Here is a 144,179-nt window from a genome sequence, read left to right on the forward strand (position 1 = left end):
GGAAAACTTGCCATCTTACTTTCCAGCCACCCTGGTTAACAAGGTGGCAAAGTGAGCGGTGAGCATATGTCAAACATCAAGATTAACGGTCTCACTTCTGCACCTCTTGTATTCATGCTCCTTTACCACGTGACTTTGCAGTTTCACTAAAAAGGCAGGTTTTATTTCCTTATAGATTATGAGTTTAGCCAGGTGACATGCTTTGCCAGTGGGATGTTAGGATTGAAAAAGCACGTGAGGTTTTTTCCACTTTCCTTGCTCCTTTGCCTTCGTTGTGAGAACAGCTTCATCCCCCACTGGAGGATGGAGACTCAGGAAGCAGAGCGACGCCACTCCAGTTGTTCCAGCCCAGGCCATCCTTTCTCAGATGACCCACAGCCAGTGCCAGACTTGGGATAAGTAATTGTATGCCTCTGAGGTGTTGTGATGGTCTGTTATACATCATTATTGTGGCAATTGATATATGATAAGTTACAGTAGTCAGAAGTAGTACAGAAGTCACCTTAATTTATGAAGAAGATAAAGTATGTGAAGAAAGCGTTAGTGAAAAAAAATGGCAGTGGAAAACATTTTATTCAGTTAAATCCCAAAACAACCTTCAAGTGGAGGACAAAGTTGCTCAAAGGACAAAGTTTGTTCAACAAAGTTGAAAGCAACTTATTAAAACAATTATTATAGACTGCCATTTTTTAAAAAGGATTTTTGATATTTGTCAAAGCTATAAACCCTAAATCAAAGTTCATTCTGAAGAAACTCATATAACTGAAAAAACTCCCAGATTTTATGTCCAAAGAAGTTCAGTTCAGTCACTCAGTCGTGTCCAGCTCTTTGCGACCCCATGAATCGCAGCACGCCAGGCCTCCCTGTCTATCACTAACTCCCGGAGTTTACTCAAACTCATGTCCATCGAGTCGGTGATACCATCCAGCCATCTCATCCTCTGTCATCCCCTTCTCCTCCTGTCCCCTATCCCTTCCAGCATCAGGGTCTTTTCCAATGAGTCGACTCCGCATGAGGTGGACAAAGTACTGGAGTTTCCGCATCATTCCTTCCAATGAACACCCGGGACTGGTCTCCTTTAGGATGGACTGGTTGGATCTCCTTGCAGTCCAAGGGACTCGCAAGAGTCTTCTCCAGCACCACAGTTCAAAAGCATCAATTCTTCTGCGATTAGCTTTCTTCACAGTCCAACTCTCACATCCATACATGACCACTGGAAAAACCATAGCCTTGACTAGACAGATCTTTGTTGGTAAAGTAATATCTCTGCTTTTTAATATGCTATCTAGGTTGGTCATAATTTTCCTTCCAAGAAGCAAGCCTCTTTTAATTTCATGGCTGCAATCACCATCTGCAATGATTTTGGAGCCCCCCAAAATAAAGTCTGACACTGTTTCCACTGTTTCCCCATCTGTTTGCCATGAAGTGATGGGACCAGATGCCATGATCTTAGTTTTCTGAATGTTGAGCTTTAAGCCAACTTTTTCACTCTCCTCTTTCATCAAAAGGCTTTTTAGTTCCTCTTCACTTTCTGCTGTAAGGGTGGTGTCATCTGCATATCTGAGGTTATTGATATTTCTCCTGGCAATCTTGATTCCAGCTTGTGTTTCTTCCAGCCCAGCGTTTCTCATGATGTACTCTGCATAGAAGTTAAATAAGCAGGGTGACAATATACAGCCTTGACGTATCACTGTATGTGCCACTTGAACCTGTGTAGTGAAGGTGTACAATATAGTGTCTGCAGGTATCATCTAGAAGCTGACAAAACTGAGAAATTATTTTTTCTTGCACCCTGTCAAACTTTAAAATGTGGACTTCAGAAAAATTTAAGCAAAATTATAATAAATATCTTTTGATAAAACTTCAGGTTTATCTATCCCAGTTCTTCCTATGATGGTGATAATAGGAGGGACCTTGATTTGGACAGATACTGATTTTAATACTCATCTATTTGATCAAAATGTAAATTTATTTCAATGTACTTATTTTTATAGAATTTAAAATTGTAAATTTATTCTGTTAAGTATCTCAAGACATGAAAGACATCTAGGATGAAACTCATTTTCGTTGATAGTGGATGCAATTTTATATTTCACAGAGTCTTGGTACTTTTTCTGGCTTGTGAGATTAACTGCATACACTGGTATTGTTTGCTTTCTGATGTTGCAGAGAGCTCACGTTAGTGAAACGTCAGCTCTGCTATATTGTTTTTGCTTTCATTATTTGCATTTTCAGTCCTTAGTTTCTTTGTAGAAATCTTTTAAACTCATTTCTCCATTTTCCAAGGATTTTTTTTTTCATTAAAACTATCAATTTAAACGTACCCATAGAAAACCCAATTTTCAAAATATACTGAAAGCCAACAGTCACTTTCAGAACTTCCACATTGTGGAACTTATTCTTACTCCTCAGACTGTCATGTATGATGTATGTGTCTCAGGACTCTTTCATAAATGGCTAGGTGTGACACTGGAGTCAAAGTACACAGTATATATTAGTAATTAGTGATTTGCTTTTTTGAAAAATGTAAATAGAAGTGGTACTGTTTTATTTCTGCACTCCAGTGGAACCCCCACCCCCACCCCTTTTGCTTTTTCTACCTCAGGTGCTGGAATATCTTTAAATACCAAACAGGGCCATGTGTTCCACTCTTGGCTAATGAGATGTGAGCATCTTTGAATGAGGGGGTTTCCAAAAAAGCTACCGTAACAGGGTGAAATCAAGTAAAATGTCTTAGCTTTTACCCTTCTTTGTCCTGCCCGTAACACTGGGGCAGAAAGGAGCTGCAAGCAAAGCAGAATTGATGTAAAGAGCCTCTCCGGTCTCAATTACCATTAGTTTTGTACTGTGCATTCCCAGACTTCTTGTATGCGAGCAGTAAACTTCTCAACAGTATGTTCTCTGAAAGTCCTTTTTTTCTTTTTGCAGCCAAATATTTTCTTAATTGATATTATCATGTTCTGGTTCATTAACATATGTCCAGCATCATGGTTAGATAAGATCCAAGCTATGAAGGTGCATAGGGAATAAGCATTTATTCGATTCAATATAAACATTTTATTTTGGTAATTCCAGTAATGTCTGAGTATCTGAGATTATTAGGAGAGTTGCATGATTAGATTATTTAAAAGATTTAAAAATCAGTTTAGAATTATTTTTCATATTATTTGGATGACAGTATTACCTTCAAACTTGTGTTATACGGGATTTTTGTTACTACAGATGACACCTTTCCTAATACTACTTCATAAGGCCTTTCTTAGAGCAAAACTTTTAATTTTGATGAAGATTAATTTATTACTTTTCCTTACATGAATCATACTTTTGGTATCCAGTGTAAGAACTCTGCCTAGCTGTAGGTTATGAAGATTTTTCTCCTAAAAGTTTTATAATTGAATGTTTTACATTTAAGCCCTTGTTCCATGTTAATTTTTGTATAAAGTGCAAGGTTAGGTCTTTGGATGTCAGTTACTTCAACACCATTTGCTGAAAGGTTGTCCTTCCTCCACTGAATTGCTTTCGCACCTTTGCCAACTATCAGATGGGGGCTTCCCAGGTGGCTCAGTGGTAAAGAATCCACCTGCCAATGCAATGGCACCCCACTCCAGTACTCTTGCCTGGAAAATCCCATGGATGGAGGAGCCTGGTGGGCTGCAGTCCATGGGGTCGCTAGAGTTGGACACGACTGAGTGACTTCACTTTCACTTTTCACTTTCATGCATTGGAGAAGGAAATGGCAACCCACTCCAGTGTTCTTGCCTGGAGAATCCCAGGGACGGGGGAGCCTGCTGGGCTGCCATCTGTGGGGTCGCACAGAGTTGGACACGACTGAAGCGATGCAGCAGCAGCAGCAGCCAATGCAGGAGATGCAGGAGACACAGATTCGATCCCTGGCTCAGGAAGATCCCTTGGAGGAGGAAAAGACAACCCGCTATGGTATTTTCGCCTGAAAAATCTCATGGACAGAGGAACCTGGCGGGCTCCAGTCCATGGGGTCACAAAGAGTTGGACACGACTGAGCATGCATGCACAGCCATCAAATGTGCTTTAAAGTACTCCCGAGGATACACTAATGACGTTTGCCGTTTTCACCTCTTTTTACCCATTCTGGTCTTGCTTTCTGAAGGACCGTGGATCCTTTTGAACGATCTGTATTGGCAGGCAGTCTCCTAGTTGTGTCACGGAGGGCTGGTGGAAGTGTGCACTCAGCTTCCCACCAGGCCCAGCTCTCACCACCCTGCTGAACGGAGACACTGACCGAGCCATAAGAGGGCAGAACAGCCCCCTTCCTGGCAGGAATGGGCCCTGATTTGCATTATGTTGCTTCCAATTACAAATACAAGCTCAGCTCTGCACTTGGTCCCGAGGACACCGGGGCAGGACGGGGACGTGCAGTGCTGACCGGCCCTATGACCCACACCTGGTTTCGCCACCTAGGAGCAGAGGCCCAGATTCCCACTGAGCCCTGCTGACTGCAGCCAGGGTGCACCGGTTTCCTTAAGTGGTGCAGATGACCACAAATTTGGTGGCTTGGAGGAACAGATATTCTCCGTTGCGGCGGCTGGAAGTCTGAAATCCAGGCGTCTGCAGGGTCGCGCTCAGTCTGAAGGCTCTAGGGGAGAATCCTTGTTTCCTCTCAGCCTCTGCAGTTCCGGGTGTCCCTCGGCTTGTGGTCGCAGCATGTCATCCCCGCCTCTGTCTCCACACAGCCTCCTCTTCTTCACACGGCTCTCCCATGTGCAACTCTTCCTGCACTTGGGGTTGAATTGAGAGCCCACCCAGATGATCTAGGGTGACCTCATTCTGAGGTTCTTAATTACATCTGCCGCGATCCTTTTTCCAAATACGGCCACAGGGCTCCAGGGATTTGACAAGGACATACTTTTTGGGGTCACCAGTCCACTCACCACAGAGGGGAGGCCATCGCAGCTGGGTGGGGTGGGCGGCTTGGCATTTGCGGGGCGGCGATGACACTGGGGATCAGGGAGGCTGACTGGTGAGCAGTCCTTCCTTGAACTAGCTGGTTAATTCATGGTGCTGCCAGGCGGGGCTGGAAGCTCATTTTGCCACTGGCTCTCACTGCCACCACCCCAGCCGGGATACCAAGGCTCCGAACCTGCCTCTGGCGGTGAAGGTGGACAGGGAGCTCCTGCTTACCCTTGCAGACACCAGGAGGTGGGGCGGCTGAGGTTTTTAGGTTGCTGTTTGGCTACAGTTCTATGGACCAGCCTTCTGTGTGTGGACACTCCTACGTGAGGAGCAGGGGAACAGGCTCTTTCCTAAAGCCTCCCCCACCTCTTCTGATTTCTACCTGCCATTCAGCAGTGCCAGGTTGGAGTCCTCTGCAGCGCCCCGTCTTGAATATACAGATGGTAATAAGGGAACCCAGAGAACTCTCTGCTAGGACATTCCTCAGGTGCCCAGGTCCTTGTCCAGTTTGCCACCTTCTTTCCATCTAAGCTGGAGTCTTCCTATGCTTGTCTGGTGAGTGCATGGTCTTCTAGTTTTAGGAGGGAAGACTTGGGAGGAATGGGCTACTACATTCTGGCTAGACCAGAAATTGATTCATGATTCAGCTCCTGATGCCAGATTGTTGTTATTGTTTGGTCACTGTTGGGGTCCTTTAATGAACCGGGACCTGGCAGTCCGGAGGCAACGATAACAAAGTGAAAGAGACAAAGAGGCTGATACTCCCTGGTTTACGCAGAAAACCAACAAAGTCCTTGACACAGCACTTAAGTCTCTCATGAAGGCACCGGGTGCCCTCTCGAGGTGGGGTGAAGGTACAGGGCACTTTCTCGAGAGAGTCTTAGAAGCCCGGACAGGAGAGTGAGCAAGACGGGTCTCTGTGCTCCAAGGAATCAGCCGAAGAGAGAGAGCGAGCGAGAGAGAGAGAAAGACACAGGGACCCAAGCTCTGATGGAGCAAAGGTGCTTTAATGATTTTTCTGTGAGTATATATAGTCTGTAGTACAAGAAGTTTCTTTCGTCAATGATAAAGATCAGAAAACCAAATGTACAGTAACCGTTACCAAGGGAACAAGGGATAATGATGATCACAAGGTCAGGAGACAATCCATATCTCAAGAAAGGGGATCAAGACTAAGCAGTTTTGTCGTAAAGAGAATGTTTACCAAAGGAGATTCAAGCCTGTCTCACACAATGACCCCAGTTCCCGGGAGCAGTGTGCTGTTCCGCTTAAAAAGAAACAAAGGACTTGTGAGAAACAGCACGTAGGAATCCTCCTGTTAACATTCCCCAACAGGTCACTAAGAGGTGTCCGAGACACTTGTGACCCCATGAATAGCATCCTGCCAGGCTTTTCTGTCCATAGGATTTCCCAGGCAAGAAAACTGGAGTGGGTTGCTGTGCAATCCTCCAGGGGATCTACCTGACCCAGGGATCAAACCTGCATCTCCTGTATTGGTAGGCGGATTCTTTACCACTGATTCATTAGGGAAGCCTGCACATTCCAGACATCAACTGTCAGACATTCTAGCGGACTTCTTGTCAATTTTTATGTTCATGTTTCCTACAGTTGTCGATTTAAGCAGTAGGTAAAACAATTTGAAATATATTTTAATCTTTAATTAGTGCTGACTTCTGATTGTATATGCTTTCTTTTTGATGCTTTTTGCAGAGAATTTTCCAGGAGAAAAAGAAAAAGATAAAAGTGCATTAAGAACCCTTGTTATTTAACATTATTCTTATATGAGATTAAAAACTATATTTAATGCTGTTGTCTTGTACAACTGTGTGGTCTTATTTTCACGAAGTACCTTCAGTAATTTGTTCAAGAATACTGTTTAGAAGAGTGTCATGGTATTTATGCATATTGACTTAGAAGCAAAAGGCTGTAACTGCCACACGTGATTTTAAATGGCCTCATTTCTTCTTTAGGAATGATGAATGCCCATTATGATGATATCCACGTCTTGATGGAATTTTTTGTGTCTTTATTCCATCTTTTACATTGATCATGAAGCTTACTAAATTGGAAGGCATGGTTGCTTCAATTATTGATGGGGCCAATTTTCCTCTCATTTCTGTCTGAACAAACATCACTAATTTGGAATATGCTGGATTCCTGTAAACAAAGGAAGAGTTAAAAAATATAAAGAATTTTTATCTATTGAATTTACAAGTTTATAAGAAGCAGGATTCTTAGTTACCATTGATTGCCAACACTGCTTATGACAGGGGAAATAGTGACTGAAGAAGGAAAAAACATGTGGAATGATTTACACACTCAAAATTATTTTACATAAAAATATTAAGTAGTCAGACTATATCTTAAAGTCTTCAGTTTTAGTTATCATTTCTTTCTTGTCATTTTATCAACTTTTTAAAATTATAAAACTAATGTATGCTTATGAAAATTTAAACAGTAGAGCATTTTCATAATTCCTCTTCATTCTGTTCCCCAGAGACAGTCACTATTTATAGTGTTGACTGTATCTTTTCAGATTATCACCTATGGATATATGAAGATAACACATGTGTACATATATGTTTATGTACCCTATATACATGCACATGTACATTCTTACTTTTGCAAAAATGAGACATATTTATTTTTCTGGAACTAGTTTCATTTTCCTCTTAGTACGGTACCATGCACCTCTGTGTCTATACAGATCAGCTTATTGTTTTTAATGATTGCATATGATATTTCATATTCTATTAACCAGTCCTCTATTGACTATCATGGAGTTATTTCTTACTTTTTGCCACAATAAATAAAGCTGCAATAAAACACCTTATAATATATCCATTTGCACCTCTAGAAATATTGAGTTTCTAGGTCAATGTTTTTGTGTATTTAACATTTTGAAATGTTATCTCCAAACTACCTTCCAAGAAGACCATAGTAGTTTATATTTTAACCCAGTGAACTTCAAACTAGAGGATATGAAGACTTGCCAAGGGGTATGAGAGGCTGAATAACATTTAAGGGAATAAATTTTCAAATCTCTGACTCCCATGTACCTTTTCCTTAAACTGATCTGAGAATATATCTCTGACGGACATTCCAGCTTTTGTTCCACCAGCCTGATCACACCAGCCTTCTTTATAGAACCTTCTGCTTTATAGAACCAAGGGATGTCGGTCATCTCCCCCAAATAAGACTGAATAGTACTAAGGTGCTTTACCCTGGCATATAAACATGAGTTGCTAAAGGAAAAATTCAATCAATTGGAAGTGAGTTAAGAAAGTGAATGACGGATGACAGTAATAAAACCTTACCATGTCAATTCTTTGCTTTCAATAAAATTTAAGGATCTAATTGAATTGTCAGCTGATAAGTCATTAAAAATGATTTTTGATTATAGGTCACTATGTAACATGGAATATAACTCAGAAGAATGTCAAGGGATTGCGTGATGGCCCTAGAGTTCTACTCTCCATTTTAACCCACCCGTTCATGTGAACAAAGTTTCCTACAGTTACATTCATAAAAATGCAAAGTAGAAGTAGACTTGATGTCATTCTATCTGATGGGATATCTAGAGTAGGCCTTTTGTCCCACGTTTTTTACAGGTAAGTGAGTGTAAGTGATAGAAGCATTTACTCTCGAACCAGAATGCATAGTTTGAAGCTGAGCTTTGCTGTTACCTAGGTGAAACCTTGAGAAAGTTACTTATTTCTCTGGGTTTCCATTTTCTTTTCTGCAAAATGGGGATAGTAAGACGACTACTTTATGGGGTTCTTGTGAGGATCAAATAGTTGACATTTGGTATCTGTAAATTTTAACAGTGTCTGACACACAGTAAATGCTAAGTTTTGCTACTAAGAAGTGTTTCCAGTAACAATCTGCTTTTACATTTAACAATTATGTAATACATTTTTATTTTGATCAATGGGTAATAATAACAATTTAAACCAGTACAAATAAACTTATTTTAACATTTAGATACTTCAGTTCAGTTCAGTTACTCAGTCATGTCTGACTCTTTGTGACCCCATGAACTGTGGCATGCCAGGCTTCCCTGTCCATCACCAACTCCTGGAGTTTACCCTAACTCATGTCCATTGAGTCGGTGATGACATCCAACCATCTCATCCTCTGTTGTCCATTCTCCTCCTGCCCTCAATCTTTCCCAGCATCAGGGTCTTTTCAAATGAGTCAGGTCTTGGCATCAGGTGGCCAAAGTATTGGAGTTTCAGCTTCAACATCATTCCTTCCAGTGAACACCCAAGACTGATCTCCTTTAGGATGGACTGGTTGGATCTCCTTGAAGTTCATGGGACTCTCAAAAGTCTTCTCCAACACCACAGTTCAAAAGCATCAATTCTTCAGCACTCAGCTTTCTTTATAGTCCAGCTCTCATGTCCATACATGACTACTGGAAAAACCATAGCCTTGAATAGACGGACCTTTGTTGGCAAAGTAATGTCTCTGCTTTTCAATATGCTGTCTAGGTTAGTCATAACTTTCCTTCCAAGGAGTAAGTGTCTTTTAATTTCATGGCTGCAATCACCATCTGCAGTGATTTTGGAGCCCCCCAAAATAAAGTCTGACTGTTTCCACTGTTTCCCCATCTATTTCCCATGAAGTGACGGGACCAGATGCCATGATCTTCGTTTTCTGAATGTTGAGTTTTAAGCCAACTTTTTCACTCTCCTCTTTCACCTTCACCAAGAGGCTTTTGAGTTCCTCTTCACTTTCTGCCATAAGGGTGGTGTCATCTGCATATCTGAGATGATTGATATTTCACCTGGCAATCTTGATTCCAGCTTGTGCTTCCTCCAGCCTAGCGTTTCTCATGATGTACTCTGCATACAAGTTAAATAAGCAGGGTGACAATATACAGCCTTGACGTACTCCTTTTCCAATTTGGAACCAGTCTGTTGTTCCACGTCCAGTTCTAACTGTTGCCTCCTCACCTGCATACAGGTTTCTCAAGAGGCAGATCAGGTGGTCTGGTATTCCCATCTCCCTCAGAATTTTCCACAGTTTATTGTGATCCACACAGTCAAAGGCTTTGGCATAGTCAATAAAGCAGAAGTAGATGTTTTTCTGGAATTCTCTTGCTTTTTCAATCATCCAACAGATGTTGGCAATTTGATCTCAGGTTCCTCTGCCTTTTCTAAAACCAGCTTGAACATCTGGAAGTTCACGGTTCACATATTGCTGAAGCCTGGCTTGGAGAATTTTGAGCATTTCTTTACTAGCCTGTGAGATGAGTGCAATTGTGCAGTAGTTTGAGCATTCTTTGGCATTGTCTTTCTTTGGGATTGGAATGAAAACTGACCTTTTCTAGTCCTGTGGCAACTGCGGAGTTTTCCAAATTTGCTGGCATATTGAGTGCAGCACTTTCACAGCATCATCTTTTAGGATTTGAAATAGCTCAACTGGAATTCCATCACCTCCACTAGCTTTGTTCATAGTGATGGTTTCTAAGGCCCACTTGACTTCACATTCCAGGATGTCTGGCTCTAGGTCAGTGATCACACCATCATGATTATCTGGGTTGTGAAGATCTTTTTTGTACAGTTCTTCTGTGTATTCTTGCCACCTCTTCTTAATATCTTCTGCTTCTTTTAGGTCTTTGCTGTTTCTGTCCTTATTGTGCCCATATTTGCATGAAATGTTCCCATGGTATCTCTAATTTTCTTGAAGAGGTCTCTAGTCTTTCCCATTCTATTGTTTCCCTCTTTCTTTGCATTGATCGCTGAGGAAGGCTTTCTTATCTCTCCTTGCTATTCTTTGGAACTCTACATTCAAATGGGTATATCTTTACTTTTCTCCTTTGCTTTTCACTTGTCTTCTTCTCACAGCTATTTGTAAGGCCTCCTCAGACAGCCATTTTGCTTTTTTGCATTTCTTTTTCTTGAGGACGGTCTTGATCCCTGTCTCCTGTACAATGTCACGAACCTCAGTCCATAGTTCATCAGGCACTCTGTCTATCAGATCTAGTCCCTTAAATCTATTTCTCACTTCCACTGTATAATCATAAGGGATTTGATTTAGGTCATACCTAAATGGTCTAGTGGTTTTCCCTACTTCCTTCAATTTAAGTCTGAATTGGGGAATAAGGAGTTCATGATCTGAGCCACAGTCAGCTCCCGGTCATGTTTTTGCTGACTGTATAGAGCTTCTCCATCTTTGGCTGCAAAGAATACAATCAATCGGATTTCAGTGTTGACCATCTGGTGATGTCCATGTGTAGAGTCTTCTCTTGTGTTGTTGGAAGAGGGTGTTTGCTTTGACCAGTGCATCCTCTTGGCAAAACTCTATTAGCCTTTGCCCTGCTTCATTCTGTACTCCAAGGCCAAATTTGACTTCCTACTTTTGCATTCCAGTCCCCTATAATGAGGGAGAAGGCAATGGCACCCCACTCCAGTACTGTTGCCTGGAAAATCCCATGGATGGAAGAGCCTGGTAGGCTGCAGTCCATGGGGTCGGGAAGAGTCGGACATGACTGAGCGACTTCACTTTCACTTTCCACTTTCATGCATTGGAGAAGGAAATGGCAACCCACTCCAGTGTTCTTGCCTGGCGAATCCCATGGATGGAGAAGCCTGGTGGGCTGCTGTCTCTGGGGTCGCACAGAGTCGGACATGACTGAAGCGACTTAGCAGCAGCAGCCCCTATAATGAAAAGGACATTGTTTTTGGGCTTTAGTTCTAAAAGGTCTTATAGGTCTTCATAGAACTGTTCAACTTCAGCTTCTTCAGCGTTAGATACTTAGGGTCACAGAAATTAAAAGAAATTTTAAAAATTAGGTACTTATAGAGGTATGATAGAAAGTAAACAGTGATTGATAAAAGAACCCACAGCATAAACACTGATTGATAAAAGAACCTGAAGCATAAAATATATTTTATTTGGATAAAATTATGCAAGGGAAAAAGAGTAAAAATATCAGATCAAGGAGAAAAGAAATGATATAATATTTCTGACTGTTAAAGGTTATATGTATTTTGAAACTGATAATGTAGTGGTAGGTTTCAAGTTGTTACAGTATTTAGGTTCTGATGAATGCACTTAGAAGTGTGATACAAACATTTTTTTAAAGTGTCAAGATTTATAGTATGCTGGAAATTTCACCCTCTTGATATAATGCTATGCAAAATTTTAATATCAACTTAAAAATGTGCAAGGCAATAGACGATTTTACAAAATTCTCTTAGAGGGGTTTGAAGACCACTGCTCCAACCAACCATATGAGCATCTATTTTCTTAAACCTTTTTCTATGCAGAGTTTAGACTATTTTTACATTGTCTCAAATGGCTGGACTCATTAGCAATTTGTATGGCCTTAAATCTCTATGTGAATTTACTAGGGCTTTACACACTTAACAAAGCTTTTCCAAGATTTACTGGAGAGTATGTTTACTGTAGATAATATGCTTTATAAATTTACTACAGGACTTGAGCTGCACAAAAGGAAAAGGTACAGAAGAATCACTTTTTTGTCAGCATCCTTCTCCAGCAGGTTGCTAGGCAGAGTTCCCACTCTGGGTAGAATATCTAAATTAGTGTTTTTCTCTCTGTCTCTCTTTTTTTTTTTTTTTTTGCAGTGGAAAGGGAATGGTGACAAGGTGCAAGAAGGGGACTTTGCCTGTGAAGCACACTTTAGGTTGTGTAACTTCCCAACCAGGATCCCGACTAGCAGCTGATTCACCTACCTGATATGGAGTAATAATCTTTCCCTTGTTTTATCCTTTCCTGCTGTGGAGAATACAGTCTTGGCTATATAATCAAAATTGATAGATGGGGAGAAAGACTACACTGTCATCATCATCATCATCTGAACCAATGATCCTGTCCATCAATGTAAATATTTGTGGATTTCTTTTAGTTCTCTAATTCAGTAGAAAACACTAAGGAATATGGGTCTAAACATTAAGGAATATGGGCCTAAGTGTCATTTTATTTTGACTTCCTTCACATACGTATTTTTCTCCTACTGAGTGGTTTACATCTGACCAATATAAAGTTTTACATGTCGTTTTATGTGCCAGTATCTTATTTAATATAAAGTCATTTAGCAAATATGTAAGGAAGTTGTAGAATGCTATATAGTGAATTAATATATATATGCATTTACAGAATATGTGTATTGGATGTCACCATCTTATCCAGTGGCTGGCCACCTGTGGGCAGAGGCTCATCTCTAATTTCTCCAGCTCTTCCCTCTCTGAATTTACCTACTGGGTGGCTTATTCTGCAGGTATCTGTTCATAGTAAGTAGTCCATTGGAAAGAATATATTCAAAGTAAAGCATGATTCATTGCTGATAAATGTAACTATTATAATTCTAGAGAAATTAATTTTTCATTTGCAAAAGTCCTTTAATAATTCACAGAAGTGACGAATGGAGAAACATAAAACATCAGGTCAAGGTTCACTGGAGGGCTGATGATGTCTGTGAACACATGACTAGTGCCGGAAAACTGTAAATTATACTTTAAGGGAATTATCTATTCTGATTCTACTTAAGATGAAAAATACTTGAAAAACTATTTTTAAAAATGTATTTAGGGGCATTTTTCCCCCCAACAGGATATACCAGAAAATATTTCTGGTGAGTTAGTTAGCAAGTTACAAACTGAACTAAAAAATGGTTAAACAATAAATATATGGAAATAACACTTACTCTTGCACAGGTAAACATATATAGCCACATGCATGGTTATAACCTCGGATGTAACTTGAGGATGGAGGATATGCTGAAAAATCCACACTAGTAGCTAAGTGATCAAAAGAAAAATTAAAATGAAACCTATGCCACAAAGATAAACAATTCTGTTTCCAGTAGCATATTTTCAAAAATGCATGACATAGCATTTGATTTAACACTGACATTAATTAACATAGGTATGTATGTTTTCACACTTGAGTGTGTACACAGGCCAAAAATGAAAAAGTATCATACTACAAGTACTAGCATGAAAAAGTATCACTACTGTCCTCTCACACTTTTTCAGGCTAGTACTTCTAAAGACGCTGCTACCTTTTACATACAAGAAGAACTGTTACAAGTATAATTTATTTACTTTCTGAGGTCTGAAGCAGAAATTACAAAGAAACAGACTAATCTACTAGGATAAATTTTTTTGGTTTATCATTTTTAAAATAAAATATTTGATGTGTTATTTAGCTTGTCAATGGAGGCAGTTTAAATGCTCTTTTCTGCCAATTCCCTGTAGCTAACTTCAATGTATGATTAAAAATCAGTAGATTTTGTTTTAGGAATTATGCAGTGTAACTGCAAAACTGCATGTGAAGGTAGAAGGGAGGAGATCTGATTATCTTCACGTTTATGATAATTATAGATACTCTTCCTAAAAACATTTTAAAATATGTATTTCTTTAGTCTGTGCAACTGAATCCTGCTCATCAGAGAATTTTCCTATATGATTTTAATATACATAATCACTTCAGTAGGAAATACAACATTAAGCTCTAGTTAGGAGACAAAATGTGGGAAATGTGTATGCATTTCCCATTTTCACTATCTGTTCCATCATATTAATAGAGCCAGTTGCGTTGGCAAAATGGTACTGCCAAAATTGATATTAACATCTTTTTTCTCTGTTTACAATATGGAGATTATATTTGTCTTTATTTTTTTTAATTTTGTTACATTCCACAAACAAGTATGGGTCTTTTGTGAGGCACACAGTATGGTAGTTAGCACAGATTCTGGAAAATCAGAAAGACTTGAGCTGCTGCTTAGCTATGTAACTTGATTTCTGTGAACTTCAGTTTCCTTACTGGTGAGAAAATGCATGCAAAACATTTAGCTAAAAGCAAAGTACACAGTAAGCTAAACAACAGTGGAAACATTAAGAAGAAAACTATCAGTGTTCATCAAAAACTCATTCAAAGAAAATCACTTAAAAGCAAATTCAGTAGTGATCACTGAATGACTGATTATAACTATTCATGGATTTTATCTTCTATACTTCTTTTTGACCTTCCTTCTGACCATCAAAAATGAGACACAAATAGAATGGTTTCAAGATAGACAATAAGAGATCAATAAGAGATCTCTGATTCAAATGGACAGTATTTTGTGTTATAGGCAGTGAATAAGTGTTTATGTGCCCTCATTTGAAAATGAGATGACTAATGACAGTTGTATGAAAATACATGAGACAAATATGTGAAAGTGATGAACATCAGTCCCCAGTGGTATATACGGTCAACAGAGCTAATTGTGCGCGTGAGTGCTATTAGCAGAGCTATTACTCAGACTTGTACTCTGAAAATTAGAGTCCTACAAGCGGAAAAGAGTAATTAGCAACAGTTAACTGTCCCTGTCCCCAAGTAGTTACAGTAGGGGCAACTATTCACATAGGAATAGCGAGATTAAATTGAATTGCAGAGGAAAAAAACAGGCTCTAGGCTACTACTGTCCTACCAAAGTCCCTTCTCCGTAAATTATCTTGAGTTCTAGGAGTCCAAAGATCTCTGGAGTGTAAACTGGCATGTTTTAAGTGAATAATGCAAATAGGAAGTGGCTACACATTTGCATTTTACAGAGTGACACATTTTTGGCTGGGGGTGGGGGATAGGATAAGGACTGGAGAAATAAATGGCAACCCACTTCAGTATTCTTGCCTGGGAAATCCCACGGACAGAGGAGCCTGGTTGGCTACAGTCCATGGGATCATGAAGAGTTGGACACAACTTAGTGACTAAGCAACAAGCAATGGATAAGAGTATGTTAAAACTTTCAGTTTTTAAAAGAAATATAAGCACATTTATGAAAGGAGCTATCTAGTGGAATTTTCTTCAGGATTTTTATCAGTTTTTAGATATACCCATTCTACATATTCAAATATAGAAGTATATATCCAAAGATCCATTTTGTTTCTTGGTAGTTTTGTGATGTACGCTGTGAAGGTTTAGCCTGCAAGTATCTATCTATATTCAGTGCTGCAGGGTATATGCTTCAAAAAGGCCAGGAGATGCCAGAGTCATTGACTATGATATAAATGGCACCTCCAGAATTAGGTTAAAAACTTCAGGCTTACCTACAGTACACATGTATTTATTGGACTCACCAAATAAATATAAGAGTAATTAATTGAAAATATTCTTTCAAACTGTGAGTTAAAAGAAAAAAAATTATTAATGACTCATAGTAATTCCCAAGTGTGGGCAAAATATTTCAACTTACAGCTGATAACATCCATATTCCCTTCATAGTGCTTCACAGAGACTAAGTTGATAAAGTCTCGGGGGGAAATTGAGCCCATGGCAAAACTTTCTGTAATGGTATGACACAGGAATGTATCCTGAAACAAATCAAATCATAAAAATTGCAACAATTATTTAATATCTGTTCTTTGTACTGCTCCCCAAAGAATTTCACTAAGTTTGGCCTGTTTTTGGAAAAAGCATGGCTTTGAGGTTTTAAGAATTTATCACCAAGTCAGCTTGCATTTTCAGTGTTAAAGAAATGTTAGATGTGTGATTATAAGTGCAAGGCAACAAAAGCAAAAATAAAAGAGTGGGACTACATTAAACTAAAATGCCTCTGCACAGCAAAGGAAACCATTAACAAAATGAAAAGGCGACCCACAGAGTGGGAGAAAATATTTGCATATCATATATCTAACAAGGGGTTAATATAAATTACAAATACAATAAATTTAGAAAAGAATCTTGATATTATCTAATATTTGAATTTTTAGATGAAGAAATTGAAGCCTAACATTGGGGTCGTACAGAGTCAGACATGACTGAAGCGACTTAGCGATTAAGTTACATGTAGAACTAGAGAGATGTACAGAACTAGAACCTGGGTTTCCAGATTTCCAGTACCATAGTGTGTCTGCTACTCCACACTGACTAGGTAATATATTCAGAATAATATATTGACGTAGCAGCCTGTGGTGTAAAGCCTAGAATTAAAGACCAGTATATGTGCTGCTTTGACATCTGTTAAAATTGAGTCTTGAATGGCCAAACTGCAAGATCCTCTCTTCATTCTGTTCCCATAGGTAAGAGCCCTTAGTCCAACAATTCTCCTTATCAGCAGGATAAGACACAGTTCCTACTTACACCTGAGTAGTGGGTTTCAGTTCCCTGCTACCCTGTAGAGGTAGTCCAACAACCAATCAGATCCTCCTGCAAGAATCAGGGGTCACCTCAGCTTCTTGATACTACAAAACCTGCTGTGCACAACTCCTGGTTATTAACTCTGTTACTGAGTGCAACCCCCCTGTCACACTGCGGGGCATGGTGTGTCCTGGAGAGCCTAGCTGAGCTACTCCACGTACTGCTGCCTCAGCATCCATTTTGTTTGGCCAAGCAGCCTGCAGGGGCTTAAACTAACACCAGCTCTCTCACGTAAGCATAGCTTAGATAATAGCCTGAAGAGTCACAAGCAAATTTAAGTTCCTGATATGACTTCCCCAACAGCCCTTCTGATCAGCAGTCTCCCACACTTCCCAGGGCCTTCCCCTTGTGAGCCCCTTAAATCAGACCACCTGTGTAGTTTACTAAAATCCTGCCATGTTTGGTTCCAAATGATCAATCTGGCCTTAGCCTAGGAACCCCAAAGCACTCTACCCACAGACCCTAATAAAGGCGCACGTCCACCTGTCTGCACCCTACCTTGACCTCCCCACACAGGGCCCTTAACGTGTGCTACGCACTTCCTCCAGGACTGTAATAAACTTCTCTATTTCAATTTCTTTTGTGGTCATTTGTTGAACCTGGCTCACCACTGGCATCCTGTGCCCCACCAACAAATGTTAATTTAACAAAGTCTTAACAGTCTTCCTTTCCTGGGCTGTGATTAGTCTTAATAAACTGCTGTAGATCTTATTTGTCTAAGTGCTGGTGTCAAAGTGTTTGTTTGACCACCGCCATAACCCTAGAGCAGGAATCCCTTCCTCACCAATGGAGTGAATGAGTCAATTAAAATGCACCCTTGCAAAATGAATGCTACAAACATTCATAAGAAGGCAGAAAAAGTCTTCTCATTGTGTAATGTGATTCAGAGATATTATGGTATACTGAAAAAGACATCAAATCTGAATCAGGAGATCAGTATAAGTCCTGGTTCTACCATACACTGTCTGTGTTGACCTTGGGCAAATCTAAATTTCTCTGGCCACCTGATGCAAAGAACTGACTCATTTGAAAAGACCCTGATGCTGGGAAAGATTGAAGGCAGGAGAAGGGGATGACAGAGGATGAGATGGTTGGGTGTCATCACTGACTCAATGGACATGAGTTTGAGTAAACTCCGGGAGTTGGTGATGGATAGGGAGGCCTGGTGTGCTGCAGTCCATGGGGTCGCAAAGAGTCAGACACAACTGAGTGACTGAACTGAACTGAAATTTCTCTGAATATGTTTTCAAGTCTTTTGATGCCAAATCTACTATACTTTCCATTATTGTAGCTGACTTGCAGCAAAAACAGAAATATCTGAAATGCTAACGAAACTGTATAATTAGTATCATACAATTATGAATGAAACAATACAATGTTTGCATTTTCATTTGTGATAGACCAAGTTCAAATCCCAAGAGGGCCACAGAACTGTGTTCTCTGTGGACAAGAACTCCAGAGCCTTTCTTCAAGATGAAACTACTTTACCTTCCCGGGCTTTTCTGCAACCTCATCCTCATCCCAGATTTTAAAATCAGTTTAACAGAAGGAGGTGCAGGTAACCTACAGAGTTCTAAATAACTGGTAAAGTGATGGCAGGTATGTGGGACATTTGTTTGATGAGTGAAATGGGCTTGGGGACTTAAAGAACCAGACTCAGTAATCTGGAATTTTACAAATGCAACTGTTTGTAAAAATCATAAAAGTTTGCATTCCGCCAACATTCTTCACCTTTACCATTTCCTTCTATTAAAATTATTATTAGCCAAAATATAGAAGTCATTTTTTAAAAACAGCCTGCTGCTGCTAAGTCACTTCAGTAGTATCTGACTCTGTGTGACCTCATAGATGGCAGCCCATCAGGCTCCCCCATCCCTGGGATTCTCCAGGCAAGAACACTGGAGTAGGTTGCCATTTCCTTCTCTAATGCATGAAAGTGAAAAGTGAAAGTGAAGTCGCTCAGTCATGTCCGACTCTTCGCAACCCCATGGACTGCAGCCTACCAGGCTCCTCCATCCAAGGGATTTTCCAGGCAAGAGTACTGGAGTGGGTTGCCATTGCCTTCTCTGAAAAACAGCCTGCTAAGGTGTAATTTACGTATCGTGACGTCTAACAGTCTTCGTAAGTACCAGAGTGACACGGTACTGCAGCAGAGTTCGGAGTCCCTCAGCCGACTCCCGTCTTCTGTTTCTCCCCCTTTCCGCTGCATCTCAGTCTCTCTCGTTTCACCCATTTCCTCTCCTCCTGAGCTCTCAGTGTGGCCTCGCCTCACCCTGCTCCTCTGCCCTTCTAAGCCCCATTTGCCTCTTGCATTCTGTCTTCCTTTCTCTCACCTCTAGGACTTTAACTTCCTACTCCATCACCTCTATTTTTCTTTTCTCTGTTTTTATTCTTCCCCTTCATCTCTGAGATAATGTATTTGAAAGTGTTTCTAAAACCACAACCATCATAACGTTATTTCACACATGCGTTTAAAAAGTTACATGCTATTTGTTCTTAAGTCCTTAACAGTATCTACAATGTTATCTAGTGTGTTATGACTACGATAAATCTACTGACTTCCATCAACAAGGCATGCTTAATTTTTTTTCCCCTTGATGGAGGAGGAAAATCCACGAGTTCAGTCCTATCAATAACCAAAGGCACACATCTGCAGGAGAGCTGACCAGTTTCAGAATGTGGTATGCACTAAAAATAGAATAAAGCTAACTGGAATTGAACTCTCAATTAATAAAGAAAAAAGTTTTAAGCTTTTTATAAAGATTTCAACTTGATTTGAATATATAAAATACAGATGTAATAAACTGAAATCACTAAGATATAAAAGCTAAAACTGCATTAATACAGTAAAAGTCCAACATTAAACAATAAATTACCAAATCAATCTTTAGTCCCATGTTGTACATTTTCAATGATTTGTCCCATGTGACTCTGTTTTCAGGTTTGAAGAGGAAATCAGATAGTTTAGATGTCAATTCTGGAATCATTGCTTCAACACGATATCTATGGTTAACAAAATAAAGAAAATTCAAAATTTAATTGAATTTAGCCTAAGTTGAAAATATGGTATCACAGTATAAAGCACACTAATTTAACAAATAATATAAAGAAAATTTGAAGGTAATATTAGCGATTTAAAATACTAATATTCAATTGTAAGTTGTTGCTTAGTTGCTAAGTCATGTCTGACTCTTTTGTGACCCCATGGACTGTAGCCGGTCAAACTCCTCTGTCCATGGAATTCTCCAGGCAAGAATACTGGAGCAGGTTGCCATTCCCTTCTCCAGGGGATCTTCCTGACCCAGAGATCAAGCCTGTGTCTCCTGCATTGGGAGGCAGATTCTTTACCACTGAGCCACCAGGGAAGCCAGTAACAGTTTTATTTAAATATGCATTGCAATAGTTAATATAAATTATTTAAAAATTCATTTTTCAACAAATTTTGTTTGTACTGTTTCTATAGTTGTCTTTTTTTTTTTTTTTTTTAATTATTTGGCTGCACCGTGTCTTAGTCGCAGAACCCAGGTGGGCCTTTGTTGCTGTGTGCGGGCTCCCCTCTGGGTCTGGCTTGTCTCCAGAGTGCACATGCTCAGTAGTCAAGGGGAGTGGGTGTAGTTGCCCTATGGCTTGTGGGATCTCAGTTCCCCAAGCAGGGATTGAATCATGTCCCCTGTATAGGGCGGTGGATGCTTAACCACTGGACCATCAGGGAAGTCCCTATTGTTGTCTTTTTAAAAGGACTACTTTCATTTACAATTTTTCTAAATTCTTTCTCATAAACTTTTACATGCTCTATTTATCATAAGCCTTAAGTAACTGATGAGATGCTTATGCGGTTGTGCAGCATCTTGTGGCCTTAATTCTTAAGAATGTAATATGATATAAGCAGAGGTCAGAAAACTTTTCAGTAAAGAGCCAGATGGTAAATAATCTGGCTTTGCTTCATGACATAGAACATAGACTTCATGTTCCATGTTGCAATTATTCAACTTTATTAGTGTAGCAGTGAAACAGCCATAGACAATATATAATAAATGGGTCTGTCTGTATTATAATTAAACTGTCAGTTTTCACTCCAATCCCAAAGAAAGGCAGTGCCAACGAATGTTCAAACCATACAACTGCACTCATTTCATGTGCTAGCAAGGTAATGCTCAAAACCCCTCAAACTAGGCTTCAACAGTACATGAACTGAGAACTTCAGATTTACAAGCTGGATTTAGAAAATGCAGGGTTTAGAAAACCAGAGATCAAATTGCCAACATCTGTTGTATCAAAGAAAAAGCAAGGGAATTTCAGAAAAATATTTATTTCTGCTTCACTGCTGTTGCTGCTAAGTCGCTGCAGTCGTGTCTGACTCTGTGCGACCCTATAGACAGCAGCCCACCAGGCTCTCCCGTCCCTGGGATTCTCCAGGCAAGAACACTGGAGTGGGTTGCCATTTCCTTCCCCAATTTTCTGCTTCACTGACTTCTGCTAAAGGCTTTGACTGTGTGGATCACAGCAAACTGTGGAAAATTCTTAAAGTGATGGGGATACCAGACTACCTTACCTGTCTCCTGAGAAATCTGTATTCAGGACAAGAAGCAACAGTTAGAACTGGACATGAAACAATGGACCGCTTTAAAGTTGGGAAAGGAATAGGCAAGGCTGTATGTATATTGTCACCCTGCTTATTTAACTTCTATGCAGAGTACATCATGTGAATTGCTGGGCTGGATGACTCATAAGCTCTAATCAAGATTGCTGGGAGAAATATCAACAACCTCAGATATGCAGATGATACCACTCTAGAGGAAATCAACCCTGATTATTCATTGGAAGGATTGATGCTGAAGCTGAAGCTCCAATACTTGGGCAACCTGATGGGAAGAACTGACTCACTAGAAAAGACCCTGATGCTGGGAAAGATTGAAAGCAGGAGAAGGGGGTGACAGAGGATGAGATGGTTGAATGCACTCAGTGACTCAATGGACATGAGTTTGAGCAAGCTCAGGGAGATGGTGAAGGACTGGGAAGCTTCTCGTGCTGCAGTCCATTGGGTCGGAAAGAGTCAGACACCGCTGAGCCACTGAACAACAACCCTCCCCCCTGCCCCCGCCACCGAAAGAAACTCAGTCAAATTTGGTTTTCTAAATAACATATAAACAACTCTTAAAAATATGGTTTAAAAAAGTCTGCACAATTTCCCTTAGTGTATTTGAATTTGAAACAACAGGTTCCTAAAAAATATCCTTAAAAAGCAGCTTACAGAAAAAATTATAACAGAATCTGCCTGCCAATGCAAGAGAACTCAGAAGACATAAGTTCGATCCCTGGGTTGGGAAGATCCCCTGGAGGAGGAAATGGCAACCCACTTCAGTATTCTTGCCAGGAAAATTCCATGGACAGGGTAGCCCAGAGGGTTACAGTTCATGGGTTGCAAAGAGTCGGATACAACTGTGCAACTAAACACGCACACGTGTACACACACACATACACAATATCCTTAAAAGCACTTACAGAAAAAATTATATATATTTGCAAGAGAAATATATTGGGGAAATAAACTTTATCTTTAAGTGGTTCACTTAATGGAAAGGTGAAATGTTGAAAAGACCACAAAATACTCTAAGAAAAAACCAATCTATTTTTACAGTTATTAGTTCTTGAAGTGGAAATTCCTAGTTTTGTGAAGTATTCACTAGAAGTGATTTTTTTTTCTGTCTTCAAGTTTGAAAATTCGATGGTACATATTACTCTATTTTTATTAATCCACGTTTCAACCAAGTGACTTTATAAGTAATTTCTATTTCCTGTTCACTATCAAATAATGTCTTATAGCTAATGAAGTAGCACTGAATTCTTGGAGAAGGCACTGGCAACTCACTCCAGTACTCTTGCCTGGAAAATCCCATGGATGGAGGAGCCTGGTAGGCTGCAGTCCATGGGGTCGCTAAGAGTTGGGCACGACTAAGCAACTTCACTTTCACTTTTCACTTTCATGCACTGGAGAAGGAAATGGCAACCCACTCCAGTGTTCTTGCCTGGAGAATCCCAGGGACGGGGGAGCCTGGTGGGCTGCCATCTATGGGGCTGCAGAGTCGGACACGACTGAAGCAACTTAGCAGCAGTAGCAGCAGCACTGAATTCTAGATAGATCAATGTCATTGAATTCAAAACCATGATTATAAATAGGAAATTGTACTCACAGATTTCCATGGAATTTTTTAGAAGCCTTGCTGTAAAGTTATTTTTTTCTCAAAGAGGAATAAAAAATCCACAAATAAATTAGCTGTCAGATACAGAAAGAAATGAAATATAAAAAACAAACAAAAAAAAATGAAAGTAAAAACCTTTTTTGGTTTGTAAAAGAAAATATTAAAAAAAAAGTCTTTGCAATGATTTATTTTCCATTAAAAAACAAACTCTTGAAATATATTTAACTTGTTTTCTTACTGAATTCTTAACCACTTTCCAGCCTGATGTATCTTGATAGTAACCTAAAATTTCTTGAGCAGTTTGTTGGGCAAGTGCCTTATAGTCCATCTACCTGCAAATATGCAAAGTATTAAAAGCAAATGACTGGTGAGAAAGAAATTATACAAAGATTTTTTTAAATGCTCTATTTCATTTTAATACTATTTCTAAATGTCTGTCACATAGCAATGAACAATAATTCTGTTTTCAATGCATGCATGCATGGATCTCTTCTTTTTTATTCAGTATTTCAAATGAGAAAATGTGATACATCACAAAGAGCAGGCTTTAGCTTTGGAGTCAGAGACTGGAGTCAAATCCTGTCTCTGCCACTGACAAATTGTAAACCACATTATTTAATATTTCTCTTTCCCCATTTTATCAAACTGTAAAACTGGGATAATACCTAAGTCAGTAGAACTGATGTGAGGATTAACTGAAACAATACACTAAACATCTTACCCCTTTCCCTGGCACATATTATTTCTAACAGCTCAGTCTTGCTTCCTTTCTCCTGTGAAGCAACGTAATCTCCTGATCAGGGGTTACTGGGGCTTCGTCTCTTTCACAGTGAGTGGCAGTGGCGCTGAGGACCTGAGCCCGGCTTCCTCTGCAAAGTCAACGTCTTCCTGTTTCCTTCTCTCCCTCTTAGCGCCAATCACATTGAGCTTCCTGGTTGTTCCTCAGATACAATCAGCAACTTCCTACCTCAGGGTCTTTGTACTTGCTGTTCCCTGTGCTTTTAACTGTTCTTCCTCAGTGTGCCCACAACTGACTCCTCCTCATTGGTGTCTTTGCTTAAATATACTCTTCAGAGAGGATCAAGTTCATATCAATTCAGATCAAACAGACGTATTAAACTCTTGCTAAGGGCTAAATATTGTGGTATCTGTGGCAAAAGCAGTTGAGTATGATCCTGTTCCTGCTTTGAATGAGCTCAGGAAGGTGGTGTCTCATTGGTCCTTTGGCCCATCACCCATAAGGGAAGCTGGCTGGTGTGGTGGAAAGAATGACAACACAGAACTGGATTCAAATCTTGGCTTTGCCATTTACCACCAGCTTTATAATTTAGGGTAAACTGCTTAGCCTTTGGACTTCGATTTTCATTTCTATAGACAGGGAATAGTAATACCTGTCTCATGGGGTTATTATGAGGATTAAGTGATTTAATATATGTAGAAGTGACTGAAACAGTGTCAGGCCCTTCTTGGTGATCAAAGGTTAGTTTTTGCTTTTTCTTTAAATGGACATATTTAAATCTAGCTAAAAACAAACAAACAACCAAAAACTCTCCTAAAAGCTGCCTGAATAAACCTCAGAGTTTAATTATCAGCATATGTCTTCCTGCTCTCACCTAAATGCCTTTAGGTTGGATCATAAATCTACTTTTCTCTTGTTTTAGTTCTTCGGCAAGGTGTAGCACCTAATTGACATATATATTTGAAAAACGTTTGGTAAACTGTTATAATTCCTTCTTCTTAGGAGACTCTTGGTTTCTTTACCTTTCCTAGTAGATCTAAGCCAGAATTTTAATAACTACTGGGACTCTTCTCCAAATCCTGATGGATATCTCCATATCTTTTAACCTGTGAAGGAACAAAAGTGGAAGCAGAATTATTTTGATCCATGAATTAGAAAATATATTTGATAATTTCCTTAATATTTTTTCAGTGTCTTTGATTTGTACTTTATGTACTCATTCGGAAACATGTACTATATGTTTCCTCAATGTAAGAAAAAGGTAGTAAGAACATAAAGATAATGTTTATGAAAAGAATCTTTGAGAAATTACCTTTTAAAAGGACAGGTTTAAAAGACACTTAAGTGTGAAATGTGGATTAAAATGTCTAAGTTTTTAAGCTCATGCCACTAACAATCCTTGGTTGGTCCCCGACCTGGACTTCTCCCAGCATTTTTAACACAGTCCTTTATTTCCTACCAACAACATACTTGATACTGAAGGATCAGGAAATCGCAGATTTTTTGCAACATATCACTAGAATATAAACTTTCTGCAAGGACTTTGTCTTATTCATTTTCAAATCGCTAGCACTGCTTACTGCCACAACAAACATGTGCTTAACTGAACCACTCAACTAAATTTTATAGCTTCTGGACCTTTTCGTTTGCCAAGAAAAAAAAAAAAAAGGTATGGTTAAGCCTAGTGGGCTAGAGAGGGTGACGAGATGAAAAGAGCCAACGGCAAGACTCCAGTTGGACAGTATTACCTGGTGATGTAACACTGGTTGTGCAGGAACATGTTCAGATGGGATAATGATCAAGGATATCTTCACCCACAGGGTCAGTGGAAAATAAACACAAACCAATATTGAGATGGCATCTTTTTCTGATAACACCACTCGGTTGAAACTGGTTTCTTCGCACCCCACATCCTGTCCCAGCCTTGTAAACAGGTTCCCATATGTTGTTAAGTGGCTCTTTACATCTGTTTGTATAATCTCCCTCTTTCTGGGCTGCCTGAGTGGGTCCCCAATCCGTGCTGGGTCACTGCCATTCTTCCCTGGGAATCAAGGTCCCCAAGGACTTTGTTAAGTGTCATCGCGGGCCCAACTCCCTCCTCCAATTCCGCGTCTGCTTTGAACTCGAGGGGGCTGGTGGGGAGACCAGGGAAGCCGGGTTCACGGAAGGGAAGGGGAAGGCGCAGAGGGAGGGAGCGAAGAACGTGGTCTGGGGAGCGGCCCCCCGGGCCCAGTGGCTGTTTTATCCTGGGAGCGGGTTTCTGAAAGCAGGGAGGCCGAGCGTGTGGGGAGGACTGGAATGGAGGGGCTAGCTCTCAAAAGACTGAAACGGAAGCGCCAGGGTTCCAGGTCCCCCTTTCTGCCCAGTCCCCTCTTGAAGCCTCGGGAAACTGGCCGAAGGAAGCTCAGCCTGTCATCCGTGGAGACCGGCCGCACGGAGCCGTAACGAAGACCGGGAGGACGTAGCTCGTGCCGGTCAACAACGCCGAGGTAGCCTGGGATCTCCGCACCCCGGAAGACCCGGAAGGAAAAACTACACTTCCCAGCGGCGACCGCGACCCAGCCCCGTTCTCTCCGTCCCGCCCCTCGCCCCGCCCTCTTACGAGCACCACGCATGCGCACCGCAAGTCAGCGCCATGTTGGGTCAGTTTGAAAGCTAGCGCGGGCGTAGCCCTGGGATGTGACGGCGCAGGGAGATGCGAGCGAGCTGAGGCGGAGGCGGGGCGGCTACCCGGTCGGGATGCTTTGTCGCGTCTCCCATCCGGTGACAGCCCAAGGCTTTCAGTGGAGAGTTGTGGACGTGTGCGCTTTTCTCGTTTTTTTTAAATTTTTTTGGGCCTTCGTCGGTGAGTTCGGCCCGAACGGTGGGTGTATTTCCGAGGGGCGTCCCATTCCTTGACAGCCTGAGGGAGGGGAGGGCTAAGGGAAAGATGGCGGGGTGGGAGAGGGACGGCGTTTCCCGAGGCAAGGCGCGGGCTGACAGGCCGGGTGGGAAGCGGGCAGCTTCAAGAGGAGGGGCTCGGAATGGGATGGAGGGGGCCTGACCTGGCCCTCGGGCGCTTCCGGAGGTTGAAGCGGGCGGGGAGGGAGGCTCTCGGGCTTCGGGGGCCGCCGCCTCGCAAAGACTCAGCCCGCCCAGTCCTGTTGTCTGATAACGGTTTAGAGAAGCTGTGTCTGTGACCGCGGCGTTGGGTGGGCTGGCGGGGGATGCTGGAATCCCCGAGGGAGGTGGGTCCTAGTTCATTCAGGGGGGCAGGCTTTGAACCCGAAGATGCCCCTCAGCAGGGGCGCCAGCGATCTTCGCTTTCCAGGGTCATTAAGTCTTGTTTTTGCGGCAACCACAAACACGTTCATTTTCCTAACATAAATCACAGAGCCGTTGAGTCGTTTGTTTATTATTTCCTGTGAGCTATTACCATATTGGTTGGTTAACGCTGTACGTTCTGCGTTTGAATCAAAGGTAGTTGAAACCACTGGCCACTCGTTTCAGCATTATATTCGTCGGAATGATGGATTTCCTTTTGGAGCGGCATGCTGAAGTGTTTACGGAAGAAACGGTAAGAGACAGCGAATTTGCTTCAAAATAATTCTGTGGCGAACGTGAGGAGAAGTGGGTGGATAAAGAGTGTGGTTGTGTTGGTTATTGATGCAGAATGAGGGTGCCCAGGAGTTGACTTAAATTTTCTTCTTCTGTGTACTTTTGGAAACTGCCCAGTAATAATTCAGTCGTGGGTTTTCTTTTTGCTTCTTGTGAATTAAGATAAATGTTATTACCCACTTACTGAGAACTGTAACTTAACAGCTTTCCCTTTTAGGGTTTTGTTTTTGTTTTTAAGATTTTGTAAAATAAAATATAAAATTGGTAACCTGTGCCGTGTTGGAGTAAGGGAAGAAGTGTTTGGTCAGGTTTGTCATCCCAGCAGTATTTACTCGAGAAGATTTAAAATCATTAGAAAGGTGAAGAAAGGGCAAAGCTGACTTGGTCTAGCCGTATCAGAACATTCAGGGAAATAACAATTATCTTACATTCTACTGATGCTTCGGTTGACTACTGTCAGCTCTGACCTTTTTCTCTTCTTAAACTGAAGACTTTCTCACTGTTCTAAAATCAAATTTGACAGCTATTGAAATTACATTAAATATTGTTATAACTTAAACATTCCCAACATTATAACCCCCGATTGAGGGCGGGAGGAGAAGGGGACGACAGAGGATGATGGTTGGATGAATTTGAGTAAACTCAAGGAGTTGATGATGGAAGGGGAAGCCTGGCCTGCTGCAGTCCGTGGGATTGCAAAGAGTCGGACATGACTGAGTGAGTGAACTGAACTGAAACATGTTATAATATCATAGCATATGATAAGTCCTAGACATTAAGCTTTCATTTTTACTTCAGAAAATCCATGATTTGATTCTTAAAAGAATGTCGTATTATTTACTGAAGTAGTCCCTGTTCATTTGTTGCTGTTGCTGCTGCTAAGTCGCGTCAGTCGTGTCCGACTCTGTGCGAACGCATAGACGGCAGCCCACCAGGCTTCCCCGTCCCTGGGATTCTCCAGGCAAGAACACTGGAGTGGGTTGCCATTTCCTTCTCCAATGCAGGAAAGTGAAAAGTGAAAGTGAAGTCGCTCAGTCCTGTCCGACTTTTAGCCCCGTGGACTGCAGCCTACCAGGCTCCTCCGTCCATGGGATTTTCCAGGCAAGAGTACTGGAGTGGGGTGCCAATTGCCTTCTCCGGTTCATTTGTTACTTCTTAGGTTTTCAAATATACTGTTGTTGCTATATTAATGTAGACTGAAATTCTCTCAATTTTAATAATGGAAAAAAAGAGTGCATTGAGGCAATTTTTCCATACTGTTAAGTCTCCTTCGAGAGGAGGGCTGAATCTGTTTTACATGAGAATTGAAAATAGGGTAGTATCAAAAAACGAATGTCAGAAAAGGATTGTTAAAACTGCATTATTTTAGGAAAAGAACATTTTGCCAGCTTATTTCATGGTAAGACTTGCAGTTTATTTATTGATGAATATTGTAAATTATTTTGTTTGCTCAAATCTTTGGGGAAAAGGTTGCCTAAAGTTACATATTGGCATTTAAAATGTTGAAAGTGGATAATTAGTCTCCATTTTTCCTTCTTGTTTCAACTATGTCATTTGATGCCTTTTAAAAATTTATCAGGCTCCTACTGTGTGTAGTGTATGGTGGGCTTATGAGTTGAACAGTATTTTGTATAGGGGAATGTTATGTATTATGATGTCATAAGAGTGTATGAGCATAAGAAAAGACTACGTCAGTAGTTTACAGGACTTTAAAAAAAGTGAGTATTCTTCCCTTGACACTTTCTATATAGTCTTAGATGATTTTTTAAAAAATGTATTTGTTTTTAGTTGGAGGATAATTACAATATTGTGTTGGTTTCTGCCATATCAACATGAATCAGCCATACATATGTCCCCTCCTTCTTAAATCCCCTCCCACCTTCCATCCCACCCCATCCCATACCTCTAGGTTATCACAGAGCAGCAGATCTGAGCTCCCTGCATCATTCATCAGATAATTTTTGTATATATAATTCCTAGCATATATTAGGTGCTCAATACATGGAGAAGGAAATGGCAACCCACTCCAGTATTCTTGACTGGAGAATCCCATGGACGGAGGAGTTTGGTGGGCTACAGTGCATGGGTCACAAAGAGTCGGACACGACTGAGCGACTTCACTTCACATGTTTTCTAAATCGATGATGAAAGAATTTACAGTAATTAAAATGGAAAATATATAATGTGCATTGCCTAAAAATAATTTATAGATAATGAGTTTTATTTTGTAAAGTTGTAAAAAGTTTATACAAATTTAGTAGTTTCTCTGTGTGTGGCCTATTATTTTAATTGGAACTTTAATCTTTTCTTTTTGTATTATAGTTGCTTTTAGGAGAAATGAATAGAAATCACCAATTTTGAGGAAGCCATGGCAAAATCAGATACAAAACACAGAGTTTGTTCTCGGCAATCTTCAGTATCTTCTCTGTTAAGCTGCAACCTGAGTGGCAGTAATTCCTCTAACTCTGGCTCTATTCAGTATAAGGATAAACTGTACAGTTCTGCATCTCAGGCTCTACAGGCCTATATTGATGATTTTGATCTAAGCCAAATGTGTCTTGGTGCAAGCACTGGAAAGATTAACATTGATAAATGTTCTGCTAATATGCCGGAATTCTCCAACTACATTTGTAAACCAAACAATGGTATGCTTTTATCCTTTGTTTTCTTTTTACCTATTAATTTAAAGAATTTTGAGAGATGTATAGTAGTCTTAGAAAATTAGATGCTTTATTTTGTTCTTTTGGAATAAAAAATGACTTGTAATGTTGAGATCTGTATATATTTCTTAAATGATTCTGTGATTTTTGGTTCTCTGGAGTTTTGGGGTAAAGATCCTCTTTTAACTTTGGAGTAGAAGCTCATAAAATGCAACTAGTAATAGCAGATGGCTGATTCTAAACCCTTAAGCCATTCTGTTACAGTGTAATGGACAGAGCATTGACTTGGTGGTTCTAGCTTTCATTACCTAGCTTAATGACTTTAAGCAAATCTCAGTCTTTCAGAATTTATACTTGATCAGTTCAGTTGAGAGGATAGGGCTATATTAGTCTTCTTATCTGTATTCTGTGGGGCAGTAACATTCACAGGATGTTAAGGATTTTTCCTTGGTCAGAGGTCCATTGGGGCTTCCCTGGTGGATCAGTTGGTAAAGATTCCACCTGCAATGCGCAAGACTTGGGTTCCATCCCTTGCTTGAGAAGATCCCCTGGAAGAGGACATGGCAACCCACTCCACTGTTCTTGCCTAGAGAATCCCCTTGGACAGAGGAGCCTGGCAGGCTGCAGTCCATGGGGTTGCTAAGAGTCAGACACAACTGAGTGACTAAGCACAGCACAGCACGGTATCGAGGTCCGTGAAGACAAGTTTGGAAAATGCATCTGTTGATAACCCAGTTAACACTTGACTGACCCCTAGGGTGAAAAAAGTTTACATCAACTGTTAGAAAAAAGTGGGCAGTATATTCCAGAAAAGGAGAATTAGAACAGCTGTTCTGTGCGTGTGAATGCTATTTCAGGGTTAGCAAGCAAGAAAGCAAATTATTTTTTCACCTAGTTTAATGACTTGTTTTTTTTCCTGTGTTGAAGCCAGTTGAGTGACCAGTATTCATGTGAGTGTATTAGTGCATTGGGTGTGTCTAGATGAAGAAACTGTAAATTAAAGAATATGAGAATATTTAGGAGGCTGGAAAGCAAAAAGTGTAGCAAGTAGTTAAATTGAAGACATATGAAGGAAAAAAATCATATCCAGTTACATCAACCTATACCTTTCAGGCTTTTAATCAAAGCTTGAGTAAAGATTAAGGAAAAACAGCAAACATGATTCTTAATTCTTAATTCTCATTTACTGTTGAATGTTATGAAGTATTTTTATATGTGATACAGGAAGATAAACAGAATTCTTCTTTGTTTTTCAGCTTTTGAAAATCTTGATGACAAAAGACATTTATCCTTATCCTATAGAGGACAAACTCTTAATGACATAGACTCCATTAGTCTAACAACTGATGATCTATTAAAGCTTCCAGCAGATGGATCATTTTCTTTCACTTATTTTGGATCAGGTCACGGAAGTAGCAAGAAAAACAGGAAACATATTGGAAGACTGAGTTCATCTGACAGAGAAAAGAAGCAGAATTTTCAAGAACCAGCTGCTCTCCAGGGCAAGGATAACTTAGTTACCCCACTTGTATACACAAATATAAAAGGAAGGCAATGTGGTAGGCTAAAAAACCCAAAACTCATGAATAAGGCTAATAAAAGCGTTTCTGTACCATCTTTATCTTTTTCCAAAAAATTATCTTTTAGGGACAGTTCAGAACACAATCTTGAAAAGAATTACCCAAGATGGCTCACTAGCCAGAAGTCTGACCTTAATATTTCAGGGATAACTAGTATACCGGACTTCAAGTACCCAGTCTGGCTCTACAATCAAGACTTGTTACCTGATACAGATAGTCAAAGAATACATCAAATGTCTAAAGAAGATCAATGTTCTCCGAGGCATAGTTACCAGGCACAAAGAACTTCTCGGCTAATGAATAAATTAGATTGTTTTGAATATTCTTTTGAACCTTCATGCATTTCACATTCCTTGTGTGAGGATAAAGGATTACTGAATGAATATAAATGTGGTCCTGAACCTAGCCATTGTCTGTGTGAGAATCTGCTTCTTCCAGGATCCAAAAAGCCATTCAGTGGTAATTGTTTTGTTTTTTTGTGTTTTTACTGTTTTTAAGAACCAAAGAAAGTGCTGTAAATTTGATGTAGTATCTAGGATCTGTTATATTCTTGATAGAATGCTCAAGTTATATTTTTGTTTTGAACTCTTATCACCTTTATTTATGTAGTATTCTGTGACTAGAAAAATGTCTTATTTTTTTCTTTGTGTCACAACAAATGTTACATTTTAACATAGCTTGCTATTGTGGATATGTTTATATTCCAAATAATGTAAATTCTTGTTGCCTTTATAAGATTTTACTATGCTTTGCGTTTATTTCTTTTCTTAAATAATTAATGTAATCTTTTAAATTAGGTGACAAAATTGAATTGCTTATCCTGAAGGCCAAGAGAAATCTAGAGCATTGTACTGAAGAGTTACCAAAGACTATGAAAAAGGATGACAGTCCTTGTTCATTAGATAAACTTGAAGCGGAAAGATCATGGGAAAATATTCCTGTTACTTTGTAAGTTAAAATGCAGCATTCAGTTTTCCAAATGAAGAATGCCATGTGCACATCTGGTTTCATCTTTAAGTAACTTAATGATAATTAACAATGGTAGTATCATGGTATTTTTATAGAGCATAACTTTCAGTGTTGTTTGCTTTAGATCGCATTTTTCATTAGTTACCACAAGAAGGTGGTAACTTTAGGTACCTTATATAACTTTTGTTTTTGTTACATGATCCTTTCGTTGCACTATAAAATATTGATATATGTTTAATAGGAATTAGAACCAAAAGCAACTCTTTTGCAAATGGAGAAGGCTATTAAAATTTTACTACTTTCTTTTTTCACTTTTAAGTTTTATCTCCCTCTATATTCTCTATATTTTAGAATATTCATTTCTCTTCATTTACATTTTAATATTTTTCAATCATTATTTTCCATAAATGATGGTAGAATTTTTGTATAGTAAATGTTTGAAGTTTCTAAGAGTGTTTTCATTTGTGTGCTAAACCTCTCTGTGATATAGTTGCTCAGAATAATTTAAAAAGTGTTTACCCATGAATGTGAGCGTAGAGGAAGAATCTAGGAAAGCTTCTTTTCTCAGTGATATTAATTCCATGTCAGAAATGCATTCTTTGTAATCCTAAATCCTGTCCTAGGCTCTGATAATTTAATATCTTTAATTGTCTAAACCTTCATTCTGTTCAGAGTTTATTTCCTGACTCCTTCAATTACTTCTCAGTTGAGCGTCTTATTTTCTTAAGTGTGGACGTTGACTGTAATTGCAGTTTAGAATCTTGATTCTGTGATTTCCTTGCTGAGATTTTGTACAGGTTGCTTCTACTTTGGGGTTGTGAGGATTCAGTTGACTAGAAAATAAATATAAGGTACTTAGGACAGTTTCTGATTTATGACGCTCCCTTGTAAATTGTAATAGTGGTGGTGATCATCCAGAATATTTTTTGTTTGTTCAGCTTCATTTCTCAACTGTTGGTTCATTAATGTGTTTAGAAAAAAACACACAAAAAAACTAGGATTAATGATTAGTTCACTTAATTCTTACAGTTCTCTTATTTTTCATATTTACTAATTTCTTATTTTCTTATCAGTTGGTTGTATTGTGTGTATTTGTAAAATCCTATAGGGTGAGCAAATATCAGAGGTGTTTAAATTGAGTAAAGTTTTTGAATATACTAAATGTATTTTGTAATTAGATACTATGACTTCTGACTTGTATAATTATCATTAATGGTTTGCCCTAGTTCACTTTCATGCATTGGAGAAGGAAATGGCAACCCACTCCAGTGTTCTTGCTTGGAGAATCCCAGACGCGGGGGAGCCTGGTGGGCTGCTGTCTATGGGGTCGCACAGAGTCGGATACGACTGAAGCGACTTAGCAGCAGTAGTACCATCATATTATGATGGATATGTTTTACATAAAATTATTGATGGTGTGATAAGATATAGATCTGACTTCAGTGTGATATTGATAAATTATTAATCTGTCATTAAAAACAAAATTGACTAGGTAATAGTGTGCTAAAAGAATAACCACAGCCAGAAAATTGTTTTTGTTTTTTTGGTTTAACTTTCTGTAATAGAAAATGTCAAACACATACAAAAGTAGAGGAATAGTATGATAAATCCATATGTATCCAGCACTCATTTTTTTATAATCAGATAAATGCTTTTTTGATGATAGTTGGTGGATGTACAAACTCTTTGGTAAAGAATGGGAGGAAAAACTACTTGGGAACAAGAAAAAGTTCATAGTAAATTACAAATCAGATGAGTGAATAATGAAGAACTGCTAATTACTGAGAAAAAAATTTGCATTATGATGTTTAAGTGTTTTAAGAGTCTTAGATATGTGACACGAGTTAGAAACACATATTGATATATAAATGAGAGAGATAGAATGAGTTTATTCTGTGCAGCTAATGGAATTTTGTTTTGAGAAAATATTTACTTTTGCTAGGGATGTACTTTTCTTCCCCTTGAACAGTAAGAAAAAAACTTTTATTTATTGAACTTCTTTTAAATGTCCCAGGTATGGAGAGTTAAATTTATGTAGTGTATGAGATAAGAAGGACTGCAAATGTAGAAACTGAAGTGAAGGTAAAGTTTTGTGAAGTCATACAATGATTGGGATTGGGATTTGAACTCAGGAATTTTAATTTCAGAATTAATCCTTCTCCCACTTTAATCTGTCCTTAGTGCCAGTTCTAGAGAAGTCTTTTCTGTTGCTTTGATGTAGGAGCATGTAGTTCCATCTTAATAGAAACTTATAAATTTGTGGGGGCTTTGTGTGTTAATATTGAGTGACCAAAAATGTTTAGTTGGAAAAATGTACTGCTTGTTTCAAACAAATGCGCTTTTGGAGGATACCTATATTTGAAGGCTCATTTATTTAATTAAAGACTAATGTCTTCAGTTTCTTTATCTTTTTTCTTAAAGCTTTACAGGAGAAGCAAGGAGATAGGGCATGATGAAGGAAGAAGTTTAGGGAGAAGATGAAGGAATTAACAAGCAACATCCATAGGAATCCTGTCTATAATGGTTACTTCATGGTGACCATTTAAAATGATAACAGTCAGTTATATACTGTCTAATTTTTATCAATTGGGAACTTATATACTGTCTTGTATCCTTAAATCCTAGCAAATCTCCTGTTCCTGTTAACACTGATGATAGTCCTCAAGAAATTCCAAAGACAAAGTATGCTAATGAATTCCTTGAAGATTTTTTAAATGATGATAATCAGGTGGGTGACGTTAAATCTTTTTATCTTATTAAAGGAATATTTATGACTAATTTATAGATATTAATTTCTAAGTTACTTGGATATTATAAAACAAAAAATGGCTCAAATCCTTTCTTCCCCAGCACATATCCATGAGACCATCACTCCTAGAATTACCGATAATTTTAGTATTCTGAAGTAGAGGGACCTGGGATTGAACTCTCTGGGGAGCCTAAATTGTCATTACAGTGATTTCTTTTTTTTTTTTTTCCTGGAAAACATGTAAAACAGCACCTTACAGAGTAAATTATATTTTCCCATAGGGCAGTTGCTTATTGAGAGTTGTGTTTCTAAGATACAGTTATACATCTGTTTAATTTAAAATGAGAAATTTATCACTCAGCTTTATAAAATCAGCACATGTACATCTTGCAAGTAATCCTGAAACAAAGTGTAAATGTTTATATATGTACGTAAGGAATGATTATAATACGATTTATAATTTTAATTCATGGCTGTTGAATATTAAATACACTTTTGAGATACTGACATCTGGAAGATTTGAGAGATTGAACATTCCAGACAAAAATTAGCTAAAAATTTTAATATATATCTTTTCCTTCAGTGACATTTACTATAGAAAGTAGAGGTTGTCAGAATATGTCTGACCTTAGTGCTCTAATAAGATACTATAGTAAATGCTGGGTAAATGAAACTTAATTATCAAATATTTATTTGCCAGATAAATTTGAGTACCAAACACTTTTCTAGGAATTGTATTCCTAATGGTGAATAAGAGAAGAATCCTTGCCTCTTGGATTTTTTATTCCAAGTTGGACAGAGGAGCTATATCAAAATGAAATAGGTAATGGTGACTGAATAACAACAACAAACAGTAATGTATAAGTGCTGTGCTCAGTCATGTCTGACTCTTTGCAGCCCCATGAACTACAGCCCACCGTCTGCTCTGTTCATGGGATTTCTCAGGCAAGAATACTGGAGTGGGTTGCCATTTCCTACTCCAGGGGATCTTCCCAACCCAGGGATTGAACCTGTGTCTCCTGCATTGGCAGATGGATTCTTTACACCATTGTGCCACCTGGGAAGCCCGTGTATAAAGGAGAGTCTTACACATGTTGTGAAGAAAAACTGATTGAGATAGAGAAACGAGGGCAGAGAAATTTTAGCTGGAGTGGGCGGGAACGGCCTCTCTTGTGAGGTGATGTTTGCATCAAAACCTAAAATGTGTGGAATAGAACTGCCTTATGATCCAGCAATCCCACTGCTGGGCATACACATTGAGGAAACCAGAAGGGAAAGAGACACGTGTACCCCATGTTCATCGCAGCACTGTTTATAATAGCCAGGACATGGAAGCAACCTAGATGTCCATCAGCAGATGAATGGATAAGAAAGCTATGGTACATATACACAATGGAGTATTACTCAGCCATTAAAAAGAATACATTTGAATCAGTCCTAATGAGGTGGATGAAACTGGAGCCTGTTATAGAGAGTGAAGTAAGCCAGAAGGAAAAACACCAATACAGTATACTAACGCATATATATGGAAGTTAGAAAGATGGTAACAATAACCCTGTGTAGGAGAGAGCAAAAGAGACACTGATGTATAGAACAGTCTTATGGACTCTGTGGGAGAGGGAGAGGGTGGGAAGATTTGGGAGAATGGCATTGAAACATGTAAATTATCATGTATGAAACGAGATGCCAGTCCAGGTTCGATGCACGATACTGGATGCTTGGGGCTAGTGCACTGGGACGACCCAGAGGGATGGTATGGGGAGGGAGGAGGGAGGAGGGTTCAGGATGGGGAACACATGTATACCTGTGGTGGATTCATTTTGATATTTGGCAAAACTAATACAATTATGTAAAGTTTAAAAATAAAATTAAAAAAAAAACCTAAAATGAGTGAGTAAGTCACACATGTACTCGTAGGGAAATAACTTTTCATTTAGAGGGAATCATTAAGTGCAGAAACCCCAAGGCAGAAAAATGTTCAAGGAAAATCAGAGTCCAGTCAGTATAGCTCAGTCAGAATGAGCAAGGAAGAATGGTTAAGAGATAAGATGGTAACCAGGAGTCAGATCGTGTAGGTATGTAAGCAATGGAATGAAGATTTTACATTGTAAATGTGATGAAAAGTGCGTGGAGTACTGTGGAGGAATGAAATGATCAGATCTACATTTTAAAACATAAAGTGGCAGTGGTATGGAACATAGACATGAGAGGAGCTGGGGAAGGACAAGGAACACAGTTAGGAGGCTTTAGCCATCTTCCATAATAGGGATTGTAAAGGCTTGGGTTAGTTGGGAGCGTTATAAGTGGTCAGAAATAGTTAGACTTGTGATGTGTTCTTAAGGTGACTGGGTAGGGTGGAGACAGAAGATTCAAAGGATGAGTCCCAGATGTTTGAGCCGAACAACTAAAGCAGTGGGTGGTGCAGTTTACTTAGTTGAAGTGAACCCTGGTAAAGGAACAGATCTGCGTAAATTTTGTAAAGTTTGAGATGGGTGACCATTAAATACTAACCAGCCAATTCCTTTTCTTCTGCCTTTACACACACACCACCTCACTACCACTGTGTTTTTTAATTTTTAAATAGTTTTAAATTTATAGAAGGTTGCAAAAATAATACAGATAGTTCCTGTCACCCTTCTTTCAGCTTCCCTAATGTTAACATCTCACTGACCATAGTGTAATTTTCACATTGGCATAATACTGTTACTAAAACCACAGACCATATTCTGATTTCACCAGTTTTCCTGCCAGTGTCCTGTTGCAAGATGTAGCATTGCATTTAGTTGCCGTATCTCCTCAGTCTGCTTCAGTCTTGACAATTCCTCAGTCTTGTCTGTCATGATCTTGATACTTTTGAAGACTTAATGGTCAGTTGGTTTTTTCCTGTAGATTGTTCCTCAGTGGGGTTTATCTGACGTTTTCTCATGATTAGAATGGGGTCATGAATTTTTAGCAAGAATGCAACAGAAATCATGCTGTGCCCTTCTCAGTGCATCATATCAGAGGGGTCATGATGTCATTGATAATATTGATAATGTGTCTTAATTCAGGCTGCTGTAGCAAATATGCCATAGACCAGATGGCTTAACAACAGACATTTGTTTCTCACGTTTGTGGAGGCTGAGAAGTTCAGATGAAGGTGTCTGGTGAGATCCTGCTTCCTTGTTTTCAGGTGGCCATCTTCTTGTATCCTCATGTGGAGAGAGCAGAGAGGGAACAAGCTTTCTGTGTCTTTTCTGTAAGTGCACTAATCCTGCTCGTGAGAATTCCACCTTCGTGACGTAGTTACTTCATAGAAGCCCCTCCAAGTGCCGTTATGTTGGGATTAATTCAAATTGCACATTTGAATTGTAGGGGGCACACACATTCAGTCCAGAGCAGTATACTGATATGATAATATGTAATTATCGTTGAAATTTATTTTTTATATTTATTTATAGATAATTTATATTTATTATAGATAAAACTATAATAATATGTTAGTACTGGTGATATTAGTCTTGAACATATGGTGCCTACTGGCTTTCTCTAGTAAAATTAGAGTTTCCCCTTGTAATTAATAAATATCTTAGGGGAGATGCTGTGAGACTGTGCAAGTATTAATAGTCTCAAGCTTCCATCCACTGTTTTTAGCATCATTGGTGGATCTTGTTTTTTGTCTGAATTATTAGTTGAAATTCTTGTGTAATGAGCTCTTCCTCCCCATTTATTAAACTGTTTTTATTGGGACTCAGATTTTTTAAAAACTTTTTATTTTATATTGGGGTATAGCTGATTAACAACTTTGTGAAAGTTTCAGGTGAACGGCAAAGGGACTCAGCCATATATATACGTATCCATTCTCCCCCAAATTCCCCTCCCATCCAGGCTGTTACATAACATCGAGCAGAGTTCTATGTGCTGTACAGTAGGTCCTTGTTGGTTATCTATTTTAAATAGATAGTGTGTACATGTCCATCCAAACTCCCTAACTATCCTTTCCCCCCAACATCCTCTCCCTCAACCCCCCTAGCAACCATAAGTTCATTCTCTAAATCTGGGGGCTTACAGATACTTAATTCTAGGTTTGAAAGAAAGAAAAGTGAAAGTGAAGTTGCTCAGTCGTGTCCAACTCTTTGTTATCCCATGGACTATAACCTGCCAGGCTCCTTTGTCCGTGGGATTTTCCAAGCAAGAAAATTGGAATGGGTTGCCATTTCCTTCTCCAGGGGATCTTCCCTACCCAGGGATCAAACCTGGATCTCCCACACTGCAGGCAGACTCTTTACTGTCTGAGCTACCAGGGAAGCCTGGTATTATTTTCTAGTTTTACAATATAATAATATTATTTTGCTGCTTAAATTGTTCCAGTTTAGGCCGTAAGAGTTGCTTCAGGTTGGCTCTTGTATCCTTTCGACATGTCCCTATCATTTTTTGAGGACTTCTTTGAGGAGCCATGGTTTCTTTTTATTTGGAAACTGTGTTTAGAAACTAAGATCTAGGCACGAGTTGTGCTTATTGCTCCTGGGTTCTTTATGCTAGATTTTCTCAGCAGGCAGACTTAGAAAACATGTTTACTAACCCACATTCATGTATACATGTTTCTATATCTATTTACATATGTATTAATATATTTTATGTCTAGGTATAAAATCATGAGTTTATACTAATACTAATTCCAGTTCAATACCACAGTATTAGTTTTAGCCCTTTCTGTTCTTTATTTATAACTTCTTTCTCCTCTGGTAAGAATCTTTGCTCTTATTATCTATAATAGATTTACTTGTTTTTTTCAGTCTTAGCATATGCATAGTTTCAGAATTGCTGTAAGAAATAGATTTACTAGCTAAGTTATATTGGAGAAGGCAATGGCGCCCCACTCCAGTACTCTTGCCTGGAAAATCCCATGGATGGAGGAGCCTGGTGGGCTGCGGTCCATGAGGTCACTAGGAGTCGGACACGACTGAGCAACTTCACTTTCACTTTTCACTTTCATGCGTTGGAGAAGGAAATGGCAACCCACTCCAGTGTTCTTGCCTGGAGAATCCCAGGGACAGGGGAGCCTGGTGGGCTGCCGTTTATGGGGTCGCATAGAGTTGGACACGACTGATGCAACTTAGCAACAGCAGCAGCTAAGTTATATTGTTTATGTGTGATTCTCTTTGTCTTTGGGGCTTCCTTAGTAGCTCAGACAGTAAAGCGTCTGCCTGCAATGGAGGAGACCTCGGTTTGATTCCTGGGTCGGGAAAATCGCCTGGAGAAGGAAATGGCATCCCACTCCAGTATTCTTGCCTGGAGAGTTCCATGGACAGAGGAGCCTGGTGGGCTGTAGTTCATGGGGTCTCAAAGAGTTGGACACGACTGAGCGACTAACACACACACACTTTTTGTCTTTAGCCCTATGATATCGAAAGTATTCTTTAACAAAGTTACCTTGGTTAATTATTTTCTGCTCAACTCCTTTCAGTGTGGTCATGTTGTTCATTTGTAATATTGTTAGGTCATTTTTTAATTGTGTAAATTGGGTTATTCCCACATTTTGTGTGGTTTAAATGGTTGTTTCTTGAATATGTGAAACAGTACTACAGTTCTAAGAGTCAAAGCTATACCAAAAGATGTACTCAGAGGCATTCACTCCCAGGATTTAATGCCAAGTCTCAGAACAAATTCTATCAAATGTACTGAACAGCATTTATTAAACATTCATTCATGAATGACACACAACAGTTCATATAATCTGTTTTTTTAGTTTTCTTGTTTTTGGTACTCTGACCACAGTTTTGCCTGAAAAGTTCACTCAAGGCAGACACCAAATTTCAGAGGCAAGCCTTTGTAACTTTTATGGTTAGCATTAGGCAGCTAGAATTTCTTCTAAACCAGTGACTGGATGCAGATCATTTAGCGATAACACCTCAAGTGCTGTCTCCAGGGTTGTAGGAGTATAAACCAAACTGAATCCTTATGCTGTTTCTTTTTTTTCTTTTTTAAAATTTTGCTAAAGTATTCATAATATTTTGACCATTTTTAAGGGTATAGTATATAGTTCTGTGCAGTAAGTATCTTTACATTGTTGTGTACCCATCAGCTCTATCTGTTGCTAGGACTTTTTCATCTTTACCCACTGAAACTGTACTCATTAAACACTTAACTACCCATGCCTGTTTACCCCCATGCCTGTTTACTACCCTCTGCTGGCACCGTTCTACTTTCTCTTGATAAAGTTGATTATTCTGGAAACCACGTATGTTTTAGTCTGCTGAGGCTGCCATAACAAAATGCCATAGGCTAGGTGGCTTAAACAATAGATACTCAGTTCTCACGGTTTTGGAGGCGAAATTATCTCAGATCAAGATGCTAACTTATTATTTTACTGGTAAAGGCCCTTTCCCTAACTTGCAGACAAACCACCTTCCCACTGTGTCCTCACATGGCCTTTCCTTGGTCTCTTCATCCTATGGTTATCAGGATCCCACCTTTATGACCTCGCTTAACTTAATTACCTCCTTATAGCCCTGTCTCTCAATACAGCCACATTCAGTTAGGTTTCATCATGAATTTCGGGGGTGGGGTGGGGTGGTGGGTGTGGGAAAGGACACAAATTCAATCCATATCATAGTATAAGATGATCATATTTTTCTTTTTGTTATCGACTTATTTCATTTAGTGTAATGTCCTCAAGGTTCATCCATGTTGTATCAGAATTTCCTTTCTTTCTTAGAATGAAGAGTACACCATTGTGTATTTGAAATGCTAGTTCTTGTTCAGTTGATATGAGCTTCATTTACACAGTTGAAAGTAGCATGTTGGCTTACCTGCTTCTAAGGCCCTTTCACTTGTAAAAATCTATGATTTTAAATGTGGTAAATGAATGTGTTGCAAATGTAAACATGCACCATTCATTGTAAAAGAACAAGGACTACAAAGAATTTGCCAGCATTTTAATAATGATTGTCTTTAAGTGACTCCGTCTGGGTACTGGGTAAGAGGAGGTTGAATTACAGTTTTGATTTGGTAAAACACTTTATTGACATGTATTATTTGGATTTTGCATTAATTTTATATTGTGGGGAAATACGGCAGAATATAACTTTTCCCCTTAAGACTTTGAGTGGTTTATCATTCATGTGTTTTAACTTTAGAGCTGTACCCTTTCTGGAGGGAAACATCATGGACCTGTTGAAGCCCTGAAGCAAATGTTATTTAATCTTCAGGCAGTGCAAGAAAGTTTCAATCAGAACAAAACTGCAGAGCCAAAAGGAGAAATTAAACAAGTAAGCATAAACTTAATTTATGAATTGAAATTTATGAATGTGAATTGAGATCTGTGAAGGATACGATTTCCTCCTAGATCTTTTTGTAGTTTTCCCCTCTAGTTTTATGTTAATAAGCATGGTATATAGTGAACAAACATTTAGAGGCATACTTTAGGACCGTTGCAAAATAAAGTTATATTTTTAGAATTAAAAGTATATATATTTAAGCTTTACTGAAAATTATTTACTAGATTTATTTCCTTGGGAATACAGATGATATTTTTAATGTGTTCTTATTAATCACATATTAAATAGCATTTGTTTGTAATTATATAATATTTTTACTATTTCATTATATTTGGTGTTTTCAATAATAGATCTCAGAGGATGATCTCTCTAAATTACAGTTGAAGGAAAGTATGGCTCCTATTACTAGGTCACTTCAAAAGTAAGTGTTCTCTGTTAATTTCTGAGTATGTTATGAATACAAATCTGTTTTAGTCATTGCTTTGATTGAAATCAGAAGGTTACAGGATGGAATTAAGTAGCTCTAAGAAGGAAGACATGTACTAGGTATATTTAAGCTTCCTGGAGCATGTTGTTTAATCCTGAGACTTTTCTCTTAAACGTGTGCTATTTTCTATTTAAAATATTCTTATGGCTTAATGAGATAACTGTGGACACTTAAAATACAATAGATGTGAATGGCTTGGAGAAGTTTTCTTTTTCCCTTCTGAGTAACATCAACAGTTTGAGAGAGCGTTGGTGTTGGCATTCTGGACGAACAGCTTGTGCTTGAAACGTGTTGTCCTGTGTTCTCTCTAGAAGAGATAAGTAATCGTATCGTTGTTTGATATGTTTCTGCAGAAATCTAAAGGGAATATAATGCTCTGGATGTAAAGATAGGTCCAGATGCCCTAAGGTGTTAATCTACTTATTTTCTTAGTTACATTATCTTAAAAGTTGGAAAGAATGCAGTTCTTTCCTATAGTCATGGTATTGATAGATGAGAAGGTTATATTTTATGGATTTGGTTGTGTGAATATGCTGCTGCTGCTGCTAAGTCACTTCAGTCGTGTCCGACTCTGTGCGACCCCATAGACGGCAGCCCACTAGGCTCCTCTGTCCCTGGGATTCTCCGGGCAAGAATACTAGAGTATGAATATGAAGTGCCCTCAAAAGATGGAATATGCAGCTTAGTAAACACTAAGATTAAAATTTTTTACTTTGTAACATTATTTTGCTTGACTATAAGTGGGCTAGACAAATACTGACTACCTTTTGTCCTTTCAGAATTGCTTAGGATTCTCTTATGTAAGGAAGCAGTGAAAAAGTGAAACCCTAGACATGTAAATTTGTAATTGTCATGAGAAAGATATGTATATCATTTTTGTTTGCATACTTTAAAAAATATGTATGAATTTCTGCCTCTATCCTGGGAAGAAATAATCCCTCTTTCTTTGTTGCTTGCCGTAGTCTTGGCTGTAATGTTTCATATCTAATAGGATTCAGTGAGTAATGATACTAATAACTAACCTTTATTGAACATTTACCAAATATCAGTGTTCTTAGTGCTTTTGTATGTAATTCATGTGATTTTTACAACCCCGTGAGGTAAGTACTATTATTTGTTTCATAATACAGATCAAGTAATAAAGTAACTTGCCCAAAGCTGCCTGGCTAGTAAACAGCACTGGAATTCAAACCAGACAGATTCTACAGTCTGTGTTCCTAATACTACTCTCATTAATGATAGTAGTGCATTATCCTTTTAGTCTCCGTGCAGTGCCTCAATTGATTATCTTGGATAAAGACCTCGTTCTGCTTTAAAATTTAAAGTAGATGACCTCAAGCTTTCCACAGTTCTTAAAAACATTGATATTGAACTTGTGTCACAAGACTTAAGTGTATTTTCTGAGTTAAAGTACATAGCCCAGAAGATGTTTTTCTTGGTGGAAATGAACTCTGAACCATATGTAATTAACCACAAAAATTGATACTGATTGTACAGGTGCTTTTACCATTTTCTATAATTTTTTTTTATAGTAATAACTTTTTTCTAGCTTAGACCATTAGTAATCTTGTCTGCTGCTGCTGCTGCTAAGACACTTCAGTCGTGTCCGACTCTGTGCGACCCCAGAGACGGCAGCCCACCAGGCTCCCCCGTCCCTGGGATTCTCCAGGCAAGAACACTGGAGTGAGTTGCCATTTCCTTCTCCAATGCATGAAAGTGAAAGTGAAGTCGCTCAGTCATGTCTGACTCTTAGCGACCCCGTGGACTGCAGCCTACCAGGCTCCTCCGTCCATGGGATTTTCCAGGCAAGAGTACTGGAGTGGGGTGCCATTGCCTTATCTAGTAATCTTGTCTACACAAGGCCAATTTTAGAGAGTAAGAGTCCAGTTTTGTTAGATGGGTCTTAGCTGTTGATTGTTTTGGATTAGCTGAAGCAACCTCAATTTGGCTTTTATTTTACATTTTGAAAGTATTATCAGTAAGGCATTTGTAGTATTACGAAGTAAGTTTAGATTTATGAAGAAAGCATGTCATTTCCCCTCTCCCCCTTATTTTCAGTCTTTAGATAAGACTGATTTAGGGACAAGTTAAAATTAATTCAGTCTCAGAATTCCTCTTACTAGACTGCAAAATATTCTGTTTAGGATTATGGTCATCTTTTCATACTTTAAAGGACCCAACTTTTGCCTAAGTTATAGGTTGTATTTTAGGTGCTTTAATTACTTTTCTAGGGTGTTTCTCCCCAATCCTCAAATAACTGGATTTTCTTTCTAACAGTTTGGATTGCTAATCAGTTCATTAAAATATCTTTTTTAGCTTTAGGAAATTCCAAGATCTTAGTATGGGTTCTGTTTACTCCCCTGGACACAGTTTTCTTAGGTTCTCCTATTAGAAATAACAGAGATAAAGGTTCATTGGACCTGAAGTATAAATGGCTGATACAGCTTAAGATACTATTTTTTCCAGAAAGATTTTGCTTTTAGTAGGAATCAAAGTTATATTTGTTTTGTATCCCTATAATACTTAGTTTTGTCTTATACATTTGCATATTAAAATTATCATCTTTAAGCAAATGAAAGAATTGGTTTTTGAGCCAGTACCTTTTCTAGGATCTTTTATTATGTCGTATAAGCTTAGGTTGGTTGTAAAAAATGAGCAGTTGCATATTGTTCACACGCTATAAAGGTCAGCAATGGTGGATGATTGCAAAATTATCAGTCCTCCAAAAATAATTTGGTTTTGGCCTCAGGACATGTAGTTTTGTATATAAATTGGAGATGAATGTGTAAGAATTCTCAATAATAAAGGTCATGCTGTGAAGACCATGCTTAATGATAGCTGGAAAATTGTCTTGTTTCTCAGATCTCCTTTCCTGCTCAGTTTTCTGGTGTTCGTTCTATACTAGGGATAGACAGAATCAGCTCTCAGACTTGTAAAACATGACCCTAAAGCAAAGATTTTTCTTTATTCTAATGTGCTCGTATGTTACTTAGATCTAGAAAATAGTAGGCAGTTTGTCTTGAAAAGCTTTTTGTTCAGTTCCTGCTGAATACTAAGCTGAATATTGGTCAGTAAACATAGTATTTAAGAGAACAGCCAATGTAGTTGTACTAATAGAAAAGCAAATGCGAGATATCAATAAGTAAATTAAAGTATAGCTGAATTGTCATCATATAATCAGTGTTGCTGAGTTTCTGGGAGTTGATTTGTATGTATTTGAATGGTCATTGGTAGATGCATTGTCACAATGAGAAATGAGTTTTTAAATTTCAGTTTTTAAGGTGAATGATTACTAAGTGTTGTAATATAATCCTTAAGTTGATCTTTTCCCCATTAACCTGCTTTTTCACTTTTTGACAGAAGAAAATCAAGAAAAATTTCCTTCTGCAATTTTATCCTTCCCTTCTCCCTTACTTACCTTTGAAATACCAATCACTTTTGATAGTCTAAGTAGATGGCTTTATTCTCAAAAGAGTTAGATGAAAGGAACTGCCAACTGATTGTATAACTGAGGTAGAGCGACTAAACGTTTCATATTTCTACTTAGCTTTTTTATTCCTTTCCATTATTACCCACCCACCCCCCCTTTCCACCTGACATAGTTTTTTAAAGGCATAAAATATACGACATGGGATTAGAAAGGAAACCAGTTATACTGAATTAATTATGAAAATATTTAAATACATTTCTGATTAGTAATAATATATGCTTCTCTATTGCATTTAAAATAAGACAATACATTTAAAATACAGGTAAGTTAAAATTCATTTTGTAAAAACGTATTATTGTGAAGGTCTTTTGCAAAACTTGAATAAAAGCATTAAACAGTTGTGTGGTCTTTTACTTAACCTTTCACATGTTGATCAGCAAACGGTTAAAGAGAATATTGGAAGACATTGATGTCTGGGTCACCACTGAGACTTCACTGTTTGGTGGATGAACAACTAGACTTAAAATTTTCTAATAGTTACCTAGTTATGTCATATGAACTTTTGGACTGAGACAGAAAGAATGAGAGTACCTGTGTTATAGCAGTGGATTTAATAACTTGTAAGTTTGTAACTATTATATAACTTGTAATTTTGGAATAGTCATGAGTATAGAACATACTTGCAATGACTATGTGATATGAAAATATCTCTGACTTCTGTAGCATATGAGATCACTTTAGTCTGTTGCTTACATTCATAATGGAAGGAAATGCTAATTTAGAGATAGCATTTAGTGAAAATAAAGATAATTCCCCCCCATCCCATTGTATAGATCCTTAAAATCTAAAGAATCTGTGGTCCTCCAATTTTGTAAACAATGAGATTGGATTCTAGCCGCTTGTCTTTCTGTCTCTTGAATCACAGCCTGAAAAGAAAAAGGAAGATAAGCCCCAAGTATTATATTTACAGATTATATTCTTCCTCATAAATGTGTGTCTAGGAAGAAGAAAATTCTTTAAGTAGAGAGAGATTACTATAGGATGTAGAAATAATAAAGTCTAGTTTTACCTGTAATTGCTTAGTAACCCTGGGTGAATTATTGTCATTTAGTTAATGAAGATGACAATCTCAAAAATTAACAGAAGCTGTTGAATGGGTGCCAGAATTCAGATTATTACATTTGAGTGTCTGAGAAGTAGAGCATGGGGAAATAGATGTGATATAATATAGTAATTAACACTACTAGTTTTCTCCATCTTACTCTTGGTAAAGTGGAGGATGTATTTTATTTATTATACATCATTACAACTTTTCACTAATTTCTCACCTTAAAGATTACTGCACATCATAATTGTTACATTATTTCTGTTTTTCTTAGTCTCTTGTTTATCAGAGACATATTTTTGTATGGTTGATTAACTTATATTTTCTGAGTGATCCTCAAGGATCTAAAGGGTAGGGGAGAGGGAAAACTGGAAGAATACTGTCAGAGGAAGACTGGAAAGGGTCCCTGTCTTCTTGGTTTGTCTGAGGAATGATTGGGAAGACTAGGTTGCTGGTATACTAACATTATTCAATGTAATTGTCATTTGTTTTCCCCATGCTCAATAAAAATGAGTTTTCCTCAATTGTAACTGATTCTTTAGTGCTATTTTTAAAATTTTAGCTGCCTTGAATGTATATGTTAAAAATGAATTATGTCCTTTATTCTTAAATGATATACATAGTATATCAAAAGGCATCATCTCACTCTGAAAATCACATGGAAAAGATGTTTTAAGTGTGATACAAATAGTACCTGTTATTGTTTTTTATTAGGCTACTTGGTACACTTAAAAAGAATATCTTTAGATGTCAAACATAAGTTTTTATGTGTTTATAGAATTTTAGGTGAATTATTTTAGCCTTGAGTTACTCAGATTGCAAGGTTTTGTAAAGAAAAATTTTCATAGTTTTGATGCTAAACATATTCCGTAAGTTTATCTCTCATACTGATTTTGAAGTTAATAAACAATGTAATGACCCTTTCTTACTGTCTGCATTACCTATTCAGTCCTTGATGTTGGTTGATAATGTGTTTTATACTTTTTAATGAAGGGCTTTGCACCATTTATCTCGCCTGAGAGACCTGGTTGATGATACCAGTGGGAAACAGTCACCGAAAATATGAAGAGGAAAATAAAAGTTTAACCAATAAATAGTCACCACAGAACAAAATGTATTTTTTTCACATCGCTTAAACTGACAGTTAACTATAAGCCATACGTTATTCTGTGATTGGTTCAAGTATTACATATTTTTTAAAAATCAGACTTGAAAACGTCCGTATGTTTTTTTGTGGCCTCTCCTCATTTTGTGCCAAAACACCAGAGGTGAATTGGGAGGACCCATAGTCCTAGTCTGACTTTGGTCTTCAGGCTATCATATGTCGAATAGTCAAAGATGGATGATTTCTGTTCTTGAAGCTTACATGGACTTACACCTTCTTCAGCATCCTCATGATTTTATCTGATTCTGGATCATTTAGAAGCTTTTCTTGGTTTCTATCCAAAATCTCTTAAGTTAAATAGACTTATAAAGGTAGCATCCAATGTAAGGAGCTTAAGGAATATCAAAATTGTTGATGTATCTTATCTATATGGAAGTATGTTACTTTCAAGTTTCATAAAGCAAACATTTAAGAATATGTTGTATTTGCAAATAACATTAATTGATGCAGTGCTAAAAGGAATATTGTTTTATATTGTGAATTCCAGAAAAACCTCATTTAATTAATGCTTTTATTTTATGTGAGAATATTTGACAGTATTTCACAGTTTTTAAAACATTTTGCGGGGAAGAATTTAACATTTTGATATTTCTTAGATTTAAATTTTGAGGTTAGCTCAAACTAGTTAAAAACTATATTTGACCGATTGCTTTATGAAATTTGGTAACTGAAATGACTATGGAAAATCAGTAACTATATTAAAGCTATTTTGTAAATGCTGAACTTTATTTAAAGCAGTCTGTAGAAGATTTGTCACTAGCTAGAACTAAACAGAGTTCTCTAATTTTGGAACTTCTATCAAGTGAACTTCTGATAAGCAGGAAGCATGTTTACTAACAAAATGAAGAAATAAGTCATAATACGTGGCAAAGTATATTTAAAAAGCCTGATGAAATTAAAGAGTATGTTTGTATGTATACAAATTAACACTACTCAAATTTTGGAGCATTTTTTGCTAGTACCTTTACTGTCAAATAAGAATTTCTAAGCACATTGGGTGAAAGAATTCCTGCCCCCCGCCCCCACCACCTCAATTTAAAACACCACATAAGACCTTTGTTGCAGAAATTACATGTCAAAGACTGTAGAGTGAATCTTGTCTTTTTTCCCTTGCCTAGTGAATCAGAGTCACTACTGTTCTTTTTGCCCAGTTTGAGAGTCACTTGCTAGTAAGTTTGTTTACTCTGGATGTGTTTTTGCCACCTACATTCAATTTTCTGATTATGGTCTTCTGCTTCACAGCAAATAGTTTGCATACAATGAAACAAGACATTACTTTGATGATTGCAATGTGGTTGGCTGTTAAGTGTGGATGGGTTGATTTTAAGTTGGATGAATTGAGCTTTTTAAGTGGATGAATGAATGGATCTGAGCTGAGCATGTTTCAGGGAAATCCAGGATTTGACGAATTCTAAAGGCACAGCACATACCGGATAATTATGTATTACATGTTGATCAGACATGATATATTTAGTGTACATAGAAGGAATCTGCAAAGGGACTGTGCTTAATGACTCTGTAACACTGATTTGGTTAGTGCTTCATTTGCAAAAACATAGCTCCAATACTAAATAACATAAACTTGTTCTAGAATTTTAACTAATATTTTAAGAAACTTGATGATACTTATCCCAAAGTGTTTTTTGTATTAAATATGGAAGTTTTTAGCAAAAAAGAGAAAACTTTACATGATTAATTGTAACCTTTAAAAAATATATCAGTGATTCAATAAGAAAAATGTAAATGATAAGTGTTCAATAAATTATTTAAGGAATTTAATTAATTAAATATTTTAGCATTTATTATTTTGAGATTTCCAAAGGAAAAAAGACAACAGTATTGAGACAACTGAGTTGGGAATTTAAGGCAATTAGATTTTAAAAATAGCATTGTGAACATAAGGCTTTATCAACCTTTTTCTCTTTTAGGCGTATTGAAAAATACTGAATAGAAAAAGTGATAAAACTTTAATGACATTTCAGGTTTTTAGTTGAGTATGAAAAAATTGAACAAACCTAAGTACAAAAATTATCTGAGATCCAGGGATAAAACTGTGATGAATATGTGAAGACTTGAACTTAACTACATTTTCCTTATTATCAGTAGGAACTCTTCAGTTTTTTCTGGGATAATTTAGTTCAGATTCATAGAGATTTCTGACCACATTGAGGAACTCTGTGTTGGGTTCATTTGTGTTATGTGTTTCTCTCTCTAGTTTTGTTATTTCTTGTTGAAGTTTATAAATGTGGGTTTTGGGGGGTATTTTGTATATTTAATATTTGGGATAATGTTAAATCATATGTAATTATACCAAAATATTGCCCGAAGTTAAGTCATGGCAAGATTTTCTTCCCCCGATGTTTTGAATATGTGGAATCACTCATAGTTTTGATTTTATGTTTCCTCTTTTTCTGTCCCACTTTTCACAGTGTTTAAAAATCTCTTTGGTAGAAGTGCTCTCGGAAGTAAACTTGCCAAGGGGGTGGGCTGAACTGGGGGATTGGGATTGACCTGTGTAATACATTGTGCTGTGCTGTGCTCTGCTCAGTCGCTCAGTCATGTCTGACTCTTTGTGGCTCCATGGACTGTAGCCTGCCAGGCTTCTCTGTCCATGGGGATTCTCCTGACAAGAATATTGGATGGATTGTCATGCCCTCCTCCAGGGGATCTTCCCAACCCAGGGATCAAACCCAGGTCTTGTGTACTGCAGGTGGATTCAGTACCTTCAGAGCTACCAGGGAAACCCAGAAATAGTGGAGTGGGTAGTCTGTCTCGTCTTCAAGGGATCTTCTGACCCAGGAATGGAATGAGAGTCTTCTGCATTGCAGGCAGATTCCTTACCAGCTGAGCTACCAGGGAAACCCATATAATACACTACGATGTATAAAATAGGTAATTAATGAGAACCTACTGTACAGCACAGGGAAACAAACTACTCAGTGCTCTGTGGTGACCTAATGGGAAGGAAATCCAAGAAGAGGGGATACGTACAGTTGATTCACTTTGCTGTTCTGCAGAATCTTATACAACATTGTAAAGCAACTTTTCCAATACTAAAATGGCTAAAAGGCAAGTAGCATGAAAGGGAGCAAAACTGATCTATGGCTAAGATCTTTTTTGAACAACTAGTTTTTTATCTTCCCAGTTTATTCTACATTGTCCTTCCTGTAGACCAGACCTGACCAATTCAGTGTCGCAGCCTCTTTACTGAGACTAGTCCACTTGCCTCCTAATACCTGTTTCAACCTTATCCATTCTTCCCCTCATTTTTGGTTCAAAGATATCCTGACTAGTCTTTGCAAAACACTGTTACACATACCACTACTGTAATCTTACTGATTTATTTCAGCAAGTTTGCTGTAGCTAAATTGCTTTACTCAGATTCTGCCAAACTTCATATGTATGTTTTCATTTTCACCTTTGTACATATTGTTTCCATACTTGAAATAACTGTGCCATTTCTTTAAAGCTCTGACAGAGCTTATCCTTTATTGCCCAAACACTTTAACCTTCCAAACTCTGGTAGATTGGCTCTCCTTTTTCTTTCCCCATCATGTGTTTAACTGTTAGATTTCTTATTTTAAGTATTGGATGTACCTCTTGTAGCAAGATTTGTATCCCTAGGGGAGAAAATGTCTTAAAAAATATTAGAAGATTGATTTTGTTTTGTCTCCTTGATAGTGTCCCTTACATAGTGATGTAATAACCAGAGACATGTTAATCGATTAGTTTAAGGCAGGTTTCCTGTATAAGATTGTAAATTCATGATGGAAACCACATCCTTTATGTGATGTCCTACAAATCCTTTTTAAAATGAGGTAAATTAAACCTATTTTGGAAGACTTTTCTTTTTTGATATTGCAGTTTATCAAGCAAGATTAACATTTATGTATTTTGGATGACTTGGCTGTAAGCTTTCTAACGTCTTGAGCCTTCAACACTTTTATGGTTTTGGGGTTTTTCTATATTCTGCATTTCATCACGTACATGACCTATGTTACAAATCCGTTCCCCAGACTAAGTCTAGGGAAACTTTCAGTGGCTGGTTTTCACTGTGTTGCTTCTGTGAGCCTGGCTAGACGGGAACCTGTTAGTCTGGGTCCATTCTAGAAACAAACCACACAGTGGTTTTAAACAGGAGCAACTCAATATACAAAAGTTTAAAAGTTTAAAAACTGGTCAGACCCACCGGAGTTCAGTGTTTGCAGCAGCTGATGAAGCGATGTTTCCCTGGACCAGGCTGCCTGCCTGCCTCCCAGGTTCCGCAGAGTGGGGGGAAAAGTTCTAAATTATGACAAAATAAGTCTTATCTGGTACCCCAGAGCTAAGAGAGAGGACTCAAGTAGGGACAAGCTTGCAAGTACTCAAGGACAAGGGATCTCAGATGGGAGTCTGATCTTGTTGAAGGGGCAGACCACTGAATGGCAGAGTTTACAGGCTTGCCCAGACCGGAGTCTGTTTGCAGTCACTGGGCAAGAAGGAAGCCACCCTCCAAGATTCAGGGAAGCTGCAGCTAGTGACCAAGTGTGGGCCTGGAGAGAGAGTGAGGGAACCTTCCGTATGCTGGACGGTGCTGGCTGGATGCCAGGAGCAAAAGGGGTTTGTATTGGGAAAGTTGAAAGAAGGTGATCACCGGCCTGGGCCAGGTCTGTGTGGTGCCAGGGAGAACCATGCATTCTGGGACTGTGACTGGGACAGAGAACCACTGGGTTTCTTCATATCCTTCGAGTTAACTGATGCTGGAGCTGCTGGAAAGCTGCGAGTGAGCCCCTTTGGGGTGAATTTGGAGCTGAGAGACTGAATTGATGACTGGCTCGGAAACTTGTCAGGTACTTGAAAGGTTTTGGTGGGAAAAAACATCACAAGGGGAAATCAAAAATTGCTTCACCTGTCCACCTCTGATACCCTGTTTTGCAATATAGCCTGTCCAAACCAATAACCTGGCATAAAGGTAAAATAACAAAAATGTCAGCTCATTTAGGAAACAGGCCCAATAAGAAATCTTGGGTCAATATTTTCAAAATCTAATAAATTTGATAATTTTATAGAAAAAAAACTGAACTAGAAATCTGGGACTATTATAAACATTCTGGAATACAAATGAAGATCAGAATTTCAGAGGAGTAGATTGCATTCAATTTTTCATCGTGATAGCCACATAGGTTTTATATGAGTGTTTCTGGAAATGGAGCATTTCTTGCAACTGGAATGCTTTGCATTGTAGTATATTGCTTCAATTAAGCCACGATTTGTTTTTGTCTTCCACATATTACCCTTATTTAATTTTGCCATTCAAGGCAATCTCATATACACATTTTGGTCTTAAAATACTGAAACCAGCAAAAATAATGCTACTTCCATCTTTCAGGCTGTTTTTAATTTCCAAATACTTAGGACACAATTTTATGTTCATAATTGCCTCACTTGTAATAGTGCCATCTGGCTTTCCTTTTATTGTTTAAATGTCTAAATTGTACAGGTGATCCAGAGCCCTACTTAAAAAAGTGCTAGAGTATGCATTTATTTTGCACATTGATAAGAAGATTAGCATATATTAGTTTCAGGTGTATGACATGATTGAACGTTTATGTGTAAGTCTAGTTAATATCCACCCACTTTATTTTTTCTTATTGCCACCCATAGCTAATTTTTATACCTCAGCTTTGTTGAGGTATAATTGACAAATTGTAAAGATATTTAAAGTGTATGTTATGTATACACATTGTGAAAAGATTCTCCCATCTTGTTAATATGTTCATCACCAATTACTGTCTTTTTTTGGACAGTTAATTTTTAAAAAATATGGCATCGAATGTCCAAGATGTGTAGAATAGGTGCATGAAAAGTCTATGATTCTTCGATGATTTATTATTCCATTCAGCTAGCATGCATTTGACTTCCCTGGTGGCTCAGACGGTAAAGTGCCTACAATGCGGGAGACTCAGCTTCAGTCCCTGGGTTGGGAATATCCTCTGGAGAAGTAAATGGCAACCCACTCCAGTACCCTTGCCTGGAAAATCCCATGGACGGAGGAGCGTGGTAGGCTTCAGTTGATGGGGTCACATAGAGTTGGGCACGACTGAGCGACTTCACTTTCACTTTTCAGCATGCATTTGGCTTTGTGGAGGTGGGAAGGAGGAGAGGAGAGGGTAGGGGTAGGAGAGATGATGGCAAATAAGGTATGACTTATCACGAGGAACTCGATGGAAATATATAAACGGATACAGTTATATACCACCAAGTAAGTATTGTTTCAGAGAAATGAAGCTGGAGCAATAGCTATTAAGGCACAGACGATGGAGCAGCTAAGTGGCCGGAAGGATCAGGAACAAATTCACTTAGGAGGGGATGCTTGAATTGATCTCCAAAATGAACAAGTTTTTCATCAAAGAAATTGGATTGAAGGATGTTTAGACAGAGTAAGACATTCAAAGGGTCTTCCTTGGTGGCTCAGTGGTAAAGAATCTGCCCGATAATGCAGGGGATGTGAGTTCAATCCCTGGGTCAGGAGATCCCCTGTAAATGGCAGCCCACTCCAATATTCGTGCCTGGGAAATCCTGTGGACAGAGGAACCTGGCAGGCTACAGTCCATTGGGTTGGAAAAGAGCCGGACATAACGACTAAAAGGCAACAGCAACAAGACGTGCAAAGACGAGTTGTTAAAAAAGGCCGGATACGAAAATTTTTATTGAGTTGGGTATACTGTGTGTCACAGTGGAGGAAACCTGTGCTTTAACATCAGGCAGATATGTTTTATGATTCTACCATTTATTAACTTGTGAACAAGCTCCTTGATCCTGCCTGAGGCTTCATTTAAAATTTCCTTTTCATTTGTAACAGCTGCTTCGAAGTTTTGTTTCAAGGATTGAATGATAATGCCTGGCATCTGTGATCTTAGTAAACACTAGCTGCTAATAATGCTAGTACGCCTAGGTAAGGGAGGTGCCAGGAATAAGGCATAGGCTGATTCTACCCTTGTGGTTCCCCCTTCTACTCTACATTATTGTTAAGTTGCACAGTTGTGTCCAACTCTGCGACCCCATGGACTGCAGCACTCAAGGCTTCCCTATCATTAGCCATCTCCCAGAGTTTGAGTCGGTGATGCCATCCAGCCATTTCATCCTTGCTGTTGTCCCCTTCTGCCTTTAATCTTTTTCCAGCATCAGGGTCTTTTCCAATGAGTTGGGTCTTCGCAGCAAGTGCCAAAGTATTGGAGCTTCAGCTTCAGCATCAGTCTTCCCAGTGAATATTCAGGGTTGATTTCCTTTAGGATTGACTGGTTTGATCTCCTTGCTGTCCCAGGGACTCTCAAGAGTCTTCAGCAGCTCAGTTGGAAGGCAGTTTTTCAGAGCTCTGCCTCCTTTATGGTGGAGCTATATGCTCTACATTACAGGAAGAATTATTATTGAAAAATGTGTCTGATGATGTACCTCTTAAGCTTTCCAGTGGCTACCTGCTGGAAAAGTAGTTGTGAAGTTCCCACCGTACCCTGAAAAGCCCTAGATGATGTGCCAACACCCCTCCCGTCACTCCTCAAGGCCGAAACCTTTGCTACCACTCTGCTCTGATTCAGCCACGCTGGTTTGGCTGTTAACCAAATAACCACAAATATGCCTCTGTGTCCAGGCCTTTGCAGTGTCCTCCATCTTGTCAGTCTTTACACAAACGCCTCTTAATTCCCTCCCTTACTTCAGGTGTCTGCTCAAATGCCACTTTATCAGACAAGCCTACCCTCCTCCCTGCCCCGCTATTCTACTTTACTCTTTGGTGGTGGTGGTGTCACTTAAGTCATGTCTTTGCAACCCCATGGACTAGCCTGCGAGGCTCCTCTGTCCATGGGATTTCCCAGGCAAGAATACTGGGATGGGTTGCCACTTCCTTCTGGGGATCTTCCTGATCCAGGGATTGAACCCACATCTCTTGTGTGTCCTGCTTTGGCAGGCGGATTCTTTATCAACTGAGCCACCAGGGAAACTCAGACCTAATTTTTCTTCACTGAATCGTGAGGGCGGGAACTTTGTATTATTCACTATTTCAGTTCAGTTCAGTCGCTCAGTCGTGTCCGACTCTTTGCGACCCCATGAATTGCAGCACGCCAGGCCTCCCTGTCCATCACCAACTCCCGGAGTTCACTATTTACTCCTCAACAACTAGGATAGTGCCTAGTAGTAATTTAAAGAGCTACGTAAGTATTTCTCTGAATGAGGACCAGAGAGTGGCTTGGGGACCCTTCTGAGGCAGGTGGTGTGCTCAGCTGAGAATTGGATTTTATTCCCTAGGCAAAAGGGACCTATGTTTTTGATGCAGCCTTGAGTGAATATTAATTTTTGTTAGTCCCTACATTGATTTATGGCTGCAGTCAGACTGAACTGTTTTCCAAATACTAAAACCAACAGTTTTTCTTCCTTCTGATAGTTAAGTCTTTAAAATCTGATACCACAGCATAAATGCATTATGTTAGTAATTTTTCTTAGGAAGTAAAACTATAAAGCAGGCCTTATTTAGTTTTTTTGCTCAGAATTAGTTTTACTGATGTTCCTATGATGTTTTATTGTAAAATAAGTCCCTAGAATATAGGTTTTTTTTTTTTTTTAATAATGTTTAGAGGACTATTTATTTGTCTCAGGTTGGAGTACTAGATGCTATTTGATTTACTGAATGATTTATGTGGGATTTTGGATACGAGTATAAGAAGACAATAGAAGCACAAAGAAGTCTCTTGGGGTGGGATTCAGAAGTCCTCATGACAGGAGCCCTGGAAGGACCTTGATAATGCCCCCGACAAATGAACCACTCAGCACTCCTTCAAATCATTTCAGTCTTCATTTTTTTTTAGACCTGAGGGACATATGAAAAATTTTATTTAGATTTATTTCATCATCTCCGGTTAAAGAGGTATCAATTTTCTATTAAAAATGGCCAAAGTTTAGCAAACATTTTCCTACTTTCTGCTGTAGTTCTCATTCATTGTGTGTGTGTTTCTGAGATTTCTTACGAGGGTTTAAACTTTAAATATCTTATTCCCTCCTGCCCCTTCTTAGTTGGGGTGCCTTGAGCAAGTTAGAGCTGTAAGATTGAATTTATAAAACAGAGCTAATGGGGCTGCTTCAGAACACAGTTGAAGGGATTGAGAGAATGCCTGTAAAACAGTTCCTTAACACAGTGCCTCACTGTAGGGAAGTGCCCAGTGTAAACTATTATTGCTAAATACAGTTATGTCAGTGCTTGTTTTCAGAATTTCAGCTAGTCATAATTGTTGCCATTTAGCTGTCTGTGTATGGATATTTTGTAGAAGCCAATCCAAGTCTTAGTAAGGACTTTAATTTTTTTTTTCCCCACTAGAGGGCACTGCCTGCTTTGGCAGTAACAAGATTAAGAAATTTTGTCATTGGCCTTGTTCAGTCACTGAGTCGTGTCCAGCTCTTTGTGACCCCATGGACTGCAGCACACCAGGCTTCCCTGTCGTTCACTATTTCCCAGAGATTGCTCAAACTCCTGTCTGTTGAGTCAATGATGCCATCCAAACATCTCATCCTCTGTCATCCCCTTCTGCCCTCAATCTTTGCCAGCATCAGGGTCTTTTCCGATGAGTCCTACTACTCCTTAATCTGGTTTTGAGCTTGTGAAAGTCACTCAGTTGTGTCTGACTCTGAAACACCATGGACTACACACAGTCCATGGAATTCTCCAGGTCAGAATACTGGAGTGGGTGGCCTTTCCTGTCTCCAGGGTTTTGAGCTTAGCGCCTGGCATTCATTCTCCGTTACAGCTCTTGAAAGCTGATGGGGTGTGTTAGGAGATGATCTTATCTCCCTCTTCCTTCTCACATCAAGTTACAACCTTTTAGAAAGAAGCATCTCTCCCCATTCTGTAAACCAGATGTATTCTTTAGACTGTAGTCATTATGATTAGGAGCCCTATTCTCTTCTCCCTCTTCAGGAGGCTTCAGTCCAGAAGTGGTTCCTGTTAGACCACTAATGTCCTTTGTGTTCTCTCTCTCCTTAGTTACTGTCCCAACACTCACATAATGGAAAGGTGTTTTAGCTTAGGCACATGTGTTTGCCTTTGTAAAGTGGTGGCCATTAAAAGGAACACCTGGCTTTGGGTTTTCAACAAGATACAGGCTTGACATCTTGAGTTGGGAGTGGAGGTTCAGGGGAAGTACCCTTGTCACTTACCCTTCAGTCCTCTTTCCCATACGTAAAGCAAGTTTAGTTGGTAGACAAAGCCAGTGGCCAGAGCCTCCCCAACAGTCTTAATTTCAAGTCAGAGAAAAGGTGTGAGATGGGGAAGGAGTGTGTGTGTGCTCAGTTGCTTCAGTCATGTCTGACTCTGCGACCCTATGGACTGTGGCCCACAATGCTGTTCTGTCCACGGGATTTTCCAGGGAAGAATACTGGAGTGGGTTGCCATGCCCACTTCCAGGTAATTTTCCTGACGCAGGGATCAAACCCACATTTCCTCTGTCTCCTGCATTGCAGGCTGATTCTTTACCCATTCAGCCACTTGGGAAGCCCTGGGGAAGGACAGAAAGCAAAAAAACGCAGAAAGGTGAAATATACACTGAGGAAACCAGAATTGAAAGAGACACGTGTACCCCAATGTTCATCGCAGCACTGTTTTATAATAGCTAGGACATGGAAGCAACCTAGATGTCCATCAGCAGATGAGTGGATAAGAAAGCTATGGTACATATACACAATGGAGTATTACTCAGCCATTTAAAAGAATACATTTGAATTAGTTCTAATGAGGTGGATGAAACTGGAGCCTATTATACAGAGTGAAGTAAGCCAGAAAGAAAAACACCAATACAGTATACTAACACATAATATGGAATTTAGAAAGATCGTAACAATAACCCTGTATACGAGACAGCAAAAGAGACACTGATGTATAGAACAGTCTTTTGGACTCTGTGGGAGATGGAGAGGGTGGGATGATTTGGGAGAATGGCATTGAAATACGTACAATATCATATATGAAACGAGTCGCCAGTCCAGGTTTGATGCACGATACTGGATGCTTGGGGCTGGTGCACTGGGACGACCCAGAGGGATGGTATGGGGAGGGAGGAGGGTTCAGGATGGGGAACACATGTATACCTGTGGTGGATTCATTTTGATATTTGGCAAAACTAATACAATATTGTAAAGTTTAAAAATAAAATATGAACAAACGTTGATAACACCACTATTTTGAACTCACAGACCTTGCTTAGGTTAATCTTTTCATGGATTAGTAGAAATTTCAGTTTGCTAACTAGTGACCATGCCTACAATGTAACCTTACACACGGGAGGTTATAACCTAGTTTGCTTGTGACTTAGGATTTGTTTTCTGTATACAATGGAATGTCAAATTTGAGGGTCCCGATTTCTATGTCAGGGCTCTACTTGGCCATGGCCACAAAGAGGAACCCCCAAACATGAAAGAGTGAGTAAGGTATACAGGTGAGGGGTGAGGAGAAGAGGGGAGGATCTTCCAGGATGTTCAAAAGGTGGGGGTTTCTGTTGTCCAGTAGGGATAGATGGGGAGCTCCCCTTTGAGTCACGTTTGTAGAGTTCTGAATTGTAAAACTGGAGTCTCTGTATCCTAGTTCTAGATTCTAAAAATGTCTAGATTTTATAGCATGAAATTTTTATAGCATTCTCCATGACCCAGAGTCTCAGATTCACTAACACTGGTTTGCCATCTCCTTCTCCAGGGCATCTTCCTGACCCAGGGATCGAACCCGTGTCTCTTGCATTGGCAGGTGGCTTCTGGTTACCACTGAACCACCAGGGAAGCCTGTTGTCTAGAGTAGGGATGGGCAAATTATGGCTCATTTTTGGAATTTAGCCTGCCACTGGTTTTCTGTACAGTCCACGGTTAAGAATGTATGTTTTTAAATGATTGAATAAAATTTAAAAGATGAATATTTTATGACACATAAAGAATACAGTCTCTGTCAACATTACTAGACCAAGCACTCAATATTTCCAACTTACACAGAAAAGCAAACTAGAAACAATTTTTTTAAATCACAGCATAATTTCTTCAAAAATATAAAAAAATAAAAATGAGGCTGAAGTCACAGTAAGTTTAGAATGGCTTGTTTGTTAGCCAAATAAGGAAAACTGCTTATGGACAGTGGGTTTATTAAATTCTGCTTAATTGAAACACCTGAAGAAATTGTCCAGAGGAGATAAACTTGTTTAATACTATTAACTTCTTAGGGAGAACAATTGACCAAAGAGTTGACGATTTTGGGGAGCAACATTGATAGTTAAAAATTCGTCTAGTGCTATTGATAGAGATTCTTTGGTTTTTCTTATCTCTTGATGAGTCCAAAAGGTATTACTGATACTATTAAGTTGCTTTCTTTTTTATTCCAGGGGTCAAAGATGAGTTTAAAGTGTCAAAGAATTAGCCTCTATGAATAGTCTGCATGTTACAAGTAAAAAGGGAATAGTTCAAAGAATTTTAGAAAAACTAATCAGTAAACATGAAGTGGAATCTGCTGAGACATATTACAACTTACAGTGACAAAAACATGCATCAAACAGAGGAAAAAAGCTTAGTTGTACAAATTGACAAGCGTTGTGAAATGTAAGATGTTTATAGCTTGCCTGTGGTAATATTCGTTAGCAGGTACTTTGCAGAAAGTATTTGAGTCTACCACGTGTAACTGAACCAGTAGCGTCAGTGGTGAACTTCATTTGCCCTTGTGGACTTAACCTTTATCAGTTCTGTGAACTTTTATCAGGAATAGAAGAGGATTGTTCTTTCTTGCCCTATCACACTTCAATTTGATGACTCAGCAGTGGTAAAGTTTTACTGTGAATTTTTTTTTAAATCTTAGGGCCCAAATCGAAATTTGTTAATTGAGAAGAGCCTGTGTTCCTCTACTGTAAGTACTGAACGGCTTTGGAAATTAGCTTTTGAGACAGTTAAGCTTCTTAATGAGTTCAACCTAAAGTTGCAAGGTAAAACATCAGCTATATGCTTATCTTATATGTGATATCATCATTTTGAGGGCAACTAATGTGGTTTGCATTTTAATATCAAATACTGCTCGTGCTTTCAAATGTTAACACAAGAAAGAGTTCTACTCCTCAAATTTAATAGATTTTAAGGCAGTAGCATTTTTTGGACCTCTCTGCAAGTACAAAGATTTCCAAATTTTTTTTTGGTAGGTTCTTAAAATGTATTCTATTTTCATTTTTTAAAGCTTTCTATTTTGTATTGGGGTATAGCCAATTAACAGTATTGTGATAGTTTCAGGTGAACATCAAAGGGATTCAGCCATATGTATACATGTATCTGTTCTCCCCCAAAGTCCTTTCCTATCCAGGCTGCCACATAACGTTGAGTAAAGTTCCATGTGCTATAAACAGGTCCTTGTTGGTTATCCATTAAAATATAGCAGTGTGCACATGTCCATCCCAAACTCCCTAACTATCCCTTTCCCCTAGTCCTTCCCTACTCCAACCCCTCCAACCATAGGTTCATTCTCTGAGTCTGTTTTGTGAGTTCATTTGTATCATTTCTTCTTAGATTCCGCATATAAGGGATGTCATACAGTATTTCTCCTTCTCTGACTTAAGAAGACTTTGAAATTTAAAAACCTATTTAATTGTACAGCTGAAGAGCTTTCACCTGGTCTTCAATTGAAGGTGATCTCACACGCTAGTAAAGTAATGCTCAAAATTCTCCAAGCCAGGCTTCAGCAATATGTGAACTGTGAACTTCCAGATGTTCAAGCTGGTTTTAGAAAAGGCAGAGGAACCAGAGATCAAATTGCCAACATCCGCTGGATCATCGAAAAAGCAAGAGAGTTCCAGAAAGACCTCTATTTCTGCTTTATTGACTATGCCAAAGCCTTTGACTGTGTGGATCACAATAAACTGGAAAATTCTGAAAGAGGTGGGCATACCAGACCACCTGACCTGCCTCTTGAGAAACCTATATGCAGGTCAGGAAGCAACAGTTAGAAGTGGACATGGAACAACAGACTGGTTCCAAATAGGAAAAGGAGTACGTCAAGGCTGTATATTGTCACCCTGCTTATTTAACTTATATGCAGAGTACATCATGAAAAACGCTGGGCTGGAGGAAGCACAAGCTGGAATCAAGATTTCCGGGAGAAATCAATAAGCTCAGATATGCAGATGACACCATCATTATGGCAGAAAGTGAAGAGGAACTCAAAAGCCTCTTGATGAAAGTGAAAGAGGAGAGTGAAAAAGTTGGCTTAAAGCTCAACATTCAGAAAATGAAGATCATGGCATCTGGTCCCATCACTTCATGGGAAATAGATGGGGAAACAGTGGAAACAGTGTCAGACTTTATTTTGGGGGGCTCCAAAATCACTGCAGATGGTGATTGCAGCCATGAAATTAAGACACTTACTCCTTGGAAGGAAAGGTATGACCAACCTAGACAGCATCTTCAAAAGCAGAGACATTACTTTGCCAACAAAGGTCCGTCTAGTTAAGACTATGGTTTTTCCAATGGTCATGTATGGATGTGAGAGTTGGACTGTAAAGAAAGCTGAGTGCTGAAGAATTGATGCTTTTGAACTGTGGTGTTGGAGCAGACTCTTGAGAGTCCCTTGGACTGCAAGGAGATCCAACCAGTCCATTCTAAAGGAGATCAGTCCTGGGTGTTCTTTGGAAGGACTGATGCTAAAGCTGAAACTCCAATACTTGTCCACCTCATGCAAAGAGTTGACTCATTGGAAAAGACCCTGATGCTGGGAGGGATTGGGGGCAGGAGGAGAAGGGGATGACAGAGGATGAGATGGCTGGATGACATCACCGACTTGATGGACATGAGTTTGAGTGAACTCCAGGAGTTGGTGATGGACAGAGAGGCCTGGCGTGCTGTGATTCATGGGGTCACAAAGAGTCAGACACAACTGAGTGACTGAACTGAATGTATTTTAAAAAGGCAACTAGCAGGAAAAGAACCTAATAGAATTCTCTACTTGCTTTCCAAATGGTGAATATTCTCAATTAAAATAGTGTGCTTGGTATCAGTGTTTGACAGTAACTATCTATGTGAAAAGACATGTTTAAAGATGAAAGATGTAAAGTCTCAAATAGGTCAGCATTAACAAATGAACGTTTGCTGATAAGGAGCAATGACTTTGGATCCTAATGAAGCAAAATGTTGTAGGAACTGAGTATCAGCAGTCAGTTATTGGTTGTGATAATGGGCCTGCTTATAGGAGCGTTAGAAGGAGTCCTCTTGTTTTTTTTTTTTTTTTTTTAATGGTTACATAGGGCTTCCCTGGTAGCTCAGTTGATAAAGAATCTGCCTGCAATGCAGGAGACCCTGGTTTGAGTCCTGGGTAAGGAAGATCCCCTGGAGAAGGGATAGGCTACCCACTCCAGTATTCTGGCCTAGAAAATTCCATGGACGGTAGAGTCCATGGGGTCCCAAAGAGTTGGACATGACTGAGTAACTTCACTTTTCATGAGTTTTGCCTGTTATATTATGAGACCTTAAAGTATTTGTTTTTCCATACAGATTTAACTTGTGAAACTTGGTATTTATCCCAGAAATAATTCAGTCTTTAAATTTCCCTTGGCCAGCAGTACCTGAACCATTGTCCTGTTATATTTTGTTGACCTAGTGTGTTGACATTTTAAAAACATACATTTCTCAAATAATTTGATTGTGATTAGTAGGGCCATCTAGGGATTTTTCTTCTCCTAGTAGGTGAGGATTGGCCCTGTAATTATCTATTCTCTTCAGAAATTTAGCTAACAAATACTTTTGGAACACACAATTGGAACCCTTCTTTTGACAAGTGTGTAATGATAGGTGCTGATTATCTGTTGAACCCTCCTCCTTCTACTTATTATGTAACCATTGATGCCTCTCAACCCTTCCTGACTTGGATACAGTATCTGTTTGTCTCAGGATTCCTCCTCTCATTCATTGTTCTTTTCTTTATGTTTATTTCAGTATCTTCCTAGAAGTAATATACCTGTAACTTATAAACTGATATATCATTTTAAGATTATGTTGTATTAATTCAGTTTTCTTTCATTAAGTTGATACTGAAGAACATGGTGAAATTTTTTTAACATGAGTCTTGCATGAGAGAAATGTGGCAAAAATCTTTGAATATACATCTTGTTTAAAAGTCTTTTAGAGCCACAAGCAAGATTTGGGTAGAGCCATAAGTAGTATTTGAGCTTCCATGGCTCAGATGGCAAAGAATCTGCCTGCAGTGGTGGGAGACCCAGGTCTGATCCCTGGGTTGGGAACATCCCCTGGAGAAGGGAATGGCACCACTCCAGTATTCTTGCCTGGGAAAGGAGCCTGGTGGGCTGCAGTCAATGGGATGGCAAAGAGTTGGACACGACTGAGCGACTGACACTTTCACTTTCATAAGTAGTATTGCTCACAAATAAAGAGACGGGCGTGTATACTGTGGAATTCTCAAGATAGGTGTATCAGGATTGGTGGGTGGTCTTCCTTCGTCAACTCCATCACTGGGTTGTGAGGAAGGATCATATGTGGCACGTGTCAGTCTCTGAAGACAAAAAGAAGTTGACACCGCCTTTTATGCTGTAAATTTTCATCCTTTAATGCTGACCAATGAGATCTTCATAGTTACATAAGTTTCAGAAAACCAGGGTTGTGTGTAACAAGAAATGTTGGGGATTTCTTTGTTTCTAAGGGCTAGGTGGGGACTCTGGAGTCAGACCTGTCTTTGTTTGAGGCTCTACCACATGCTAGCTATATGACCTTGTTTAGTTAACTTCTGTACACTTTGCCTTTCACATCTGTACAGTGGGACTAGTGGTTGTAGCTACAGCCTAGGATTGTTCATAAATATCTCATGGAACAGTAAAATAGATCATAAAGGAAGTCTCAATAAATGTTAACTAGTACATTATTATTCAATACTATTATTGTTATTAGTAGCTAGGTATAGTGTTTCTGTGTCTCTTTTGCATTGGAGCAATAGAGTGTTGATCATACTTAACTAAGATCATTGTTATTCCTCATGAGTTTTCTGTTGTCTGCTTCTTGGAGATGTTTACCATGCCCTTCTAAACAGATATATCATTAATAGAAGAAACAAGGTTCCTTGTTTCCTAATATATAATATTAATATATTAATATTCTTCTTCTTATTACAGTGGGCTTTCCAGGTGGCACTAGTGGTAAAGAACCTACCTGCCAGTGCAGGAGACATGAGAGATGTGAGTTTGATCCCTCAGTTGGGAAGATTCCCCCAGAGAAGGGAATGGCAACCCCCTCCGATATTTTTGCCTGGAGAATTCCATGGACAGAGGAGCCTGGTGGGCTACAGTCCACCGGGTCGCAAAAAGTCAGACATGACTGAAGCAACTTAGCACTCTTATTACAATATAGAAATATATTCTATTATTATTATCAACAGTTTATATTACCTTTTATCTTTTAAGCATCGTTATGACCTTAGAACCTTCTATAGGTGTAATATAGTCTAATTAACCCCAATAGACTATTATTGAAGTTCCAGTTATCACAGTCTGGCCTGTGAGGTCCCTTGAAAGCCTCCTTCATGTTGACATTCTTGACATCATCACTGCTTTCTGGAAACAGCTGGATATTCAAGACCTTCCTGATTTTTTCCTGCCATAGGACATATTTATAACCTCCTCCCAAGGAACCAGGAGTTCTTGTTCCTCATAGCAGGGAATTACATTAGAGATCAAAGTCTGGACACTTGAGAAGCAAAAGAGAGTGGATGGAGGGCAAAAGCACAGCGACTGAAAGTGGTGTTGGGCTGTTTTTGGTAATGAAGAGCCAGAACCGTTTACATGAATTCACATTTGTACTTCTTGTTTAGCTCCTCGTATTTCTATACTGTGGGCTTCCCAGGTGGCGCTAAGTGGTAAAGAACCTGCCTGCCAGTGCAGGAGACATAATAAGAGACGTGGATTCAATCCCTGGGTCAGGAAGATCCCCTGGAGGAGAGATGGCAACCCATTCCAGTATTCTTGCCTGGAGAATCCCATGGACAGAGGAGCCTGGTAGGCAATGGTACATAGAATTCCAAAGAGTTGGACATGGCTGAAGCAACTTGGAACACGTGCATTCCTATACTCTGTTTTTTAAAAAACAGTTCTATAATATGATTTCACTGATCCTTTAGATGGTATCCTATTTAACAACATTGTAGAGGGTAAAGATAAAGGATGACAGATAAAGCCTAGTCACTAGTTGGTGATGGTTTGGGGGAAAGAGATGTGATTATGTTGAATGTAAAGATCATGTAAGAGTTAAGCATTTATTCGTTGAAGCCTACTAAGTGTCAGATCTAGTGGTCAACTTTAATGATGATGCCTCTGCTCTTTATAATCTGGCAGTGGAGCTATTCATGCTACAAATAATTTTACATATAACTGAAATGAGACTGTCAACACATAGGTGTTCTGAGAGCATATAGGAGTGCTTAACCCAGTTGGGGTAGTAGAGTTTAGATAGATGGGAGAAAGGAAAAGGCGCTCAGCAGGTGGATGTAAGGTCCAAAGAACTTGCTGTATTTGGAGACATTATAAGGCCCACACAGACAGGAAATAAAATTGTAGCTACTGAAGACTCATAATGTCTTGGTTTTTAAAAACTTTTTTATTTGTTCGTTTTTGACTGTGCTGGGTCCTCATAGCTGCGTGGACTTTTCTGTAGTTGGGGCGAGCAGTGGCTACTCCAGGTGCAGTGTGCGAGCTGCTCACGGCGGTGACTTCCCTTGTGGAGCATGGGCTCCAGGGTGTGGGGGCTTCAGCAGTTGTGGCTCCTGGGCTCTAGAGCACAGGCACAGTAGTTGTGGCGAACAGGCTTAGTTGCTCTGTGGCATGTGGATCTTCCCAGATCAGGGGTCAAACCCATGTCTCCTGCATTGGCAGGCAGATGCTATAGCCCTGGACCACTAGGGAAATCCCCTCGTAGTTTTTAAAGAAATAGTTTATTACATTTTGTTCCAAATCTTTGTGAATTAAAATAAAAAAGGATCAAAGTTTACAGACTGTGTTAGACTAAGGATGCAAAAGAGTTGAGGATGCGCCACTGTAGTGACTGGCAATCATAGTGTCAGTGTTTGTCAGCAAACACGGTCTGCCGTTGTTTAAAACAAGCTCCCCAAGTGAGTGTAGGGTTGCCTCAGAGATGTTGCCTTCCTTACCCGTGGTCTCATGTAGGTACTTGAATCACTAGTCGGCAGGTCTTTAGAATGAAGCACACATTTTTTGGGGTATGTTTCTTTTTTCCCCAGGTCAGCTGTTATGAAAATGAAAAATTTCAGTTTCTTTCTTCTTTATTTATTTAACTTTTATTGGCATATAGTTGATGTACAGTCTTGTGTTAGTTTCAGGTGTATGGCTATCAGGAATCATGGTGCATGTTTTCCGGTACTCTTCTCAGCCCCTCAGCACACTGTTTGTATAAGACAAGTGCTTGATGCATTATCAGTTGATCTGTTAGTTGGCTGTAATGGTTTCTGGCTGAGGGTGTCCATGGACTGATCCTTGTACACAGTAATTTGCTTCATTCTTAACACTGCGGGTCTTTGGCTTTTGTCTAATAAAAAAAATTCAGTCTGTGGTACACAAGTTCAGGAAACAGTGTCAGAGGCAGAGACCATTCCAGGTGTGTGGTACCAAATGAAATGTAAAGTATGACATGTCTGCAAATTAACCTGGCTTAGAGATCATCTGTCAGAAGGATCACCTAAAACCTCTCTCCAATTTATTTGAAGGATTGATCATAACACATCTCTCTGGAGTAGACAGAAAGCAGATAGGACAGGTGAAATTTGAAGGAAAAGTGATGTGGAAGCACTGTAAGGGAAGCGAGAAACCTAGATGTATGTTTATTTCTCTCTGAAGGGGGAGGACAGGTAACTGCGAATCCCTTTAGTTTTATGGTGAGTGTAAAAGTTTCCAAAACATTTTCTTCTACAGGTCGTTGAATTTTTGTCATAAACTTCTGAAGTGTATTGTTGGAAAGGTCTTATGATCTTACCCATTTACCTGAAGAGTAAGACACAAAGAATTTGTATTTCTTATCCATGGGCACGTGGCTAGTCACCGATGAAGCTGAGACTAGCATAAAACTCTGTTTTCTAGGAAATTTTACCCAACTCCAGACAAAACCTGTTCTCATCACTCTGTTAAACTTGCTCCCTCTTACCCCACACCCTCCTGCCTACTCCTGTTTAGTCTGTTCTCGTAGTCCTTATCACTTTCTAATACAGTATGTATGTCACCTCTTTTTGTTTATTGGTTTATTTGTCCTGACTCCTCTAATAAAATGTAAGCTGCACATCGGGCAGGGAATTACTGTCTGGTGTGCTGATCTATCTCAGGCACTTAAAACACTGCCTGGGCATTGTGAGCATTCAGTCAGTATTCGTTGCATGAATTCATGTGAGCTGTAACAGGTTCTAGAGTTGGACTCAGCTGATTTTGTTGTTCATATCAACACCCAGTGGCCTTCTCTTTTAATGTTGGATTGACACTAAAAATTACAGATAAAGCACTTATTTGGGGGGAACAAACAAACAAAAGCTGAACTGTAGAATATCTTGAATTATGTCAATAGAATCTTGAAAAAATGGGAGTGTTGGGAATCTAGGAATATTATTTCTCAAGATAATTTTACCTCCAATTCAAGTAGGTAGAGCTAGACGGTATTAAGGGTTCTTTAATCCAGCCTTAATTTTATGCATATGAGGAAAACTGACTTAGCAAGGCTAAGGAGCTAGGCCAAGATCAGATCATCATGTAGAGCTGCATGAATAGAATGTTTTCGTTTTCTGTACAAGTTCAGAGCTCCTGCCCTGCTCCTTCCCTTTGCTGACACTTATTTTAGGGGCCTGTACCCACCAAACACCTGTAGTGTTTGAGTTCTTGAGAATATTCTGGAATAGGTAGCAGTGGGAGCAATGGGAACATGTATTGAGCCTTTCCCCACAAATATCTGAAATTGACATGTATGGTATTGATTTTGAGGTGACAAAATATTTAAAATGTTTTATCTGTGGGGCTAGTGAGGTGATGTCCCTGTCTTGTTATTGTGTGTGCGTGTGTGCGTGCTCAGTCACTAAGTTGTGTCCAACTCTTTGTGACCCTCTAGGCTCCTCTGTCCATGGTATTTCCCAGGCAAGGATATTGGCGCAGGTAGCCATGTCCTCCCCCAGGGGATCTTTCTGATCCAGGGAACCTGTGTCTCTTGCATCTCCCACACTGGCAGGTGGATTCTTTACCACTGTGCTACCTGGGAAGCTCATCTTGTTATCAGGATACTATACAACATCATTTTCTTGTTGTTTAATTTTCCTGGTGCATTTGTTAGCTGGTGTGAATCATTACTCTGTTGTCTTTGAGGCGAGGGTCTATATCTTCTATGACGCTGGTAACTGTCTCCAGTGTCTGGATATCTGAAAGCTGAGAAATAGATAAGAAACATTTGCATAGTAAGAGCATTGATCCGTCTTGTTACTGGTAGACATTTCAAAGGAAGTAATCAAAACTGACTGCCCAACTTCGTCTTATCAGCTTTCTCCACCTGAATCATTATATAATTCAGATAACTTGGAGGTGGTGAAGCTGGGGAAATGTTCTTACTGGAACATAGAAGCACCTCCTTTTCTCATCCACCAACATGGCATAAAGGAAGAACCTACTTGACTCAGACAAACAGCATTTTTTGATTGAATGTGTTCCAGGAAAATAAACTCCAGTCATCTAATGAAGAGTTATATCTTAATATGTATTCATTTGATAGATATTGCAATCAGCAGTTAATTCAGTTCAGTTGCTCAGTCGTGTCTGACTCTTTGAGACCCCATGGACTGCAGCATGCCAGACCTCCCTGTCCATCACCAATTCACAGAGCTTACTCTAACTCATGTCCATCAAGTCGGTGATGCCATCCAACCATCTCATCCTCTGTCATCCCCTTCTCCTTCTGCCTTCAGTCTTTTGCAGCATCAGGGTCTCCTAATGAGTCAGTTCTTGGCACTTCCCAAGTGTATTTTTAGCATGCCCCTAGCAGCAGCAGCCCTTGTGATAGAGATAAACATTCAAAGAATAAACCTAGCGGCATACTTTAGTGGAACTAGGACTAGAGATATAACTTTATAGGGATACAAGTTTGTTTGAGTATGTGGTAAAAAAAAAAAATAGATTGCCCAAATGTAGAATATTTCAATATGTCAGAAATTTATTATTTGTTTATGCAAGAGTTTGAGATGAGTGTTCTTGGTTGGCAGGTGGGTTTCTTCTACATAGTGAATCAGAGAAGTAGGCTCTTTCCCTTCTAGTGGCTCTGCCCCCTCCCCCTGCCCCCCCACCCCAGTGCATAACTGTATCCAGCTGGTCTAGATAGAAGGCTCATTGTATTGGCAATAAGAAAACCTGGGTTTTAGTTATAATTCTGTTATCTTAATGTAAGCAGGTTTTTTACTATGATTTTCTAATTTGTAGAATAAGGACAGTTCTATAAATCATTCAAGGTAATGGATGAAGATGTAGCACTTTGACTTACTAGGAGGGGCAATAGGTGATTTATGAATTCAGATGTACTTCTGCCATTTTAAAATAAGCAAATTATTAAAGTAGTGAGTCTACTTGGCTTATTAAAAAGGATTCATTGGGCATTTATTATGTGCAGGCTCTGTATGAAACATTTATATTAACTGGCTCAATCTTTTCAAACCTTTATGAGGGCAACATTATTATCTCCATTGTAAAGATGAAGGGGATTTCCCAAGTGGCTCAGTGGTAAAGAATATGCCTGCCAATGCAGGAAACATGGGTTTGATCCCTGGGTTGGGAAGATCCCCTGGAAAAGGAAATGGCAACCCACTCCAGTATTGTTGCCTGCAGAATCCTTTGACTAGAGGAGCCTGATGGGTTATACAGTCCATGGGGTCACAGAAGAGTCAGATACAACTTAGTGACTAAATAACAAACAACAAAAAAATGAAGAGCTTGAGGCGCAATAGGTTAAATAACTCGCCCTGGGTCACACAACTAAGTAGCAGAATTAGGATTCAAACCTTGATGGTCTGGTTCCAGAATTTTCACTCTGAATCATACACTATAAGATTGTGCCCTGGTTTTAGCCACTGGCAGGACTGATACTCATCTAGTATATACTGGTGAGGCCACACCAACTGTATTTCCTTTGAATCTTATTGATCACTCATTGTAAAGCACATCCCCTTTTTAGAGATGTTAAAATGTAGAATTCTAAAAATGTAGAATTTTCTGTTTGACAAATGCACCAGGAAAATTGAACAGGAAAATATGTTTTATGGTACTGTAATAGCACAATGAGAAAATCACCTTGCTAGCGCCACAGATAAATTATTTTGAACATTTTATTATCTCAAAAATCAAATGCCATACATTTAAATTCCAGGTCTTTATGGGAAAAGGCTAATTTGATATGAGTCACTAACAAGTTTTAGATTTGACAAGATATGGTAGGAAAGTCACAAAGTCACTCCCCATCATTTGAGCACAGGTTAACCTTCAGCCTTGTCAGAGTCAGAGCTGCCTGACCCAGATAGGATCTATATTTTTACTACATCCTCTCTTAATAAGCTACTTCTCGGCAGCCAGACATATAAAATAGAATGGAAGTAAGAATGCCTAACAAGTGAAATTGTGTCAGGACTCGAAATCTTCGCTCAAAATTATGTTTTCAGATTGGCCCTGTCTTTTCTTTCTCTCTTAGACAGAGTTACTCTAACTCTGTCCTCCCAAGATCTTGTGCATATTTCTATCATAACTCAGCACATTGTTGGGGGAAACTATTTGCTTTCCTTTTTGTTTTTCCTACTAGATTACACGGTAATAAAAGCCTTCTTAATGTGTAGAGTGGTATACAGCCTGAAATAGAGTAGGCATTCAGTCCTGTTTATTGAAGGTATAAAGGGACAAAGTAGATAATTAAATAGTTAATTCCTCTAGAGAATGGTAGATAAAGAATATAGTATAGGAGACACCTGTAAGTTATTGGTTCTCAAGAAAGTAGGTTTGCTTAACCACAAAACTAAGCAGGCTTGCTTAGCAACAAACCATGCCACAGAAGCACAAGATATGCCTCAAAGCAATAAAGTAATGGTGGCCTGAGACCCACATTCTGTTCAGTGAGCTCAGTAAGGAAATGACCCCTATGACACGCTCTCTGCACACTTAAAATTCAATAATTTATGGAAAGGTGACAGTTGAAAGACGCTCATTTTACTGAGACCTGAAATAATTTTTCTATGGAGCCCTGATAGTCCTGGCTTGACCATGTAGGGACAAGAAAACTCCTGTGCCCAGCCTGGAGAAGGAGCTGATGATGGAAGCATGATGTCCACTCAAGAATGAGGGAGGAGGCGGCCTATTCCCCCTGCCCACTTTCCCTTTGATGAAAAGAATGTAGCCCACCAAGTTCCTGGGGTGGCACCTTCTCACCCAGCTGTGTGTAAGCCTCACAAATGTCCTATTCTAATAAATAATTTATCCTTTAAAAATATTTATTTTTGGCTGTTCTGGGTCTTGGTTGCTGCTCACAGACTTTCTCTAGTCACTTTGCCCTTCACTGAATTCTTTTTGTGCTGAGACATGAAAGACCAGAGCTCCTTAGAACCCTCAAAACACCACCTACTGGATGCAGATGGTTGATTGTTTTGTGGGTTATAGTAGTAGATTTTTAGCTTACTCAGGCCACAACTCATCACCAGGAAAGATGACGTAAAACGAATTTTAAAGATTTAACTTTAACAGCATTATCCAATAAACAAACCACATAGAACAATCAATCACACTGTCAAGAGACAGGGATTCCTAGATGGCACCGGTGGTTAAGAATCCACCTGCCAGTGCAGCAGACACAAGAGACATGGGTTCAGTCCCTGGGTTTGGAAGCTCCCCTGGAGGAGGAAATGGCAACACAATCCAGTATTCTTGTCTGGCAGGACTGATACGGGTGAAAAAACATTTGTACTCACATCAAACTCTGCAGAGAACCCAATGTTATGAGAGAATCTTTTGATAAAGGGTATCTTTGCTCCTACTCTAAAACTAGGTGTGTGATTTGGGGCAGGTGTCACACCTCTTGGTGCCTAGGTTCCTAATTTACAAAATGGGAATAAATCACCGGAATGCCTGACAGGATTGCTGTAAGAATTAAATCCCATGGTGTATGGAAAGCACTTAGTACTGTGCTCGGTACTTAGTGGAAGGGAGGAAATAAACGTTAGTAGCTACTGTTATTATCTGTTGTATGTGTCATCAGTGAGCAAAGAGTAGTGGACCAGAAGTGTTTATTGGTCTCTAATTTGGCAATTCTTTCTATGGGTTGTTTTTTTTTTTTCCCCAACCAAGATTATTGTTTGAGAAACAGCTTCCTTATTTCATTTCCTTGACTTTCAGCTTTATATAAGCACTTCCTTACTTAAGAATGATCATCCTTCTCAGGGGTTTCTGCATTTGCTAAAGCTGCGTCCCTCCCCTGTTGTTCTTTTTCAGTGGATTGCTTACCCTCTTAGCCAATGGACAACTTAGCATTTGAAACGCATGAAGATGCAAAGCAGAAGGTTGTGTCTGAGGGGAAGGTGAACACCTCCAGAATGGTAAGAATGTACATGGGGATTTACATCTTGAGATTACTTGCCTCAAAACCTTTATGCAGATCTCAGGAAAGAGCCCCTCCTTAGGCCAGTTTTCTTCAAGTGACCTTCTAAAGAAAGGTAGCATGTCCTATTCTGAAAATCTCCTGACCTGCCTTTTCTCTCCTAAACTGTTAACTCCTGTAGCTGTTTAGGGGCCCAGCTTTCCATGAATTGTTGTTCCTGGCATTAATGAGTTATTTATTGTTCAATATAATACCCTCACACAATGTTAAACTGAATATGTTGGTAAATGATTATGCTATACCAAACATATCATTAAATAATTTAAAACATTAAAAATTTTTTTGCACATTAACAAAACTACATTCAAGTATTACAAAATATTGGCAATATTCTCTCTGTTGTATAATAATACATCCTTGTTGCCTGTCTTACACCCAGCAGTTTGTACTCTTATTCCCCAGTCCATTGCTCTTCCCCTGCCTACCCACTGGTAATCATTAATTTGCTCTTTATGTGGTGAGTATGCTTCTTTTTTTGTTACATTCACTAGTTTGTTGTATTTTTTAGATTCCACATATAAGTGATATCATTCAGTATTTGTCTTTCTTTGTCTGGCTTATTTCACTTAGCACAGTGCCCTCCCCGTCCATCCATGTTGCTACAAATGGCAGGGAATCTTGTTCCTTTCTTATGACTGAGTAGTATTCCATTGTATATATACCACATCTTCTTTATCCAGCCATCTGTTAATGGACATTTAGGTTCCTTCCATACCTTGGAGATTGTAAATAATGCTGCTATGAACATTGAGGTGCATGTATCCCTTTGATTTAGTGTTTTTGTTTTAAATATATACTTGGGAGTGAAATCTCCAGGTCATATAGTAGTTCCATCATTAGTTTTTTGAGAAACCTCCGTATTGTTCTCCACAGTGACTACCAACAGTGTACAGGGTTCCCTTTTCCCCATATCCTTGCCAACCTTTGTTATTTGTGTTCTTTTGAATATTTATGAGTGTTAAAGTAAGGCTTCCCTGGTGGCTCAGAGGTTAAAACATCTGCCTCCAATGCAGGAGACCTGGGTTCGATCCCTGGGTTGGGAAGATCCCCTGGAGAAGGAAATGGCAACCCACTCCAGTATTCTTGCCTGGAGAATCCCATGGATGGAGGAGTCTGGTAGGCTACAGTCCGCAGGGTCTCAAAGAGTTGGACATGACTGAGCGGCTTCACTTTCACTTTCAAAGTAAGACTATCTATGTTAGAATTATTAGTGATCAAAAATGTACTTGCTCAGAGAGCAAGACCAGGAACTCAGAGAGCAGTGGAAAAGGACTCCTTGCCGTCATTGATGATAATCGTCATTTTAGTGGTCAGAGGAGTAAGGGCAAGTTGGTTCAAAGGTTGGGGTGAGTATTTTCTTGGCAGCTTTCAGTAATGTGGATTGTAACTCAGAAATAATACTGTTGTTTATAGCATATATTTGTGACATGAAACCAGGAAGTAGTAACATAGATATACATGGAAATACCGTGACTTAGAGTTGAGTGATGACTTAGGACCTCATATAGGTAATACACATGATAATATGTATTATTATTGAAGGGAATTTACTGAAGCTATTTAAATGAAGGAGGGAGGGAGAGACAGAGACTTGTCAGGTCAGGCCCATTGATTGATTACTGATATGTTACTTATTCCCATGCATGTACCTGTACACATAAATGCATTTGTACATTCTGGAACCAAAACATTCTTAGAAAATAGCCCCTTAAAACCTCATTGATTTTCAGGTGAAGAAACTGGTAAATAGGGGCTAATTGACTGACTTGGAAGTACTTAGCTGGGTACTTAATTTCCTAGTACTTAATTTCCTTAATTTATTCTGTGCCCCAGTCCTCAAATGTTTATTTTTATTCTTGTTTATTTGAGTGTCATCTGATGTATGGGCTATGTGTGAATGTCCTACAGTCCTTGCACTTGCCCAGCTGCTAGACTGAAGAGAGAACCCGAGTCAGCAGCAGACACATCAGTGGTGCACTGGACAGGGCGTCTTACAGGTCAGAGGCTGAGGGCCTGGTAGGACACCCGCTGGGTGCTGCCGAGGGCAGGCGGACACAGCCTCGATTTTCCCTGCACAGGGGAGGAGGGGCTGTCAATTATAAGGGGCATGATGTCAGAAGGGCTCCTGGGTTGCAGGGAGACTGTTGGAATGCATCTCCCCACAGCTCTGGGTTAGCAACCATTGCAAGGGCCACTGTTCCTCCGTGGTGACTGAACATACCGGAGCTGATGTGGTCCAAGGGCTGGAACGATCATTAGTGGGGGTCAGGCCGATCATGCATGTGGTTACTGATTAGTTTCCCTTTAGGAGGGGAGGAAGTCATGCGCATCAGGGAAGGGTGAGGCAGAGTGGGGCAAGGGCTGTACGGAAAGCAGGAGAGCAGCCATCTTATGGGGCCTGACCATACTGTGAGTGTGTGTGTATGTGTATGTGTGTGTGTGTGTGTGTACTGATTTACACATCTCTCATTTTACTCGGTATGTTTATCCCACAAATGTGCTTTTTTTTTTTCATAAAAGAGGAAATAAACCAAACTCAGACAGTTGGCAATGTTTCTGATGCCTCAAGAGTGGAGAATAATTTCTAATTTCTTCCAGGAAAAGACGAAGCAGTGGTCACTGATGAGCATTTTCCTGGTGTGTCTTTTGGCTTGCACCATTACCACGGTGATCGGAGTCCTGATTGTCTCCTTGGTTTATGTCAACAACCCTCAGCCTCATTCAGAACCCGGAGCCCAATCTCTGCAAACAGCAATTCCCATGGTGCCAAAGGCTGTTGATCCAAAATTTCAGTTTCTTAATCATTTATCTAAATCCAAGGTATGCTGCTAAGTCACTTCAGTCGTGTCTGACTCTGTGCGACCCCATAGACGGCAGCCCACAAGGCTCCCCCCTTCCTGGGATTCTCTAGGCAAGAAGACTGGAGTGGGTTGCCATTTCCTTCTCCAATGCATGAAAATGAAAAGTAAAAGTGAAGTCGCTCAGTTGTGTCTGCCTCTTAGCGACCCCATGGACTGCAGCCTACCAGGCTCCTCCGTCCATGGGATTTTCCAGGCAAGAGTACTGGAGTGGGGTGCCATTGCCTTCTCTGTGGTATGGATCACATGTATTAAGAAAAAGAATCATCTATTATAAATGATGATTTCGAAGTTTCTTTTTTTTTTTTCTAATTTTATTTTATTTTTAAACTTTACATAATTGTATTAGTTTTGCCAAATATCAAAATGAATCCGCCACAGGTATACATGTGTTCCCCATCCTGAACCCTCCTCCCTCCTCCCTCCCCATACCATCCCTCTGGGTCGTCCCAGTGCACCCATTGCTTGTTGCTAAGCTGTGTTCTCTCTTCATTGGAAAGAAGTAGCCGTGGGCTGTTTGGATGAAGGGAAGTGAGGGATGGAAAAGGGGAAAGGTGGGTGGATGTTGGCTCTGGGCTGAACTTTGCTTTAGTAGCTGGTTCTCTGGCTGGAGGGGGGAGGTGCAGGCGGACAGATGGAAAGCCCTGTGTTCTCTTGTCAAGATAGGTGTTCGTTTTTCTGTCTAACAGGGACTGATGGCACTGTTGTCTCCTGGAGCTTGCAGACCTGTTCTTTCTCTTCTTTTCTGGGGGGACCTCCCATATCCACTCACCCCCGTATCCACTCACCCCCGTTTCTTTTTCCCCTGTGCTGCCCTCTCACTCTGGGAGCCGTGGTGGCCTCACATTCCTCAGGAAATGACCTCCATGCTGATGGTTCACCTATGACTTTTCAGGTGTTTGAGTTCCCTGGTGGCGCAATCCAGTGGGCCCGGTACAGGAACAATGCCAACGACTACCTCAGCATTGAAGAGGAGGCCTTTGGAAGCAGCTTGAACAGCCAGAGATCACAGATGAGCTTCGGGACCCTGAGAATAAAAAGCAGTGGCCTCCGGGCCCCTCACTGGCACTTCAATGCCAACGAACATGGCTATCTTGTACAGGTGTAACTGGTTTGCCCACATTCTGTGCTTGAGCATTTGTGCTGTGTGTCCTCAGGCTATTATTTAGGTTGTTGCAAAACCTACTTAACTAATAGGATGATAGACAACATCTAGGCTTTGGCTGTGTACCCAATTAGACCAGTTAGCAGTGCCTTGGAACATTAGACTGTTTGTTTTAATTATTCGTGGCATCACTTTGAACTTCATTCTTCAGTATGAAATCATTTTTCATACATTGTTAAGCTCAGATCACTGTTCCATCCTTTGAGCCAAAGCTAAACCTGGTAGCTCTGATCTAATGATCAAAGAGACTACAGTTTCCCTTTAGGGAAAAAAGCAGGGACTGGAATAACGAACTAGTTTGCTGATGTTCAACCTGGAGTCCCTGAGATTAGCCAATGATATGCCCTTTTGTGGCTTTTATTTTTCAGAATTCTTTGGAAGTAAAGTGAAATAGAGCTGGAAGAGAAATGAGTGTACTTCCCTGAATTGCAAATAATTCATTAATTCTGAAATGTATTTATGGCTTCTGTGTTCCAGACACTGGGGAAATTGGAGTGATTAAGCTTTCATAGAACTTTCAGAGTTTGGTCTTACCCTGGTAATCTTGTTAATAGATCAGCCAGTTTTTATGTGTGACATATTTCTGATTGCTAATAAAATTCCTTTTTTATACTTGGACAATTCACTTGATTTTAGAATTTACAAGAAGAGAGATTAGAGCTTCATCTATGAGGTTAAACCCTCCTTAGAAGAATACTTGGACATAACAGTAAATGCACTATGTTATTACTATTATTATTATTAAAATTATATGTAGGCTTTTTCTTACCTGGTAAATACATACACATCTGTTTGCAAACACACAAACATACACAAGCATACACATGCATGTCTGTGCAACCATCTATGAACACACACATGTGCTTGCAGTCTTTGCAAACTAGCATGATCTTAGAGCTCTAAATGCTCAGTGGGGTGGTATTGCCCCAAAGAGGGCAAAAACTGGTTGTTAGCAGGGTGAAAGTATCACTCTTTTCATGTCCACAGCATAGATGTGTGTGTAGTACCTGAGCAGTACGTGTATGCCGTATACAGGTCTCATACGCCAGTACCTCTGTAATGGTAACATTTCATAGGGTGGGGATTAGAAAAACAGTCTAGCATGGTACCTTAGAAGGCAGGTAATGAAGAAGGGTTGAAGAGCACTGCTCTAAATTGATGTTGGGATATGCTCTTCCATTTCCATTTCAGGGGACGGCATGGGTAGGGGTGGCTGATGATGGTGCTGTCATTACCACGTACAATGTTACAGCTGGCCAAGTGATCTTCTTCCCGAAAAACACAGTGCACTGGATAAAGAATGTGGGGAGTGAAGACTGTTTTTTCTTGCTCTTCTTTTCTACACATGAGGAACTTCAGACCCTGGATGTTGATGATGTATTTTTTTCTACACCTGAGGATATTGCTTCCAGGTCACTTAAGGTCTGTATCACTGCTGAGAATACTTCCAGGTCACTTAAAGGTGTGAACCACTGCTGAGAACAGATCCTGAGAGCATGTGCATTCCGTGGGCACCAAGAGGGCATGGCTATTTGAGTTTCTAAGGTGGCAGTCAACAAAGTAACAGTTGGGTAACGGGCTCAAGAACATGACTTGCTTCCTATTTAACACATAAATCTCCTTGAGGTTGAATTGCTCTTTATTTTCCCCTGTGAAGGGCTTCTATAGGAAAGTATTTTTTAAAAATACTTTGTTTTAATATTTATTTCTTTGGCTGCATCGGGTCTTAGTTGTGGCATGCAAAGACGTTGCATTACACAGGCTTCTCTAGTTGTGCGTGTGCTCCAGAGCATATGGGCTCAGTAGTTACTCCGTGGCATGTAGTTACTCAGTAGTTACTCTGTGGTGTGTGGGATCTTAGTGCCTCTCAGTTCAGTTCAGTTCAGTCACTCAGTCGTGTCCAACTCTTTGGGACCCCATGAATTGCAGCATGCCAGGCCTCCCTGTCCATCACCAACTCCTGGAGTTCACTCAAACTCATGTCCATTGAGTCGGTGATGCCATCCAGCCATCTCATCCTCTGTCGTCCCCTTCTCCTCCTGCCCCCAATCCCTCCCAACATCAGAGTCTTTTCCAATGAGTCAACTCTTCGCATGAGGTGGCCAGAGTACTGGAGTTTCAGCTTTAGCATCATTCCTTCCAAAGAAATCCCAGGGCTGATCTCCTTCAGAATGGACTGGTTTGATCTCCTTGCAGTCCAAGGGACTCTCAAGAGTCTTCTCCAACACCACAGTTCAAAAGCATCAATTCTTCTGCACTCGGCTTTCTTCACAGTCCAATTCTCACATCCATACATGACCACTGGAAAAACCATAGCCTTGACTAGATGGACCTTTGTTGGCAAAGTAATGTCTCTGCTTTTGAAGATGCTATCTAGGTTGGTCATAACTTTTCCTTCCAAGGAGTAAGTGTCTTTTAATTTCATGGCTGCAGTCACCGTCTGCAGTGATTTTGGAGCCCAGAAAAATGAAGTCTGACACTGTTTCCACTGTTTCCCCATCTATTTCCCATGAAGTGATGGGACCAGATGCCATGATCTTCGTTTTCTGAATGTTGAGCTTTAAGCCAACTTTTTCACTCTCCTCTTTCACTTTCATCAAGAGGCTTTTGAGTTCCTCTTCACTTTCTGCCATAAGGGTGGTGTCTCTACCAGGGATCAAATTGAGTCTCTTCCAATCCCATTGGAAGGCAAATTCTTAACCCCTGGACCACTAGGGAAGTCCCGGAAACTACTGATGTAATGAATTGGTATAAAGGTTATGATAGTAAAAATTACTATAATTTTTCATCTCTGGAAAACCATAAACTCATCTAGGGAGAACTTTGCTACAGATGATGTGATTGTGTTTTCTTAATCTAATGCAGAGGAGCTCACAGTTTTTCCTGAGGAATAGCTGCTTTTGATCTCAGTATCACTGGAGAAACTGCTGATAGTGCTGGGTTTAGAGGGTCACATGTAGATGCTGAAAGTGCAGATCGGTGATCAGAACTGGAGATGGTCCAGGCATGGCAATCTGGAGGGGTTCTGTGGTAAATTTCGGGACTTCAATAGTGGGATTCTGAGATTTATCTTGCATTAGATCCTGCTCTAACGTTTTAGGGAGAAGTAGAAGAAATGAGTCGTTAGAGTGAGAGTATTGTTAAGCATGGGAACCAGTGTATATTTTTACAGGAGTTTATATTGAACACAAAATACCAGTGCCAATCCATTGAACACTTGGAAGATTTTCATAAAGATCACAAATCTTGGGGTGGTTGAGGTCAGCTGTTTTGACTGGGCCATTGAAAACCACACTGGTGTCAGTGCTACCCTTTCCTCAGCTGTCCTCTTCTGTTGCTAAAATTTGTAGAATGTTTCACAAATACCTTTTTTTTTTGGACTTTTTTTTTTTTTTTTGTGCAGGTTAACCAACTTTAATGGGATCAAAACATTATACAATGAAATTTATATACATTCACTTTAAAATATAACAACTTTGTTGAGATGTAATCCATGTACTGTAAAATCCATCCTTTTTAAAGTATATAGTTTCAAAGCTTTTAGTGTGTTTTCAGATCTGTGCAACAGTCTCCACTGTCTGGTTTTAGAGTACTTTCATTCCCTCAAAAAGAAATGAAATATCATTCCCTCGTTCCCCATTCTCTCCTACCCCCAGGCCCTGGCAACTACTAGTTGGCCTTCTCTGTGGATTTGCCTGTTCTGTCTATTTCATATAAATGAAAACATATGATATGTGGCCTTTTGTGTCTGGCTTCTTTTGCTTAGCATAAAGTTTTCAGTGTTTAGTCATGTTGTAGCATGTATCAGTACTTTGTTCCTTTTTAAAATTTAAAATATTTATTCAGCTGTGCTGAGTCTTAGTTTACAGATATCTTATATGGTCTCTTAGGCTTCCCTTGTGGCTCAGCTGGTAAAGAATTTGCCTATAATGTGGGAGACCTGGGTTCAATCCCTGTGTTGGGAAGATCCCCTGGAGAAGGAAAAGGCTACCCACTCCAGTATTCTGGCCTGAAGAATTCCATGGACTATACAGTCCATGGGATCGCAAAGAGCTGGACACGACTGAGCGAATTTCACTCACTTTCACTCATTTGGTCTCTTATGTGTTTCAGCCTGAAGGTGGAATTAATTTCATTAGAACATTCCATAAGCAAGAGGAGGATCAGGGGGTCAATCTTCCTCCCAACTTGGCAGAACTGGTTGTCAGTGCTAATTACTCACAGTCTCCAGATAACTTTGTGTGGAGGTACTTCTATGACTTGAAAGGTATAGTATGTTATTTTGTGAAGGCTTTTTACTTTTTGGTTAAGTATTTATATATGTATGATTACATGGGTGTATTGAATTAAGATGTAATGTGTTTTTGTTTTACTTATTTTTTTTACAGTAAGGCATAGTCAAGAGAACTTTGAAAAAACACATTTCTCAACAGATTAGGAAATGAGAGAAAAGGCCTGGAAGCAAATGAGAATGTAGGAAAAAATTCAGAGCATGAGGGGGTGTGTGTTGGGGCTGGGCAATGCTGTCGCAGAAGAGCCTGATGAGAGAGGAGGGGTCCAACCATGTAGCAATTAAGGGGTTTATTTTTATTTATTTTAAAATTAATAATTGATTAATTTGGCTACATGGGATCTTTGTGCAGTGAAGGTCCTGTGAAGGTCTGCACGCAGGATTTTTGTTGAGGCACATGGACTCTCCAGTTGTGATGCACAGGCTTAGTAGTGAAGGTGCTCGGGCTTAGTTGCTTTGCAGTGTGTGGGATCTTAGTTCCTCCATCAGAGATTGAACCTGCAATGCAAGTTGGGTTCTTAACTGTTGGACCACCAGGGAAGTCCCAATTAAGGGGTTTTAAATAGGAGAGTGATACAGTGAGGTTTTTAATTTACCTATTTTTATTATTTATTTTATATTATCTTATTGAGGTGTAATTGACATACAACATTACGCTAGTCTCAGGTATAAAACAGTGATTCAATATTTGTATATATTATGAAATGATCACCACAATAAGTCCAGTTATTAGTAACATCACCACTGTACATATCAGTAGTTGCAATTTTTTTTCTTAGGAGAACTTACAAGATCTTAGTAACTCTAATGTATGCATTGTGAAGTGAAAGTCACTCAGTCGTGTCCGACTTTTTGTGACCCCAATGGACTATAGGGTCCATGGAATTCTCCAGGCCTGAATACTGGAGTGGGTAGCCTTTTGCTTCTCCAGGGGATCTTCCCAACCCAGGGATCGAGTCCAGGTCTCCTGCACTGCAGGTGGATTCTTTACCAGCTGACCCACAGGGAAGCCAGTGTATGCTTTACAGTGTTATTAACTGTGGTACCTTGTTCTGCATCATGTCCCCATGACCTGTTTATTTTATAACTGGAAATTTGTGTCTTTTGACTTTCTTCACCCACTTCAACCACCCCCATTGCCTGCCTCTGGCAGCTACCACTCTGTTCCCTGTACCTGTGAGCTTGGGCACATAGATTGTTTCCGTATCTTGGCTATTGTAAATAATGCTGCAGTGAACGAGGGCACAGCTGTCTCTCTGAGCTGGTGTTAGTTTTTGTTTTTGAAGTGATGACCAGCAGAATTGTGGAGAATGATTGAAAGTGGCCAGCTGAGAAGCAGGGAGATGAGTCAGGGACTCTTGCAGTCTTTCAGGTAGGAGATGATGGTGGCCTCACTCTGTGAGACAGAAAGAATTGTTGAGAAGCAGGGGATTTAGAGTTGCCTAACTGACAGGACTTCATTGACTGATCGAGGAGAGAGGTAGAGATTGGTATTTAGGATGAGTCTCACATTTTCCATGGCTTCCCTGGTGGCTCAGACAGTAAAGAATCGACCTACAATGCAGGAGACAGGGTTAGATCCCTGGGTCAGGAAGATCGTCTGGAGAAGGGAATGGCAACCCACTCCAGTATTCTTGCCTGGAGAATCCCCATGGACACAGGTGCCTGGCAGGCTACAATCCATAGGGTTGCAAAGAGTTGGACACAACTGAATGGCTAGTTGTACAACGAGGTCCCCTGAGTTGAACGTCCTAAAAGAGGTCACTGTATGTTAGAAATTTCAGGAGGACTATCTGGCGGGATCAGGTCAATATCTTGGCAGCACACAGAATGTGCTATAGCACTTCCTACCACAGAAACTTCTGTGACTATAGAAGGGCTGTTCCTGGGACCGCATTTGGCTCTCCGTTTGTGGTACCATTTTGAAGTAGTTTTGTCTTATTTTGTTTTTTAAATTTCATCTGATTCAGGCTCAAAAGAACATCGATTTCCTGGAGGAATAATACAGTTGGCACAATATTGGAAAAATAGAAGTGAACTGAGCCACAATGAAAAAATTTTTAGTGAGTTCCTGAATCAGGTAATTGAGAAAAATGTTTTGATGATTATCAAAATGGATGAAATATGAGCTTTAGGTTGGGTCAGTTTTTTTGGACAAAGCAAAAGGAAAGAGCTAGTCAAACACTCGTTGACTTGATCAGCGCAAACTATGGATTGAGGCCTCATTGTGAATTTGGAAGCTTAACTTCTTGGCATGGATGGTTACATTAATAAAGAGACTGGAGGCTTGTGAGATTTCTCTTTTCATGTGTTTTAAATGCTCACCTGGCGGTATTGTTTAATGACTAAGAGCACCGCTCTGGCATCAAATCCCGTGATTCAAACCCCAGTTCTGCCACGGTGTGTCCCTAGTTTACTCAGGCAACCTAGACTTTATTTTCATCTCATATGGTTAGTGGCAATCTTACAAGAGTGTTATAAGGGATAAGTGACATGATAACTGTAAAGGATATAAAAAATTGCCTGTTCTCAGTGAGGGCTTTATAAATATTAGTTACTACAATGATAATATGAATTGCTAAATTGCTGAGTTGAATGTTGGCTAAATGTTGGAATTCATTTTTCTTTTTCTTAAGCATCAAAAAGCCCTCACTTTGAGTACACTCAGGATTTATAACAATGGATTACGACAGCCACACTTTCATTTTAATGCAAATGAAATGGGATACGTAATAAATGGATGTGCAAAGGTAATTTCTCTGTGAACAATTTTTTTTCCTTTTCAGTGCAGAAGGAAGCGAACAAGGAGGTATTTCTTTGTTTTGGTTCATTTGTTGGTAATAGAATAGGACTTTGTGCACATGGCTTTCTGGGCATGGTTTCCTTAGAGGATACCATGCATGTCCTATGAGGTAACTTCCAAATTTGCTCTTAGCATGAGAAGGGTTCTAAGAACATTTCAGAACTGATAGAGAGGCTTATCACTAATGGTGAAGGGCTGGAATACCTGCTTACATTTTCTGAGTTTTGCATTCTCTGGTAACGTAAGCATTTAATGTGCTCTGCTTTGGGGACCATGAAATTGGCTGTTTGCCTCTCAGTGTAATATGAGTGGGGGTGGTGGGGAGGTGTGGAGCCCCAGTAGGGTGGCCATATGTCCCATTGGTGAAATTATTAATAGCACCCCTTTTGACTCTACAGAGAGTCCTGGTTTGGGTGATCAATTAATTATATGATTACCATAAGAAAAGCCACACAGAGTATCATCTTACTACAGTGATTTGACAGAAGCTCCTCTGGGCTTTCGTAGGGATCCTGGGAAGATCTGCAGGTAAAAATGGGCTTCTCTAGCATATATCTGCCTCAGTCGTGACAGAATCAGACCAGACTGAAATTCACCTTTTATGTCATCTGGAGCAAAAGTTTTAAGTTTTTAGAGGCAACAGCTTTACCAAACTGGAAGAGGGCATTGTCATTAATCCTCCACAGATTTCCTTTCAAGGATCGGATGTTCTTTGTGAGGTGCTTTGTGCACATGTGTGTGCGTTTATGTGCATTCAGTCTCCAGCCCTCTTAAAGGAAGACCCTTAGGATGCTGCTCTCCCAGAAGGCTGAATTTTCCCAAATGAGTGGAAAGGAGGGTGTAGGGGCAGTAAAACACTGGAATTTAAATCCTCTGCCTAATTAGTGAATGAATGTCATTGACACCCTTAATTAGAACATGGCAGTTAATGCTTTTTTTGTATGAAGTTCTGCAGTATTGATTTCACTAATGCATTTTGAGGGACATTTACTTCAATAGAGTATCTTCTGAGTTTTGTGGAACTCTGTCTCAGAAACAGGAGTGTGAACGTGAAGGATTGCCTCTTTTTTACTGTTTACCTTCTCTAAGAAGTCCCTTTATAACTACGTGCTTTTATTGATCTGTTCACTATGAATACTTATCCTTATTGAATATATGATTTTATGTGCTTCAGTTCAGCATAGTTTTTTCCCCCCTCCTTAGGTGGGCATTATCAATGCTCAGAGTTTCACAGAGTTTAACATTCACATTGGAGATGTGATATTTTTCCCCACTGGAACCCAGCATTACATTAAGAGCACATGCGATGAGGATTTGCTTCTCATTCTTGCCTTCAGCACTGGAGACCAGGTGAGAATAAGCCAGTGGCAGAGATGTTGGTGAGTGCCAGTGATGTGCAGAGTCCTCTGCTAAGCAGTGTATCTGGGTCATAGAGGGGACTCAGCACATGGATATTGAATCGATGACTGGTTTAATGAACTGACTGAACCGATGTGTGAAGAGGAGAATTGGAGGTCAAATAATCTTTTCATTTGGTTATAAAGGGATCCAATACATCACATTTCTCTCTCAATTCCCCGAATTCTCAACCAACTGAGAAAAAAGATGAAAGAGTAGCATGTGCGTGCTCAGTTGCTTCAGTCTCGTCTGACTCCTTGCAACCCCATGGACTGTAGCCCTTCAGGCTCCTCTGTCCCTGGAATTTTCCAGGGAAGAATACTGGAGTGAGTTGCCATGGCCTTCTTCAGGGGATCTTCCCAACCCAGGGATCGAACCTGTGTCTCTTAAGTCTCCTGCATTGGCAGGTGGATTCTTCACCAGTAGTGCCACCTGGGAAGCCCAAAGAGCAGCATACAGAGACTTAGAAAATCCTTTCTATTACTAATCATGAAGATATTTGGAAATATGATTAGCATCTGTGGGTAGGTGGGTTTCCTAATATCTACTGGGTTGGCCAGGATTGGTGTTGAGGTGAGCTCTTACACACTTTATGGCATAGAGAAACAGAAACACAGCCTGAATTTTGAAGCTTTGCCAGCTCCCAAACAGAGAGGGAGGAGGTGAAGTAAGCACGGCCAAATTATTCTTCTGAAATTTTGGTAGAGAGATAAGGGAGAAAGAGAAAGAGAAAGAGGGAGGAAGGAAAAGAAAGTCTCTTGTATATGAAAAGAAACTATAGGAGACACGAAGTAGCATGAAGTATGACTCAGCAGTGCTCCTGAGGAGGAGTAGCATTCCCTCCCATCATTGTTTGAAGCAAATCTGATATACCATGATCTGTATTATAAAACCCATATTAAGAGAAATTATTTATTATATTAAATAGTTGTTTGCTTTCAAAAATTCACCCCAGTGTTCCTTAATTAGCTGGAATAATGTGTTTGAAGAATAAGAATAAATAGTAGAACTTAGATTTTAGAAAAAGATCTTAGGACTAGATTCCCTGCCGAGACAGGGTGAGAATTATGAGTCTGGGGGCCCCTGGGGCAGGTCCAGAAACAGACAGGCCATGGTTCTTCCCACGTGGAGACCCAGCAAGATCTCCAGTGGGGAGCACAGTGTGGATTCAGCAGTTTCATCAACAAGACCTACACCAAGAGGCGAGCCTGTCCTGCTGGGTGATGCTCATTTTCCATGATGACACTTCCCCTCTTTAAGGGAGACTGGAAAACTCCAGAGTCTGCTTCTCTGAGTCTCCAAACCTTTCTGGTGGTACCTGGGGTGAGGTTTATGGAGAGCTCTTTGAGAAAGATACGTACTAGAAAACTATTAACAGCTGTAGACTTGCTCGGGGGAAGGTGAGGGATAGGATTCTGGTGTCCCATACTTTTGGAGTCGGTCTCACTGGAATCGGACATGACTGAGTGACTTTCATTTTCACTTTTCACAAGATACAAATTTCCAGTTATAAAATAAACAAGTCATGGGGACATGATGCAAAACAAGGTATACACTGGCTTCCCTGGTAGCTCAGCTGGTACTTGCACTGCTACTGCCCCCCGCCTTGGTCTTTATTCTCTACAGTTATTATAAGAACAAATCACGAAGCAAAATCAAATCCAATATAAATAGGAAAAGAAGGGAAAAACATCAAAAGAGAGGAGGGAGAGAGGATGAGAGACAGTCTGAGAGATGGAAACACACACCCAGAAGGAAACAGAGGATGAGAGATGGGAGCACAGAGGAGACATACGTGCCCAGAAACACACACACACACACACAGAGACAGAGACATGCACAGACATAGAGATGGAGAACCACAAGGAGAGTGACACAGACAGAGAAGCAACGCAGAGACATATGGACAGAAGGAAACACACAAACACAGACAGAGACCCATAGGGAGAGACACAGGAGGAGAGACACACGGACACATACATACCCACACACAAACAGACCTGTACACACAGGAGAGGGAAAGGCAGACAGACCTAGAGAGAAACACACACGGAGAGATTCAAAGACATACAAGCTCAGAGACACACGCAGACAGAGAAGCACAGTGAGCGACACAGAGAGACCCACATACATGCAGAAATTGAGAGGCTGGCTGAGAAAGGAGGTGGTGTCAGAGCGGGAGGGGAGCAGAGAGAAGGACAGGAAGATAGTGATGGAGAGAGGGCGGACAGAGTCAAACCAGCTGGACACCCTGCCCCAGAGGCAGAGACAAACGACTGTCTCTGGCTACGGAGAAGGAGGGCCGCTTACAGGGCCTCCCGGTGAGCCTCCATCATGTGCCTCTGGGCGTGGAGCCTGGGGAGGCCCTTTGGGCAATAATCCCTGCTTCTAGGTGGGCAGAAGCTCGTGCTCCCTCTTTAAAGAGAACCAGCTCCCAGTGGGATGGAGGTCCCTTCTAAAGAGATGCCTCGGCATCTCTAGCCATCAGTCACTTTCCTTATTCCTGGAGTTGAAAAGGTGAGCTCCCCCTGGCAAGAGAAGATAAGCACAAGGGGACCATTTGCAGGATTTCACAGCTCCTGGTGTTACATAGCCGCGCAGCTAATGTCCTGAAAATGCCCTGCTGGCTGTAGGATATATGTGGCCGTACTTTGGCGCTCACACCTCTTCTCTTGGTTTCCACTATCAGTTGCAAACCCTTGACATGGACGATTATCTCCAGGCCACCGCAGACCACATCCTGGCTCAGCTTTTCTTCAAGAAGCAAAGTGAGTTTAAGAAGATCCCCCAATTTAAGGAAGACCAGGCAGTCAACCTGCCTTAGATTTGCTGACGTGTTCATACCTATTTTTTTTTCTTCATATGTTATTACTGTTTTTTAAAGAAGGTCCACTTGGCTCATGAACTTGGAGCTCCTTACAGAGAGACATTGGTCAAGCAGGTGTGAAAGCAGCCCCACGGGCTCATTTAGCTAAGCTCATAGGCAACTCGTGCTAAGCGAACATTTCCGTGTACTCTGCAGCTTATCTACAGAGGGGCTCTGCTCAATTAAATTACTATTTTTTAATGGATTTTAGTATGCATGTATATATTTATTTTGCTTTTGTTGCATCAGATTTATTACTCCAAATGAAAATCCATTCTTTTTTTTGCACATGAGTGAAACTTAGTGCCATGCTTGTATTTTTGCTATTCATCACTGTGGAAGGAAGTATGGAGATCAGCCTGCTTATGTATGTACATACAGACGCAGCCAGAAGAAGCCAGGTGCATCTAACCTTGTCTGGAGAGTTTAGTGTAGAATCTTAGGTTAGCCACTCTCAATGCTTTTGTCGACATGAAGATACTTTTTATAAGGCTCAAAATTTCAAGGACTCACACGAGTAGTTTACTTATTGTATATTAGCTGAGAAAATACTTAATGGCAAACTAATTATAAATTCAGTATTTTCTTTGAATGTATTTGAATTTTATTAATCACATCACAGACTATTTACTTTTGAGGAACAGTCATCTGTATATTTGAGAAGCAAGTGTTTCTTTAGTCTATTGGGTGGGTGTGTATGTGGATTTGAAGACTACTTTTCATCACTTGGAAACTGGTAGGAGCTGGTGGTCTCTAAGTTGGGGGTCATTGTCTTAAGTAGAAAAGAGTTTGTTCAAATCTAACCAGTGCTTGATTTTTCTTTGTTGTTTTGTCACTAAGTCGTTCTAACTCTTTGCGACCCCGTGGACTGTAGTCTACCAGGTTCATCTGTCCAGTTTTCCTGGAAAGAATACTGGAGTGGTTTGCCATTTCCTCCTGCAGGGGATCTTCTCAACCCAGGGATCGAACCTGTGCTCCCTGCATTGGCAGGCAGATTCCTTACCACTGAGCCGCCAGGGAAGCCCTGAGTTTTCTTTATAGTTTATCTTAATAGGTATCTGGTACCTCTGCGTTTTGCTTGGGTACCACTGTCAATTCTGGGCTATACTATATACAGCTCTAGTCAGTATAGACACTTGTTAATGCTTTCAGCCAGCACCCTCTTTCAGTTATATTTCCCTGACTCATAATGAAATTTTTAGATATTTTAAGGATGTTTGTTCTTAGCCGAAGAAGGAATCTGTTTATATGTTCCTTTCTCTCTCTCTATGTGTGTTTCTCTCTTTAGATAACTAGCTCTGTTGACCTTATAGAAGACAGAGAATCAGGAATGATCCCCTTTGATGGGGGAGTAGTCGTTTGCATATTATATATGATCAGGTCATGAAAGGCCTGTCATCCCTTGCTACCAAGGTGTATTTACCTTATTGCCATTTTCCAGGAGAGCCAGCTGAGATTAGAGCTTGGTAGCACAGGGGATTTTGTGGTGGTAGTCTTGCTTTGAAGAGACTTTGTAGGGAGTTCGTCACCATCCAGGAGGAGGCGCATGGTTGAGAAGATGCAGGGAGGAGCATAGGACAGTAGGTGTGTGGAAGGTGGATGTCCAAAGAGAGGGGGAGTATTCATAAAAGGAGGCGGTGTGTGTGGACAGAGCTTACCTGCAAATCTTGTTTTACTTTGGGACTTTTTAAAAATATATTATAAACCAGGTGATAATCCCTTTTCTTGAATCAGGAAGTGTATCTGATTACTATGTGATCATTTAATAAAGATTTTGTGTATCTGCATATTATTTTGTCATTTAATTTTTTCTTCTTTTCTTAATTTATTTTTAATTGAAGGATAATTACAATATTGTGTTGGTTTTTGCCATACATCAGCATGGATCAGTCATAGGTGTATGTATATCCCCTTCCTCCTAAGCCTCCCTCCCACCTCCCACCCCATCCCACAGCTCTAGGTTGTCACACAGCACCGGTTTGAGTTCTGTGAGTCATACAGCAAATTCCCACTGTTTTGTCATTTAATTTTAAATGAAACCTGTTCTTGCAGTTTTATGAATTTGGCACATTACTGGATTCCTTCTATGCATCCTTGAAATATGCTATATCATCATCTAAAGACAAAATACTATGGTGTTGGAACTCTCTGGGTTTCCTGACTTAGGTTTCCAGCCTATTATGTATTTAAAAAAGAAAAATAGTAAAAATAAAATTGAATGATCTAATGAAGACATATTAATTGGATGTTGTTGGTATATTATTTTATGGGGGGATTTTTTTCTTTTTGACCACACTGCTCAGCTTCAGGGATCTTGGTTCCCTGACCAGGAACTGGACTCGGGGTCATGGCAGTGAAAGTGCAAAGTCCTAACCACTGGGCCGCCAGGAAATTCCCTGGGGAGGATATATTCTTAGTTTTCACTTGGTGGTTCTAATTTCAGTCCTTTTTCCCTGTTTGGAAAGCTGATGTCTAACTTTAATACCATTTTATTCCTTAGGGTAATTTCATCCATTACTACTCAAGTGCTTTTAAGCTTTTTGGTATACCTACTTTATTTATTATCAAATCAATAGATTGAAGAGTGAATTGCTCAGTCAGACTGATTATTTGTCATCATTTAGGCAAAACCCAGGCATTTGACTGAAAAGCTCCTTTAAAACTGAACCTACCTTACTCACTTTACACAGCCAGTCTATAATACAGCTACATTTGATTCATTTGAAATGGTTTGAATTGTACATAAAAAGTTCTTAAATCTTTAGAACTTTTTAACAGCAGCTTTGAATAACTGAATGGAGCGAATTGATTTGCCTAGAGGAGCTACAAGGTTAGGTAAACACCACTGAGTGTTCCTTACTGCTTATAAATAGTGCAAGGTGGTTATAAAAAGTTTCTTGTTCATATTCTTATCCTTTCCTATTAAAGAGTAATCAGGCTGCTTTTTACCACCAAACCAATTTAGAAAAAGGAAAATACTTACTTTTACTATATAACTTGATTCTTAATGACCGTAATTTACCAACGGTTGCAAGTGATTTTCAGTTATATAGCATTACTACTGTTAAAAAAAACTAAGAAAAGAAAGTGGAAAAAAAAAAGCCACAGTGACTTTGTGCTATAATCAGAAGTGATAAGTGGTATTTCTTCCACTCTCTGCACTCACCATAGCTTCATGAAACTCGTATGTTCACTTTGGAGCACTGTTCCTTTATACAGAACAGTAGGACACTGGAGAGTCCAGAAAAGAAAACTGATGCTAAAAAGATGAAAACCTATGTTTTCTTCAGTGTACTTAAGTTGGAACTGTCGGGAAAAAAGTTAAGGGATGACGTAGAAACAATGAAGTTGTACAGCTGGTAGAGGCCATGTATCGTGTGACCTCAGTGCTTCAGTTTGCAGAGAGACAAAGTGATACCTGACAAGGATAGGGTGCCCAGATTGTAAGTAAGATATTTGAGACAAAGTCTGGATCTTTTGAGGTGCTTTGCACCTCCCCTGGGGAGTTTATTTTTTAAAGGGTCCGCTAGTAAATGTTTTATTTATTTACTTTTATTTATTGTATGTTTGGTTGCATTGGGTCTTGGTTGCTGCATGTGGGCTCTCTCCAGTTGCAGGGAGCAGGACTGCTGTCTAGTCGCCGAGCTCAGGCTCGTCATCGTGGTAGTTTCTCCTGTTGTGGAGCTCAGGCTGCAGTCGTTACGGCTCACGGGGTTAGTTGCTCCGTGGTATCCTTGTAGAGTTTTTTGATGACTGTTTTCAAGTATATACAAGATTCCTCCACCTGAAGCAGAACTCTACACTAGGAAATGGACCGTCTTCAAGTGGGAGAGGTGGCTTCTGCCACCTGCACTTCAGCAGCCCCAGTGCCAACACCGCTTCTCCTTTTCTGAGCCTGGAACGTGCCCGGTGTCCAACCCCCTGGTAAAGAGGTGACCAGAGCCCCCTGAGATCACTGTACCTATGTAGCCAAGTATTCCCTGCTTGAGTTTTCATTTTAAAGTTTTATTAAACAATTTTTATATTGTGGCTCAGACGGTAAAGAATCTGCCTGCAATGCAGGAGGCCCGGGTTCGACCCCTGGGTCAGGAAGATGCCCTGGAGAAGGGCATGGTGACGCACTGCAGTGTTCTAGCCTGGAGAATTCCATGGACAGAGGAGCCTGGCGGACTATAGTCCATGGAGTCGCAGAGTCAGACGTGACTGAGAGACTAACACACTTACACTGATAAAATGAACATAACATAAAAGTCACCATTTTAAGGTGTACAGTTCAGTGGCATTAAGTATATTCGCCTTGTTGCGTAGTCACCAGCACTGTCCATTCCCAGAACTCTCCAGCATCCCAAGCAGGAATATAATACCCATTAAACACTAGCTCCCCATTCCCTTCTCCTCCCCAGCTCCTGGTAACCTTTATTTTCTGTCTTTATAAATTTGTCTATTTTAGGTCCCTCATATAAGTGGAGTCATACAATGTTACTCAGGCCTTATTTTTATGAATTTTTTTACTCATTTTCAATAATTATGCCTTTACTATATTCTTATCATTGTGCTGGGATACACAAGAGACATGAAGATGTGGTCTCTACAAATTTATAATTTAAATATTTCTTATTTAGTTCTATATTTCTCTTCCCTCCCCACCCCTGTATGAACCCAGCCCTTATCATGAGTATTCAAAAGAATGTTTATTCATTTAGATCACGTTAAGGGGCTACCCAGGTGGCACAGTGGTAAAGAATCCACCTGCCGATGCAGGAGATGCAAGGGTTTGATCCCTGGATTAGGAAGATCCCTTGGAGGAGGAAATGGCAACCACTCCAGTATTCTTGCCTGGGAAATCTCATGGACAGAGAAACCTGGCGGGCTATAGTCCATGGGGTCACAGAGACATGACTGAACACACACACACACACACACAAGGAGTACATAGTAGCAGAATTGAAAAAAATTAAAGACGTGAGTCTATATTAAGCATTTGTATTTCCAGAGAAGGCAACACTCAGTCTTTTTGGTGGTTCCCATTCCAGAGACTGTCATAACAGTTCTTGGTCCTCAAATTTTTCATAACTCTCATAAAATTGCTTTTCCTCTACTTTTTTTTTGAAGGCACCTCATTCTAGTCCCTGAAGTTTAGTCATCCAGAGTGTTTGACTTCTGTTCTTTAAACATTAACAAGAAACCCCATGTAGCCTCAGCAGGTGTCCCTTACATCTCTTACCTTGATTGAGGAATGCCTAACTTCATCCTACTGGCAGTATACCTATTGTTTTATTATGTTAGCCTGTTGAATTCCATCTTCCTTTGTTCAGAATGTGGAGTAGCTCTCAATGAAAGGGAGCAGGCTTTGATGTGCAGGCTAAATGGATGTTGTACCAGAAGGGCCAGCTGTAGTGAGGGGGAGCCTGGACTCATGAACTTCAGTGAAGGCATTAGCCCACATCCCAAAAGACCACTTTGGATGTAGGGTCAATGAAGATTTTAAGATATTTAAATCATCACCTAGGAAAAATTTGCAAAGGAAAGAGTATCTGTGTTTTTTTTTTTTTTTGGTCTTTTCAGGAAATTGGACAATTAAGAGGCAGTGTTTTTTAATTTGTTTTTGTTTTGGTGTTAAGCATGCAGTACGCTGCAGCTGTTAGTACGTGTTGAGAATAAATTAAATAAAAATAGAACAGTTACTCCTAAGGTTGGTCTCAAGTGATTCATGTAAAGCCTTTAAATGTCTCCAGTACCTAGATAACTTTTCCTCCAGAATCAGCACTGCTCAGAGGATTGCTGTCGTGGGAGATAATTTTGTCTCTCTTTGTAAGGCGTTTTAGATAGTAAAAGCCAAGAAGAAGAAATTTCTGTCAACCAGGATGGATTGTCCTTTCAAATGTACTTTCTCTAATGTAAAATAAACCATTGGAGATGAGTTTACAAGTTTATATAGTTCTGAGTTCCCACCTCGCCTGGGTATGGGAAGGCTTTCTTAAATACACAGATAGCTCCAGAACAGAGAGAAGCAGGAACACGTACAAGAAAAGGGAAAGCTGTGGTTTTAAGGGCTGGAGTAGAAATCTTGAATTTCCTTTCCATGAGACATGTTCAGTTTTCTTTTAAAATATTTGCTTTTGACTGGAAAACTTTTCTAGCCAGATATAATCTACTTTGGCCTATATGTTTAGCTACTACCCCTTAGGTCTTTTAACTTTCAGTTCCTCATTTAGATAAAGCATACAGGAGCAAAATGTCCAATTGCAAGTGTACAGCTTGGTGATTTCTGCAAACAGAACATGTGCATTCATCTAGCACTTTGATCAAGAAATATTATATTACCTGCAAGTCCTCTTGTGGGGCCAGCTTCAGTCACCACCCCCAATATGATAAGCAGTTTTTGAACTTTGTATGCATGGGATCATAGTCTGTGTGCTTTTGGGGACTTGATTTATTTTCCATAACATTATGTTTTCAAAACTCATTCATGTTGTTGCTCCTCCTCTTCACTTAGTTTTTTTTTTTTTTTTCCTTTTTCTTCAGATAGACATGTTGCTTTCATGTGTCACCTCCTTGATTCAGTGTAGGGAGCCATGACATGTGTATAAGTGGAGTGACTCGAAGTCAGGTCCTCTTGGTGGCCTTCATCGCTAGGGCTGTCCCTGCTTTTTTTTTCTTCTACATGGTTGTTATCTGGGCAGAACTGAGATCTAAGAAGAGAGAAGTGCTAAAAACTTAGCACTTTCTGTCTGAAGTTTCTTTTCCTTTAACACTCTCCTTACTCCAACTCTTTCCACCCCAGTCCATCAGGTGGGAGGAATGTGATCAATGCTGACTACTCCAGCCAGGTTCAATTCCATGGCAACACTTTCCCCCAAACAGAAGTCCTTTTTCTTTAATTAGGGAGGCAGAAGTAAAGGAAGGTGACCTAGAAGTAAAGGAAGGTGACCTATTGGCTTTCATAAAAAATAAAAATAAAAAAACATCATTCTTGTTTGGTTGGCAAGTTGTTCATAACTGTTTTCCCTCTCCTGGTTTCCTTGTCCATGAGAAATGAGCTAGTACTTCATAAAAATAAATTTAACAGCAGCTATTTTTAAGAGAGAGAGATTTAAACTTCACAAACATATAGCTTAGATGAAATAACTCTTTCAAGTTTGAGCAATTGATTTTATCAAGAGTTTTTCCCCTGGGCTCTTTGCAGAATGAAATTTATAATAGTAGCTCTGTAGTTTTGAAGGTCCTCTTTTTACTAAGTATGTGTCAGTTCATTCATTTTAATGCACAGTGCAGAAGTAAAGCCAATAGCTGTCTGAATGTGTCTACTTCAATTACTAATGCAGTATCAAGAAAATCAATAGATATTTGAACACTACTCCAACTTATTCTTCTGACCTAAAAGGCAGAGGATGATGCTGAAGCTGAAGCCCCAGTACTTTGGCCACCTGATGGGAAGAACTAACTCATTTGAAAAGACCCTGATGCTGGGAAAGATTGAAGGCAGGACAAGAAGGGGACGACAGAGGATGAGATGGTTGGATGGCGTCACTGACTCGATGGACATGAGTTTGAGCAAGCTCTGAGAGTTGGTGATGGACAGGGAGGCCTGGTGTGCTGCAGTCCATGGGGTCGAAAAGAGTCAGACATGACTAAACGACTGAACTGAACTGATTCTCTGGAATGAAGTCAACTTAGATTCTTAGGTTGCAGTCAAAGTGGTTATATAACAAAGACAAAAGAATTGTGCATTTGTCATCTGATATTTCTTTTTATATTTATTATCAGTGTTTGCAGGACAGGGAGAAATGGAGGAGGAAGTGGGAGGAAGAGTGTAATGGTTGCTGTGGTTTTAGATGCTAAGGGAGATACAGACCCTCCTGTAACTCTGCAGTGACTGCGAGAAGGACTGTCCGGGAGGTGGATTATGGGGCAGGGGCTGCTGAAGCCTTCTGGCAAGTCCCTCCTCACAGTCCTTGACCCTGGCTGCCTGATTGGAAAAGTGACTGCAGAGGCAGAGCTCATCTGGAGAGGTCTCTCCACGTGCCTCTGCTTGGGGCATGAGAACCATTTCCATTTGTAAAATGAAATGTTGAGAATCCTGCATCTGTGGGCACTAAAAATTCCCCAAACCCAAGATGTGAAGGTCAAATAGAATAGAGAGTTACCTTTTGAGGCCTTGCTATAAAATATGTGTAGAAAATTTGAATTTAGTTTGTACGACGGGTTTAGGGACAGTTGCTAGTAAGAATATTATGATCTGAACGATGGATTAGATGTAGGGCTGAGGTCCAAACACCAGTCACACATCCACAATAGGCATCTAAGAAATCAATATGAACTCAAATTAGTATCTGAAGCCTTTCCCCAAAGTACCTTTGTTTAACGGAGTGAAAATCCCCATCCATTAAGTGTCATGGGTCAGATTACTCCGTCACCTGCAATGACATCACCACAACTGTCTGGAATGCCACATGGCTTATACTGTGTTTTGGAAAATTCTTGCTTGTGGTGACCCCACTTCCTTCATCAAAGCCCCTTCCCATGTGCTGCTTGTTGGGAAGCCCAGTACAAAATAGCCGGTTGGAGGAAGTCCTTGGGAAAATGGCGAAGGGCCAGAAGTACCCCGGCTTGGTGCTGTGGGCAGAAAAACATCTCCTGCCTTTGGTTATGCCCGGTGCCAAGATTTAATAATAAATATTAAGGATGTTGCTTGAGAAAACGGGTTATGGGATAAGCACATGGATCACTTAGAGCGCGCTGTCCTTGAAATAGTTTTACTGATTAGGTGTTAACCCCGTACGCGCTCTGCTGGCTGTATACCCTAAGCTCTTTGTTCCTGCTTCTATAAAAAGGCTTGACTGCAGAAATAAACTTGTCAGTCCTTGCAAGAGACTGTCCAAGTGTCATTCTTTCAGGTTCGTCGCTTCTAAGTTCCGGGGAGAAAATCCCCAACAAGTGGCGCCACAAACAGGGACTTGAAAGGAAGGCTGAACAAAGCGACGAGCCCCTGCAGAAAGAGGTAGGCAGGATGGGACAACATAGCAGTAAAATTCCTTTCATTTCTATAATGCATCATTTTTTGAAACAAAATGGTGTTAATGTTTCAAGAGATCAGTTGAACGACTGCTATCATATTTTACTGGAACAATTCATGGTTCCCAGAAGAGGGGACACTCAATCTAGACATATAGAAAAGGGTTAAAAATAATGTTTTGCGAGCATATCGGCAAGGGTTACATGGTCACTGACACGGGCTATCATAGAACAAATTGAAGGGCATAACGTTGATTTGGAAGTAAAAAACTATTCAATCTTTACATGAATATGAGCATAAGGAACAAGATATACAAGGTGCTTTGAAATATAAGAATGTTATGCTCAATCAGACACAATCCTTAGAAAAACAACTTAGAGACATATATACAGGATGTGTCAAAACTGAAGCCACTTAGAACAGAGGTCATTTCATTCAATGGACAGCCCAAATCTGAGGTTTTTCCTTCTGCTCCGCCTGTAACAGCAATTGCTAACTTTCCTCGTACTAATCATTTCACTCCTCCTCGGGAGATGCCTGCTTGCGCTTTCGCTTTCCCAATGCAATTTAATCAACCTGCCCAAGGCCAAAATACTTGGGCTAATCTAGATTTTGGCATGTTGTCTAGCTTTAAGAAAGCATGCACTCTGTACGGACCTACTTCTCCTTACTGTATGGAATTTCTTGGAGGATGGGCTGACCATTGGATGTCATATGATTTTTTTCAAATAGCAAAGATAATTCAAAATCCTCAGCAATTACTTCAGTGGCAAATATGGGTTAATGATGAGGCCCAACAAATGCTGTTTGACCAGCAATCTCATGGTAACCCTGCCAGTTTAACCTATGATAGACTCACCGGAACAAGAGCCATGGCCAATCTGATTGCACAATTAGCTAATATTACCTCTCAGATGTTACATTTCATTAAAGAAACTGCCTGCAGGGCATGGGCAAAAGTTGATAGCGCTAACTTTGATGGTTCATTTGTTAAGATTATTCAAGGACATGAGGAGGAATATTCTCAATTTATAGGAAAATTAAAGGATGCAGTTGAGAAATCTATTAAGGATGTGACTTTACAAAATATTATTTTAAAACAACTTGCTTTTGAAAATACTAATGAGGAATGTCGATCCGTGCTCAGACCAATTCGAGAGACTGGCTCTCTTATGGAATATTTGAAAGCATGTAGGGATATTGGATCTATGTCCCATAGAGCAAAATTGGCAGCATTGGAAACCTTTAATGTACAGAAAGCTGCTAATGCCAAATGTTTTAACTGTGGGAAGCCCGGCCATATGAAAAAACAATGTCGCATGCCAACACAGGCTGGAAAAAATAATACTACTTCTAATAAGAAGAGGCCTCCAGGAGTATGTCCAGGATGTAAAAAGGGGTTCCATTGGCTGAATGAATGTCATCCTAAATTTGATAAGGATGGAAACACTTTGAACTCCGGTGCACAACAAAAACAACAGGGAAACTGATAAAGGGTCATCCTCTAGCCCCACTACAAAAGGAGGACCTAACGTTATGACGCCACAAGCAGCTACATCTAAGAGTGATATACCTAGTCCTTATGATATGGAACTAATAGAATTATACAACCCCCACAAAGTTCCCACTGGATATTATGGCCCGATTCCACCCGGGACAGTGGGACTGATTTTGGGACGTAGTAGCTGCACAATGAGAGGTTTAATGGTTTTGACTGGTGTTGTGGATGAAGATTATGAAGGGGAAATACATGTTATGGTAAATGTTGTGAAAATGGGAAATGTATACTTACAAAAAGGGGAACGTTTTGCACAATTATTACTTTTGCCATATGTCAAACCAATGAGGGCATCTGATAAAGTTTGGCAGGGAGGCTTTGGCAGTACCAACCTTACAGCTGCACTATCCACCTTATTAAAGGAACATCAGAAACCCATGCTTACTTTACGCATATGGGGAAAAAATTTCACAGGCATGTTAGATACCGGAACTAACATTTCAATCATTAGAGCTGCAGAGTGGCCCCTTGATTGGGGTAAGGTTGTGGCTTCTTCTAGACTATTAGGAGTGGGTGAAGCTGATGCCACACAAACTTTTGTCAATGCATCCTATTTACAAGTGTATGGCCCTGATCAAATTGTAGTTTATCTTAAACCATATATTACTAATATCCCTATCAATTTATGGGGACGGGATTTTCTTGAACAAACGAAAGCCACAATTTCTTTAAATGAACCTTTTTAATGGGGGCCATTGAGTTAACACCACTGCCTCTCGATTGGGAATCTGATACCCCAGTATGGACACCTCAATGGCCCCTAACTAAAGAAAAATTGGCAGCTCTTACGCAATTAGTAAATGAACAATTACAAAAAGCTCATATAGAACCTTCATTTTCCCCATGGAATTCCCCTGTTTTTGTAATAAAAAAGAAATCAGGAAAATGGCAAATGTTCATAGATTTAAGAAATGTTAATAATACCATGTTACCTATGGGGCCCTTACAACCCGGATTGCCCTCCCCTTCTATGGTACCAAAAGGATGGTCTGTAGTTATCATTGACTTACAAGACTGCTTTTTTACTATACCTCTGCACCGTAAAGATAGAAAACGTTTTGCCTTTTCAGTTCCTTCTATAAATCACATGGCTCCTGCTAAAAGATTTCAATAGAAGGTGCTACCTCAGGGAATGATGAACTCTCCTACCGTTTGCCAATATCTCATATCTGTTTTATTACAACCTATTAGAGATAAATGTCCTATTGCGTTTATAATTCATTACATGGATGATATACTTCTTTCTATGGAATCTGAACTCTGTTTGCAACAGTTATACAATGAAGTTACTACTACTCTTCAAAATCATGGCCTGCTTGTTGTGCCAGATAAAATTCAATGGAAAGCACCCTTTAATTATTTAGGACATGTTATGGAAGAATCTAAAATCAAACCTCAAAAAATTCAAGTTTCTGTGCAATCTCTACACATGCTGAATGATTTTCAAAAATTGCTAGGAGATATTAATTGGCTGCGGCCATCTATTGGCATCCCCACCTATGCCTTACAAAATCTATTTAAAATTTTAGAGGGATCCCCTGACCCTAATAGTCCTAGGCAACTAACAAAAGAGGCCAAAGAAGAACTGGCCTTAGTGAAGAAACGCATTCAACAATCTTTTTCAACTCGGCTAGATTATGATCAACCAGTTTCTTTATATATATTCCCCACTGAACATTCGCCCACTGCAATTATAGCTCAACATAGCCCAATAGAATGGGTATATTTACACACTAAACAGTCTAAAAAAATTGTATCATATATTGAGAAAATAGGGCACTTAATTGTGTCAGGAAGACGCCATGTACAAACTTTGACTGGATTTGATCCATATGCAATACACATTCCCTTGACAAAAAAGGAATTGCAAATTGCCTTACAATATAACTTGACCATGCAAATGGCATTAAATGATTTTCAAAATGTTATCTCATTTCATTTGCCAAAAGGAAAATTATGGGACTTTCTACAATGTACTGAATTCATTGTAACTAATATCAGTGCATCCCAGCCTATTTCCAATGCACCCACCTATTTCATTGATGGCAACAAGAAAGGCATAGCAGGGACTGTCGGCTCTGATATCAAAGAGAAATTACCCACTACCTATTCTTCAGTACAAAGAGTTGAGTTGTATGCTTTATATGCTCTTTCGTCGCTTCAACAGTTATCCTTCAACGTATATACTGATTCCAAATACCTTGCTTCCCTTTTTCCTGATTTTGGTACTGCCTTTTTGTACAACCTAGATGAACTACAACTCTCTTTTCACAGACTCAAGCTTTAATTCGCTCACGTACGGAACCTTTCTTTGTTGCACATATACGTGCTCATTCAGGTTTACCTGGCCCTCTGGTTACAGGAAATGATGCTATTGACAGGCTTATAGCTCCCATTTTTATGTCTGCCAGTGACGAACATGCTAATCTTCATACCAATGCTAACAGATTGCACTCTAAATACCATATTCCTCTCGCTGAAGCACGGCATATTATTAAAACCTGTGATGTCTGCGCCCCTCTGCATTTACGGACTACGATTTCAAGAATTAATCCCCGGGGGCAACTAGGGGGCAACTGATTTCCTTCAGCAATCTGACTTCATCACTGCTCCTTAGGAAAGTTTTCTTTGCTTTTTGTCTCAGTTGATATATTTTTCGACTTTATCTGGACAATACCTATCTCTTCAGAATCCAGCAAACACGCCATTTCTGCACTCTTACTCACCTTCCCCGTTATGGGGATTCCTTCAGTCCTGAAAACAGACAATGGGCCTGCATTTACCTCACACTCGTTTCGTTCATTTTTATCAGAATGGAACATAACACACATTACAGGAATACCCTATAATCCTCAGGGTCAAGCCATTATTGAAAGAGCCCACCACACCCTAAAAACTCATTTATTAAAACAGAAAGGGGGAATATGGAAGAGGAGATACACTTCTTATCCTATGAACCCTCAATTATTATTATCTTTAACTCTTTATTCCCTAAATTTGTTAAACTTAACAAAAAATAATTCTGACACTCGTGCAGATAGACATTTTGCAGAAGACAAAAACAGCAAATTAGAAATCAATACACCAATATGGTATAAGCAATTTAATCAGTGGCTGCCAGGAATCTTATGACTCCTAGGCAAGGGTTATGGTCTTGTCATTGCAGATGGAGAAGAAATCTGGGTTCCCCTTCGCCATGTCCATTACCGAGAGGGACCCCAAGACCGGACTCCCTCGGGAAGTGACGAAGTTGACGCGAAGGGTCTCGTTGATGACCCTGGAGGAGCCAATGAGGAAACGCCATCGTCTGAATCCTTACCTGACATGGGCTCAAGTGAAAAACATGACTCGTCAGGCTGAGCAGACAATGAAGAGTACTGGAACTTCTATGACTCCAGATAAGCTGTTTCTGCCAATGTTAGCTATTCTTTCTTTCCTCTTCCTCTGGGTAAGTGCAGAATATGTTTGTTGGGCATACATACCCAACCCACCACTTCTCTCCATAGTGGATTGGGTAGATAAAGCCCCTATGATCTTTACTAATGATAGCATGCATTTTCCAAGTCCCTGGTCCATAAAGCAACCAATTCATGAAGAAGATGAGGGAAAACCAATCAACATTTCCGTGGAATTCAAAACCTTGCCTATCTGTTTCGGATCTCACCCCCTTTGCATGACTATCTTCACACAATGGTGGGCATACTCTGCCAACAGTGGGACTGCTTTGCGTCTGGGAATGTTTGCTATGGCATCTTTCTTACTTAATGGCTCCGAGCGACATTGTCCAGGCCAGATAGCCAACTATTCGAACTCGCTTTTTCAACCAGAGGAACCTTCATGTCATACTGTATCTTGGAGAAGAAAACAGGAGATACAACTGTTACATTGGTCTGATTGTTGAGGCCAATTTGGGAAAGTTTCTATAATTCAGCAAAATCATACTAATCATACATTCAAATTTGTTGACTGGGGACCTCATGGGTTGTTTGTAAACTATTCTGAAGAACAGGAGGAACATCATAACTGCTCCTGGTTTAATAGATCAAGCATTGAAGGTTTTCATAAATCTAAGACAAATTTCTGGACTAATAAGGACATATTGCTGAATTGGTATAATGGGGGCTTATCACCCCCATGACCCAGGATTGTCGTCCCCATTGTGGGGCCAGAGCGATGGCACATTTGGAAAATTCCAGCAGCCTTAGAGCACTTCACTAGTGTTTATGAGACTGTGGGTGTGTTTCGTCCTTCTAATTATACCTTCCTATACAATAGTACTGGCTATATTCAATCATGTGTTCACCTTCCGTATTTGTTTATTGTAGGGCATTTTGATATTGACTTATCAACCAAGATTGTCAATTGTACTGCATGTGCATTGTATACCTGCCTTAATCACACCATTTCATATCACAATGCTAGCATTGCGCTAGTTAAACAAAAATCTGAGTTATGGCTTCCCGTAAACTTAACTGAGCCTTGGACTGATCCTGTATTTCTTTCTGTATTGTTGAAAACTGGACTTAGGCGATCTAAACGCATCATTGGGTGGATTGTTGCAGGCATCTTAAGCCTTATCTCCATTGTGACTATAGGAACTTTGTCTGGTATGGCTTTACATAATTCTATACAAAATCATGATTTTATCACTGCTTGGCACAAAGACTCTCATGATCTTTGGACTTGACAAGCTCAAATAGATCAGCAATTACAAACATGAATTCATGAGTTACGAACTGTGATTATCCACTTAGGAGATCAAATGCAGCAACTGACTTTCCAAACACGTATATGTTGTCACTGGAATTTTACTTCTTTTTGTCTGACTAACATGCCCTATAATAGCACTGAATATCCTTGGGATAAAGTTAAAGCGCATTTGCAGGATCTCACAGATAACTCAAGTTTAGACATCAATTTGTTGAAACAACAAGTTGCTAATTTTCAAGTTAAGGTACCTAAGGAATTGTACAGCACTCAATTTTATGATACTTTAACCAAAACCCTATCGTCTCTAGACCCTAAAACTTGGTTTTCAGGAAGCAACATTTTTATATATGTATTAATCACCCTTCTTTTTTTGTCATTGCTTATAGGATATAGATGTCTCTACTCAAGACTCCATGCCTCTCACAACGGAGTCTAACTAGCAGCTGCCATGCTTAAATTAAAAACAAAAGGAGGATATGTTGGAAAGCCCAGTACAAAAGCGCGGTTGGAGGAAGTCCTTGGGAAAATGGCAAAGGGCCAGAAGTACCCCGGCTTGGTGCTGCAGGCAGAAAAACATCTCCTGCCTCTGGTTATGTCCGGCGCCAAGATTTAATAATAAATATTAAGGATGTTGCTTGAGAAAATGGGTTATGGGATAAGCACATGGGTCACTTAGAGCGCGCTGTCCTTGAAATAGTTTTACTGATTGGATGTTAACCCCATATGCGCTCTGCTGGCTGTATACCCTAAGCTCTTTGTTCCTGCTTCTATAAAAAGGCTTGACTGCAGAAATAAACTTGTCAGTCCTTGCAAGAGACTGTCCGAGTGTCATTCTTTCAGGTTCGTCGCTTCCAAGTCCCGGGGAGAAAATCCCCAACACTGCTATACTCTCTGCCTTCCTGATTCTCACTATTGCTTGACTTCACCCTACAGCCATATTCAGGAAGGTTGTAAGAGAGAAAGAGACCTTCAGAGCTGGGAAGGGACCAGCTAGTCCAGTAATTCCAAGCTGTGCTCCTGTGGTGCCTAAGCATCTGCACAGAGTTGGGACTCAGAGCAGAGGTGAACCAAACTGGGGTCTGCTCAAAGCCCTTACCAGCTTTCACCTGCCTTGCTTCAAACAAATCAGTAAAAGGTTTGAAACTCAGTGACCTAGGCCAGTTGCTTTCCTTTCCAAGTAAGGAAATTAGAGCTTGAAGAGCTGACTTCCTAGATAAAAAGCGCTTGAGTGTGGTAGTGACAGAACTGTTTTAGAAATGGGTAATTTCTAGGAACCAGAAGTTCAGCCCTCGCTAATGAAGGAGTGAGTTATAAGGTAACTTTGTAAAGTTTTGGTTTCCTCTGGAGATTTTAACCTTTGGTATGGACCTAACAGAATCAGAAGATATTAAGAAGAGGTGACAAGAATACACAGAAGAACTGTACAAAAAAGATCTTCACGACCCAGATAATCACGATGGTGTGATCACTCACCTAGAGCCAGACATCCTGGAATGTGAAGTCAAGTGGGCCTTAGAAACCATCACTATGAACAAAGCTAGTGGAGGTGATGGAATTCCAGTTGAGCTATTTCAAATCCTGAAAGATGATGCTGTGAAAGTGCTGCACTCAAGATGCCAGCAAATTTGGAAAACTCAGCAGTGGCCACAGGACTGGAAAAGGTCAGTTTTCATTCCAATCCCAAAGAAAGGCAATGCCAAAGAATGCTCAAACTACCACACAATTGCACTCATCTCACACGCTAGTAAAGTAATGCTCAAAATTCTCCAAGCCAGGCTTCAGCAACACGTGAACCGTGAACTTCCAGATATTCAAGCTGGTTTTAGAAAAGGCAGAGGAACCAGAGACCAAATTGCCAAACATCCGCTGGATCATCGAAAAAGTAAGAGGGTTCCAGAAAAACATCTATTTCTGCTTTATTGACTATGCCAAAGCCTTTGACTGTGTGGATCACAATAAACTGTGGAAAATTCTGAGGGAGATGGGAATACCAGACCACCTGATCTGCCTCTTGAGAAACCTATATGCAGGTCAGGAAGCAACAGTTAGAACTGGACATGGAACAACAAACTGGTTCCAAATAGGAAAAGGACTACGTCAAGGCTGTATATTGTCACCCTGCTTATTTAACTTCTATGCAGAGTATATCATGAGAAATGCTGGACTGGAAGAAACACAAGCTGGAATCAAGATTGCCGGGAGAAATATCAATCACTTCAGATATGCAGATGACACCACCCTTATGGCAGAAAGTGAAGAGGAACTAAAAAGCCTCTTGATGAAAGTGAAAGAGGAGAGTGAAAAAGTTGGCTTAAAGCTCAACATTCAGAAAACGAAGATCATGGCATCTGGTCCCATCACTTCATGGGAAATAGATGGGGAAACAGTGGAAACAGTGTCAGACTTTATTTTTTTGGGCTCCAAAATCACTGCAGATGGTGACTGCAGCCATGAAATTAAAAGACGCTTACTCCTTGGAAGGAAAGTTATGACCAACCTAGATAGCATATTCGAAAGCAGAGACATTACTTTGCCAACAAAGGTCCATCTAGTCAAGGCTATGGTTTTTCCAGTGGTCATGCATGGATGTGAGAGTTGGACTGTGAAGAAAGCTGAGCGCCGAAGAACAGATGCTTTTGAACTGTGGTGTTGGAGAAGACTCTTGAGAGTCCCTTGGACTGCAAGGAGACCCAACCAGTCCATTCTAAAGGAAATCAGTCCTGGGTGTTCATTGGAAGGACTGATGCTGAAACTGAAACTCCAATACTTTGGCAACCTGATGTGAAGAGCTGACTCACCTGAAAAGACTCTGATGCTGGGAGGGATTGGGGGCAGGAGGAAAAGGGGATGACAGAGGATGAGATGGCTGAATGGCATCACTGACTCGATGGACGTGAGTCTGGGTGAACTCCGGGAGTTGGTGATGGACAGGGAGGCCTGGCGTGCTGCAATTCTTGGGGTCGCAAAGAGTCGGACACGACTGAGTGACTGAACTGAACTGAACTGAAGGATATGCTTGCCACCTTCTTTGGATTCTCTGTTTTGGGAACACAACCTTAGAGAAATGTACATGCTGTTTCAGGAAAAAATTCAATAGCAACTTTAAACTAGTGCTTCTCCTGGCAATGTGAGGCTAAACATGGGCTACTATGGCAAAGACTGTGACTTTAGACCTATCTTTAGTGTAAAGCTCCTTTTTCACACTTTAGAGAAGGCTGTGATGAAATGATATTGACATTTTTTTTTGACAGTGAAGTTGCTCAGTCTTGTCCAACTCTTTGCGACCCCATGGACTGTAGCCTACAAGGCCCTTTCATCCATGGAATTTTCCAGGCAAGAGTACTGGAGTGGGTTGCCATTTCCTTCAACAGAAGATCTTCCCAACCCAGGGATCAAACCCGGGTCTCCCACATTTTAGGCAGACGCTTTACCGTCTGAGCCACCAGGGAAGTCCGATGAAATGATAAGCATGCCTAATCCACGTCCCTAGTTCCCAGATGGCAGCTTGACTTGTGATGGTGCTGGAAATCTGCTGTCACCCCTCCCCCTGCCTAAACTCATCTCTCCTTTAGACCCTCCCTCTCCAACCCTAGACTTATCAACAGTCTGCCTGACATTTCCATTTGCTTGTCTAGGAAACATCTCAAATTCACATGACAAAAGGTGAATTTCTGGTCTTCTGTACCAAGTCAATTCCATTTGAACATTTTTCATCTTGGTTAATGGCAACTTTTCCAGGCTTCCCAAGTAGCGCTCATGGTAAAGAACATGCTTGCCAATGCAGGAGACTCAAGAGACCCAGGTTTGATCCCTAGGTCAGGAAGATCCCCTAAAGTAGGAAATGGCACCCCACTCCAGTATTCTTGCCTGGAAAAGTCCATGGGCAGAGGAGCCTGGCAGGCTGTGGTCCATGGGGCTGCAAAGAGTCCAACACAACTGAGTGACTGAGCACATGTCATACATCATGCCACAGTGGCAACTCTGTCCTTCTGCTTACTCAGGCCAAGATGCTCAGAGTCATCTTGCTCCTGTCTCACATCCTCTGTCCACTCTATATCTGACGAGTTCTCACTCCCTCCACTGCTATCACCTCGGACTAAGCCACTATCATTTCCTGTCCTGTTTAGTTTGAGTTTCTTAACTTGGCTTTCTTTCTGCCTATGACTCTTGCTTTCAGTCTATTCTTGGAGTGGTCAGAGAGGTCCTTTTTATAAGTAAGGCAGGTCATGTCATCCTTTCTTCAAGACACTCCCCATCTCACTCAGAAGTTAAAAGATCTTCCTCCTCCAACCCCTACCCTCTTCCATATCCCACTTCTCCAAGCCACACCTGTCCAAGCTGCCCCCAGGTCCCTCCATACCCTTCCTTTTCCATGGTCACTGCTTCTGTGCCTCATCCCCGTAACTTCTCTGGCCTTAAGGCTCCACTACTCTTGTTCCTCCTGGTCACTCCACTCTAGCCACACCAGCCTCTGGGCTGAGCCTCAAACACTCTTGGCATGCTTCAGAATTAGACCATTTACTGGTGGTCCCCTCTGCATGGGTCGCTCCAGTCAGATTTCTAACTCCCTCACAACTTCAGGGCTTTGTTCTGATGTCCCTTTCTCAATAATCATCCTTGCTAAATCATCAGGGAACTGCAGATAAAAACCACAATGAGATATCATCTCATACCTGTCAGAATGGCTATCGCCAAAAAGGACACAACAAATGTTGGTGAAGATGTGGAGAAAAGGGAACCCTCTACACTGTTGGTGAGTGTAAATTGGTGCAGCCACTGTGAAAAACAGTATGGAGGTTTCCCAAAAAACTAAAAATGAAACTACCGTATCACTTGGAAACGTCCCCCCCCAAAAAAAAAACAAAACACTAACTTGAAAGGATACTACCCCAATGTGTTCATCAGTTCAGGTCAGTTCAGTCGCTCAGTCGTGTCTGACTCTTTGTGACTCCGTGAACTGCAGCACACCAGGCCTCCCTGTCCATCACCAGCTCCCGGAGTTTACTCAAACTCACGTCCATGGAGTTGGTGATCCATCCAACCATCTCATCCTCTGTCGTCCCCTTCTCCTCTTGTCTTCAATCTTTCCCAGCATCAGAGTCTTTTCCAATGAGTCAGCCCTTTGCATCTGGTGGCCAAATGTTCATAGCAGCCTGATTTACAACTGCCAAGATTTGGAAGCAAACTAAGAGTCCATCAACAGATGAGTGTACAAAGAAGATATGGTATATATTCAAAGGAATACTACTCAACCATAAAAAGGAACAAAAATATGCGGTTTGCAGCAACATAAATGGACTCGGAGGGCACTACGCCAAGTGAAGTAGGTCATACAGAGAAGAACCAATACTGTACACTTTTATAGAGAATCAAAAAAATACAGCTAACTAATGAATATTAACAAAAAAGCAGACACAGATATAGACAACTAGTGATTACTAGTGGGGAGAAGAAAGGAGAGTAAGAGATAAAAGCTATTAGGTATAAAATAATCTATGAGGATACATTGTACATTGCAGGGAATACAGCAAACATTCATATAACTAAAAATGGGATATAACCAATTGGAACGATACAGAGAAGATTAGCATGGCCCCTGCGCAAGGATGACATGCAAATTCGTGAAGCGTTCCATATTTAAAATAAAAAAAAAAAATTGTGACTCATATTGTTTGTTGTTGTTCATTTGCTCAGTCATGTCCGACTCTTTGAGAACCCATGGACTGCGGCTTGCCAGGCTTCCCTGTCCGTCACCATCTCCCAGAGTTTGCTCAAACTCATGTCCATTGAGTCAGTGATGCCATCCAACCATCTCATCCTCTGTTGCCTCCTTCTCCTCCTGCCCTCCATCTTTCACAGCATCAAGGTCTTTTCTAAGGAGTCGGCTCTTTGCATCAGGTGGCCAAAGTATTGGAGCTTCAGTTTCAGCATCAGTCCTTCCAATGAATGTTCAAGGTTGATTTCCTTTAAGATTGACTGCTTTGATCTCCTTGCTGTTCAAGGCACTATCAGGTGTTTTCTCCAATACCACATTACGTTATACCCCTGTGATATATATATTCAACAGCAGTTATCAGTTCAGTTCAGTTGCTCAGTCCTGTCCGACTCTTGCCATACTTCAATTAAAAAAATAATTTTAAAAATTTAAAAAGAAAATAATTCTAGCTAAACAGGAAAAATCCTGCCACCCACAAATGTCTGTCCCTACCCATTCCTGTCTGTGGATAAGCACAGCGGTGTGTCCAGAGAGAGACCAGCGGTAGAACACGGGGAACTCTCTCGAGACCCCTGATGCCCGGAAGCTGCGTGGGAAACGCTGTTGCTCCCGGTGCCCTGGCAGGGGGCGAAGGCAGCTAGAAGCCAAGTGATGGGGAGAGGCCCCTGGGAGTCTGTCAGTGCCCGGCAGCCTTGCTTAGAGGATCTGAGAGGCCGAAATCACTGAACGGGTAGGCACTGTTAGCCGGCTGGCTTCAAGCACTTGCTCTGAACCATGAGAACCAGTTTTACACCTGTCCCTGGGCTGGCGCTGGAGAGGCTTAGTGACTGAGATGTAGCGGTGCACAGGGACCCAGCATCCTGCCTCCTCAGTGCAGGCGGGAGCGTGGGGCCCTCTGAAAATGGCGGGAAAGCTCTGAGAGGGGCCCACAGGCTGACACCTCACAGAGGGAGGGTCCAGACAGCATCGCCAGACAGGTGATGGTTGACAGCAAGGAGCGTTTGAGCAAGTGATGCTGGGTTAGTAAATTGCCTCACTTGTTAAATTAAAAAAAAAAATTTATTTTTTTAAAAAAGGAAAAAAGGAACAACTGGGTTCAAATCAGTTCAGTTCTGTTCAGTTGCTCAGTCGTGTCCGACTCTGCAACCCCATGAATTGCAGCACGCCAGGCCTCCCTATCCATCACCAAGTCCCAGAGTTCACTCAAACTCATGTCCATTGAGTCGGTGATGCCCTCCAGCCATCTCATCCTCTGTCGTCCCCTTCTCCTCCTGCCCCCAATCCCTCCCAGCATCAGAGTCTTTTCCAATGAGTCAACTCTTCGCATGAAGTGGCCAAAGTACTGGAGTTTCAGCTTTAGCACCAGTCCTTCCAAAGAACACCCAGGACTGATCTCCTTTACAATGGACTGGTTTGATCTCCTTGCAGTCCAAGGGACTCTCCAACACCACAGTTCAAAAGCATCTGTTCTTCAGCACTCAGCTTTCTTCATAGTCCAACTCTCACATCCGTACATGACCACTGGAAAAACCATAGCCTTGACTAGATGGACCTTTGTTGGCAAAGTAATGCCTCTGCTTTTGAATATGCTATCTAGGTTGGTCATAACTTTCCTTCCAAGGAATAAGCATCTTTTAATTTCATGGCTGCATTCACCATCTGCAGTGATTTTGGAGCCCAAAAAAATAAAGTCTGACACTGTTTCCACTGTTTCCCCATCTATTTCCCATGAAGTGATGGGACCGGATGCCATGATCTTCGTTTTCTGAATGTTGAGCTTTAAGCCAACTTTTTCACTCTCTTCTTTCACTTTAATCAAGAGGCTTTGTAGTTCCTCTTCACTTTCTGCCATAAGGGTGGTGTCATCTGCATATCTGAGGTGATTGATATTTCTCCCGGCAATCTTGATTCCAGCTTGTGTTTCTTCCAGCCCAGTGTTTCTCATGATGTACTCTGCATAGAAGTTAAATAAGCAGGGTGACAACATACAGCCTTGACATACTCCTTTTCCTATTTGGAACCAGTCTGTTCCATGTCCAGTTATAACTATTGCTTCCTGACCTGCATATAGGTTTCTTAAGAGGCAGGTCAGGTAGTCTGGTATTCCCATCTACCTCAGAATTGTCCACAGTTTATTGTGATCCACACAGTCAAAGGCTTTGGCATAGTCAATAAAGCAGAAATAGATGTTTTTCTGAAACTCTCTTGCTTTTTTGATGATCCAGCAGATGTTGGCAATTTGGTCTCTGGTTCCTCTGCCTTTTCTAAAACCAGCTTGAACAGCTGGAAGTTCACGGTTCACGTATTGCTGAAGCCTGGCTTGGAGAATTTTGAGCATTACTTTACTAGCGTGTGAGATGAGTGCAGTTGTGTGGTAGTTTGAGCATTCTTTGGCATTGCCTTTCTTTGGGATTGGAATGAAAACTGACCTTTTCCAGTCCTATGGCCACTGCTGAGTTTTCCAAATTTGCTGACATATTGAGTGGAGCACTTTCACAGCATCAGCTTCCAGGATTTGAAATAGCTGTACTGGAATTCCATCACCTCCACTAGCTTTGTTCGTAGAGATGCTTTCTAAGGCCCACTTGACTTCACATTCCAGGATATCTGGCTCTAGGTAAGTGATCACACCATCGTGATTATCTGGGTCGTGAAGATTTTTTTTGTACAGTTCTGTGTATTCTTGCCACCTCTTCTTAATATCAAATATACGTCCTTAATTTTTTGCCAGCTATTGCCAAACCACTATCCAGATTCTTCTACTTCACATTTTCATCAACTGTGTGTTCATTCCTTGCTCCAAACCTTTGATAACACCGTCTTATTAGAAAGAAACATCTTTGCTGATTCTTATTGTTTAAGTCACTAAGTTGTGTCTGACTCTTTGGGACCCCATGGCCCTCCAGACTCCTCTGTTCATTGAATTTCCAGGCAAGAATACTGGAATGGGTTGCTATTTCCTTCTCCAGGGGATCTTTCTGATCCAGGGAAGGATCGAACCTGCTTCTCCTGCATTGGCAGGCGGATTCTTTACTGCGATACAGGCCAACAATTGTATGTTATTACCGGTTTAGTTTATATACCTTTGATTACTATTGAGGGTGGACATTTTTTACATCATTATTGATAATTTACAGTTTTTACTTTTATGTATGTTTTTTAACATTGGAAAATTATGAAAACTCTTTATGCATTAACCCTTTCCTAGCATTTTAATTTTTCTCTCCTCATTTACTTTTTATATTTTTATGGTGTTTTTCTCAAAATGTTAAATGTTTAGAGAATTAACCATCCATCTTTTCTTTTATGGGATCTAGTTTTGTTGTTTTGCTTAAAAACTCTCTCAATTCTCTTCCCATCAATATTTCTCCGTATTTTCATCTAAGTTTTCTGTGATTTTATTGTTTCACCAAAATCATTATATGTTCTATGTTTATTCAGGTTTAATAGTTGTGACAGGTTGCAAAAATGGCTACAATCTTCAATTCATCCTTCTCAGGACCACTCCTTTCTGCAGTGTCAGGGTGCAGCTCTACCCATGAAGAGGTGGAATCTGTTTACCCACCACTTAAGTCTGGCCTTGTGACTTGCTTTGACCAATAGAATCAGTGGCAATGACAGCGTGTGGTTCCAATGCTAGAACTTATGAGACCCTTGGTGCTTCTCCCAGCTCTCAGGGAACTCTCCAGGGCCACCAGGTGATCAAGCCTGCTGGGTGAGCATGTGGCCTTATTGCTCTCCATCACTCCAGCTGACAGCAAGTCAACTTCCAGAAATGTCAGTGAGGTTCTCTTAGACCAGTTGGTTCCTAGCCAAGGTATCAGCTGAGCAGTAGCTGACAGCAGAAGCATCAAGACTTGAAGAAGAGCTGCTCTGCTGGGTCTAGCCCAAATTGCTGTCCCACAGAAAAGTGAACTAAATAATTGGAAGCTGTTTTTAAGCCCCTAAGCTTTGGAGTTTTCCTGGTTGTATAGCAAAAGGTAGCTGATGTATGAAGTAGGGAATTCTATTTTATTTATCCAAGAATTAGCCTGTGGCCTAATAGCATTACTTAATAGTTCATCTTCTCCCAAATATATTGTCTTGATTCTGCCTCTAAGTTATCCATTAAATTCTATTGATTTGTCTGTCCTTTGTGTAATAGATTCACTCAATGATACGCTTCAGTATCTGGAAGGATAGGTCTCTCTTATCTCCTACAATTCTTAACTACTCTTATATTTTTATTCTTCCAGATGAATTTGGTTTTATTGTTTCATATTGCAAAAATACATATGTTGGGCTTTTGAATGGAGTGTTATGAAACATAAACTTTGAAAAGTATTGACTTAAAAATATTGAGCTATCTAGAAATATATTTTGAATAATTGTCATATTTTATATATTTCTGAAGAACTTTATAGTTTTCCTTATGTAGATTTCTCATAGTTCTTGTTAAATTGATGCTTGGGTATTTGTATTTTACAGTAAAAGGAAGATTTTTTTTTCATTATATTTTATATGATTACTTTAGATTTTTAAGAAAACTATCCATCTCAATATATTAATTTTGTAACTGACCACCTTACTGAACTCTCTGTTTCTAGAAAATTGTTTAAAATTGTTTTTTTTTTTTTTTAAACTGGATTTTTCAGCTATTCACATCATATCATTGCAAGTACTGGTGACTTTTTCTCCTTTCCAGTGTTTTCCTCTTTATTTTACTGTTGCATCTTATTATTTTGGTTAGCACTTTCAGAGTAATGTTAAAGAATAGTGGTGATGGGTCACCCTTTTCTGAATCTTGCCTGTATTGTTTTGTTTAAACAAGAAAATAACTCTTTTAGAGCAGGTTCCATGTCTTGTTCTTTTATTCTTTCTCCCTTGATTCTTAGCACAATGCTTGCTTATATTTGGCAATAAAGAAATATTTAGTAATTTAAGGGCCAGATACTTATTGTAGACCTTCTTTGTGTTGGACACTGTAAAGGGAACTGTGGTGCAAAGATTAAGATAAGGTTCCCCTTATCTTAATTAAGGGGAATGTTAATTACTGTTATTATTAATAACAATAATAAGCTTTGTTATTGTTGTTCATGTTTTAGTCACTACGTCGTGTCTGACTCTTTTGCCCTGATGTCAGCAATTAGAAGGTCTTGGGTGCTCTCTGAGGAGAGGCTCCACCACTGGAGGGCGAGAGAGGAGGGCTGATTGCTGGGCCAGTGGTAGGTGAGAAGGCAGAGAGCAGCTCTGCAGGGAGGATAGAGCTGAACACCGTTCTCTCTGTTGACTTGGTGGGTGGTTCATAGCTCAAACCCACACAGTATCCACGTTCAGATATATCTCTGGGAAACTCTCCTCTGGGTGACCACATCTTAGCCTACTTCTGTTGGGGGATGAGGCACTTCCTGGCAGGCAGAGTATAACCCCCAGCAAGGATCTCCCCAGTTGGACATGGAATGCAAGGTGGCATTGGCACACTGAAGATTCCAAAGAATGCAGAGTAGTTTTGGCTTCTCAGTCGTTCCAGAACATCAGCACAGTGGACAAGGTGTTTATCAGGCTGCAGTGCTTGGCAAATGGGGCAGTAGCTGGCAGAAGAAACAGGCGTGGTTATGATGCTCAGGGACAGCCTAAATGGGGCAGTAGCTGGCAGAAGAAACAGGCGTGGTTATGATGCTCAGGGACAGCCTGGAGGGGATGACACTGGTGCCTTCCAGAGAAGGCAGGTTCTGCAGGGTGCGGTGGTATCTTATGTCACCAGAGGAGATGGCCGGGGGGCTCCACCTGATACCTGACCAGGCTTTCCTGTGATTATGTTTAAGACGGGGCTTGGGGGATTCTCAGAAATACACAAAGGGGCCTCGAGGGGTTTAAGGTCTTGCGTGGCAGTTAAATGTAAGAGCCAGCAAAATGTGGGTGGTGAGTATTCCTATGTTCCCTTGTGCACCCAAGAGCTAGGCTGTACCTGGGGCAACATGTGTTACCAGGTGAAGAAACTGTCTCTAAATAGGTCTAATAAGACAACCATTTGCCACTGTTGCTGGGATTGTCTCTGCAGGAAAAGTGTCTTAGCAGGACACACACACACGAGTTCTAGGGTGAAATACTCAGGAAAACATTGGGTTAAAGAACATTGCCGAGGTTTTCGTATATATACCCTTTTTTTAAGGGCCTCTGGTACCCTGATCCATTCGCATCATATTCACTGGGTGCCTACTCGGTCTCCGTGAAGTAGGCACAGTGGTGAGCACCATAGACATGGCCCCTGCAGCCTAGACGGGGAGACAGAGCTGCTGTGCATTATGACTGTCTAGGAGAGAGGGGAGTGTTCAGCGTTCCCCAGACTCATGCCATGAATCCTTTCTGGCGGAATACCTTTAACACCTTTCATGCTTGGGATACTGAAATATCAAAGGAAAAGAAGTGGAAGGACAGCTGGGGAGGGTGAGGTATGGCTATTTGGTCTCTGACTAAAGGACATTAAACAAGTTGAAACAAAGAAACAATACACATCATAGAAAAGGTTCCTAATTGAGCAATAAAGCCCAAATAGGGACTTCCATGGTGGTCTGTGGTTAAGAACCCACCTTTGAACCCAGGGGACGTGGGTTCAATCCCTGGTCAGGAAACTAATGTCCCACATTCCTTGGGGTAACTAAGCCCTTGAATGCAACTGGAGAACCTGCCTGCTACAGCTACTGAGCCCGCCCACTATAGAGCCCTTGTGATGCAATGAAGACCCAGAGCAGCCAATTAAAAAAAAAAAAAAAAATCCCAAATAGGGGTGAGGTGAGCGGAAAGAGATTCTGAACTGCTCCTACCCTCCAGAGCCCTTGTCTTTCTCTCTTCTTCCTTTCTCCTTCCTTTCTTTCTGATTTCATTGCCTCCAAATTATGTGAAAATCTGTATCTCCCCTCTCACATACATACTTGATATTTAAACATAAGCTCAGTAGTTATAAATATGCAGTTACCAGATTATTGCGTGTGTGCTTCAAATGTCTTTTTGAAGCTACTGCTTTGAGTTATCTAGTCATAAAATATGCCCACCATGTAACCGATGGACCAAACTCTTCCTCATTTTCACCCCACGCAGCCAAATCTTTCTAACACACAGTGGTTTTCTTTCTCAGTCCCATTCAGATGCATTCCTTTGACAGCATTCCACGTCTAAATTCTTGTCATAGAGTGGAGGGAACATGCACGCAGCCATAGAAGACAAAATCCTTCAGGATTTCCTGCCTCACTCGCTCTGCTTTGCCCTCAGGGGAGGTGCTTTCTCACGTTGTCCACCAGTCTGGTAACCTGGGGCAGTGCTCCAGTCCACGGGGCTGAAGGCCGCATCTCTCCTTTGTGAGGGGGTAGGACTGTGGGAGGGGAGGTCGGGGTGACCCTGCTCCAGCCCGGAGCCTGTGCAGGGCAGTCACTTTTAGGGAAGCACACGGAAATTCAGGGTCTAGTGTCCATGCCCTGAAAGCCTTTCTAGGTCCTAGCGTACTTGTATGCAGTTAAAACCCCACTGGTGAGCTCACCAGAGGGTAGTGAAAAGAAGGCGCGTTTGATTAAGTTCAGGCTCCACGCAGTGGCTCCTGACCTTTGTTCTTTCTCAGGAGGCACTCCTGAATTCAAAGCCCAGGTTCAGTGGTCTCAGCCAACCTGGGGGGGCGGGAATCAATCTGCTGGATGATGAGTCCAGAGCTGAGGGCCATAGGCATTTGGATTGGCAGGGAACGGGTCATCAGTAGCACCTGAGCTTTCTTCCTGTGCCCAAGGCACACTCTCCTGCTTTACCCTTGCGTCTGTTATCAGGAGTCTCTCCACCCCTCAGCCCCAGGGTTCAGTGTAGTGGGCTGATCTGTACCTGCCACAGTTCTCCCCTGGCCGAGCCCACCAGGGTCTCAAGGAGAGGAATGCCCCCTACCACAGGGCAGCACTCACCCCAAATGATCTCATATCCACCTTTCAAAAAACCTCCCCAGACCCTCTCAGCCTCTCAGCTACAAGAGAGTGGATCATTGTCTGAGTGTTCCCCGAGCTTCCTTCAATTCCCTCTCATAACACTGGTAATATTGCTTTTTCCTCCTAAGTTGTCGAGATGTTTTATCTCCTTTGCAAGCTGGGAAACTCCTAGGGGCAAGGTTTTTTTCTCCTTATTCATTTGTGTTTCCTCGAAGTACCAAGAAGGGGTGTCTCACATAGTAGGTACTTAGCAAGTTAGTTCAATCAGTGAAATTGGAGGTGATATAATATACATAGACGTATATGATCTATATCTTGATAAGACTCAGGCCACAAGTATAGCATAAAATTGATATAAAGAAAAATACGGGGGAACCTCCCTGGCTGTCTAGTAGTTAAGACTTCACCTTCCAATGCAAGGGAGCAGGTTTCATCCTTGGTCAGGGAACTGAGATCTCACATGCTTCGTGGCCAAAAAATCAAAACATAGGGCAGAAGCAATATTATAATAAATTCAATAAAGACTTAAAAAGAAAAATATGAACACCCCACTTACAACCGAGGTTTTTAGCAGTCATAATGGCTGCTACTAGCTATGCATTATTGACAAGAAAATTGACAAGAAAATTCATGGATCTTAGAGTGTGGCTCCTTATTTTGATAACCACATTCTGTGGTTAGTATGTTGAGCCTGAAACTAGAGACTGAAGCCACCCCTGCCTCTGGGCATCAGATGGCGCTCACACACCATTAGAGAAGTTTTTACAAACTGCCTCAGTCTGGTTTCTTTTACCAAAGCAGAGAGCTGTGGTTGTCTGCACAATTCTACGACAAACTGATCTCCTTCAGACGTCTGGGCCAGAGCTCAGGTTCTCCAAAGGCAGGCTTAATACACACACACACACACACACACAAACCTGATTGTAAAGCACCCAGCTCAGGCTGTGTTGAAGGTCAAATCCTGTTTCTGTCAACGTAGTGACACTGTCTCTTCTTGCTTGGTCTTTGTGCCTTTTAAACAGCTTTATTACAGAGAAGGAAAAGACCAGCAGAAAAGCAGAGAAAGAGAGCTAGAGAAAGAGGGTATTATCTGGGCACGAGAATCAGTGCTGACCTATAGGGAAACCCAGAGTGCAAGTACTTTGGACAGATCACTTGCCCTGAGCAAACCTGGGTTTCTTTTTAGAGGGAGAGAACATAGCCTCAGTGCTTTCAGATCTCGGTTGTGTCCCACTCTTTGTGACCCCATGGGCTGTGGCCTGCCAGGCTCCTCTGTCCAGGGAATTCTCCAGGCAAGAATCCTGGAGTGGGTTGCCATTTCCTCCTCCAGGGGATCTTCCTGACCCAGGGATCAAACCCGGGTTTCCTGCATTGCAGACAGATTCTTTACCGTCTGAGCCACAAGGGAAGCCCATAGTAGGTACCCAATAAATGTTTGTTGCATGAATAAATGGTTGCAACAGTCCCCCACCCAGCGTAGGCACAGCAGGGCTTCCTGCTCCATTTCAGAGATGTTGAATGACATGTCCTTGGCCTTAGGGTTCAGAAAGTAATGGAACTAGAACTAGAATCCTGACTTTTGCTCCCAAAATTTTTAAAATATTTCAGTCTTTAAAGTCTTTACTCCATTGTGTATATGTACATTTGAATCAGTTCTAATGAGGTGGATGAAACTGGAGCCTATTATACAGAGTGAAGTAAGCCAGAAGGAAAAACATAAATACAGTATACTAATGCATATATATGGAATTTAGAAAGATGGTAACAATAACCTGGTGTACGAGACAGCAAAAGAGACACTGATGTATAGAACAGTCTTATGGACTCTGTGGGAGAGGGAGAGGGTGGGAAGATTTGGGAGAGTGACATTGAAACATGTAGAATATCATGTAAGAAACAAGTTGCCAGTCCAGGTTCGATGCGCGATACTGGATGCTTGGGGCTGGTGCACTGGGACGACCCAGAGGGATGGTGTGGGGAGGGAGGAGGGAGGAGGGTTCAGGATGGGGAACACATGTATGCCTTTGGCGGATTCATCTTGATATTTGGCAAAACTAATACAATTATGTAAAGTTTAAAAATAAAATTTAAAAGTAAAAAAAAAAAAGAATAAAAATAAAATAAAATAAAAAAATAAAATAAAGTCTCATCTTTATGTTTATAGAAGTTCTCTTCGATATGTTGGAGAGTTTAGGTGAGATACAGTCCATATGTCTGATGGAAAACCAGTGCAGTCTTGTGGGGAATAAGCTGTTTTTCGATATCTCTGGCGTTAATCCAAGTGAAGTTACCCATACCACCTATTTTCCACCCATAAAATCTTGGACAGGTCTACACCTGCCAGTTGCTGGTTCTTGGGTGTGTTTCACAAGCCAGTGATTAGCTCAAAAATTCTAATGCTTCTGTGAATTGTTATGAAAGGACGAGTCCAGAATTTCAGGAAGGGTGTGGCAGCAGCATTGTGCACATTGTAGGAGGTCCACATTTCGGGAATCGGGAATCGGAGTGCAGCTCTTCCTGTTCCCGTTCATATTCACCCCTCCCCTGCAGGAAGTGAAGTTCAGGGAGCTCTCAAGGGTATCTCCTGTGTTGGTGCCTGAACAGGACTTCTTGAAGATAAGATCTCTGGTCAAAAAAAATCTCTCAGGGGGACCTGGAATTCCACCCCATCAATGGCTTTGTTTCTTCATTTTATGTAGAATCTTTGCCTTGAAGCCTTTCTTTGAACACAGATCTACTCATCGCTGTGCTAGGTTTTGGGAGAGATGCAAAGAGAAATACAAGTTTTTTCTACTCAGTAAAAAATTTTTTTCCTTCCTGTCTTCCTCCTTCCTTCCTTTTCTTTCTTCTTTCCTTCCTTCCTTCCAGTAGTATTTCCTGAGCACACGTTATATGCCAGACCCTGTGTTAGGCTCTGGGTCAATCAAACAGTTAACATTTTGAATGTTCACTATAAGCATGCACTAACTATCTAAAGTGCTTTTAATGAGTTAACTTATAGACTCACAATCTCTGTTGATAAATCAGAAAAGTGAGGTTCAGAGAAGTTGGGTGATTTAACCTGAGGTCACACTGCTAGAGAATAGCAGTGACAGGATTCAAATTTGGGCATTCTGACTCCGGAACCTGGGTCTTAACAGGGGCCCTGACCTAAGCTCCTCACCTAGTAGGAGGGGTGGGGGCGGAACACAAATGTAAAAAGATGAACTAGAGTCCAATAGGCCTGCGATGGAAGGGGAAATACGGAGAGGGCTCCTGGAGCCGACTGCCTGGAGGAGCTGGGAACCCATCACCAGGCATGAGGCAGGAACTCTGGAACCATAGCTTAGTCACCAACAATCAGAACATGAAAAAACACCTCTTTTCTTACTCAACAACTTTCTTTGCTGTTAAGGTATGTCGTGCCACTGAGGCTACTTTGGTAATACAGTTTTTAATTCTTTTAAAAGTAATATAATAATAAAGCACTGATTGAAGCAATGAGCACCGTTTGCATTTGTAAAACTTGGCAGGATCCCACGTGTACAGTCTCACTTTATGCTCTTGCTTTTCTCTCTCAGCCTCTGTTGTTCTCTGGGTCAATGGCAGGGGTTGAGGCAGGGTGGAAATCTCCAGACACTAGTATGTCTCCCAGGACCTCATGGACCTGATTACAGCCACTAGAAATGGAAAAGGAATTGGAAAGGGGTGGATAAATTCAGCCACACCATTGTGAGCTTTCATCTGTTAATTCTCTGCCTGCTCACTGTCCCTCAAAGTCTTGCGTCTTCCACCTCCTTTCCTGCCCTTCTGTCGTCCTTCAGGACGTGGCTCACAGCCTGCCTCTAAAAAGCCTCCCCTGCCACTAGCCCCGTCCCCTTCATGTCAGACTCCTGTAGTGCTTAAGATCTGCACCACTCATTTCACTAGTGAGCAGATGTTGCTTTTTGAATAGCTGATGGTTTCATATTATGACATCATATTTTATATCTCTTCAAATTCAACTCAGTACCCCTTTTCTCAAACAGAAGAGTCTAGTTAACTATATATTTAGGGTAGGGCTTCCTTTTAAAGCCAAGGAAATCTTGATCGTGCACCTGTAAATCTCTCTCCTTTCAAACTTGTCAGCAAGTCATTCTTCCTAATGCCATTTTGCTTAAAAATTAGTTCCTCTTCTGATGGACTCCTAACACTTTTTCATAAACGTAGTTTATCTAGAAGTTACAAAATTTCAAAGTATCAGCATGGTTGTTGCTACTTTTAAGAATATTGCATTGTTTTATGTACACTTAAAATTTTTTTCTCATGAAATATGTATAACATATAATTTACCATCCTAACCATTTGTCTATTTAAAAAAATCTCCAAGACTTTGAGATAAATAAACTGAGTACATTTATATCCTTTTACATTTGTACTATTTCATAAATGTATAAGTTCCATAGATTTTTCATTAAATGTGTCCTATTGGAACACTGTTGTTTCCTTTTTGCTCTTTTGTGATAACAGTGAAAATACGGATAAGGAATATATTTACATAATAAATTCATTACACTTTAATTTTTGCATTCCTCATTAATGCTCCTGAAAGTTTAATTGATAAATTCCCAGTTATGAACAACTCAGCAAGTTCATCACACTCTGCTTTTTACCTCCACACTCATCTAGGTTTCAAATGTTGTCAATACTTACAGCTGGGATTGAATTTTTTTTGACATTACCTTGAATATTATGATTTTATATGTAAATAATATGAATAATACTACTAATAGTAGCTAACACTTTTCAAATACTTACTGTGTTGCTGGGGATTTTTCTAAGTGATTTACACAGATTGACTCAGGCACTCAAAACATTCATTCTATGGTCAATTCCTGTGCTGAGTGACACTTCATACCTTCTCATGAAGTTAGACGCATAACAGAATCAGATGTCTTTTGTCCTCTCTTGGATTTGTTCTTGGGATGTAGGGCACAAATATTAAAGTTCACCTAGTAGGTGAACCATCTAACTAGACTAGATTGGAAATTCCTAGAATTATTTATTTGTGATACTCCAGGTTATCATTTAGCATACAAATGTTTGAAAAATAATGAATATTATTTCAATGAAGCCCAATAAAATACAGGATCATGATGGGCTTTGAAATGGCAGGGGAAACAGCTGTGCGGGGAGCTGAGTTTGCAGCTAGAACTTACTTATTGTTAGCGAGGTGAGTCAAGAAAAACATCTACTCCTGTCAAGGCAAAATTTAAAGTACATGATGTTGGCTTCGTGCATGATTGCAAATGTCAAAATTCCATTAATTTGATTTTTAAAGTTTAAGGTATTCTGCCATTTGGTTACTCAGTGTATGAATAGAATGACATTTATTCTGCTTGGCTTTCTGTAAGCTGCACATGCACACTTATTTGAAGGGTATCATTTATCCCTTTAATGAGTATTTTAGGAGCACACCATGTTGGGCCAAATAGGATGTGTGAACTAAAAGAAAAGAACTCTGGTATTTAGACTCTAATGGAAGGCAGGCCTGATAAACTTGGAAGTCTTGCGTTATAATGAAAAATAGTGTGGGACTAAGTGGCAGGGAGTGATATAGACGAGATGGTACGTCTACAGAGTTCAGAGAAAGGAGAGGATGATCAACTAAGGCCTGATGAGGATGATGGGATTCTGTTTGGGCTTGAACTGCAGGGAGGGGAAGAAGAGATTCCTTCAGGAGTGGAGATATTTTGTGACCCAAAGCAGGAACTAATGATATCTGTTTTTTGAGGTAATGATTTTTTTTTTTTCCTGGAGTGTTTTTTTTTTTAAGAGACATCATTTAATTTAATCTATCATATGGCCAGCTGAAACTCAAAGGTTCTATTCCTATGAGAAGAGGAGAATGAATATTGAGGAAGAGTTAGCAATCTCTGCCACAGAGGGAATGATTAAAAAAGGAGACAAAGTGTGAGAAGACCAAACTGTTAAAATCCTTGGCTTGGAAAGGGAGGCAGTCCTCTAATAGATGTTGTCTAGGGACACTCTTGGCTCTCAGCTGTGCCTTATTTAGATAGAGACAGAGAGAGAGAGGTCCTAACGCACCTTCGTTCCTTTAAGGATTCTGGGTGCTCCTCCTTCCAAGAAGTAGATCTCACCCTTGCACCTCCACCACCATCATCCTTAGACACAACAACCTGCAGCCATACCTTTGCCAAATTCTGGGTTTTTCTATCTAGAGTTACCCATAAGCCGCATAAGCAGAACACCCCAGATGTTCTAGAAGAGTGTTGCAAATGCAGCCACGTGTAGCTTTTTGCTTCACATCATTGGTGTTTTGTTTTGTTTGTTTTTTCCCCCAGAAACAAAGTAGAAGTGAATGTCTACCTTGCTCAACTTCTGCCGGCAGGTTCTGAGTCTCCACACAGAAGTCATTGATTGGGAACCCCAGGGGGATGTTTAGCGATGTCAGTGCCTGAGTGTCTCTTCCAAGGCTTCTGAGTTAATTTGGTCCTGATCATGGCCTGGGCCCCAGGATTTAATAGGTGGTTTTAGTGCAGAGCTGCTGTTGGAAATCTGCTCTCCATCTATTCACAGGGATATTTCCCAGAGGATGCAATTCGGAGTTAGTGACTTATTTTAAAATGGTTCTAAGAGCACTTAGGCTTGGCTGGTAGAGAGAACAAACTGGTGAGCAGCATTGAGGATTGGGTAGAATTAGAAATAAAGTTGAGATGCCGAGTCCTCTGGATCCAGAGTGAAGTGTGACACAGGTGTGCTCTGGGTGGGAGGCAAGGTGGCTGACCCTGGCAAGATAAGAGCGAGGACACACGTCAGGGAGGCAGACACAGGAGGGAAAGGGTGAAGGGCTGGGTTCCGCTTCTCCAGCCTTCAGAGATGAATTCTAAACTGGAGGATTTAGATTGACTCTGGACTTTGGAACAGTGCAGAGGCAAGCAGGAATCCCAGGGGCGAGAGTGGAATTAGAGTTCCCCTCTGTCAAGCACCCCTCTTTTAGAGCTGCTGGGCTGGTCCTGTGTGCACTGAGGGGCTGAGAAAATGAAGGTTGGACACACCCACCTCTCCGGTCCCTTCTCTCCAGGCTTTTCCGCCAGGGGACTGTGGGCAATTCCTACTGAGAGCAGGAGGTAACGGACAGTTCCTACTCAGACAAGCTTTGACTTGGAATTGGAAAATCTCCTAAATCCCTATTTACTGTTTTGCCCAGTCATTCATCTCTGCAATCCAGGAGTTTTAAAGGGAGCTTTTAAAAATGGGACAGGTAGAAGAAGTTGAGGAATAGGAGAGAAAATTCAAATTGGTCACTTTTCACCTGTTAACGTTTGAAGACCTGGAGCTAGCTGGTAATGCCTGGATGAACAGTAATAACCTGGCTTCACTTTACTCCCTAACGTCATTTTTGCTCTTTGTAGACATTTGCTTGGTGTTTTTCTGCATCTAGTTGCTCTTCGATAGAGGGTAAGATCTGATTATGGCCAGATAGGAGGATAATATTAAATGACTATGTTTTGCCTCATATCATATTTCTGTGTTATAATAGTCTGCTTTCCTAGGACATTAGATTTTTCATTTAAGTGCAGTACAAGCATTGAGTTTGGCTTTTCTCCAGTTTTTTCTGGTGGACACTAGAGGAAACAGTGTGTAAAATTTATTCTTGTCTTGGATCCCTGTAATTAGGGGTTCAAATCATCAAAGAGTTTATCAAAGAGTTAGGGGTTAACTGTCAAATTTATCAAAGAGTTAGGGGTTAACTCTTTGATAAATTAGTTAAGATTTCTGAGCCTCAGTTTCTGTTTTGTGAAGTGGGGATAATAATAGTCTTTATTTTATAGGGTTGCCTTCTTTATTGCTGCTTTAAAAATTATTAATATTATTTGGTTTTTACAAAAACCTGTTTTACAATGCTGGAACAATTTGGGCAACAACATATAAAATAATACTGCACTAAAACTCAAAGTATAAAATAAGTAAAATATCAATACTGACATAAATATTGATACATGATTTGTTAATAAATGGAGGGAGACTAAGCAAATCTGTGCAGAAGAATTGCAAATAATTCCCAAGGCCAATGCATTTTTCAGCCCCAGGTCTGAAGTGTCTGATGGTAAACAAAACAAACATTCATTTGAAAAACAAACAAACCTTGGAATGGCCTCCAGAAATCTTAACACCTAATGAAAACAAGTTAAACACGGAAAAGTCAGGAATGTTGGAGGGGAAACATTCTCTCTTCAAATACTATAAAAACAATGTCGATAATTTTATGTTTTGCAAGACCCAAAGTTTTTTCCACGTTAGAGTGATTTCTTACAAAACCCGAAATTTTTCACATTTAAGTGACTTTTAAATTTGCATTCCTGTAATACAGTGTTGGCTAGTCCTTTAGAGTCTTTATTTTTCCTTTTCATTTAGAAAAATGAGGCTGGAGTAGTTCTGTTTTCTGATGTCAAAGAGAGTAGACTTTGACAACGTCATCCCTCCCCTTTCTCTCCATCCCCCACCCTCTCCTGCCCAGCCAGAATATTATTTTATGGCTATTCATCAACTCTTCCTGTAGCTAAAGAAAATCCTTTTGGAAAAATGAAAAGTATGTGTTACCTATTCTCCAGATTTTGTGTCTGTTTCCCTTTCGGACAGCCCTAGAAGAGATGAGTGTATGTGAAGGCGTGAAAGGGATCAGGAGAGGATCTGGGAGAAGAAGGCGGTAGGTGTGTCAGAGATTTTGTTAAGCAAGGCTTCAGCCAGCACCACCTGCAACCTGCCTCCTTCCCAACAGAGACCTAGCAGCTTTGCACCAGGTCTGCAGGGCCTGTTGGAAGTTTGTATTTGCATAATGCTTCTTAATGAGTGCTTTCAACAGAGCTCACCTTCATACTTTTGAGGAACCAGTCTTGTTAAATCTTGTTTCATGAGAAATAGTTTAGCATCCATCCCTTCTTTATGTCAAAGACCCAGGAGCAAAAAAGTGTGATGGGATAGATTAATGAAATATGAGCTGATTATTTTCTCTGGTTATTTTCCTTTTTTCTCTACTTGAGGAATATAACCTGGTCTAGTTTTTTTTCTTTTTAATTGGTTCAGAGATTTTTGTTGGATGGAAAGGAGAAGCAATCCTTCCTTCTTTCCTTTCCCCTTCCTTCTTTTCTTTTTTAGCTAATTGCCAGAACAGGGAAGTATCGCCATTATTTTGTAGTAGCACCAAATGGAGTATAATCTATAAAAATACTGAATCGTTATGTTGTATACCTGAAACTAATATAATATTATAAATCAACTATATTTCAGTTAAAAAAGAAAGAGCTAATGGTAATGTCCTCTGAGGAAAAGGGAGATAAATAAAAGCCTTTAATGGCTTGGGGAAATTGAGGCTGAAGATTCTCCCCAAATTTGTAAGTAAGAGGTTTGAGGTATCATGGGGAGAATAAACACATTGCTTAGGGGCAATAGCTGAGGAGTTGAGAAGACCCCAGGAAAGTGGCACTTAGGGGAGAAGAGACTGAACGTGAGGGTTGCCAGTTCAGGGGGAGATCCCTGCAGCCCGCGCATAACAAGAGGCCAAGTCTCCTGCCCTTACAGAACCTCTCTGGGCTGGGAGGGTGTTCACCCAGAGCGCCTCCTGCCTTTGCTGCATTCCCAGTGACCCCACTGATCTGTGCCACCTGGGAACGAAGGGGATGCTCATCATGACTGGGATGAAATGTGGGCTTAGTGCCATATTAAGTTGATTAAAAGGCAATAAAACAGCAATATTTCTTGAACACCTGAGCTTGTGGACTGAGATTCATATCTGCTACACTAGAATTAGTACATGGCTAATTGATTCAAGGGGAAAATATTGATCTTTCACACCAAAGGCAAACATTTGAGTAAGCCCCACAAAAGTAGGAACTGTGTTAATTTCACGTATTAAGGGAGAAGGAAAATGCATACGTGTATAGGGTTTGTTTTTCTATAAAAACTCAGGTTCAAAAACCCTAGTCAGAGTTTCTTTTACAGAATATATACATTTTAAATTCTAGGACTTTGCAGTCATTTGGGGCAAGTTTTAGGTGTGACTGGAGAGGGAGTCATTGACTTATTTCTCAGGTGGTTGTCCTTTCCTTTTCCTGTCCAACTAATGCACTTTCTCATCTGTGAAAAGAACGCTGGACTGGGAACCAGGACCCTGAATTCCAAAGCTTGACCTTGGGTGAGCCATTTTACTCCTAAATAGTGAAACCAAGGGGCTTGGCGTACACAAGAGTCCCCAGTTGCGATGGTCGAGGACGGGGAGTTGCTTGTGGGGAAATGTGTGGAGTGAGGAACAACAGACTTTCTCTGAGGACCAAAACTCAAAGTTTGACTTTTAATACTTACTAGTTTCTACGACTTTTGGCAAATTATTTGATTTTTCTCAGTGTGTGTGTGTGTGTGTGTGTGTGTGTGTGAGAGAGAGAGAGAGAGAGAGAGATACGGAGAGAGAGGATGAAATGAAAGTGTATGCTGGAGTGCTTTGTAAATTGTAAAGTATTGTGCAAATTGCCTGGTTAGCAATCAATCAATATAGATTTTTGAGGCCTGAAATATGGTGCTTGGATCTATAAGAAGATGAGAGGAGCCAAAGATGATTCTGGGTCTCAGTGGACTTTTTGTTCAGTTGAGGACAAAAAACGATCAGCAAACACTGAGCAAAAGAGAACTTTCAAACAACAAGTCTTACTGGGGCAGGACAGAAAAAAAAAGAGCTGGGGCGTAGTATTAAAAAATTATGACATTAAATAAATTATCTGCCAAGCCTTCTAAAATCTGCCACAATAAACCCAGATGATCTTCCATTTTTAAAAATTTTATTTTTTTTTCCCCCTGGAACTTTATATATCATCATAGCAGGAAACAGTTCCCATCCTAGTCAGAAAACGCATATAACTTCTCTGAGTGAGAATCTCCACGTGTGTTAAATCCTTGATCAGTTAGGATTCTTAGCTTTTTGATTTCTTGAAAGTGAGTGTTTCTGAAAGGAATAATAGTAAACGCTAGAAGTCATCATTCTTGGCGTAAATCAGCCTATTTAAGCCTCACAGCAGTCCGGTGAGTTAGGCCCCATCAGGACCACCAGTATCCCTGCTCTGTAGAGAGGAGCCTGAGGCACAGAGGAATTCGAAACAGTTGAGCCTGAACCTGTGAACCTGGACAGCCTGATTCCAGGGCCAGTATTCTGTTATTAACCAGTATTCTATGCTGCTGCTGAAACAGAAACATCTCTGATTTCTAAACTTTTTTGCTAACAATGAAATTTGTATCCAGTAGAGTGTGGAATACCGAAAGTTCTCAAAGAGAGTTTTTCGGGAAACATTGTCTTATTTCATTTAAAGTGAGAGTATCTGTGACAGTCAGTTTGTTCATTGTTGGCGCCATCGGTGAAGACAATATCCCAGGAAGATCAATACTTTCCTTTGTGCTAGGGATTCTATAGAGTGATGATACTGGAACTGTGAGTCCTACACTCACACAAAAGTGGCAGAAGATAAAAAGGAAAAAAAAAAAAAAACGGAGACAAAGAGGGAAACAGAATGAGGTCTTGAAAAGACAGAGTGGAAAAACAACATATGTCAGATTTATTTTAATACGACTCACTTGAATTCAGTGCATATTGTGAACAGTTTTGATTGGGATTTTTGAATTCCCAGAGAATATTTTGGTACATCCTTTAATTTTAATTTAAAACTATGTATCTGCATGTCCAGATGCTTACCTTTAGGACCAAATTAGTTACGTGTGTCCTTAAGAAATCATTTGTATTGCAAATGTTGTTGAATAAAAATATTAGGTCTCCAGACAGAGGGGTCTGTTCATGCTTAATTCCTATTTATTAACAAATGCACATGTAAAATTATATAAATCATCTTTTAAAAATACGGATAGCTATAGTAAAGCTATTATATGAGAAACAATAATAAGATTTTACAGTTGTGATGGAAAATTGGTTTGGGTGTTTTATTTCCACATTAAGCCTTACATACCTTCAGACACTTAGGGCACTTCTGAGGAATGAGGAAGAAATCAGGAAACAATACAATTAATGATAATTGCATTAAATCACCAACACCTATTTGATTGTAGTACTGAAAAAAACACACATGATACTAGGTGGCAAGATTAAATGGAGAAACTGGAACTTAAGAAGAATGAGACGGACATTCAGAAAATTTGAGAAATCAGGCAGTAAAAATTCCCAGAATTCCCAAAATTATTGCTTTGTAATATTACTTTGTAAACACACATGTAAAAAAGGTTTTATCTCCTTTCCTTTCTCCTCCTTTCCTTCAAAGGCCTCCCTTTTTTTTCTTCTTTAATTCTTTCTCACATATTTATTGGGTGTCTACTGTATTCCAGTCATTGTTCCTGCTCAGAGTGTTTCAAACTTTGTTCCCACTCCGGTATTCTTGCCTGGTAAATCCCACGGACAGAGGAGCCTGTCAGGCTACAGTGCATAGCATCTCAAAATTAAGTCGAACATGACTTAGCGATTAAACAACAATAGCTACTATGTTCCAGACGTTGTTCCCACTCAGAGTGCAGCAAGACAGATGTGATCAGGAGAGATGAGGTTCCTGCCCTCCTGGGACTTACAGTATCTCTTCCATGCTGTTCGCATTTTTTTCATTTTCACTGCCATCCCTCATTAATAAATGTGGGCTATTGTAGCCAGACGTATTTCCTAGTTTCAACTTTCTTTCCTTATTCTGTTTGGCAAATTGCAAACAAATAAATCTTTGTATTAATAGTATGTTGCTTATTTGAATTTTTTTCACAGAGTGAAGAGCAGAATATGATAATATGGTTAAACGCAGGTAAAGACTTAGCACAGTAAGTTCCTGTTCAATGTTGGTTAAGTTCCCATTAAATATTGGATCCTGCTGTTATTCTAGCGCCTCCACTGGCTTCTCCCTATCCAGGAGGAAAAAGTTAGTTTCTCATCCATCAATTGCACGCCTTCAAGATTTTGTTTAGAGTCTGACATATAACACATTAGGCAGGTCTGTTTGGTTCACAGTTTGTGGGATAGTGAGGGTCAGGTTAGTTTTGTGACACACACTAAAAAGTGATTCAGTTCCCAAAGTGATGATCACTGGCGTAACAATAGGAAGAAAATCTTTGTCCAGATCACCTTTGAGTATTTCAAATTCTACTCTGTTAGCCAGTGCTCACCCTTTATAACAATATAGGATATTGTTCCAAACAACTTAACAGGGAGAAACCAAACAGCAACGCAGGATATTGTTCTTTTTACTAAATTGCATGCTAACTTTACGTGCCTAAAAACAACTTATGATTTCTCCTCCCTATTGTCTCCCCTCACCCCCACTGGTAAATGACACTGCCAGGCACCTGCTAGCGGAGTGTAGAGACCTTGGCATTGTCCTTGACTTCTTTCTTTCGCTGTTACCCATACTGAGTTCCTAAATAAAGCCCAGGGGCTCTCATTTCAAAACGTATTCCTGTCACACCTATCTCTCCTAATCTCTGGTCCGAACATCACCTTCTGTGGCCGGGGTTTCCCCCAGGAGCCTTGTTCCTTGACATTTTGCTTCTCTTGCCTGCTATAGTCGATTTCCACACAGCAGAGTGATTCTTCTGAAACATTAAGTGACATTAAGAACCTAAGTCCTTGGCTTCTCCAGTGATCTATCTTCTTTAGAATCAAGGCAAACACCTTGCAGGGGCCCCTCCCTGCCCCGGCTCCTGGCGTGTGTTTAGCCTCATTTTCTACCCTGTCACCTCTTGCTCACAACTCTCTAGCACGCTGGCCTTCTTACTGCCCCTCTGACTCACTGTCTCCCAAGCAACTTAACCTCCTGGAGCTGCTTTGGTTCCATTGTTTGAAGGGGATATTTGTGTAGTTGAGAGTTTCTGTCTCACATTGCTTGCGGAGATTATAATGGATTAAGGCTTGTATTGTGCCTTGTGCCTAGCCTATAGCAATTCATTAATTTTTTTAACATTGTTTGTCTTTTATTACTACTCTCAATTCTCCACATGTCCTTCATGTCTCCCTGGCAGATTGAATTTGGTATTTCCAACCTGAACTCATAAATGCTTACCAACAAACCACTTATTGTTCTTGGCACTCCTACTCAGGTGAAGGACATCACCAGTTTTCTGTTTTTTAAAAACCCCAGTGGGAGGATAATCTATTTCCCTCCCCAAGTAGTATCCCTTTATTTATTTTTGGCTGCCCTGGGTTTTCCTTGTTGTGTGGGCTTTTCTCTAGTTGTTGTGAGCAGGGGCAATCTTTGTTGCGATGCTCAGGCTTCTCACTGCCGTGGTGTCTCTTGTTGGGAGGCACGGGCGCTAGGGTGGGTGGCCTTCAGTAGTTGCAGCGCGCAAGTTCAGCACTTGAGGCATAGAGGCTTAAATGCTTCTTGTCACGTGGATTCTTCCTGGACCAGGGATCGAAACTGTGTCCCCTGCGTTGACAGGTAGACTCTTATCCGCAGCACCATCAGGGAAGTCTGGCGTCACCATTTTTCAAGATCCATGTCAAATCTACACCCTCACTCTTGCTCAGATGTCACCTCTAATTAGCCACCAAGTTCTGAGAGGCTTCTCTAGTGGCTCAGATGGTAAAGAGTCTGCCTGCAATGCAGGAGACCTGGGTTCGATCCTGGATTGGTAACATCCCCTGGAGAAGGAAATGGCAACCCACTCCAGTATTCTTGCCTAGAGAATCCTATGGACAGAGGAGCCTGGTAGGCTACAGTCCATGAGGTCACAAAGAGGCAGACACAACTGAGCGACCAACATTCTGTTGACTCTATTTTTGAAAATTTCCATCTATCTCTTAATGTCACCACTCAAACTCTCATAGTAACTTCCTAACTGATCATTCTTTTCTGGTCTCTTCTTTCTAAAGGATCCTGTTTTCTGCTCTCAGATTCCTACAGTTCAGTTTGGCCCTGGTCATGCCACACCTGGCTCAGAATTCTTCAAAGTCTTCCTGTCACCTACAAAAGAAAAGTTCTGTGACCTGGCTTGTTACTTAAGGCCTCTGTACTTGTCAGGATTCTCCAGAGATATAGAACTAATAGGATATGTGAGTGTGTATACTCACATATGTGTGTATAGAAATCAGTTGTGGGCCTCACCAAGAGGAGTTCATTGCCAAGTGAAGAACTCACTTCTCAAATGGGCAGATAAGGGATAGCTCACAATAGAGAGGGCTTGAAATGATTATAAAAGAGTGTCCTGAGCTGAAGAGCAGTTGAGAAGTAGACTTAACTAGGTTACCTAGATATGTTAGGATTCCGCGTTCCTGCCAAGAGAGAACCCAGTATCAGCTCAGACCCCACCTGCAGGAGATCTGGGAGGGACTCTTTCCCCAGTCCACAAAAGACACCCACACAGGGAGGATTCATTGTTTTCTGTTTAAAGAGAGAACGGTCCACCTTGGCTCTGAATAAGCAGTGGGAGGTATCTGAGTGTGATTCCTGGAGGATGTAAACTTTCCCCCAAATCAATTACAAATAGTGCCTCCAAATGAGCTTTGAGCAAATTCATGAAAAGCTAAGTGGTTTTTGCCTGTTGTAAGAAGCGTTCCAGTACAAGATCAAAATGCCCACGTTCAGAACTGAGCCACACAGCAGGAAAACATTTACAGAACCAAGGAAAGGGGGGAGCCAGAGGCCCAGAAGCAAAGATGTCTTAGTTCTCACCAGAAACTTGACACTCTGAATCAGTTTAATAATATACGTGTGTCTATTATGTGTACTACTTTGTAAATGTGTGTATTTAGTATTCTAGAATAGTATATTTTCTAATTATTTCTATATAATCGTTTGTGGTCCTCAGAAGCTTTGAGTTTGAGTTCCTTCAAGTATTTGAAGGATTGAGTGAGTCAACATAAAAATGGAGGGGGGTGCCATCATCTTCTCCGATACAAAAAATACAAAAGTAAAAATGCCTTATTAATAATTACTTCACTTTATTTTTAAAAGCACAAAGGAAAAGAAATCGCCTAAAGTAGGCTTTTTAAATACTGAAAGCAGAAAACTGAAGGAGAGTATAAACTATAAAAGCAAATTTCAAGTTTACCTATGGCAATGATGTAAATTGCATCCTAAGTAATGCGATCTCCCATTTTAGGTCAGTCAGTATATATTTTCAATTTCTAAAGCGAATGTTACCTATTTGAAGTTATAAAATATGCATCAACTTATTTAAAACAAAAGCAGGATGACAGATTCTACTCATGAGAATTTTTAGCAATACCACAGAATTCTAACACTACTTTTTGCATATCAAAGATTTTTTTGGCAACAAAGAGCACCATGAGATAGGAACATATTAAGGAATTCATTTATAAACTGACTGTAGTCTTGCAAATGTCAAACACTAACTTAAGGTGTTTGATATTTCACAGAGCTGGAGAAAGGATGAGCTTTCTTCCTTTCTCTCATTTCCTTCCCTCTATTCCTGCACTAGGCCAGCCCCTCTCAAATAAAAAATCAGAACCTTTTGTCTCAATTTCCAGAAACGCTGTTCCTGCATTAATAAATAGTTAATGCAATATTGTCTCTCTCTCTTTTATTTTTTTTAAAAGGAAGGCAGATAAAAAATACTCATTTGAAGAATGACTCAGAATTACAAAACTTTAGTCAAAGATATTTTATTTTATGCCGTAAGCTTATTAAGGGTTGAAATAATGTTTGTTCTTCTTAAAAGGAAATATACGTATTCTGCCAAGTTCAGGGCCTAGCATAGAGTGAACACTAACTAAATGGTAGTACTTAAAACAATCTCTTCTAAGATTTATTGTCAAAAAAATATTTGACTCTTCTAGGAAACTTGTTCCTTTTTAATAAAATGAATGATGAGAATTACATATTCTCAGTTGTTTACTTGTTGTATATAACTGATAGAAACTCAAAGATAAATTTAGTGCTTAGCTTCAGTAATCATCTTATTCTAGATACTTAACACACCTATTTCCAGTCATTGTACAATGGTAAAAATTTAGATGTCTTGCTTTATTTGGGTTTTAGCATTCTGATCACCTTCAAGTGGTTTTTAGAAGGAGATGAGGATAATGAAAACAAAACAAGAAAGAATGCTGTAAGCCTTCCACTCCTGAGATTAGAATGCTTCCAAACAAAGTGACTTTATTTTTATGTCATAAAAATAAAATCAGACGAGATGCCAATAATAGGTATACTTTCTGTTTTTTATTGTAGTGTTGAGTATTTAAAATATCACAGGAAAAATAGCCTAGATGACTAATTCATGCCCCACTTAAACTGTGTTTTATAAAATTTAGAACTTGTCTATTTTCTAAAGAGAATTCTGAGAGAAGCAAAATATTAATTTATTCTGTGTTATAACGCTTTAAAGCATCGTGCTTTGTACATGGATATATGGATAGGATTCCACACATTTGTGCTCTCATCCAGTTGCTGCTGCTTCCTGCTGGGTGATCTCTGCAGAGTTAATCAACCCTCTGTGCCTCTTTCCTGTCTGTAAAATTAAAAAAAAAAAAAAAACCTACCATACATAGTTGTAAAGATTTATGACAGTATGCAGCTAGCCTGAGACAAAATCTGGGACCCATTAAATATTCTGTAAATGGTGGCTGTTGTATTAATAGCAAAACCAATAATATATGCCTCTGCTAGCCTGAAAGTGTGCAGAACACGAATCCTCAAAGGACCTTTGGTAAACTGCACTGAGCAAGCAGAGTAATACTGACAGCAAACCAGGCTGGCTCTTTCTTCTAAGGTGATTCTTGGTTGACTGACTTTTTCTCTTCTTGATGAAGTTGGATGTATTTATCCATTCTGAAGGAGATCAGCCCTGGGATTTCTTTGGAAGGTGTGATGCTAAAGCTGAAACTCCAGTACTTTGGCCACCTCATGCGATGAGTTGACTCATTGGAAAAGACTCTGATGCTGGGAGGGATTGGGGGCAGGAGGAGAAGGGGACGACAGAGGATGAGATGGCTGGATGGCATCACTGACTTGATGGACGTGAGTCTCAGTGAACTTGGAGCTGGTGATAGAAAGGGAGGCCTGGCATGCTGCGATTCATGGGGTCGCAAAGAGTCGGACACGACTGAGCAACTGAACTGAACTGAACTCTATTTTTAATAGCAAGAGTTATTAACTATTGTTTTTTGCTTATATCAAGCATCAAAAGTAAGTTAACATTAAGAAAATAACATTGTATAAGGAAGAGAAAAAAATATCTTAATCACTTATAATAATCGTGATGAACATGTTTTTCAGGCCATAGGCTTGTTTCCTGTAACACCCTGAATTAATTACTTACTTTTGCCCCAAATCTGTTTTTGGTTAATTGCATACAATTTCTGTTGATTACATTAGAGGTGTGCTTAGATTCCAAAAGGCTGAATTTTCCCCATAACATAATATCCCAGTTGAATCTGGAAATTGTACCTGTTGGAAAATAGATGCTGACTCAGATGGTGAACTATAACACAACTACATGCAGTCATTTTGTCATCTAGAGCTCCTGATCCCATAATTAAACACATTTTTTTGCTCTGGAAGAAACTGATTATATGATTATCAATTTGTCAAAGCTGTAGAGGTCCACTAATATAACAATTTGGCTTTGGTATTTAACATTTTTGCAGCTTTTTCTATTGGCAAAATTGAACTAAGCAGAGAATCATGAATTAAATGTATATCAGGTTTGAACCTTTAACTTTGTTCTCTCTTGTTGTTGTTCGGTCACTCAGTTGTGTCCCACTGTTTGTGATCCCGTGGACTGCAGCACGCCAGGCCTCCATCACCAACTCCTGGAACTTGCTCAGACTCCTGTCTATCAAGTCAGTGATGCCATCCAACCATCTTATCCTCTGTCATCCCCTTCTCCTCCTGCCTTCAATCTTTCCCAGCATCAGGTTCTTTTCCAATGAGTTGGCTTTTAATATAAAAACAAACAAAAACTTTACCTGCCAATTGTAAACTTTTTAGTGTAGCTATGAAGTTTAGAAACACTTCATGGACTCTGGCAAGACACCCAGTAATGACTGCATTGACCTGCTGGGGGAAGTTCCCTGGAGTGTTTAAGGGACTGGTGAGACGAAGTCTATCAAACTGTACTGGACTGTGTGACTGTGGAATGTGATAAATGCTTCTCAGACAGGAAGCCCATGCTTATTTCTTCCCAGGTAGGCTAAAAGCACAGCTTTATATAGAGAACACTAGAGGTACAGATCACCTGAGGCAGTGCATTACAGATGTGTGTTTTTGTCTGCAGGGATCGATGGAAATGCTGCATTTAATGTACTACTTTTGCTGCTGTTTTCCCTATTGTAGTGAAATATGCATTAATCTTTCATGTATGCATTAAGCACCTCATGTGCTTCTATGCCGTATCATCAAATAAATATATATTTGGCTGTTTTCAAAATAAATGGTCACCCTGTATGGCTCTCTGATCCCTGAACAGCACAGTGACTTGGGTGACCAACCATCCTTGTTTGCCTGAGCCTAAGTAGTTTCCCAAGATCAGGACTTCCAGTCTTTTTTTTGTTTGTTTTAATAGTATAATGATTAAATATTTGTTTGTATTTTTTTATATGATATTATACATGTTTCAATGCCATTCTCCCGAATCATCCCACCCTGGACTTCAAGTCTTAAGATCAAGAAAGTTCCAGAAAAGCTCGATGAGTCGGCCATCTTACTGGTGACATAACGAGATGTGAAAAAGTTGGTGAGTATGTTCCACCTTCAATACTAGTATGGGAAGTGTGAAATCAACTGAATGTTAAATACTAATGTTAATTTAAACAAAAGAACAGTAGCTATGCTCTCTACCATAACCTGTGGTTGCCCCAGGTCTCAGGACTATTTTCATTATTATCCTCTGCCTGGTATTTATAACATACAACAGTGAGTGCTAACCAAGTCTGCCTGGTATTTATAACATACAACAGTGAGTGCTAAGCAAGACTTTGTGGGCCACCTCTGCTGCCACATCAGATTCCAGCATGGAGCCAGAAAGGTGCAACATCTAAGCGAAAGCAGTTCATTAATACTGCAAGGATTTGTAAACCTTTTCCTCAAACTTAGAGGGATGTTTTAAGGAAATATTAAACTAGAAAAGGCTGGAAGAAAAGGAAGTATAATCTATTGCAAAGCATCTTCCTGGTTTTGTGACTGCCTCTTGTTTCTTGTGCAGTTGTCTTAATGAGTGCGAGAGAAACAGGGCAAAGAGTCAGGGTTCTGGAGTCAGACAGGACTGGGAAGGAATCCTTGGCTGTGTAACCTCGATCAAGTTGCTTAATCTCTATGGTCTCACCTCTGAAATGAGAGATGTTTAGTCGAAATCATTTTCCTTTGTCATACACTCTCAGAGAATTAAATTTCTCTTCATGAGAGCACGGAGCTTAATGGTGATTATCTGCTGTGCCAATCTCCCTGTGAGCTCTACGAGAGGAGGGGCCATCTCTCTTTTTATTTTAACTGCATTGCCATAGTGGGCATTCAGTCATTTTCTGTTGAATGGAAGAGTGAAGGATTTTTGTGAGGATTATGTGAAACAACTTACGTGTTGGATTCTAGGAACCTTCTTTACTTCCTGTCTCCCCCATCAAACACACTGGAAAAGTTGTAGTTACAGTCTTGCTTCTGTATTTGTAGAAAAAGATTTATTTAGTAGATATGTTGTAAATGTATAGAGAAACTGAAAATCCGAAGATCAGATAGTGTATCTTCACGTTCATCAAATCTGCATATTTAGTCAAAACATTGATTCCTCTCCAATTATTTGGGGGTCATGTACTTGCAAATTTAGGTTATGGCTAAGTATTGTGACCACAGAGAACTGCTGGTTTATTTTGTTATGACTAGTGGTACTACTTCTATAGTGAGGATAAACTGATTACCAACAATTTAGATGGATTGCATACATTTTCAAATATCTGTTTATGCCAATTTTGAGCCCAGTTATTGCATTCCAGATAAGAACTGTGTCTGAGCAGGCAGTAAAAAGTGAGGACTGGCAGGAAGTTTATTTTATTTTACCCAGTCAACTCAATATTTCAGCTGTATGTGATTTTCCATCCAAATTATGTAGTTGATTGCTTCAATTTTTCTTTACTTCCTTCTGCATGTCTAGACACATCATTAGAACTGACAAAGAAAATGACAGAATTTAAGTGGCATGCCTATCTCTACAGCACAGGGCCTTATGAGAAGGATAATCCTTGGAACTACTCCTTCTAAAGCAATTCATATAAGACAGGCCATACTATTTATTTGTACAGGGAACACTGTTCAGCTCACCAATACGTTGATATGGAGTGGATAGAAAAAATTCAGTTGTATCCTATTTTTATAGCAAACTTATTTTACTATAAAATTCCAATACCCTTTCAAGGAGTCCTTCAATTTTGTGTGTGTTTTTGAAGAGTTATCTAGCTATAACAATTCAAGCATTTTAATGGCTGTTCCATGACTTGATCCCAAAAATCAACAGTGGATGGTGGAAAAATCTAACAGTGGATGGTGGACTGTCACTGTTTTTGTCCAGAGTAGTCTTCTTATTGTTATTTTCTTACCTTCCCACATACTCTGTTCTTCCTGAGCATATTACTCTTAGCTGTACTTTCTTTATTTAAAACAATATTTATTTATTGACTGTGCTGGGTCTTCGTTGCTGTGCGAGGGGGCTGCTCTCTAGTTGCAGCGCACTGGCCTCTCATTGCAATGGATTTTCTTACAGAGAATGGGTTCTAAGATGAGCGGGCTGCGGTAGTTGTGGCTCACGGGCCAGTTGCTCTGCAGCACATGAAATCTTCTGGGACCAGGGATCCAACCCATGTCTCCCGCATTGACAGGCAGATTCTTTACCACTGGGCCACCAGGGAAGTCCCCAGCCATACTGTCTTAATGATTGAAAGTGAGGATTAAATTGAAAACATACAAACCAAACAAAAAAAAACGTGAATAATTATTTTATGCATAAACCTAATAAGAATGCAAAATATCAGTTGTAACTGACACAAAAACACTGGGGGTTTGCCACAAATTCCATTTTAATTTCTACATAGTTGATGTAAATAGAGAAGGAAAAATCTCTTCTTCTACCCATCTCGGGTTCTCCAGCTAAGACTTACAATTACACTGACCAAAGGCAGATTAGCCAGGGAAAGACACACTATGTTTATTAACATGGGTGCCATGCATGTATCACATGGAGTACTAGAGATGAAGAACTTGCAAGTTTTGGTAGTATTTTAGCAGAGGAACTAAACATTTTTAGAGAAGTGACAAAGGAAAAGGGCCTTGAGTTTCTAGGGACAGCATATTGTGGAACAGCAAATACATGAGAAACTAATGGAACACAAGGACTCGTTAGCAAAGTTTGTTACATAGATTCAGATTGAAATCTGAAGAAGGAAATAACTTCCTTCACAAAAAGCAGTAGACACTGTATGAAGAATAATGATTCCTTATTTTCTGTCTTCTCCATGAGAAGAAACATATTAATTCTATAGGAGGTGGAACGCAAGTAAAAGTTCTTGGAGAATAACGCCTTCTCAGTTCAGTTCCGTCGCTCAGTTGTGTCTGACTCTTTGTGACCACATAGACTGCAGCACGCCAGGCTTCCTTGTCCATCACCATCTCCTGGAGTTTACTCAAGCTCATGTCCATAGAGTCGGTGAGCCATCCAACCATCTCATCCTCTGTCGTCCCCTTCTCCTCCCACCTTCAATCTTTCTCATCATCAGGGTCTTTTCCAGTGAGTCAGTTCTTTGCATCAGGTAGCCAAAGTATTAGAGCTTCAGCTTCAACATCAGTCCTTCCAATGAATATCCAGGACTGATTTCCTTTAGGGTTGACTGGTTTGATTTTTTTGCAGTTCAAGGGACTCGCAAGTGTCTTTGGAAGGAATGATGCTAAAGCTGAAACTCCAGTACTTTGGCCACCTCATGAGAAGAGTTGACTCATTGGAAAAGACTCTGATGCTGGGAGGGATTGGGGGCGGGAGGAGAAGGGGACGACAGAGGACAAGATGGCTGGATGGCATCACTGACTCAATGGACGTGAGTCTGGGTGAACTCCGGGAGTTGGTGATGGACAGGGAGGCCTGGCATGCTGCGATTCATGGGGTCGCAAAGAGTCGGACACAACTGAGCGACTGAACTGAACTGAACTGAACTGTTCAAAAGCATCAATTCTTGGGCGCTCAGCTCTCTTCATGGTCCAACTCTCACACCCATACATGACTACTGGAAAAACCATAGCTTTGACTATATGGACCTTTGTCAGTAAAGTAATGTCTCTGCCTTTTAATATGCTGTCTAGGTTTGTCACAGCTTTCCTTCCAAAGAGCAAGCATCTTTTAATTTCATGGCTGCAGTCACCATCTGCAGTGATTTTGGAGCCCAAGAAAATAAAGTCTATCACTGTTTCCATTGTTTCCCAATCTATTTGCCATGAAGTGATGGGACCAGATGCCATGATCTTCATTTTATAAATGTTGAGTTTTAAGCCAGGTTTTTCACACTCCTCTTTCACTTTCATCAAGAGACTCTTTAGTTTCTTTTTGCTTTCTGCCATAAGGGTAGTGTCATCTGCGTATCTGAGGTTATTGATATTTCTTCCTGCAATCTTGATTCCAGCTTGTGCTTCATCCAGCCTGGCATTTCGCATGATGTACTCTGGATATAAGTTAAATAAGTAGGGTGACAATACACAGCCTTGATGTACTCCTTTCCCAATTTGGAACTAGTCCATTGTTCCATGTCCGGTTCTAATTGTTGCTTCTTGACCTGCATATAGATTTCTCAGGAGGCAGATCAGGTGGTCTGGTATTCCTATCTCTTTAAGAATTTTCCACAGTTTGTTGTGATCCATACAGTCAAAGGCTTTACTGTAGCCAATGAAGCAGAAGTAGATGTTTTTGTGGAACTCTCTTGCTTTTTCTTTGATCCAACGGATGTTGGCAATTTGATCTCTGATTCCTCTGCCTTTTCTAAATCTAACTTGAACATCTGGAAGTTCTCGGTTCACGTACTGTTAAAGCCTAGCTTGGAGAATTTTGAGCATTACTTTGCTAGCGTGTAAGATGAGTGCAATTGTGTGGTAGTTTGAACATTCTTTGGTATTGCCTTTCTTTGGGATTGGAATGAAAACTGACCTTTTCCAGTCTGTGGCCACTGATGAGTTTTCCAAATTTGCTGGCATATTGAGGGCAGCACTTTCACAGCATCATCTTTGAGAATTTGAAATAGCTCAACTGGAATTCCATCACCTCCACTAGCTATGTTCATAGTGATGCTTCCTAAGGCCCACTTGACTTACACTCCAGGATGTCTGGCTCTAGGTGAGTGATCACACCATTGTGGTTATCTGGGTCATGAAGATCTTTTTTGTATAATTCTTCTGTGTATTCTTGCCACCTCTTCTTAATATCTTCTACTTCTGTTTGATCCATGTCATTTCTGCCCTTATTGTACCCATTTTGGGGCACAAGATGAAATGTTCATACCAAGGGATGAAATGGTCCCTTGGTATCTCTAATTTTCTTGAAGAGATCTCTAGTCTTTCCCATTCTATTGTTTTCCTTTATTTCTTTGCATTGATCACTGAGGAAGACTTTCTTATTGCTCCTTGCTATTCTTTGGAACTCTGCATTCAGATGAGTATATCTTTCCTTTTCTCCTTTGCCTTTAACCTCTCTTCTTTTCTCAGCTATTTGTGAGGCCTCCTCGGACAACCATTTTGCCTTTGCGCATTTCTTCTTCTTGGGGATGGTTTTGATCACTGCATTCTGTACAATGTTGTGAACCTCCATCCATAGTTTTTCAGGCACTCTATCTATCAAATCTAATCTGTTGAATCTATTTGTCCCTTCCACTGTATAATCATAAGGGATTTGATTTAGGTCATAATAACATCCTCCAGAATGTTTAAATACAGTGGAATTGGTCAAGACGGAAATTTCCATAACTTCCTTTTTGATTGTTCAGAGAAGGCTTCTAGGCACTAGGAAAACAGCGGTAAGTGAGGCAGTCACGTCACTGCTCTGGTTTTGGGCTGGGGTATTTTTTGTGGGGCCCGTGCAAGTGGCAGCAGATGCCCCCTCTGCCCGTCATTCTTTTATGTTCAGACTTAATAACATAAAGGCCTGTCTGGCAGTGTCTGTTCTACACACA

The 144,179-nt window shown here is 40.2% G+C and overlaps 3 protein-coding genes, 2 long non-coding RNA genes and 1 other non-coding gene across 7 annotated transcripts in view; 4 read left to right on the forward strand and 2 right to left on the reverse strand.

The window, feature by feature from the left end:
- Window positions 1-6,565: 6,565 nt before the first annotated feature.
- Window positions 6,566-26,738, reverse strand: STARD6 (StAR related lipid transfer domain containing 6). The gene is made up of 8 exons (XM_086372437.1): window positions 25,770-26,738; window positions 24,004-25,127; window positions 23,491-23,614; window positions 23,274-23,299; window positions 19,959-20,085; window positions 16,139-16,256; window positions 13,607-13,700; window positions 6,566-7,086 (listed from the first exon to the last, which is right to left on the reverse strand). The coding sequence occupies exons 3-8, from the start codon at window positions 23,608-23,610 to the stop codon at window positions 6,885-6,887; spliced, it is 687 nt and encodes a 228-aa protein (XP_086228563.1). The 5' UTR covers window positions 23,611-23,614; window positions 24,004-25,127; window positions 25,770-26,738; the 3' UTR covers window positions 6,566-6,884.
- On the forward strand, window positions 26,606-49,065 carry C24H18orf54 (chromosome 24 C18orf54 homolog). Its single transcript, XM_086372434.1, has 9 exons — window positions 26,606-26,866; window positions 27,481-27,577; window positions 29,941-30,263; window positions 31,535-32,317; window positions 32,656-32,806; window positions 35,453-35,555; window positions 42,695-42,826; window positions 43,186-43,256; window positions 48,851-49,065. Exons 3-9 carry the CDS (start codon window positions 29,987-29,989, stop codon window positions 48,921-48,923), a joined length of 1,590 nt encoding a protein of 529 aa, XP_086228560.1. The 5' UTR covers window positions 26,606-26,866; window positions 27,481-27,577; window positions 29,941-29,986; the 3' UTR covers window positions 48,924-49,065.
- LOC147346307 (uncharacterized) lies at window positions 35,453-106,181 on the forward strand. Of its 2 annotated transcripts, XM_086372436.1 has the most exons (14): window positions 35,453-35,555; window positions 42,695-42,826; window positions 43,186-43,256; window positions 74,540-74,643; window positions 77,304-77,525; window positions 78,459-78,665; window positions 79,920-80,150; window positions 82,842-82,995; window positions 84,990-85,099; window positions 85,656-85,769; window positions 87,026-87,172; window positions 89,910-89,988; window positions 103,827-104,108; window positions 105,757-106,181. In XM_086372436.1, exons 4-13 carry the CDS (start codon window positions 74,563-74,565, stop codon window positions 104,018-104,020), a joined length of 1,539 nt encoding a protein of 512 aa, XP_086228562.1. In that variant the 5' UTR covers window positions 35,453-35,555; window positions 42,695-42,826; window positions 43,186-43,256; window positions 74,540-74,562; the 3' UTR covers window positions 104,021-104,108; window positions 105,757-106,181. The 2 variants fall into 2 exon arrangements, with proteins under 2 accessions (XP_086228562.1, XP_086228561.1); XM_086372435.1 differs by lacking the exons at window positions 103,827-104,108; window positions 105,757-106,181 and having other exon boundaries at window positions 89,910-91,873.
- A 4,723-nt stretch (window positions 106,182-110,904) lies between these two features.
- LOC147346308 (U6 spliceosomal RNA) lies at window positions 110,905-111,011 on the forward strand. The gene has a single exon (XR_015154204.1). It is a non-coding gene; the product is annotated as a U6 spliceosomal RNA (small nuclear RNA).
- A 9,761-nt stretch (window positions 111,012-120,772) lies between these two features.
- On the reverse strand, window positions 120,773-127,793 carry LOC147346309 (uncharacterized). The gene is made up of 3 exons (XR_015153545.1): window positions 127,610-127,793; window positions 125,375-125,793; window positions 120,773-122,685 (listed from the first exon to the last, which is right to left on the reverse strand). It is a non-coding gene; the product is annotated as an uncharacterized LOC147346309 (long non-coding RNA).
- A 1,120-nt stretch (window positions 127,794-128,913) lies between these two features.
- Window positions 128,914-144,179, forward strand: part of LOC147346310 (uncharacterized) — a 16,412-nt gene continuing 1,146 nt past the window's right edge. The window contains exons 1-2 of the long non-coding RNA XR_015153546.1: window positions 128,914-129,200; window positions 138,649-138,727. This is a non-coding gene — a long non-coding RNA (uncharacterized LOC147346310). The remainder of the gene's footprint in view (window positions 129,201-138,648; window positions 138,728-144,179) is intronic.

This window comes from Bos grunniens, chromosome 24 (genome assembly GCF_055505025.1).
Source record: "Bos grunniens cultivar Pamir isolate PY7600 chromosome 24, Bosgru_T2T1.0, whole genome shotgun sequence".
NCBI lineage: Eukaryota > Metazoa > Chordata > Mammalia > Artiodactyla > Bovidae > Bos > Bos grunniens.

Bases quoted from the DNA above. Each gene is read 5' to 3' on its own strand.
- STARD6 (XM_086372437.1), bottom strand. From the start codon at position 23,610: ATGGACTATAAGGCACTTGCCCAACAAACTGCTCAAGAAATTTTAGGT. The intron at 23,300-23,490 runs GTTTGTTTTTTA...CTTTACAGCAAG, and splicing joins AAGTTAAATATATTTCAAGA to GCTTCTAAAAAATTCCATGG. The intron at 13,701-16,138 runs GTAAGTTGAAAT...TTGATCACTTAG, and splicing joins GAATATGGATGTTATCAGCT to CTACTAGTGTGGATTTTTCA.
- C24H18orf54 (XM_086372434.1), top strand. From the start codon at position 29,987: ATGGCAAAATCAGATACAAAACACAGAGTTTGTTCTCGGCAATCTTCA. The intron at 32,318-32,655 runs GTAATTGTTTTG...CTTTTAAATTAG, and splicing joins ATCCAAAAAGCCATTCAGTG to GTGACAAAATTGAATTGCTT. The intron at 35,556-42,694 runs GTGGGTGACGTT...TTTTAACTTTAG, and splicing joins TTTTAAATGATGATAATCAG to AGCTGTACCCTTTCTGGAGG.
- LOC147346307 (XM_086372436.1), top strand. From the start codon at position 74,563: ATGGACAACTTAGCATTTGAAACGCATGAAGATGCAAAGCAGAAGGTT. The intron at 82,996-84,989 runs GTATAGTATGTT...CATCTGATTCAG, and splicing joins GTACTTCTATGACTTGAAAG to GCTCAAAAGAACATCGATTT. The intron at 85,770-87,025 runs GTAATTTCTCTG...CCCCCTCCTTAG, and splicing joins TAATAAATGGATGTGCAAAG to GTGGGCATTATCAATGCTCA.